Source organism: Lepisma saccharinum, unplaced genomic scaffold, assembly GCF_977018435.1.
Source record: "Lepisma saccharinum unplaced genomic scaffold, izLepSacc3.1 HAP1_SCAFFOLD_558, whole genome shotgun sequence".
Taxonomy (NCBI): Eukaryota; Metazoa; Arthropoda; class Insecta; order Zygentoma; family Lepismatidae; genus Lepisma; species Lepisma saccharinum.
In genome coordinates this window covers 1-144,179 of record NW_028143235.1, presented here as the reverse complement: position 1 = coordinate 144,179, position 144,179 = coordinate 1, and the positions used below count along the sequence as shown (strand labels likewise).

The 144,179-nt window shown below is 37.0% G+C and overlaps 6 protein-coding genes across 10 annotated transcripts in view; 4 read left to right on the top strand and 2 right to left on the bottom strand.

The window, feature by feature from the left end:
* LOC145983024 (uncharacterized) overlaps positions 1 to 28,370 on the top strand; it is a 41,706-nt gene extending 13,336 nt beyond the window's left edge. Inside the window, exon 2 of the mRNA XM_083116307.1 lies at positions 26,969 to 28,370. Within this exon, the coding sequence (XP_082972433.1) occupies positions 26,969 to 27,851 (883 nt within the window). The 3' untranslated portion in view covers positions 27,852 to 28,370. The remainder of the gene's footprint in view (positions 1 to 26,968) is intronic.
* Positions 28,371 to 32,737: 4,367 nt separating this feature from the next.
* Positions 32,738 to 44,840, bottom strand: LOC145983025 (bolA-like protein 3). Its single transcript, XM_083116308.1, has 4 exons — positions 44,485 to 44,840; positions 39,794 to 39,917; positions 35,249 to 35,337; positions 32,738 to 33,146 (listed from the first exon to the last, which is right to left on the bottom strand). The coding sequence occupies exons 1-4, from the start codon at positions 44,521 to 44,523 to the stop codon at positions 33,081 to 33,083; spliced, it is 318 nt and encodes a 105-aa protein (XP_082972434.1). The 5' UTR covers positions 44,524 to 44,840; the 3' UTR covers positions 32,738 to 33,080.
* Positions 44,841 to 45,200: 360 nt separating this feature from the next.
* LOC145983027 (sodium-coupled neutral amino acid transporter 7-like) lies at positions 45,201 to 66,465 on the top strand. 2 transcript variants are annotated; one of them, XM_083116311.1, is made up of 9 exons: positions 45,201 to 45,332; positions 54,384 to 54,569; positions 57,137 to 57,261; positions 57,443 to 57,641; positions 58,201 to 58,336; positions 60,083 to 60,233; positions 61,482 to 61,744; positions 64,838 to 65,037; positions 66,019 to 66,465. In XM_083116311.1, exons 2-9 carry the CDS (start codon positions 54,470 to 54,472, stop codon positions 66,198 to 66,200), a joined length of 1,356 nt encoding a protein of 451 aa, XP_082972437.1. In that variant the 5' UTR covers positions 45,201 to 45,332; positions 54,384 to 54,469; the 3' UTR covers positions 66,201 to 66,465. The 2 variants fall into 2 exon arrangements, with proteins under 2 accessions (XP_082972437.1, XP_082972438.1); XM_083116312.1 differs by having other exon boundaries at positions 45,221 to 45,382.
* A 2,564-nt stretch (positions 66,466 to 69,029) lies between these two features.
* LOC145983023 (BBSome complex member BBS4-like) lies at positions 69,030 to 97,785 on the bottom strand. 3 transcript variants are annotated; one of them, XM_083116306.1, is made up of 11 exons: positions 97,725 to 97,785; positions 93,038 to 93,178; positions 92,370 to 92,512; positions 90,936 to 91,048; positions 89,751 to 89,845; positions 88,301 to 88,463; positions 86,262 to 86,415; positions 85,600 to 85,722; positions 79,464 to 79,635; positions 77,017 to 77,228; positions 69,030 to 72,684 (listed from the first exon to the last, which is right to left on the bottom strand). In XM_083116306.1, exons 2-11 carry the CDS (start codon positions 93,138 to 93,140, stop codon positions 72,409 to 72,411), a joined length of 1,554 nt encoding a protein of 517 aa, XP_082972432.1. In that variant the 5' UTR covers positions 93,141 to 93,178; positions 97,725 to 97,785; the 3' UTR covers positions 69,030 to 72,408. The 3 variants fall into 3 exon arrangements, with proteins under 3 accessions (XP_082972432.1, XP_082972430.1, XP_082972431.1); XM_083116304.1 differs by lacking the exon at positions 97,725 to 97,785 and adding an exon at positions 97,237 to 97,344; XM_083116305.1 differs by lacking the exon at positions 97,725 to 97,785 and adding an exon at positions 97,195 to 97,287.
* A 5,775-nt stretch (positions 97,786 to 103,560) lies between these two features.
* Positions 103,561 to 126,380, top strand: LOC145983022 (solute carrier family 35 member F5). Of its 2 annotated transcripts, none has more exons than XM_083116302.1 (11): positions 103,561 to 103,715; positions 105,770 to 105,928; positions 106,665 to 106,802; positions 107,602 to 107,658; positions 111,202 to 111,312; positions 111,777 to 111,929; positions 113,687 to 113,869; positions 118,045 to 118,198; positions 119,613 to 119,772; positions 120,238 to 120,483; positions 123,954 to 126,380. In XM_083116302.1, exons 1-11 carry the CDS (start codon positions 103,674 to 103,676, stop codon positions 124,021 to 124,023), a joined length of 1,473 nt encoding a protein of 490 aa, XP_082972428.1. In that variant the 5' UTR covers positions 103,561 to 103,673; the 3' UTR covers positions 124,024 to 126,380. The 2 variants fall into 2 exon arrangements, with proteins under 2 accessions (XP_082972428.1, XP_082972429.1); XM_083116303.1 differs by having other exon boundaries at positions 103,566 to 103,874.
* A 5,045-nt stretch (positions 126,381 to 131,425) lies between these two features.
* LOC145983026 (uncharacterized) lies at positions 131,426 to 142,715 on the top strand (the record flags this gene model as incomplete). The annotated part of the gene is made up of 7 exons (XM_083116309.1): positions 131,426 to 131,600; positions 132,897 to 132,990; positions 133,988 to 134,131; positions 136,393 to 136,467; positions 138,923 to 139,039; positions 141,142 to 141,267; positions 142,632 to 142,715. Coding segments are annotated over exons 1-7 (656 nt in total), but the record flags the coding sequence as incomplete, so codon positions are not given.
* Between the last annotated feature and the right edge of the window lie 1,464 nt (positions 142,716 to 144,179).

Sequence of the window (144,179 nt, the reverse complement as noted above, 5' to 3'; positions counted from 1 at the left end):
CATAGCACGATACGCATGAAGCCTGCCGATGTCAGCAAGTCTGATGAGGCGCAATTGATCTCTACTGTTTATTGCCCCAAGTACCGGCCCACTAACAAAAAACCGAAATTCAAAATTGGAGACCAAGTAAGAATTAGTAAATTTAAGCGCATGTTTGAAAAAGGCTTTACCAAAAACTGGAGTACGGAACTTTTCACTGTTGCTCGATTGTTACCCGGTAACCGTCACACGTATATAATAAAAGATAATCGCGACGAAATTTTGAAAGGGCGATTCTACGAGGAGGAACTCTCTAAAACAAAATACCCCAATACGTATCTTATCGAAAAAGTATTACGTAGAAAAGGTGACAAACTGTTGGTGAAATGGTTGGGACTCGAGGAAAAAAGTTGGATCGACGCAAACGAGTTGATTGTGTAACGGGTGCTTGGGATGTGGTGAGGCGACTGCCAGATTTTCCCCCGGAGCGTCAGGCTAGGAAAAACGGCGAACTGTTGCCGGACAACATTCGCTGCCTTATTGTCGGACCTTCAGGGTGTGGGAAAACAACTTTACTTATTGATAATTTTCTTCTTGCTCCCGACTGGTTAGATTGGAAGAACAGGCACTTGTATGTTTTTTCCAAAAGTTTGGAGCAAGCAAAATATCAACAGCTGACAAAACTGTACGAAGGGCTGAGCATAGCTACTTTTGCCTCCGAAGTAATGCCACTAGACTGCTGCCATGAAAATTCGGTGGTGGTCTTCGACGATGTCATCCTGGAGAACCATAACGAAATTCGCAATTTTTTTACACAGGGGCGGCACAGAGGCATGGACTGCTTCTACCTTGCTCAGACTTTTTCTAAAATTCCCAAGCAGCTTCTCCGAGACAACGCTAATTTTATTTGCTTGTTTCGTCAAGACCACACCAATTTAAAACATGCTTACGATGATTATGTAGGCGGGGACATGAACTACAATCAGTTTTCCAAATTTTGCTCTTCATGCTGGAATCAAGATGATTTCGGATTCGCCACGATAGACATGACGAGGAAACCCAATGACGGAAAATACAGAAACAAAATAAACAACTTTCTAAACGTTGCGACGTTACAAGAAACGTCTTGACGTATTATAAATAACAAATAATGAAACGCAAACTCGCAGACGACAACTTGAAGCTGCGCGACTACCTGGCCAAACGCTTCAGGGGTTGGAAATCAGAGAATCGCGGAATTTACGAAGAGAAAAAGCGACAGGACCAACCTATTATTGATGCTATAAGTGGACTAGGTAAAGACATCAAAGATGTTACCGAGCAAAATAAAGATTTAATCAACGAGCTCGTGCCACTTGCTGCTCGAAATTATGCTGTGCCTACACCGATATCCAGTATTCACACTACCCCGTTCGAACTTGGAGCTGCACCTCTGAGACGTCAGGTTCTAGGCAGTACCTCTTCGGACAAGGTAGTTGAATTAGGTCCGTTGGCGAGAGATTACCTGAGCACCGGGAAATTTGAAAAGGACGAGGTGTTTGGATTGTACCCCTCTGTGGAACCTAACGAGGGTGTGGTTTGGAAAATTGGAAAGTCAAAAGTTACGTTCGAAGGTGACGACGTGAAAATTAATTTGGGCGAGAAGAACAGCTGGACTAGGTATCCTGGCACTGTGGGCCTGTGGGAACTTATCACCAAAAAGCAACCTAAAGATTACACAGACGAGGATTACCAAAGTTACACAGAAATTTTAATCATGACGGATGCCCTGTACCAAAACAACGATGCAACACAGAATCGCGTAAAATCAAGCAGTGGAGAAAAATACAGGAACCTCATCAAGCCAATATGGAACCAGCTCAAGACTGGCAGCGGTGTCAAACTCTACAATACCCTACCTAAAGAGTTTGTTTGGGTAGACGACGTAAGGAAGCTTGTAGATCGATTTCTGGTTATCGCAGGCGAAGAAAATGCAGGCAATCGCAACTTCCACAACGAGAAGGTGGGCATCATGGACATGATTAGCACCAAGCTTAGCAACTTTATTGTCAACGACAACAAAGGTATAGGTTACCTTATCAAAATCATCAACACCCTGCCTCCCAAATTCTGGAATGTGGCCGAGGGTCGAGGTCTCGTGAACGACATCATCAACAAGCTACCCTTCGAGATGCACCTACCAGGTTACCAATACTGCGGACCGGGTACTAAACTGGAACGGCGACTGGAAAAAGGAGACAAAGGGGTAAATCTGCTGGATGCTGCATGCAAGGATCACGACATTGCTTACAACACATATACGAATTTAGATGCGCGTCACGATGCTGATAGAAAATTGGAGCATGCCGCGTTCGGGAGACTCGTCAGCAGAGACGCCTCGCTGGGAGAAAGAGTTGCAGCATTGGGCACGACCATTGCCATGAATACAAAACGAAAATTGGGGTGGGGGCTGTAATTAAATAACATACAGTAAAAAATGTCTACGCATATAACAGACTTACCAACAGAAGTGTTATACAAAATATTTACATTTACTTTCGACGATAGTCACAAGGATGTTAAAAAGCTTATTGATTTAGTTAAAATAACACCACAATTTCGCTTGCCCTGTGAAATGCTACTTCTGGATCATCTGAGAAAAATAAGCGGTGTAAAATCTTCTTCTTCTCCCTATGCTCTTTTTCGGGCTGCTGATGAAAAATCTATTTTTTCATTTCCAACAGTAATCATGGAGCAAATCCATGCTTGTTATTTATTATACGTTAATCTCCACGACGGCGGTGGTAGTAGCTCCGGCAAAATTCACCACCTCCCCCTTCTCGTTTGTCACTGCCAATTCTATGTTGTCTATGCGATTACGAGATATAGGGAAGTATATCGGTGGTGAGGGTGTGTATATAATCGGTTCCATGAATTCAGAGTTTGGTTTGAACGTAGCGATGATACCTGTCTGCTTGTGGCTGCCTGGGATGCCATCCGAGGATTTGGTGATCATGCCTTCTGCCACGTTGCAATGTATGTTCAGAGTCTCGATGGCTAGAAATTTAGGAATGTTGGCACCGATGTGCTTGATGCCAGGTTCGAGCTTTGTGTTGTTCTCGAATCCCAGAAGCTCTCCAACAGTGCCTAGGTCTACTGTTTCCGTAGCAGACACAATTTCAACTCTGTGAGTTACAGAATTTTGAGATAGCAGTATATTTCTTGGCAATTGGGCTTGCAAGGTAGACAGATTGTACTGTCCTGGCGTGATAACTATTTTTTCATTTCCAACAGTAATTTTGTTATTGTGCTCCGTGACATTGGGTATCAGGTACATGCTGTAGAATGCACGAAGAGCAATAGATTTAGGATAGATGATGTCGTCATGCAACGCGAGTTTCAAGACCGAAGTCTCGCTGGTGAGATGGAACACTCCCATGGTGTTTTAGGTACCACAATGCTTTCTGAAAATGCTCCACTGAGGGGTTATTTATTTTAGACATGTATGCGAGAACAGAAAGGCATAGGTGGCCGCAGTTAACATCGGTGAAACCCTGGATGCGTTCGTCATTGTAGTAGAGGTTGGCAACACTGAGATACTTCACCAACCTGGCAGGCGGTGTGCCACCGAACGAATCGAAAACAAATGCTTTGTCATCGTCAATTTTGAGGTAGCATATCCAATGTGTACCAGGATTTTTGTAACTGTCCAGGTTGACCACGCCATACTCCTTTTTCTTCACAGCAGAGGGTAGAGAATCGGACATGAAAACACCCCTAAAGTTCCTTATTCCCAACAGTTCGATCAGAGATTCAATATCGAAGTTGGACAGGGCTTCTTCTTTTTTTTATATTTCTTCAAAGCATCGAGGTTGTTTTTTCGCTTTTTGGTCACACCTTTCCCCTTCTTTTCCATAGCCAGGTTGTGACGTTTCTGTTCTTCCAGCTCGGCCTTGTTCTTTTTTGCATCGATGACGGTTTTGGCAATGGCAGCACTGCCTCCTGCCAAGCTGCCCACTGCACCCAAAGCTGCCAAGATGGCCGGAATGCTGAATATGAAACCTCCAATCTTTTGCTGCTTCCGCGAATGCTGCAACTTTTTCAATTGTGGAGTGCTGAGCAGCAATTTCATTCCGTGTCCTTTGGACAAGCATGAACGTTTCTTCTTGAGTTGTTTCTTGGTGAGTAACCCATCGAGGGCACCCAGCGTTTTCAGATTCGAATATGGTATCTGGTACACGACGCCCTTGGGCTTCATGATGTATTTTTTTTTTACGATATGTTATTTTATATATGTTCCGAGATTTTTTTGTTTCCCTCTCGTATAATTTTTTTTTACGGTATGTTATTTATATATACTACGCAACCGTTAAACAAATTCTATTATGTGCTTTGTTTTCTTACCAAGAAGTTCTTTTGTCCCCTTGTACACGATTCGAGTTGTGTTCTCGATTAAAATGGATAGCTTCTCGTCGGATAACATGCTAGCGTATCGATCTGGTAAAAATAGACTGTATTGTCCGTTGAGCAACAGACGTACTTTAGGACCAAACTGGGTTGCAACAATTGAACCAGAAGTTATTGCATAAGGTTTGTCCACTTCCAATTCCTGAATTTTTATATATTCGACTGACAAATTTAGCATTTGTTTTAATGCCTGGACGTCACTAATTTTTTCACTCATATCGAAGAAATATTTTTTTGGTCTCGTAGATTTTTTTACAGTGTGTTATTTATAGAAAAAAATTTCGGCATTGCCTAATGCGATCAAGTGATCGATGATCCTGCTGGTTTCAGCATTTGAAGCATACCAGTCGTCTGTATATCGTCTCCTCCCCTGTCTCCACTCGTGAAGTTCGTCCATCTTATCAGCCAATTTTTCATCACCAGCCCGAAAAAGAGCATAGGGAGAAGAAGAAGATTTTACACCGCTTATTTTTCTCAGATGATCCAGAAGTAGCATTTCACAGGGCAAGCGAAATTGTGGTGTTATTTTAACTAAATCAATAAGCTTTTAACATCCTTGTGACTATCGTCGAAAGTAAATGTAAATATTTTGTATAACACTTCTGTTGGTAAGTCTGTTATATGCGTAGACATTTTTTACTGTATGTTATTTAATTACAGCCCCCACCCCAATTTTCGTTTTGTATTCATGGCAATGGTCGTGCCCAATGCTGCAACTCTTTCTCCCAGCGAGGCGTCTCTGCTGACGAGTCTCCCGAACGCGGCATGCTCCAATTTTCTATCAGCATCGTGACGCGCATCTAAATTCGTATGTGTTGTAAGCAATGTCGTGATCCTTGCATGCAGCATCCAGCAGATTTACCCCTTTGTCTCCTTTTTCCAGTCGCCGTTCCAGTTTAGTACCCGGTCCGCAGTATTGGTAACCTGGTAGGTGCATCTCGAAGGGTAGCTTGTTGATGATGTCGTTCACGAGACCTCGACCCTCGGCCACATTCCAGAATTTGGGAGGCAGGGTGTTGATGATTTTGATAAGGTAACCTATACCTTTGTTGTCGTTGACAATAAAGTTGCTAAGCTTGGTGCTAATCATGTCCATGATGCCCACCTTCTCGTTGTGGAAGTTGCGATTGCCTGCATTTTCTTCGCCTGCGATAACCAGAAATCGATCTACAAGCTTCCTTACGTCGTCTACCCAAACAAACTCTTTAGGTAGGGTATTGTAGAGTTTGACACCGCTGCCAGTCTTGAGCTGGTTCCATATTGGCTTGATGAGGTTCCTGTATTTTTCTCCACTGCTTGATTTTACGCGATTCTGTGTTGCATCGTTGTTTTGGTACAGGGCATCCGTCATGATTAAAATTTCTGTGTAACTTTGGTAATCCTCGTCTGTGTAATCTTTAGGTTGCTTTTTGGTGATAAGTTCCCACAGGCCCACAGTGCCAGGATACCTAGTCCAGCTGTTCTTCTCGCCCAAATTAATTTTCACGTCGTCACCTTCGAACGTAACTTTTGACTTTCCAATTTTCCAAACCACACCCTCGTTAGGTTCCACAGAGGGGTACAATCCAAACACCTCGTCCTTTTCAAATTTCCCGGTGCTCAGGTAATCTCTCGCCAACGGACCTAATTCAACTACCTTGTCCGAAGAGGTACTGCCTAGAACCTGACGTCTCAGAGGTGCAGCTCCAAGTTCGAACGGGGTAGTGTGAATACTGGATATCGGTGTAGGCACAGCATAATTTCGAGCAGCAAGTGGCACGAGCTCGTTGATTAAATCTTTATTTTGCTCGGTAACATCTTTGATGTCTTTACCTAGTCCACTTATAGCATCAATAATAGGTTGGTCCTGTCGCTTTTTCTCTTCGTAAATTCCGCGATTCTCTGATTTCCAACCCCTGAAGCGTTTGGCCAGGTAGTCGCGCAGCTTCAAGTTGTCGTCTGCGAGTTTGCGTTTCATTATTTGTTATTTATAATACGTCAAGACGTTTCTTGTAACGTCGCAACGTTTAGAAAGTTGTTTATTTTGTTTCTGTATTTTCCGTCATTGGGTTTCCTCGTCATGTCTATCGTGGCGAATCCGAAATCATCTTGATTCCAGCATGAAGAGCAAAATTTGGAAAACTGATTGTAGTTCATGTCCCCGCCTACATAATCATCGTAAGCATGTTTTAAATTGGTGTGGTCTTGACGAAACAAGCAAATAAAATTAGCGTTGTCTCGGAGAAGCTGCTTGGGAATTTTAGAAAAAGTCTGAGCAAGGTAGAAGCAGTCCATGCCTCTGTGCCGCCCCTGTGTAAAAAAATTGCGAATTTCGTTATGGTTCTCCAGGATGACATCGTCGAAGACCACCACCGAATTTTCATGGCAGCAGTCTAGTGGCATTACTTCGGAGGCAAAAGTAGCTATGCTCAGCCCTTCGTACAGTTTTGTCAGCTGTTGATATTTTGCTTGCTCCAAACTTTTGGAAAAAACATACAAGTGCCTGTTCTTCCAATCTAACCAGTCGGGAGCAAGAAGAAAATTATCAATAAGTAAAGTTGTTTTCCCACACCCTGAAGGTCCGACAATAAGGCAGCGAATGTTGTCCGGCAACAGTTCGCCGTTTTTCCTAGCCTGACGCTCCGGGGGAAAATCTGGCAGTCGCCTCTCCACATCCCAAGCACCCGTTACACAATCACCTCGTTTGCGTCGATCCAACTTTTTTCCTCGAGTCCCAACCATTTCACCAACAGTTTGTCACCTTTTCTACGTAATACTTTTTCGATAAGATACGTATTGGGGTATTTTGTTTTAGAGAGTTCCTCCTCGTAGAATCGCCCTTTCAAAATTTCGTCGCGATTATCTTTTATTATATACGTGTGACGGTTACCGGGTAACAATCGAGCAACAGTGAAAAGTTCCGTACTCCAGTTTTTGGTAAAGCCTTTTTCAAACATGCGCTTAAATTTACTAATTCTTACTTGGTCTCCAATTTTGAATTTCGGTTTTTTGTTAGTGGGCCGGTACTTGGGGCAATAAACAGTAGAGATCAATTGTGCCTCATCAGACTTGCTGACATCGGCAGGCTTCATGCGTATCGTGCTATGCAAACTGTGATTATAGTTGTTTACGAGTTCCGGAAGCACATTGACCCACTTGTGGTTACCTTGAAGCGTGAATCGTTTCCACATGCGTGTTTTGAGAGTACGGTTAAAACGTTCTACTACGCTGGCTTTGATGTGACTGAAAGTCGAGTAATGTTGAATATTTTGCTTCTGAACAAACTGTTGAAATATCGAGTTGTAAAATTCTTTTCCGTTATCCGTTTGAAGAAATCGAGGTCGCCTGCCACTTTCATTGAAAATAGTTTTGAATGCTTCCATTACGCACACACCTGTTTTAGCCTTGAGGGGCAAAGCCCACGCAAATTTTGAAAATGTATCTATAACAGTAAGAAGATACTTGTATCCTTTATTGATTTTATGTAAATTTTTTAGGTTGCCGCTACTCATTTCCACAAGGTCAGCCTGCCAAAGGTCATCCACGCGTTTGGTCACCACCGCCAGTCGTTTGTAGTTTCGTCGTGCAGGTTTATGAAGCTCGTTCACGATACCCTGCCTAGACATGGCGCGAAAATAAGAATATAGCCTGGATGGGATTTCTGGCTGCAGACAATGCTGGGTTTTCTATGTACAGCTTGTCACCTATTTCTATGTCGATAATTTGAGTGGCATCTTCGGCATAGGCAGTCTCGCGACTTTCGGGGTGTGTGAAATCGACCAGCTCAACTCCTTTTATTTTAGGCTCATCGCCAATGTTCGTCACGGTCATGATTGGGTAGTGGGTTGCGTGAGGCAAAGACCAGTAGGAAACCTTGACGAACTGAAGTGTGCCAGCGAGAAAAAATTGATGATAGGCCTTTGCAGGAGTCAACATGTAGAGTTTGTTACCTGGATTGAAAGGGGAGGAGAACTCTCTGTTTGGTATGCTGTACAGTTCGATGACAATCGTAGACTTGAGATTGTCGATGCTGGCATTTAGAGTGTTTACGTTGGTTCGAACCTCAGTCTCCACATCCTCCAATCTGCCATTCACCGATTCCAGGTGTTCCTCGATAGCATGAACAACAGTGTCGTAGTTTGGTTTGATCTTTACATCGACAATAAGGCTCTTGAATTTTTCATTTAAGTCATGTAGTTGGGTGCTGAAATTAGCTATAGTCGATTCCTGACTTGCCTCGATACTCCCAATTTGCTCTTTCACGCTGGCAATAATCTGCTGCAGGCTTTCTACAAGCGTCAACTTGGAGCTCTGTATTACAAGGTCGTGGACCTGGGTTCTAATTTCCGCAAACAATTCATGCAGCTCGGTGATGTTCTGGTTGGTAGGTAAAGTCGCGACAGACCCCCGTATCGATTCAATTTCGGATTGGATGTTTTTGATGTCGTCGGATTTGAGTATTCGGTTGAGAGTTCTCTTCACGCTTTTCAGTTCCTGAGAGGTAGGTAAGGTGGCCACCGTGTTTTGGAGCGATTCCAAAGCTTTTTTCACCGCGTCCAACTCGGAGGCATCGGCAGCAGCACGTATGCCTTCTTGCAGTTGCGTTATGTCATCCTGGGTGGGGGTAGATTGTTGCAGGGTTTCCAACTTAGTCTGTATGTCGTCGATCAAGTGATGGAAATGAGACAACTCGGATTCTGCATTCAGATTTTCCAGTTTGGCGATTTGCTGTTGGACGTTGGCCAGTGTATCCCTGATGCCCGGCAGTTTGGTTTCCAGCTCATCGTGAACGTTCGCCAGATCATTTCTAATGACAGCAAGAGCATCCTCAATATGGGTTATGGTGCCTTGCAGCTTCCCGAAATCCTCGTAGGTCTCAAGTTGGAGTTTGATGTTGGCCACGCTACGGGCAATGGCGTTCAGTTCGCTGGACGACGGTAGATTGTTGATAAAATCCTCCAGCGTTTGGAGTTTAGTTTTTACTTCGTTGATGGCCGCATGCAAAGCATCCGTTTGAAGCTCAGCCTTGATGCTTTCCAACGTAGGGATTTCGAAAGATTGAAACTGTTCGCGTAATTTAGCAATACTAGCGTTCACGCGATCGTAGTCGTCTTGTGTTTTAATGCTTTGGATGATAGTTTGCAGTTCGGTCTGGATGTTGCTTGTTTGATCCTGCAAGCGTTGTTTCAGCTGTTCAACGTCTGAGGTTTGCGTTTGTTGCAGCTTCAGAAGTTCGTTCTGCAGATTGCCCACACTCAGTGCCAGCTTGTCGAGATTGTCTATCGACGCGAGGTCGGTGTATTTTTGCAGCAGCGATTTTAGCTCTGCATCAATCTTGAGTACAGGGTCCAAGCACTGAGACTGCAAGCTGGCTATCTCGGACTGGAGGCTGGAGTTGAGCGTGGACTGGAGGGCCTGCAGATCGCTTCGCAGCTTCTTGACCCTGACGTCGAGCATGAGAAGCTCGTCGCCATGGTCGTCGCGTTTCGTATGGCCAAAAATATCGTTAGGCATTATTGTTATTTATTATAGGATAGCTAATTTTCATTTCTATGAAAAGAGGGATGAGTTTGTCGTAGTCGTCCAAGAGCTCTATGTACAGGCGATCGCCAGCAGATACATCGTACGTGGTGGTACTGTTCATCCTATCGTGTTTGATGCGATAGATGTTCTTGCCGGAGGAAATTTTGGCCTCTCCTTTATTCTCGGGATTCATGTCAAACTGCAGTTTGCCGGAGATGGGGAATTGGTAATAATTCAAGTTGTTGTTGAATATGTAGAAAGTCTTGCCCACATCCTCGTCGTACTGGGTCAGGATGCTATTCAAGTGTATAATCAACAAACCGTTGAGTTTAGATAATAGGGAGGGTAACAGGTCCCAGCTTGCAGGTGGCGACGGTGCGCTTTGGGCGGATGCCTCCATAGCCTGCTTCCTGAAGCCAAACAGGTTCATAGGCATTGTTATTTTATTTTATATTTAGCGATTCGATTTCGAGCAAGTCAATTTCAGCGAGTTTAGTGTTTTGTAGAGCGAGTTGGCAACACTGCCAGTGAGGTTAACATACATTATCAAAAACACATCGTGAAAGGCTACGTTTTGTTCGGGCACACGTACACTCACACACACACACAAAGCTAAAAATTATACACCGTGAAAAGCTACGACGAGTTGGAAACACTGCTGGTGGGGTTAACATACACTATAAAAAACTACGCCTCGCCCCGAGTTGGCAACACTGCTTGTGAGGTTAACATACACCGTGAAAAGCTTCAAAATATCATATAGTAGAATTTTTGTAGAGTGAGTTGGCAACACTAACGAGCCTCAAATAACGAGCCTCGTCAGTGTTGCCAATTCCTATTTGTAGGTTAGCTTAGCCAGTGAAATATAGTCTTCGGATGGGTTGGCAAAACCCCCTCAAAGGAGATCCAATAGAGTTGCCAAATATAAAAAAAAAAACAATAAACCCCCTCATAAAAGGCTACAGTAGCCCACAGGTCGCCAACACTAGGCCCCCAACAGTGTTGCCGATAAAAGGTACATGGGCCCCTCAGGTCCTTTGAAAGTTTACAGTGAACCCAGTAGGTTAACAACACTGTCAGAGGATCTACGGCAGTGTTGCCAGATGTAAACAGAGAGCAATGGGCCCCCCTCATAAAAGGCTACAATAAGGGCCCACAGTGTTGCCAACTCTGTCCTCAAAATATACATCATAAAAGGCTACGACGAGCCCCAAATGATGATTCGAGCCCCAAATGAGTATTCAGAACCGGGTATAGTGTTCTACTGTTGGGTCTCAGAAGCTATTTTTTCCGAAAATTATTTCTCCCTTTGAAGAACCGCGCTCATATTTCTGAAAAATTACATCTGTTTACTGATTCTCTCCTAAATAATTCGCGAATCATGAACTGTCTTCGTTGATACACAGATATTTGTAATTGTTCGTATATTTTCTCTTACAAATATGGAGACAACAGCGAATAAATTTCTACCGAAGACGTTCTTGAAAGATTATTTTTTCAGCATTTAGAATAACACCGTCATGGGTGCCAGAAAGAAGTGACCCCCTCCTCACAAAATAAGAAAAGAATATTTTGTTCTCATCTCCTTTTATATGTAGTCCTCTTCACTTGGTGTAGATTTTTTCCTAGCTTTTGAGGTTCTTTTTCCGTCTCAGAATCTTATTCTTCTTGCTCGATTTTTGTTTTGATTTGCTTTATTTTACTTCGCGTTTTGTACCACTTTTGGCTAATTTGCGAAGATGGGGATGAGTGATGATGTGATGAAATTGATGAATGGACACTCACAAACATCCATGCCCAGGCCGGGATTCGAACCCGGGACCCCTGGCGTCGTAGCGCGATGTGCCACGGGGGCTGGCTTCTTCTTGCTTGATTCATTTGTACTAAATCATTTCTGTTATTTTCTATTTCTCTCTTCTTGTATTATTCTCTCTCCTCTTTTCTTCCTTCTCTCTGCCCATTTCGCTTCGTCATTTCTCTCCCCCCCCTCTCTCAGTGGCTGCTTTCATCTTGAGATGCCACGTCAACATGATGTCATAATGGGTGCCCACGAATATCATGATTATCTGGATCCGCCAGTGGGGCTGACGTGTGTTTATTTTGTAGAGCGTGTCTATAGAGTCAGCGTTTTGCGTATGTGTGTTGAGACTTTAGTCCACAGAACATTTTTATAGTCTCTATATAAGGCGTTCGTGTTTGCAATGAGAGTTCGCCCTCTGATACACATTTAAAACTTGTAATAAAATCGTCAATCAAAATAGAAGTAAATGGTGATCGTCTCCGGAAAACGCGATATCTGAAATAAAAGAGAATATCACTTCGACAGAGGCACGTTCATCCGTCACAGACCACCGCACTCACGTTTCGTAACGTGGCGCGTTCAAATAGTCTTAAGTGCTGACGCATGCCAATTTTGATTCATAGGTTACGGTAGCATACAACAACTTATTTCTGCTTGTGATTGTACTACGTATTACGATAGAAAAGTGAAGATATAAAAATCTAAGAAATAGATTGTCTACTTTTAAAGTAGAACACGCCTCCAGATCAAAACCGGGTGGCAGATACTTTCTTTTTTTTCCTCGAAATGCATGCTGGAACAAAACACAGCAAACCAATCACAAACTCGCTGCAGTAGTGTACGAACGAATTTCGTAATGCAGGATATTTTTCCATCGTTCAGTTCTTACAAAAAAGAAGAAATACAGTAGATTGGTGGAAAGAAGAAAAATAGGTTGATCAAAGGAGACCTCGATATTGGCCAGAAAATGTGCAAAGTCGAAAAACTGAAAAAAGAAAGTGTAACGGAGTTTCCTCAAGGCGTTATGCTTAACCTACAAGTCAAAAGGAAAACAATCACATCAGCTCGCTTTCGAGCTGAGACCGTATTTCAGGACGCTATTAACTTTGGCGAAGCCTACATTCCTGGAAATTGTTTGGAAGGGAATAACGCCAAACGCAAGGTTTTGGTAGTACTTGTGTTATTGTGCTTTAATTTATTTCATTGCAAGGTTAGAGTTGTATTCGTGGAAGAATATTTAGAATATCAAGAGAAAACTTCCAACTGAAACCAACACAACACGTCAATTGTCTACAGACATGGCGACGTCACTGGTAGGTGAGAGTGGGCTGTGGCCCACCGTGAAATATTATTTGCTCACCTGAATAGCCTACACTAGAAATATAAAAAAATATAACAATTAGAATAAAAAGAGTTAAATATAAAGAGAGAGGGAAGGAAAATAGAGAACTATAGTAAGAGAGAGAGCAGAAACGAAGAAAGGAAAAGGAAATGTAGAATAAAACAAGGAGATGCATTATCTCCATTGCTCTTTAATTTTGCCTTAGAATATGCTGTAAGGAAGGTAAAAGAAACTAAAGAAGGACTAAAATTAAATGGTGTGACTCAGTTGTTAGCATATGCAGATGATGTAGACTTACTGGGGGATGATGTGAATACAATTGAGAATAATGCTAAAATATTTTTCAAAACTGCTAAAGAGATAGGTTTAGAAGTTAACAAAGAGAAAACTAAATATATGCTTACAGGCCGAAACCAAGTGTTAGGTAATAATCAAAATCTAATTATTGATAACAACTCGTTTGAACCAGTTTCCAAATTCAAATACTTAGGAGTAATATTAACAAATGAAAATTATATTAAAGAGGAAATAAAAAGTAGGCTTAATTCAGGAAATGCATGTTACTTCTCTCTTCATAAACTTTTGTCTTCTCGTTTAATATCTAAGAAACTAAAAGTTAAAATATACAAAACAGTAATTTTGCCTGTAGTATTATATGGGTGTGAAACTTGGTCCCTTACATTGAAAGGGGAACATAAATTGAGAGTATTTGAAAATAAGATCCTTACGAAAATATTTGGACCTAAAAGGGATGAGGAGACAGGTGAGTGGAGAAGGTTACATAATTTAGAACTACATAATTTGTATTCATGTCCAGATATTATTAGAATAATTAAATCAAGAAGACTTAGGTGGGCAGGCCATGTGGCACGAATGGGAGAGGAAAGAGGAGTTTACAGGATTCTTGTTGGGAAACCTGATGGTAAGAGACCAGTAGGAAGGCCAAGACGAAGATGGAGGGACAACGTCGAGATCTACCTAAGGGAAATCGGTAGGGATGGAAAAGAGTATATAGATGTTGCTCAAGATAGGGACAGATTGAAGGCCTGTGTTGCTCCAGCCATGAACCTTCGGGTTTAAGAAGGCTAGAGAGTTAGTTAGTTAGTTAGTTAGTTAGAATAACAGAGGGAAATAGGGCGAGAGAGAGAGGATATTAAAAATAGTCATTTTAACCTATTTTTTCCTTTACAGGTATGTAAGAAGTAATAAGTTATGTCAGCGTTTCGTTAAAAAACGCAACAACTAATGGAAGTTTTATAGTGGCTAAAAACCTATTTAGCTTGTTAGAACCTATTTTAGGTTTATGTGCCTAAATCAAGCCTATTTTTAGATTTTTATATATTTTTAAAGGTTTTACAGGATTTGTATGTCACAGAGGCATTTGCTTTGTTTGGTAACGAAAAAATTCAATGACGAACGTGTTTGAAACGTACTCTCTGTCGATTTCCCTTCCTCCAAGTGCATGGTGATTTTTCAAAGCTCTAAACAAAGCAAAATGTCTGGTGCCAGTGTTACCTGTACAATCCAAAGTGGTCTGATCTGTGTGGTCTTGCTCACTTTCAAGTCACTTTGGTGCTTTGTGGCATTCACGCCTTGCAAAGTAACATCTCGGCATTGAAGTTTGCACCACTGACTATGTTTTTGTTGAAATATTATTTTCAGCATATAAGATGATCCTCACAGGAAAATTTGCGGAGTTTGACTGTGGATGACATGAAAAAAGATTGTTGCATAACTATACGGCGAAGAGTGAATTTTAATAGCAAATTTCCAATGGTAAGTTCTGCCATGGTCGTAGGGTTAGGCAACACACATAATACGCACATATGCAAGATAGTGCGTATTTCAGGATATAGGTGTCCTATTTTCATTGCCGGTGACTATACCTAATCAGCATTTTTCAGGAATTTTGAACTATTTTAAGTTTTTTTGAACCAACTTCAGGATTTTTAGAGCCTAATTTTAGATTTTAGGACCTATTTTAAGATTTTTAAAACCTATTTTAGGTTTTTTCAACCTATTTTAGAATTTTTTAGAGCCTATTTTAAGAACCTAAAAGCATACCTTTTAGAACCTAAAAATCGAGGTCTAGTGATGACTACCAAAGCAGACACTAGAAAATATTTCGTCCAACTTTCATCCCACCCAAAACGAAGTTCTGACGTTACGGACACCGAGGCGCCAACTAGTAGCATACACGAGAAACTAAAGACACACAAGAATATATATTGTGCTGAACAATCCTTCCGGCAACTGTGATGTGCCAAAATAGATTTTATGGCAGCGTATAAATACCGGTTGGACATTATCCATACTCGCGAGCAGTAGCGTAGATTGGGTTCCAAAACTGGGAGCAGGGGGGCAAGGACAGTTTATTTCCCCTTGGTAGATAAGGTTTAGCATAGTGCGGGAGCAAAAGTGGCAAAAAGTGGGGGGGAGCACCCCTCTAATCGCCGCCACTGCCGTCGAGGAAATCTGGAACACGACTATTCTTTTTTCTCTGCTCAAATACGCAAGAAAACATTACCCCAATTTCTGCCAGGGTGTCAAAACGGGCTTGTAATTGTTACCTAACCAACCTTACGCTGAACGTTCTTGTAACTTGCTTGCCTCTTTTTTAAAACGTATTTTGCAGCGTTGTGTAACGAAAACTATGTTTATTCATTCACTCAAGATTATCCGAGAGCAAACAGAAGCTTTGCAACTGAAAGGCTGTAAAAAGAAAGCGTGTGTAAACGTGTTGTTCAAACAGAGGAAGCATCAAAAATAGCCGTAAAGGTTAACTGCAAAGTCGTAAACCGAAGGACACGTTCTGAGCATCACGTTGGGGATCTTGAACTCTTGCACATCTGGTAACTTGTTCAGTAGTGGGATCCATGAGTATTATCGTGCAAATTGTCCATCGCCATGTTCGTGCACTTTATTTGACCCAATAGGAGCTTCAAGAATTAAAAGAAAACTCAAAACAAGATGTTGATAATTTCTGCACCAGCATACATAAAAATCCATCGCTTAAAAACACATAGGATGTATGAGAAACATTAATAAAAATAGTCATGAACGATTTGCGCGGTAATACTCATGGATCCCACTGTACAAGGGGAAGACGAGCTCATGAGCAACTTTTGTAATTGAATGTCAACAAAACGATAATAGCAATAGCTAGTTAGATGTCGGCTGTACACATTCACTTTATGGTTGACAGGTTGCTTGCTTTACAACACAATGTTTCTTGAACATAACATGTTTGATAAGCTTCGGAAATTGACTTCAACCAACAAGTTGTTCCGACAGGAATACAACTTTGTAGCCTAATATATTTGCTTGTCTTTATTGACAGCTGTGATTAATTACACATGTATAATCTCACTACAGAGTGGTATTCGTATGTATTTTTCTAATGTTGCGTCACTCTTTCTGCCACTTCTGGTGATTAGATGTAATTGGCGAAGGAGTATTCACGAAGGAATGACCATGCTCAGACTTGGAATCGAACCCGGAACCTTCGGTGGCTATTGTGAAAACACCACTGAGCGGGCGGCTACGAAGACAGAATATTTTAGGGGGGGGACTATAAAGTTGTGTCACTACATTGATCTCAAGAAAAAGAAGAGAGGGGGAGAGAAGAAAACATATGAAAGAAACAATATAGAATGAGAGAAAGAAAAAACCAAAGACGCCAAATACAGAGACAAAGGAAAATAAAAGAGATGGGATTCTGAGAGACAGGGAGAGAGAGAGAGAGAGAGAGAGAGAGAGAGAGAGAGAGAGAGAGAGAGAGAGAGAGAGAGAGAGAGAGAGAGAGAGAGAGAGAGAGAGAGAGAGAGAATAAAGAAAAACGAGAGAAAATATAGGAAAGTAAATCATCGGGAAGAGTGGGGAAACAGGAAGAACGAAGACTTTAGAAAAGAAAAGAATGGGAAAACGAGGAAGAATACACAAGAAAAGAAAGGGAGAATGCAAGCAGGTATTTTTACATTCAAGTGGCTTCCTTTGATCCCTCCCTATCTATGGGCGATCATGGTGGGTTGCCATGATTTTATAAATCGGAATTATTTGGGAGAATATTTGAAAAACATAAATTACGAAAATGAAATGAAGGGGATTTTGCAAGAAGATTGATTTCATTTATGATACTTCACTTTTCTGCTACTTTTGGCTAATCGCGAATAAGAGGATGAATGGTAATAAAAGATAAAACTTATGAAAGGACAAACACACATGAACAGCATACAACACAGTCTCACAGAGGATTCTACTGGCTTTTCCCCAGGAGCATCATTGCGGTCTGTCCACTATGCGAAAAATACAAATTGTACATAAAAGAAAAAGGTTTCTGACAAAATGTCCATCACGGCGTAATGTCACCACGCAATAAAGATTTTGTTCATTTTCTCCGCTCTTTAGTTGCTACTGGAAGCAGGAAAAGTCGAAACTTGAAATATTTCCTCGTCGCCTACGTTTCCAATACGGCGCACGCAGAGAGACGTGAAGATGAGAATATGCAGATGAGCACATCAACACATCATTGTCGCACGTGCGCACAAGACTTTGGACACCGTGCAAATTGCTGGTGGGCGGGGAAAATTGTTTTGCATCTTTTCCTTTGCGAATCTTTCCTGGAAAGCAGTAATCCTCCTGTTTTCCTTCTTATGTGAAGGTATTAAATTGTTTGTTAGTTCAGTAACACAAATATGTTGCACAATATTGAGCTTTGGTATTTGACTTGTTATGTCGGATTTGTCGGAACTTCTTTCGAAGTATCTCCTCCCCCGTTGCATAGCATAAAATTTTGCAACCAGAGGGGGAAATGCCACCCTCGTTATATAAAACATTTTCGTCATTAGTTGTGTGGGGGGGGGGCTACGTTTAATTCTACATGTTGTTATAAGGAATTTAATTATGTTGATGCTGAAGTATACATACTAGGCGTTGTTGTTTCAAGTGTTTAATAAATACAATTGTATATTGTAATTAAATAGGACATAGATGAAACAATTTTGTTCCGCACTTAACGCACATTGTTTTTAATGTCAATGTATTTTGTTGCATTCACGATAAAATGTAATATGAAAACAGAGTAGCTATCACCAGGGCCGAAGTGGGACTGCCAAGAGGACGGTGGCAATTTTCCTCAACGGTATTTTAAGAAATTAGTCAAGTATTTACTTTGTAACTAGTAACACCCCCCTTCCTTGGATGATTAACAGATTCGTTTCCAACCATTCTTCTTAGAAAGGCTTCTTGACTATATTTTAAACGTTTTGTGTTTAGAACATGTTTTTCTGTTCTTGATTAAAGCACCGTTTAAAACATAAAAACGTTTTATTGGTTTATTTTTTTTAAATCACAAATTTTGCCAAGAATTGCCATTTGCAACGCAAATTGTCCATCATCACGTTTATTTTCTTTGTTTTAGGCAATGAGAGCTTCAAGAATTGAAAGAAAGCGCCAAACAAACTGTGACAACTTCTTCACCAGCATACGTGAAAATCCATTCGTTAAAAACACGCAGGATGCAAGCTAAAATTCAATGAAAATAGTCATAGACAGAGCAATACTTGTGCATCCCACTGTACCTACGTACGCTATGCTAATTTAAACAACGGGTAGATTATGTGTAGACAATGCATCAAGAGTTGCTGAAGGAAACAAACAAATTAGTCTGTACTTAATGGCATATTTTACTGTCGTTGTATTAATACTTCGAGACAACACCAACCTTTCATCTTTCTAATTTACGAAGACAAAAGCTCGAATCCAAACCCACTTCATACTGTGTACTGTTTGCTCGAAAAACAAACTCCCACAGATTGAAGAGCGTCCAGCGAAGTTGCAATGCATAATTAGAAAAAGAAGAAGGCAGCCCAGCAAGTTGCATCGAGCTCGCGATGTGGGCACTGACCTCAACTAGTGACATCATCAACTGAAATCGCAGGGCTTCAAAAGGAAAAGACATCAAAGTGAAACAGGATCCAAGTTTTGCCGCAGTCACTACAGCCAAGGGGGGCGTGGGAGACACGCCCCGTCGTACTCCCTGTTACCAGTACACAATAAACTTGAAATACCGAATAACGTGAACGTGCACAAAGCGACTTTGACAAATATTAAAATATCTTAAAAAATTGAAACGAAAGCAAGTAGGTTATTCAATGCACTTGCTTAGTTGAGAAGCAAAAAATTAAGTTTCACTTGGTGGAAGATGCAGAAGTAACTACACGACAATCAAGATGTACAGTGGGATCCAAGATGTATTACCATGCAAATTGCCCATGACTATTTTCATTATTTTTTGTCTTACATCCTATGTGTTGTTAGGTGATGGATTTTTATGTATACTGGTGCAGAACTTGTCAACAGCTTGTTCAGAGTTTTATTTTAATTCATGAAGCTCTTATTGGGTCAAATGAAGTGCACGAACATGGTGATGGCCAATTTGCACGGTAATACTCATGGATCCTACTGTACGTGCGGTAGGATGCACATGTATTGCTCGACAAGTTGTCCATGACTATTTTCATTTTTTTTATTGCATTCTGCGTGTTTTTAAGAAATGGGTTTTTTGCGTGTCCTTGTGCTGCAGTTTGTTTGCCGTTTTGTTACAATTGAGGACTAAAAGTGGTAAACGTTGTAAGTGCCAAAAGCGAAAGTGTTGGGAAATCGCATCGTTCCGCACATCAGCCCGTAAGAACGTGCACACTCGTGACCTCTTTACACGCCCTTTGAACTACTTAGAGGGCTACCAGCCACATTTCACGTTTACCACATTATAAAGCATGGCACATTTCACAGTTTAACGTGGAAAACGGTGTTTGAATTATTGTGGCACTTGCAGCGTTTACCAATTTTAGTCTTTAATTCCTGAAGCTCGCATTGTATAAAACAAAGATAATAAACATGCAGAATAGTAAGAAGATGGATACTTGAGTCGTAGCTAGAGAATTCTACGCCAGGCGAGTTTAGAATTTGCAAAGAATATCCCTCTCCTTTCCGCTTGGGTCAAATGTTATTCTTCTAGTTCGCCTTCTTAATATTCGCCTACAAACAGCAAACTCTACGAGCAGATAAGTAATCTGTAGGAAAAACTATATCCATTTTATCTCAAGTGCGTACTCTCCTCCAGAGCAAAACTTTTGTCTCAACTGTAGCAAGACAGAATTTTTCTTGCGAAGACAAAGTTCGCAGATTAATAGGTTACAATTTTTAATTATTACTACATAAATAATAATTACGTGAAATGTAATCGAACGTAAAATTAAGTCATTTTTCAATGCAATATTTGTGTATGCTTATTTTTTTCCTTCAATATTTAAACATTCAATTATTGGTTAATAAAATTCTAGATGTTGCTCACCCAAATATTTGATAGCTAACCGGTGGTTAGGCACACAAGAAAGTGGCGCGCGCCCCTGCATCATCGGGAACAAATCGTATCATATGTTTCTTTTTTAGATTTTCTTCGCGAAGTGTCAAGAAATATCAATTTAACAGGACGCCGCCTGTCCATAGGGGGATTTCGTAGAAGTTACGAGAAAAATGTTCAAAGAAGTCAGTCACATGATTTCACTTAAAAATGCACTGTACAGACACTTTATTATCATCAAAATGTCGTCATTTTTTTTTTTTTTTTTTTTGCTAATTAATAATAATAATAATCCATGGCTCGACCGACAGCTGGCCTATCTCCCGACTGCCAGTCTCCCTCCTACAATCCTACCTAGAGGTGTGGAGTTCTTCAACCGGTAATGAGATGACGTGGGGTCAGCACGTCGAACCTTCAGCCGTTATAGGAGATTTCAGTAGTTACCCAATTTTCTCCCGGTGATGGGTTGCCACCGGTCCTATACACAGGCCGAGAACCCAGGCGGACTCGAACTCATGCCGTCCCGCAGTCGGAGCTGAAAGCAGAGCACCTTAGATCGCACGGTCGTGGAGGAGGACCTTTTTGCTTTAATTATTACGACTTACTTCGAGTCACAGAAAGACTATTTCCACTTAGTGATCAGTGGCGAAGCGTGACATTTTTACGTAGTCATCGCAAGACTTGCCAAACGTCAAGGTGAATCATTCAACCGGCCGGGGGGGGGGGGGGGGTGGTGACATTCCTACATTGGTAATGATTATAACAGTTTTCGTACATGACGTGTGAAGTAAACACAAAACAACAGGATATACTTAGTGTTTCGTAAAGCAAGAACATTTTTTTCCGAAATCGATATTTGAACCGCAGGATTCAAAAAAATTAAAAGAAGAAATACTATGAAGAAAACACAATGGTTCCAGAACTGCTTTTTTTCAGTTCTTTCTAGCACTAACCGTGGGGAAATTTATGCTTTTGCTTACTTATATTTTTTTATGCAAATTCATATATTTTGTGTAAGTTGTGTTGCGATGCTCTTCAATATGTGTTTTCATTAAAAAAGATCAAAAGCGTTGCATACTTTACACTGCTGGACATTCTGAGAAGTTTCATCTTGATGTCACAAAAACCTTGCAGTGTTTTTAAACAAGGGAGCTGAAAAAAGGTCTTTTATGACCAGACCTTCAAGAGCGGGGGAAAAGTGGTCGAAGGACCTTGGATTCGCAGACCTACTGCGATGACTTGGCCCGCCTGACACCATTGCACTCACTGATGCGCTAAACTTAGCGAATCTCTTTGCGTATTTCTAGCTGTTTCATGTCGTCACGTGACTAATTTCGCGCAAAGACACGAATATTCTGACTTATTTTTTACCTTTTCTCTAAAATATTTAAAAAGCAATATTTTTAAAATTTTGCTTTGTCATCGCCGCATCTCCCGATGACCGGACGCCTCGCCTCTGTTAGTGATATTGATACTTGCGTGGTATAAATACATATCATTCCATATTAAATTTCGTCACTGACAAAATCAAAACGGAGGAAAAAGTTATAATACACGAAAAACTGCACCACCTTGTCCGTCATATTTTCTGTATTTTTTTTCTGCTCACAGAAATAGTTAACCAGTGGCGTTTTAAGGGGGCTCCAGGCCTCACAAATATCTTCGAAACAAAAAAACAAATAAGGTTATCATTTGAGAGTTGTTGACTGAATATTTTCACTGTGTTGATATTATGAATATTGAAAAAAAATATATTTAGCCCTTCCCCGAAATAAAATTGAAAGCATGCTACTAAGCACACGGATGAATGAATCAAAATTATGATAAATTTATTTATTCAATACATTTCTCATTTTTTTAAAACGAGGCCGGCCATCTGTGGTCGCACGTGTTAGTCCCGTTAGATGTGGATGCTCCTGCACACACATGTGCGTCAGTCAAATGTCTCCTTTGAGATCACACAGCAGCTATCCTTTCCTTCTGCTAACAGGCACGCGCTCAAGATACAAATTCAACTTAATTCACCAATAAGCCGTTCAAAATAAAGAAGTGTAAACAGTAAGGTTCAATTAATGACGTCAGTCACTTGTTATCTAGTATCGCCCAAACACGTGAAGAGTTTGCGTCAACCGAAGCGGACGTCAGCCCACAAAAGGTTCAGCCTCTACGAAAATTCCATCCGAAGTGTTTCCATCCTTCGGCGAATGTTATGTAGTGATGTAATCAACTGCGTCATACTTCGCGGGCAGGCTAGGAGACACGACCGCTCCCCCTTAGCGGCACCAGCTGGAAGTGGCAGGACAAGCGTCAGCGTCATTCCTTTTTTTTTTGCGTTGGCGTGTTAAGTGGACAAGCAAGTTTCTCGCGTTTAGAATTTAAAAAATTGGGTATTTCATTTGGAGAATTCAGCTTTTTGTACTGAGAAGCCTTTTTTCTGTCTTTTCTTATTTTGTTGGCTAGCATACGGGGGGGGGGGGGGAGAGGTGCTCAAATAGATTTCACTGGTTGTGGTTACCATGTAACATCATCAATGTGAGCTAATTTATATGGGCCTGTGGGCATGGGCGTATATATAGTTCACGTAAGGGGGGAGGGTCAACTTTTGGTATGATTAGAAATCTATTTCGAAGTAGTATATCATTGACATAGGCGCACGCAGACCCTCTGATTATGGGGGGACAAAAGCCTTGATAAAAGTTCAGTCTGGAAAGAAAAACCTCATTTTATCTCAGTCTTCTAGTTTTATTACATTGAGGGTGTGTGTGTGTATATATAATATTACACATATTATTTAAATACATTAGTCTCCCCGATGGCACAGTGGTAGCGTCTTCGCTTTGTAATCAAGGGTCCCCGGGTTCGATACCCAGAGGGGGCATATAGTGTTTCAGATCCCACTTTAAACTGTAGGTCCAGGCCCGATTAGCCTTACTGTGCATTAAATACATTACATAATCAATTCATCCTCCCCATAACAAATCAGCAGCAAAATTGATAAAAATTGTCTCTGAAATGTGTGCGAACCTTTACCTCCGAACAATTGATTGATTGATTTGTTTAATTTTACTTCGCTTTTGTGCCATTTTTGTCTAATTTGCGAAGATGGGAATGAATGATGAAATTGATGAATGGACACGCAGAAACATCCATGCCCAGACTAGGATTCGAACCTGGGACCCCTGGCGTCGTAGCGTGATGTGCTAACCACTCCACCACGGGGGCGGCCTCCAAACAATTGTTCCTGCATTTAAGACAAAACTGTTTAGCAACAAGTCTGAACTTCTTATTGTTATTATTTTTCTCTCTCTCTTTTCCTAGTAATTTACAATGCAGTACAGAAAAGAAGTAAAATGCGAGCGAAGCGCGCAAAAAAAATTGTATTCCAAATTATTGCAAAGTGAAAAAATTATTGATTTAATAGGTCGCAAAAGAAATCATGGGGCGCCATAGCATTCTCTTTACATTTTTTTAAATTTAGATTGTTTGGCGCCGAGGGCCAACTCCCGATAAAATTTTAAATTGAGTGGCAATTACCCCCCTGTGCCCCACTGTAGGTTCTGTTGGCCGTCTGGAAGAAATAATGCAAGAAAGACGTAAAAACTAATACCATCTTGAGTGTCCTTTTGTCCTGCTACTCTTAGATTCGGCTAGCCTTGCTTCATTTTACTTAAATGTGTGACCCCCCCCCAAATTGATTTCCGTCCACTGCACCCCCCCCCCCCCCCGTAGTTGGTTTGAACTTTCATCAGCTTGAAAATATAATATCTTTTAATAACAGCAATATGATTCCTCTACAATAAATTTCTAGGTGAAAGTATAATAAAGGGGAATGGACATCTGGAAGGGGGACAAGGATGGCCACACTTCCCCTTAGAAAACGAATGCCAATCTAAATCACACCTATAATTTGATTTCAGTTACAGTAATTTACATTAATTATTATAATGGGGATGCGGGAATGAGATAATTTCAAACTCAAGTGGTGTTTTTGAGGGAGCAACACTATTGTATCGGGGTAATATGCCCCTTGCTAGTCCCTCCGTGGAAAAAAATCTACGGACATCCACATGATTAGGGTGGGGGGCAATTTTTTTTAATATCTCGTTTAGAATACTGACATGTTCACAGTACCCCTTTTGAGGTGCCCAACATAATCTTGCACTGCTAACGAGCTTGCTGAGATATTTCTCTTCTACTAGTAAAAATTGTAAGTAAATTCTATATGTGAATACAATTCCACAAGCCACGCATGCTACTTAGTATTGATGCTTTTCTGTTCATCTTGTGTCAAACAACTTGAGAATGTTACGGTGTTTTCCTGGTTTTCTTGCACTGCGTTTTTAAAAACCAAATTCCTTTAAGAGAACTCGAAAGAAAAAAAATATAACTGATTTGACAGTCCCAATGCAGTTTCTTATCGCAGAAATTCTGAAATTATCAGGAAATTGCAGACATTTGGTCTACAGTCCCATCTAGTGTGTGAAATTATGTAATTTTTTTCCCATCCGTATCCCGTTCTATGTGTCTTGAATTGAGGAGAATAAAATAAGTCCAAAGAAATTTTAATGAACAAGCTGATAAAATAGGTAATTTGGTAATTTTATTGAACCATAAGGGGGGGTTGGATCCGTTGAACCCCCCCTCTTAAATACGCCCATGATTGTGGGGCTCGAGCACACCCAATAATTTACCTCATAATGTTGTTATTTTTACAAATAAAGTCCTTGCGGATAACAATACAAGTGGCTTCATAACTAGACACACCTGAAGAAATCTCACTCTTAATTACTCTTCGTAATAATTAATTAATCCAATATATATATAGCCCCAATCCCACCACTCACTCACTCACTGACATAAATGTTCTCCAAGAAGGAAGCCCCGGAGGCGAGAAATGCCCGATTACGACCCCCCATGAAAGCGTCCCAAAAGGCCGAGAAAATTCAAAAATCTCTCAATCGGCCCTTCCTTAAGGGTGAAAATGCCCTTTTCTCACGTCCTTAGCAACCGTTGCCACGGGCATTTTTTTTGCAGCACACATTGTTTCCTTCAATTCTTAATTGTCGAGATACATTATATTTCTCACAGATCTACAACACACAGATGAATCAACTCCTGGCTTTGAAAAAGTGGCTCAAACAAGGGTGACATCTACATAATAAGGAGTTTCAGCCCAAATACAATTACGTATATATTGGTAAACTTAATGCGAAAATATTATCTACATCGTGGTTGTTTCAACTAAATGTTTAGATGCATAATAACAAACAATTATTAACAGCTTGTCATGCTTGTTGTTGTCCATGGAAACGGACGTTCCTAGGGAACTTAAAGAAAGTTTATTTTCACCCCGAAAACTACTGAAAGTGAATTATGCTGGACTTTTCGAATTTCAAAATATGAGAGTCAGAATTTATTACAGAGGAGAGGTAGGAATTTGAGGGGAATGACGGAAAACAATTATTTTTCAATTACATTAAAAATGTCAACAGAAGTAATGTTGCTCTTCCAATTTAGTGTCGCTATTGAATTCATATGTATAAAACATCTACTTAACTATTTCGAAACGGATATAACTTACTCAATTTATTATTAAGAAAATAGATAATAACATTTTGAATATTTGTACAATATTAGAGCCCGTACACAGGTAACGTTACGTTCCAAACTTCTTAAAAAAGCGAACCACGTAGGCGAGCGTACGAGACGTGGCCAAAGGCCACGTCGAAAGTGCGCGTCTCCAATATATTTGTCAGTGTTCTACTATATTCTTTACATTATCCATGGTCATGCCATTATCACGAAAGTAATGGAGCGTAAGGGATTATGGCAAGTGTATGAACTTATAAAACAAATGTCCGATTTCAACTCATCCAATGTTTGTTCAAAAGTTGGCGTCACTGTGAAACATATTTCCTTTTGACAATAAATCTGGTTAAAGGCTGGTTTAAACTCGCGCCACTACTCTCCCGAGCTGCTAGGAGAGTAGCCCACTTTATCCTCATGTGGACTTGAACAATGTAGTTTTACTGTAGAACTTATGTCTCCAGTTTCCAGGAGATCTCCCTTGTTTATTCCATATCTTACCAACGCTCTACCTTCATTTAATTAATTTTTGTTTGTTTGGTAAGTTCTGTTACAAATTTTCCTTGACCAATTTGACTTTTCATCTCATAGCTATCAAATTATCCTATCATCTTCACTGTTGTCATGTTGAAATAAAATTTCTCTATCCACAGTGCCATGCATGAATGACAATATACAGCACATATTTATAGTTGTACATGAGATTTCTCAAACTAACAGTTCAGTTCTTACCTTGTGAATTATTAAAAATAAATATATTTTATTGCTACTGAGATCATACAATAAGACTTCGATACAGATTTAATCCAATCTGTTTTGCAATCTTAGTGAATCTACTTGGTATGCAATATTCTGGGTTATAATTTATTTTTTTATTATATATTTGTAGGTTCTACTGGTTTTAGGCATACAAATCTAACTGACTTTTCATTTCTTTTAACTTTTGCAGAATGGTGTACCTGTTCCTCACACAAGCACTTGGCTGGTATACTCTGTTCCAAGTCTTCAATTGGAATCTACTCGGCAGTTCCTACAAGCTTCCATCATTAGATCTGCTTTCCGTGTTTGAACCACTGTTTATCGTCCATGCTGGAAAACATCTTCATTCGTGCTTCTTGGCTTTCGTACAAGAGAGGAACTTCGCATCTGCTGCACATCGTTTTGTGATCTTCTTCTGCTACTTGTTTCTTCGGTATCCAGGTTACAACCTCATCCTCGGGACTGTCGGCATGATATGTGAAATAGCAGACTTCACGTGCGATCTGGCTAAGACTCTTGATCCTGATTCGCCAAACGCCATATTTATTTTCACAAAAGTTCTAGCTGGCATAACATGTTCCATTATGGCAGTTTTTAGGATAATCCTTCCGGTAACCCTTATTGGTTTGTCATTTAAGTTCGGAAACATTTTTAGCATGCCAGAACGGGAAATCATCTTATTTTTCTTTACACTTACGTACTTCCTACTTATGAATGGCTGGTTTATTACAAGAACTCTCATGAAAATAATGAAGTCTGCAAAATCCTCCACTTCAGATGGAAAATCCACAAATTCACCATCATTTTGCAGAGATGAAGAAATGGCCATTACCAACAACAGTAGAATTGTACCAACTAAAGATACTTTCTACATGTCTTCTGTGTGGGAATACTTGAAAAAAGACACTGTTGTAGACCCATCAGGAACAAACCAGCATTTGGTAGTAGACGAGAATAAAGATAAAAATATCGATAATCCATCCTTTGAAAGTTTAGTGTTGAAGGAAAGTGTAATATCACAACCTTTATTGAAAGACAAGAAACAAATTCTTCAATTTGACAATTTACACTAAAATAATATTGTGGAAGTGATACAGATTTTACTAGCAGTATTATTTTCGCATTGCTGTGCAAGAATGTGCCAACAGTTTTTTTTTTAAACTTATGTATTTTGAAGATGGTTTATGTGTGTGTTGTGTTGTACAAGATAAAACAAGACTGACTTTTGTTTAAAGGCTGTGAGAGCTTTATTCATTTTTAATATATATATATATATATACTTGACTCATAGTTTCCTTATGTCACTACATATAATTTTGTGACAAAAAATTAATTACTATGAGTAATTACGTGTAAACTGTTTAAACTTGACATAAGAATCAGTGTATTTATTTTCATGTTATTTAAAAGTATAGCAGTTGTTTTAAATGTTTGTAAGTTCACTCATGAATATTCAGTGAAGAGATGACTAACTTATTATTTCAGTGCATTTATTGTTATGATTCTTGTTGATATGTACCATGAACTACTCCTGTGTGTAAAGTTTCCTGTTATAATGTTTTTCTGGAATTTTTCCAGTTGTAAAAATTGTAAATCATGACAAAGAAAAGATCTGAATAGTAATATATTTTGTCAGTATTTACTTAATATAATCAAGATGGTAAGACACGTACCGTGGCTGTGCAGTCTAAGTAGAGTTGGAAGTGGTCGTAAAAAAATGGCTTTTAGGAAGAAAACTTTTTTGGTTGGATTGGGTTTTTTCCCAAAAAGGTTTCAAATCAATGAAAATAATTACTTTGCTGCATTTTTCTTGTTCCACAGCTTTCATTTATATCTCTATTGCAAAAACACACTTCTCTACTGCAAAAAGACACTTATCTAAATGGAAAATACAACTTTCAACATGGAATTCATAAATAGACACAAGCTGTAGTTGCAAAAATGCCGGCTTTTTTGAATGGATGGTTTTCCCCTAGTGTTAACTTCATATTTCAGTAGGCTTATTAAATATATCTACGTAGTATATAAACACTGACATAACTAGAGTAGTTTTGTATACATTATGCAAATCAAATCTAATAATATGATATAATATAGGTAATTTTCATTGTTTGAATATGACATCTGAACATGGACATGCTCACTTGTTATCTTTTTATCGGAAAAAACATCCGTTCAAAAAAGCTGGCTTTCTTCCAACTCTGGGTCTAAGGCATCAGACTATGGGAAACGCACTGGTTCAAATCTCCTGGAGGAAGCATAATAACCTTTCTCCTGAGATTACAGCCAGCATATGGGATTGGTGACCAACCACCATCGTGAGGAAATTAGGATGCTACGAATAAATAATAATAATAAAAAAAAACTACACCAATGACCGGGGGTTTGACGTGCTGACCACACATCATCCCATAACTGGTTGCATGATCTGCTGAGGTATGTGGGAGTGAGGCCGGCAGTCTGTAGGTAGGCCTTCACCCTTAGGGGCTGTTGCACCACAGGTTATGTTATTATTAATTAAGATGGCAAAAATTTTCAGTATGGTATAATGATAAAAATACATTTAAAAAGTTACTTGCAGGCCGTCGACTGGATGGCTAAGCATGCCAAGTAGTTAACTCCGAGTCTCACACCACAAAAGGTCATGAGCATCCACTGTGAGTGTCCTTTCATCAGTTACATCTAATCATCAAAATTTTCGTCATTCCCATATGCTAAAAGTGGCAGAAAGATAACAAGCGTCTTTCTGAGAATGTACTTCTTCCGTACAAACAGGCATCCCTGATGGCATAGTGGTAGTATTGTTGCCTTGTAATCAATGGGTCCCAGGGTTCGATCCCAAGTATACGCACATAGTGATTTAATATTTGAAAAAAAAAATACACTAGAACTGAGAAATGTTGGGTGCAGACTAGAGATGACCACAAAATTGATATGACAGATATCCATATTTCAAATTATCTGATATCCATTTTGGATGCAACAGATAAACCAGATATCGGAATAATTCTGATAATCTTGACAACGCAAATATCTGAATTTTTGAATTTGAATTTAAAATTTTGGGTGTGTCAGCACTTAGGCTATTTGCACCCGTCACATTATACGGGGTCCAGCCCCTTACCATTACTAAAATAACATATATGCAGTGTCGTGTTATTAAAATATTAAAATCTTCTGACTCGTTAAAAGCTGAGGCTGTAAAGGGGCACTCAGCACACACACCAGGACAACACACACAAAATTATACTGGCCATAGTGCCAGTTGCCAGGGCCTCATTCGTCTGCAAAATGCAGTCCAGGGTATACTACGTGGAAGTGAGGTTGACTTTTGGGTGCCTATGTGGAAGGTCACCCCTTACACCCTAAATATCTTAATTGTTTCTGATACTAAGGATATCACGATCCTTGCACAATTCCTGGATATGAACTTAAGACAACCTTGTATTGTTGCACACATTCTTATTTCATGGCAATCAAATCTAATGGAATCCCAGTGCAGTGGTAAATATGATTTGATTATGGTTCATCTTTTCTAGAACAGGTTTTAGCAACTAGCTTGCATTTGTGTAAAGCAGCTAGTGCTCTGTGCAATGTGAGATTCCTGGCTATGCACTGCATCCCATGGCCAGTAAACAGGAGAGCAGAAGTGGCGGAATCACTTGCATTGCACTGTTACTTACAAATTGGGTGACGACCAGGGAACGGATTTATATGTAAATACATATTTATGTATGTTGAGTGCAGGTTCTTCAGTATGCCAGTGTGTGGAGGTAAAAATACAACTACATTTAAGTCACACGCAAAAGCATGTTATTCATAAACTCCTCAACATAATTTGTAAAGCAACTTACATTATTAAGCATACAGTACATATCCCTTTCTCTCACGAAGGACTGTATAGATTTACAACATACATGATGAAAACAAGACAATAGAGCAAAGTTAGATAACATAAGAGTAAAAAGATTTGGCGTACATAGTCGGTATACAACAATGTATGAAGTTTAAATCAGTTATATGCTGTACTATGTTTGAGCATCATGGCAATCTAGACTCGAAAAATTCAGTTTTTATTTTTTTTATATTTGTACATATATGAGATTATTACTCATATTGTATATATTTTAGTTATTTTACATATATCAGAACATTTCTCAACATAAACTACATATTCACGAAATAACTGAATGTCTCCATGTGACCGAAAGAGTTGGGTAAATTTCTTGCAAATAACTGACAAAGTTCGAAGCAACATGAGAATGAGGGCACAAACATCGGCTCCTAGTTGTTACAAACATTATTTTGGCAATGTTGGAAGAGAGTCCCAAGTCGAGCAGCCCATTGCTAACAAACCCTCGCTACTAGTTTGCATGCCCGACAGCAGTGCCAGAAGCAACAATTTTCTGGCACCAAAATGGGATTCGCTTCTGGTTTCTCTTCAAGACAGTCAGGGCAATAGTCACAATGCCGAGACCATATTTTATGTAGCTTGTGCAGTGTCTTATCTTTTTAAAAATTTAAATTTTTACAATTTTTAAGTCCATATTGAACTCCATATTTTGGTGAAAATAACTAAATATATATTTACATATTTAACACATTTTACTACATATAAATCTGATTCCTGGTAATTAGCAGTTAGTAAAGTTTAATTTCATTCTTGCTATATTTACGGGGGCGATGTCATGGAAATTATGTAAAAACTTTGTATTTTTTTCAATGTTTTTGACAACGTCGCTCTTTTCTCCATTCTAGTGTTGGAAACACACTTTCACCAAGGGAAAGCAATAAGTGCACAATTTTTTTCCATGTTAATGGAAAACATATCAGGCAATATGCAGGTACCGTTCATGTCCCGGTGTTGCCTGCATGGGGGTTTGATGAATTTCAAATTTCATGAAAGAAATAGTTTCTTCCCTTTCTTCTTCTTCTAACTGATTATGGAAAATTTGCTTTTTCTACTGCAGGCTTATAGCCCAATGTGTACTGAAGAAAAAATAGTATAATTTGTATCCCTAGTGTTCTTAGTTCCGGAGATATAAAATTTTATTGAAAAGAATGCGGAAGTTTAAATTTCCCACTGAAAACATATCTGTACTTTGCGGGTTCACTGGCAAACATTCTCCATTGTTTAAGGGTTAAGGCTCAGCTAGACATTTGGCTGCCGCGAGGGCATTTTTTAAAAATATTTTCTCCTCCTTTTCCTTCTAGAGCATTCACATAAATCTTCATGTGGTTTCCTTTCGCTGTTGTCTAGATATTCTCAATAGTTTCGTGATTATATAAGTCTATTAAACTATTGATAGTATCTAGACAAGAGTAAAAGCAAACCACATGAAGATTCACATGAATGTTCTAGAAGGAATTCTAAGCAGATGTAATTTTTCAGATTTTGGAATATCATAGCGGTTTTTCGAAAGGAGAGGAAAATTTTTCAAAATTCCAGCAGAGCAGAGCACAATCAGAAAATATTCAAAAAGGTAAATAATGCAGAAAATATATTCATACCTGTACATGTGCAACAAGTAGGATGATACTCTCCGATACTTCTTGTACTGGATGGCTCTAATAAGGGTCTTGTTAAACAGTGACTAGGGAAAAGGGAGTGCCCAATGTCCTAGCCATCCTACAAAAATGAATGTTTATAAAAAGATATTAAAAATACAGCAATGACAAGCTTTTTCTCTCCCTTATTGTTTCTAGGGATGCTACTGTTGATCTAGCCTTTTGCAAATGGTAGCAATGAGTCACTGACATTGAAAGCAAATAAATAATGATTTCTACATGAAGTGAGTACTTCCAGGTTTCATAATCATGGGCAAAAAAAACTGCGCATTTGTTGAAAACCTAGTAACTGCATTACCTACAATAGTTAAATTGTATGGTTACAAAGGGGTTTACACATTTGCTCTTGCTTTTAATCAACTACGAAAATGTTTAATTAAATGTAGGCACATTACTGAAAATGTCTAATTCTTTATTTTCTGCAAATAATACATAACAGTCAATCTGTATAACAGATATAACAATGCTCTATACAAAGCATGTTCTTAAAAATGTTTTCAACAAAGTACAGATATAACAGCAATAGAAAACATTTAATTTCTATCTTTGTCCAAACCAGAATGTTAGCCCAACTCGATCTATTACTTCACCGTCTGTATGATTAAAATTCTTGTTCTAACTTACGAATAATATGTACATGTCTACAAAACAACTACAAAATTAAAAACACACTTCCTAAATTTAAATGCAATAACGCAAAAAAATTGAATCATGAAATAACAAGACTGCATAAGCTATTTCCCTGATGCAGAAGTATGTATTCGTAAACCATGCATGGATTTGATTTCTTCTTTCAGTGCCTGCAAATAATAAAAACATTAATGAGGTTGATGGTAATGTATTAGGGAAAGATCTGAAGAATAGGGATTATCACCTGTTAATGGCATACTGATAAAAATTACTGATAAGCTTACAAAACTGGTATTCTGGTAAATAATCTCATAGCTACAGCTAACTACAGTCACTAGAGCTACACTTTAGAATTCTAGCTGTAACTTTCACTTCGCTATAAAATTATTGTAGTGAACATTTTTCCGTAGCTACATTTCTTTCAAACATGTTGAGGTATAGTCATGTCTTTCAATTTTACGCTGGTTATGATCCCTTGTGTTATATGTTGATATTCTTTTCTTATTAGTTTTTAATTTGCTTTAAAATTGGTTACCACAGTCATGGGCATCCGGAGGAGGGGGGTTCAACAGATCTGTTGACCCCCCGCCCCATGGAAATTGGTATTGTTTATTTCAAGTTGCCAAAAAAATTAAGTTTGTTACTTATAATGTTATTAATATAAATAAAGTTCATAATGAAAATGTAAAAAATGCATTAAATCAAAAAAATTGAGAGTATAATACATGACAGTATTTTATGTGCAGAGCCTCCATGGTGGCTATCTCGAATTTTGGATGTCATGTATGGTCTCTTGATACATTTTCCAGAAAAAAAAACATCTGTAGTAAGGATTGCATGCCTTCAAATGAAGGCATTCTCCACATACATGCCTCCCCATCATGCAAAAACCCAACAACCTTACAAATGGTCAAACTGACTCCTAAATGAGTTAAGGAGATATGGTTGTTTTTCTTTGTTAATGTCTGCAGAGGCAACAATATTGGTTGTACGGTGTCACACAGGCCATACGCCATAAAAGTAGGCATCAACAAAATATCACAGGCAGGATTTTTTTTATATGCCAGAATCTCAAGTAAAGTGTAAAATACCCTTAGAATCCTTGCGGAAAAGGACACTAAATTATTTCATTGCATATATCTCCATAACAGTGCACGATATGAAAAACTGTAAGAATCAATTTTGTACATTTTCAATTCTGAACAAAAAATGCCTCCATAAAAATTTGTCAAAAACCATTCTTGAAGGAGTTACGATTGAATTTCTTTGTTAGTGGAAGTGGCAGCCATCTTGGATTTATGACGTCACACAGGCCATATGCCTCAATTGTTGGCAAAACACCTGGTAGTACATGATTTTGTACCACACTAGCAACCTATCACCAGTAGCCATATACATTCTCGCTTGTCTTAATGCTTTTAACCTTACTATGAAATATTGATATATGCCCCTGGACTACAAAGAATAAAGTGGTTTCACAGTTTTCAAAATTCCAAAAATTAGACTTTTATGCGAGAGGGCATGCAACAAACACTAAAGCTAAAATTTCCCTTCAACTTTCAAAACTTTTATTTTAATGAGGTGTGTAATAGTTAATAACGAAATAGAATAACTATACATTTAGGTAAACTAACTGCTTCACATGTAAAAAAGATGTGCTGGGTATTCATGCATTCTGTGGATCGAGTAGACAAGACTCCCCAAAGATATAAATAATAATAATAAACATAAGCATAATAATAATTATTATTACTATTATTTCTTCTACTATTCAAGTTTTATCCATTGCCTGACCCTCTAAAAAGATTCTTGCTACGCCCATGGCCAGAATACAGACAGCAGGCCTGTTCTTGGTCTATATTTGGCATTAGGTTGTTGTAAGCAGGCCCATCAACTGTGGCAAGAATATCAGTTTCAGCTGCACTACATAAGCAAAGAAACTAAAAGTTAAAAAAAAAATTACAAGTGTATATATACTCTGTCCCAGTAATCTCTGGAGCAGGTGAACAAAAACAAGTCCTCTGCACAAGTATTAACTCCAGAGGACTCGACCAATAAAAATGTGAGGGGGGGGGGGAAGTATGTGCATGGACTGGAAAAGCAGCAGCTTGCACTGTTTTGTTCGGCTCGCTCGCTTTCTTCCCCTCTCTACAATTATGCACAGTGCTGCTCCACAAATTCCAGAGACAGAGTGTAGGGGTACTGACAGATAGGGACTATACTACAACTATGCTATTGATAGAAAATTAATAAAAAGAGTCTTCATATTTACCTCATTAATTAATCTATGCTGATTTACAAGAGATAGGCCTCTGAAATCCAATGATACAACCTTGACTTCAAACATTTCTCCACAACCACCTAAACATGGATAAAAAAAATGAAAATTAATACTAAAACAAATGCCTTATTATACAATCATTATTGCAAAAGTTCTCAAAGCAATTTCATAAAAATTATTAGTTATTTATTCACAACAGGATTGTCTTGTTCTTAACTGAAAATGTATTGAGAATGACATGATTAAATATATGTAAAAAGACATGACTTTCTATTACTTGCATTAAATGGCATGTTGCTAAATAGTGCCCGAAGTTTTCTCACATCTTTTCTTAATCTTTCTCACATTACCAAAGGGAAATTGATACAAAATTGAGCATTTATTAGTCAAGAGAAAATAGCCATTCTTAAGGAAAAGGAACTGACTGAAAAATACTCTGAAATTCCTACAACTGACACAGGGAGCCCACTCATTACGCAAAATTAAATTTCCTGCCTTTTCTGGTATTCTAACTATTTTAGACCATTCTTTAATAATTTAAACACACTCATAACTAACTCTTAGTTTTCAACTTCGCATGTTAATCAAATGAGTCAAGTTAACCAACATCGTCGAAAATAAATTACAAAAAGTATATATCCATTATCACTAACATTCATACAATGCAATTTTTATACAAGGGTCGTTCAAGGTTGACCGGGACTTTTATTTCTGCAGAGGAAATAGGTAGCAGAAGAAACACCAAACTATGTCAGTTTTTCAAAGTATTCTCCGTGCGCACCGAGGCACCGTTGCCATCGTTCTGGCAGCTCCCAAATTCCTTTGGCGTAGAAAGAACTTGGTTGTTGTCGTAGCCACTGGAGGACATCGCTCCGCAGTGCTTCGTCTGTCGTGAATTTCTTCCCTCCCAGATGGTCTTTAAGGGGTGCAAACAAATGATAATCACTGGGGGCTAAATCCGGACTGTAGGGGGGATGGGGCAGAACTTCCCAGCGCATGTCGGCCAGAGTTGTTGTTGTCACATTGGCCGTGTGAGGGCAGGCATTGTCATGGAGAAGAATGACATTTCCAGACAACATCCCAGGTCTTTTCTTGCGAATGGACTTTCGTACAGCACCACTCAACAATGTGGAGTAATACTGGGCATTAATCGTGCTCCCTTTGTCCAGAAAATCCACATGGATAACGGCCTTCATGTCCCAGAAGACACTTGCCATGATCTTTCCAGCGGACGGCTGCGTTTTGCTTTTCTTGGGGGGCAGGGAACCTTTATGCCGCCACTCCATGCTGCGTCTTTTGGTCTCTGGGGTTGAATTGTGCAACCATGTTTCATCACACGTGATGATGGATTGCAACAATTCATCACCTTCTGCTCGAAACCGATTCAGAAGCTGTTCACAGACCGTCCTGCGTGTCCACTTCTGATCGAATGTCAGCTGGCGGGGAACCCACCTTGCACAGATTTTGCGGAAACGTAAGTGGTCGTGAATGATTGTCTCAACACTCCCAACACTGATATTCACCTCGGCAGCAATATCCCGCACTGTTACTTGCCGGTTCTCAAGAGTCATTTGCTCAACACGTGCGATATTCACTGGTGTGACTGCAGTCGGGCGAATGTGTCCATGCGCTTCATTTGTCACCAGCTCCCGTCCTTCGCGAAACTGCTCACACCATTCGTACACTCTTGTCCGCGACATCGTTTGTTCACCATACTGTGCTTGCAATTGTCTGAAAATCTCAGCTGGTTTCACTTTCTCCTTCACGAGAAATTTGATTACACACCGCTGCTCCACAGCCACAGACACACTGCTTGCCGCCATGTTCGCTGCAACTGCTGCGCATGCGCGAAATATGTCATGCTGGGTGCTAGTTACTCGCGAAGGAATACATTACGTCACCCGCACGTTTCATCACGATCCGGCTATTCATAGATTTTTTATGTACGAAAATCCCGGTCAACCTTGAACGACCCTTGTACAAACTAAGTTTCTATAAAACCTCTTTCTTAAAGTTTCATCAAATTTTGAAAAAAAGAAATAAGAAATGTACTGTAATAAATCAGTGGCGACTTGTGGAATTTTTGGGTAAACAGACCGAGGAAAGTTTTCAAAAATGCGTTGAATTACACAGTGATATGTATCACCTGTACCTTGGATTAGCCATTGGATTTGTAATGTTAGCTGCAGGCCCTCCCTGCCTGTCATGTGTGGATTAAGAACAGCTTTGCCAATACCAACCTCCTGATAAGAAAAGGTGCTGCTTCAACTCATAAATTACGCTAAATGTGATAAAATTATGCTAGGGTTTATTATTATTATTATACAATTATTATTAATTTATTATTATCATTTTCTGATGGCTGTAGTAGTTTTAAGTTCAATTTTATTTTGCTATTTTGGAGTTGTGAACTGTGTCATTGATCATTAATTGTAGTTCAGCAACATTAGGAATTTAGACCATTCATAAAAAAAAATTAAAAATGGGTTTAGCATAGTGCTTGAAAAAAGTTGAAGAAAATTCCATGACTGGTAACGGCGTCTGTTTCTTTTATTTGTGACCTCCAACTCTTTCTACCGATTTCCTTTTATGAAATGTTCCTCTCTTGTTAAATTGGGGAAGATAAAGAAAAGATGAAAATAAGAGAATGGATCAGGGCCTGTAAAAGCTTGTCCCTTGGTCGGTATACTTCCTTTTGTTTGAAACAAGTCGGCTATAGAAATACAAACAAGATCTGAAGATTTTTTTTTTAAATAAATATTTCCTCAAACTATCTTCATTGGAATTCAATTTCTCTGCTGGATTTTCCATTATGCCAAACACAGAGTGCTAGGTGCCAACGAAGTTCAAATTTTGCTAGGTTTAGAACCATTATGCTAGAGTTGGCATCACTGTTGAGGAACCCATGGGACCTTCCTCGCGGACCGTATAACTGGCCAACCCCCCATGTACCCCTGCCCTCCCTTGCAGTGCCTGTAGGATGACAAGAAAGGTTCCTCAGACGATTGGTCGTCTTTGGGCAACAGATCTGGAACGAGCGGGTGATAGCTAGCACATTAGACTCTTGACAGTCAAGTAGCGAACCTTGATTGCGCTCAAAATTTTATAATCCTCATTAAACTTAAAAAGAAGAAAACTGGAAACAAGTATAAATGAACTGTAGGTAGTTCCTCACTTCCTACATGGAGGAATCGCCACTGTAATAAATATATCATGCCTTACCACTACAAAAAAATTGTAAATTTCAGAAGGAAAACAAATAACATGTAGAGCTACTGTACGTTTTAAAGCACTTATCCAAATATGTAACCCGAAAACATCATTACTGACACAGTAGTTATCATAAATGAAAAATAGTATTGCTTTACGGTGAATTCACATTTCTTTGGTACAACTGTTCCATATACGTGGGCGTACCCAAAAGAAACCGAACTAATTTTTTTGTGAACTTATTTATTCACATTTAAGTACAAACCTTCAATCCCGTTCAAAGTACCACTTACATTTAAACACTTGTCCAATCTTTGATTCCATTTTTCAAAACATTTTTTAAAGTCATCTTTTGTTTGGTCAAGAATTGTCATACAGACAGGGCTGTGTTATTCCGGGGCATTGTCATGATGGAAAAACCAGTCACCCGACCACCACAAATCGGGCCGCTTCCGCTGCACACTGTTGTGCAATCGTTTCAAAACTTCATTGCACTGAACTCCAAGTCACTCCCGACAGCTCCACAATTTGTTCAATGGTCCATCCTCGATCTTCGCTGATGATTTCACGAATTTTTTCAACATTGTGATGTGTTCGGGCCTTGGAAGGACGACCAGAACGAGGTTTGTCATCAATTGACATTTCACCATTTTTGAAATGGGAAAACCACTCAAACACTTGAGTTTCCCCCATAGCATCATCCTTGTACGCCGTTTTTAACATTTCAAGAGTTTCTGTTCCACTCTTTCCGAGCAAAAAGCAGAATTTCACCGCAGCACGCTGTTCCCGAAAATCAGCCATTGCAAAAACGACGATCACACAAAACAGCTGTCACTCTAAACTCTGCCGAAACGTGTCCTGACCTGCTTCAGCGACGGCACTCGGCTTACGGACTCGGAAGGTTCGCTCTATGCACTCCTAGCGGCAAAATGCGGTACTACACAAGCTCTGCCTACCACAAAATTAGTTCGGTTTCTTTTGGGTACGCCCACGTATATCCACCTAAGTTTGATACATTTAACACTTGGTGGAGGCATGTAGTGGTTCATATCACAATTTATTAAACTGTAGGTACAGTTCTGATTAGCCTTTCTGTGCATAAAGTAGACTTAAGTTCACAAACAAGAAATGCACACATCCACCATGTTTCATTAAGTATTAGTGTGTCTATGTTGATAAAAAAAAGCTTCCTAGGAGAAATATATGTGTGTGTATGTATTAACACAAAGTTAGTTTGGAATGACACCATTTTGCTTCTGACACAACAAATAAATCTTTCCTTTAACCATTAGATTTATATTGCATCACTTGTTTTCTGTTCCTTACCTGATGTATCAGTGACTTCGATTGAATTTGCTTTGGGAAACTTGCTTTCAAGGAGTGTCCTTAGTTTCTGCTCTTTCTTCGTGGCTAGTCTCTCTTCTGCAGCCTTCCAAAATGAAGACAGAACCTGTAAGAAAATAAGTAAATATGAAATTATAATATGTATACAATACCGATCGTCACAAGTGCAAAACAAAATGGGCTATTGGGGCATTCTAACATTACGTTTGATTGATTGATTTGCTTTATTTTACTTCGCTTTTTGTGTCACTTTTGGCTAATTTACAAAGATGGGGATGAGTGATGAAATTTATGAATGGACACTCAGAAACATCCATGCCCAGGCTGGGATTCGAACCTGGGTCCCCTGGCATCGTAGCGCAATGTGCTAACCACTCTGCCATGGGGGCCGGCTCTAGCGTTACATGTGTGACATTTTGCACATAAAATATAAGGTTCTAGACATGGGAGTGGATTAAAATATTCATAATGAACTGATTTCATACATTTATTTAGTACTTTGTGGCATCTGCTAAAAAATGGAATGAATGCATGAAAAGCATTGACGAAAATAGTGTTACTTATGCAGGAGGGCGTGAGGGGGTGCTTGTGAACCCCTTCAACACCCTCTACATTCAACTGAAAACACTAACCCTTAGAGTTTCATATTATGTCATGTCGTATTGAGTTCCGAATGTTAGTTACTGGAGTAAGACAGTTATTATTGTATGCAACAAGGAAGCACTGAAAGAGATACCGATATACATACTTTTCTGTACTATAAAAATCAGCTGCCGTTTTTATCTTTCATCAGCATTGTTGTTAAGAATTCTCTCTTCTTTTGTTTTTCAAGTGTTCTTTTCTTGGTTTTTGTTAATTGCCTTTAGGTTAATGTCAGTTATGTTTTTTCTTTTTCTTTTTTGCATTGTTGATAAACGGTTTATTTTCCGGCTGCTTGTTCTTTCTCGCACTGGAACAAGAATTTCAGCGGCTTTCAAGGTATCACAACCTTGGAGAAAGGACTTGAGGGAAAGTGAGGCAAGTCCTGGTTAACCTGCAACGAAGCCTAGAGAGGACTTCCATTGTCTTTTCTAGTTGTTAAGCTATTTAGTTTTAGTTGTGCCTTTCGCACTGCCAAGCATTTAACTTGTCATGTTAATGACAAGTGCTCTCATCATCGAGGATGAAGGATGAATAAGTTACATCCATCACCCAGCAATTAATTCTGATCCCCATCATTCTGTAGAATGATACGATACTATTATGAACTGTTCAGTGTCGGTGTTCTGTAAGGCCCAAGTTCCATGTGTATAACGTGATCTGTGATGTTATGTTTTCTACAAACAATTAGTTTCTAATCCCTCTCACACTCTCATAATTGCTTGCTTGATTAGATTAGGTGGGTCATGTTTGGTTCTCTAAGATAATAATTCAACCTGATCCTAAACTACTCAAAACATATAAAAATTAGCAGTGTATGCATATGGGGTGGGGGGAGGCACTACTTTCAATGTTGTTTATTTTTGTACATATAATGCTTAAGGATCATTTGAGGTAAATGCAACTTTGTATTGAAAACACAGCAAAATTTCAGTTACTACTTTCACCAAGTGCAAACCTCGTTTTTGTGCTATTTTCACCTAAATTCAGGATTCCTCACAATGTGCAAAACATTTGCATTCTCTTGTAAGATTTTCTTTTGTGTTGCTTGTTAGGTTCCATGTATCTGTCTCAAAAAATAATCAGTTATACATTTCTATACCATGTGACATAGGTAAACTGCTCTATCTAAAAAGTGGTGGTAATAATACTTATTTTTAATTTCTGTTTAAGCCCTATGGTTAGTTTGGTGATTTAACTTTCAACAATTGACAGTGTGTAAAATATAATAGCATCTGTACTTCATAAAACAACTGGTGAAAACAACTTGTTCTGCTAGTCTCAACACCTCATCAACATAGTTACACTTTTTTCTCAATTTCATGGTAACAGTTTCACATTTCTTAATTTTTACAGAAGAAACTACTTACGGAAATGAGTTTGTCTAAGGTTTACAAAGTTCGTCGAGGTATTTTCTTTCATCGTGGAATATATTTGACTGGGAAATCATCGATTTTTCAAGAGAAATATCTCACCGATGCATAATTGCCATTGTTTTCATTTGCCTCCTATACCTAAACCGGATGCAGCGTACGTTTCATGACGTAACCCCCTGTCAGTGTTTCCAACACCTTTTTTTTTTCACTATGCTTGCCTAACCTAACTTAACCTTATCAGAAATGGTTCGTTGGGCTATCTGTGAATGGTTAATGTGGCTATACGTGAATGGTTTGTGGGGCTATCTGTTAGCTACCCGTGCATAATGTACAATTTCCACCGGTGACAAACACAATAGTAGGTATTTTTCGATCAAGAAGGTTGGAAGCACTGCATACCCACAACATGAGTCAAGATGTGGCCGCCATAGTGTGTGTTTCTTCAATTTTACAGGAGAAAGTACTTACGGAACTGAGTTTCTGTAGACTTTTGAAAGGTCATGGTTCTATTTATTCGGCCAGTAAAACATGTATTTTTCGACATTAATGTCTCTGCAATGCACAAAAGCTCTTGCCTCCATTACCTTCGACTACGTGAACCAAATGTTCTGTGCGTTCGATGACGAAACCCCCCATCAGTGTTTCCAACAACACCATTGTTTTCCCAAAACATGACAATTTTAACTATGTTTGCCTAACCTAACAGAACCTAACCATGCCATGAATGGTTCGTGGGCCTAATCGAATGGTTTGTGGGGCTATCTGTAAATGGTGTGTAGGGCTATGCGTGCATGGTTTGTGGGGTTTTGGAACCCGGAAAAAAATAATCTGTAACACGAAAGTAGGAATTTTTTGGTTAAGAAGGTTTGGATGTTGATTCGGGGCTACTTCCGTGGCGTCGCATTCGTTCGATCCCGCGGGTTGTAGTGTAGCGTTGTGGTGGCTTTTATTTGCTATGAACAAAGTGGATTTCTTGTTGGCAACATCATTTCAGCCATTGAGTGACCAAGAAAAACTTGTTGTTATACAATTAGGTTTAGAGGGCTTCAATGAAAAATTAATTACAAAATTAATAAAAAAAAATAATTACAAAACTTGCTGAGCAGAAGAACAGGAGAGCACAGTTCTTGTTTAAATGAGAACCAACGTTCATAGAAAGGTACATTTCACAGCAATACCTGTTTCTTGTGTAATTCATGTGAATGGTCATTATATTTCAAATTCTTTAAAAAAATAAGTCCAATTTTGTAGTTTAGAAGAAGATAAATACCGGTTTTTTGTAATTCATATGAATTGTCATTATATTTTAAATTCTTAAAAAAATAAGCCCCAGCCAAATTTGAGGCCACGAGACGCCACTGCCGTGATGGTTTTTGGGGCTATCGTGAATTGGTAAATGTTTACTATCCTTCGGACACCTATAACATCCGAGTTTTGTCAATTTTTGACATTTGTACTTACCTATCTGCTTCGCAGATCATTTTTTAACGTGTATTCACGTTTTTTTGATCATTTTTTTTTAAAAAAAAAAGTGTTTTTGTAACTGAAGAACGTACGTTCCCGCAAATGGTTTGTGGGGCTATGTGTGAATGGTTCGTGGGGCTATGCAAGAATGGTGTGTGGGGCTATGCGAGAATGGTGTGTGGGGCTACGCATATTTTATTCGAAACCAATTTTTAACTATTGTGACCCTACCTAACCTAACCTTACCGGAAATGGTTCGTGGGGCTATGCGTCATTGGTTGAATTTCCGCTATGAAACATTCCCACATCACACAAAACACCTTCCAGATGTTAGACAATACTACAGGAACTTATTACGGTAAGTAGTTTCTTCTGTAGAAATGAAGAAATCTGTCCGAAGGGTAGTAAACTAGTAAAAAGGTAAAGGTAAAGTGTTCCCCTGTGCTTAGCACCATGCCATGAAGGCGTATAGGGGGTGTGGGGGTAACGCCCCACACTTTCTTGATCCGGTCGTGAGTGGGGGTGATGTGATCAGCACCATGCCCCTGACCGCCTTTACCCCCCAGGGTTTCCCCCAGGTACCCATGTTATTCGACGCTGGGTATGCACCGGGGCCGCTTCAATAATTACTCTTTATGTCAAAAATTCAACTTTTTTTGGTTAAAACATTCCGTGAAAAGTTTTTATTTTTTTTAAATTTAGGTATTTTTCGTTAGAAATTCATTATTTCAACTAAAGAAATGTGCCGCAATGCAGAATAGTACGTTAGCAATGTAAAAAATTGCGAAATAAATCATTGATAGGTGTCTCCGGTATAGTAAAGTAGTACCGGATATTAAACTGGAACCAATAAAACCTGAAGCAAATTGAATGTGATGTCTGCAAAATTCCCTTCACTTTTTTTGGCATTTTTCACTGAATTTCCCTTCATGTGGCAACACTGGTTGCGTGATACTTGTCGCATCGATTTGAAAACTCCTTCACTCTGTCAGAATTTCCCATCCAGAGTACAGTATTAGTAGAGTGAACACCTTACATTGTTATTCACTACATATATTTTTGTGCATAACACTACACTATATAATTAGAGAAACTGGCATGGACCATACATATATCGAAATAAACTGTAAACACCCAAGTTTCAGTTCTTTTCTGTAAATTGTAAATTAAAATGTAAATTAACGAAGAACTTACAGAAAATGAACGTGTCCTTGAGGTAAATTGTCGAAGCATTTTCTGTATAATGAACTGATTATCCCGTTGTACTCTCTAAAGTTATTTACATAATAATAACAACGCAGAATATAACTTTCACAACTTTATCACATTTCTTGACCTTTGTTTATGTCACAGCATCAACACAGATTTACACAAATCTTTTCCAATGCCACAGACAATCTATTATGTTGGTTTTCTTCTTTTTGATCCACTGCCCAAGATTTTTTTTTTTCTAATTTAATTTCCCAGCTTAAATAGTTAGGCCACTGTGATTAGGCCTAGTTTTCTTCACAAAAGAAACTCCGTAAGGGCATAATTCTTCTGCGGTGTAATATCTTGTTGTTGAATGCTTCGATTTGTTTTACTGGTTTTACTTTCCACACGTAATAGTAGCACGTCCCTTTCCTTTTGCTCTTCGTACAACAAAAAATTGACCCATTTAAGCTACACATGTAAGTTTATAGGATCGGAATTACTTATCAGAAGCGATTTTTTTTAAGCGGAATATAAAAATGTTCGCAATTTAGGTATGTTAGTTTTGGCATGTAAATGTACTTTTCGAAGAATTTATGTGACGTAGTACAGCGAAAGGTGGGACTTTTGTTATATTTGTGTGTTAAAATTGAAACAAACTATCGATCCAACCCCTTGCATCGATATGTACAGTGGATTGAAAGAAAATTATTAGAAATCGAGAATCGCCCGTGGCTTGTTGTATGTAAACATGAATGATCAGGTCACATGCGGTCTAAAATCAACATGACTCATAGCCTAGAGATAACCCCTAGAGTGATAGCACAAGTTTCTGTTGATTTATCTCGTGCGTAAGTAGTCAGTTGTTTCAGGTTCATTTCCTAAAAGAAGATCGAATATTGTAAGTTGAGATTTTTTAAAAAAAAAATATTAAAATAAATACATGCAATTGTGTATGTATGATATTGGTGGTGACTTGCGTTTCACATTATCTTTTTAGTTTCTTGGTAAAGTTCGCTGCAAAATGTCCAGCAATGGACATTTGTTTACGGGTTGATAATGGTCCACCTATTCAGGCAAATGTTAGGCATGGCAAGAAAAGTGTGCGGTAACAGTTCGGTATATCGGAGACACATTAAAATCGGATATTTTGCGTTTCACATGGTTCGTACTTACCAATTGAGGGTAACAGTTCGTGGTACCATTATAGTATGGGGGAAACACCTATGAATCATATATTTCGGACTTTTTTAAATTGCTAACGTACTATTTTGGGTAACAGTTTCATGCATCGGAGACACATTTAAATCGGATATTTTGTCTTTCTCGTGGTTTGTACTTACCAATTATGTATTGCGGAACATAGTGGAAGGTGCCAATATGCTTTTTGCACGAAAACAAACACTTTTTCTGCTAAAATAAACCATTTTTCTTAATGCTACGGAAAGCACGTCACCGTGCGATATCGCTTGCTTTGCGAATTGTAACGCTTCTTTTGTTTTCAAATATCAATGTTTCCAACTCTATTGTGCATGAAAGTTGTAAAAAACCGGGGATCAAAAACCATGCACGGGTAGCCCCACAAACCATTGACGTTAGCCCCAAAAACCATCCACAGGTAGCCCCACAAACCATTGGCGTTAGCCCCAAAAACCATCCACGGGTAGCCCCACAAACCATTGACGTTAGCCCCAAAAACCATCCACGGGTAGCCCCACGAACCATTCACACGAGGTTACGTTAGGCCTGTTAGGTTAGGTTCCATTAGCACCCATTTCACCCCCAAATTCATCGAAAAACCATTTTCCTTTCTCGACAAAAAACCGCGCGTTTCTCGAAGAAAAAAAAATTGCGTTTCTCGAAAAAAATCGCGCGTTTGGAAACCCTGATTCCACTAGCGAGATCGTGTGACTTCCGACGCTAGAGCCATCTGCAGGTACATCTTGGAAACAACGGCATGATGTTGTCGATTTTCACAAAATGCGCAATATTATTACATGAAAAGTGATTATTTATTGATCTGCTGCATTGTAGGATGAAGTTTTAGGAAGAATATATATCGACGGAGGTTGTAAACCTTGGAGAAACTCATTTCCGTAAGTAGTTTCTTGTGTAAAATTGAAGAAATGTGTCTCCGATGCATGAAACTGTTACCCTATTTTGGAATGCGGAACATTTCCTAAAGTGAAATAATGCATCTCAATGTCTATTTCTTAGATTTACGAGTGCTTACTGTTACTTGTTATTTCGATTCTGTAACACATTATGGCGGGCGATAGCGTCACGTTGTGCGAGTGTTTTGTCGATTTATGCAGTGTTGCAACCTCGTTCACCGGAAAATACCTACTTTCGTGCCCGGATTTGAAATTATGGTAATACGTCACAAACCATTGACGTTAGCCCCACAAACCATTGACGTTAGCCCCAAAAACCATTTACGTTAACCCCAAAAATATGCCCCAAGCATAGTTAAAAAAAAAAATACTCGACACGTCACGTTCTAGTGAAAACACGGTGAGGCTGGAACACTGACTATGGAGTTGTGTCATCTTAACACACGGAACATTGTACTCTCGTGCAGAAAGCAAATGGCGGCAGCAGAAATAGCGTGTCGGACAGAGATTTTTGCAGAAAATGACATGTTTTCACATTAAAATGTGTCAAAACTACATTCACAAACTTCCTCAACGATACAGAAAATGATTTCCGTAAGTACTTTCTCCTGTAAATTTGAAGGAATCCGTTTCCCTCATTCTATAATTTTACCCAGTTCGTTATATCGGAGACACATTACAATCGGATATTTTGTGTTTCTCATGTTTCGTACTTACGAATTGTGTATTGCGGAACATAGTTGAAGGTGCCATTATGCTTTTTACATGAATATAACATGGATTTTTCACATTACGAGTAATTCTTTTGGTTCCTTTCTTCTGTTGCAGAACATAGAATATGGCGTGCACAGCTGTGGATCATCGTGCGTCGTGCTTGTGTTTTGTCTATTGGGTCATTCCATGTCAAGTGGTCTAGTTTCAGAAAAGTGCCACGCTCGACCATCTTGGATTTAGCTTAAATTTTGTATGTAGAGTACCACATGTCTAAAACGAACTTTGGTAAAGTTTTAGATTCTACAGTAGAATACTTATTGAGATATAGCCATTTGTTTGACCCCATACCCTGACCACGTAACGTACGACACTGAGATTTCACCAACTTTGATACCTAATATCTCTCTTTATATTCTTTTAAAATGAGTGAAACTTAGCTAGCTTGTACAACTTTTTGCACTCTATTTTATGGTAATAATAACTATTATTTCTGTGCACGCTGTAGGTAGATAAATTATATCAAAGTCGGCCAAAAAAATGGACTTTTAAAAAAAATTGAAATTTTAAAGTTGCATAGTTCCTTCAATAATTATTTAATAGATGTCAAATTTGATGCATAGCATGTCTACAAGTTGTCCTTTAAAGGTTTATAATTTCATTGTGGTAGCTCTTTCTGTTACTTTACAAAGTTAGTGTAAAGTTGACAATTTGTGTAAAAAGTCAAAAACTGAGGTATTTTAAATTCTATTTTGCAGAAAAGTATCTTCTAGAAACGTTTGAAAACCACTTCCATTGGAAAGAGCATGTCTTAAAGCACCTAGAAAAGTAGATTTGATTGACTAATGCCAGCATCTAGTGCCAAAAAAAGAGGGCCAAAGTTGAAAGTCATTGCCATAGCGACAAATATAATTCAAAATGCAATCATGCTGTTATTTAGATTTCTTGATTTTCTCATATGTGTTGATATTATTAGACAAGTTTTCGTTCATAAACGAGCACATTTAACCTATTATACAGATTTTTAGATTCCCATTAGTATGATATAATTTGCTAATTGATCTAATTCGAAATGGACGTCAGCGAAGCAATTGATTATGATTCTCCTATAACCGAATGCACTGTTGGGCAAAAATTGTCATCAAAATGTCACCATGGTTCATTTTATTCCAACAAAATCGGGCTAATTTCTGTTAGCAGCTTGTCAGCAAATGAAAAATTACTTATTGCTCGACGATCAGAAGTTGAGCTTATGGACAATGAATTGGTCTGTTTGCATCACCAAGGAAAATACCTCCTCAAGTACGAAATGAGCCAAAAATCGTGTTGCAATCCGTTTGGAAAGCAGAACCACATGATCAAAGGTGGCTTGTTAAAGGTCACTTTAGCCATGTCTGAGGAACTGAACAAAGTGACCAAAGTGAATGTAAAGCCAGGTCAGAAAATTTGCATCAAGTGCAAAGCTGAATACGTTTCTAAGACTGAAGTCACAGCAACTTCTTCTTCTGACGAATTTGATTCAAATGCATCCTATAGTCTTGATCAAAGCTTGACTGCTTTAGGCACTTCTCCATTGAAAATTCGTAGGATAAGCAGCCAAAACAAAGCTGGCTATTTGAAACACAAAATTGAACATGCACAAAATGTGATAGCAGAAAAAATCATGTCCGTCTCCGGAATGACAGATGATATTGCACAATCTAGTCGCTCTGCTGAATGCAGTTTGTGTAATGATTACACTGACCTTATCAAAGAAATGAAAGCTAAAATCGAAATATCCAGTAGATCAAGAAAAGTTCAGCTGCTGACTATGGCCCCAAGAAGTTTGTCAATAAAGGAAACTGCAAGGAAGTTTGGCGTTTCTGAACGCATGGTCAAAACAGCCCGGAAAATTAGGGCAGAAAAAGGTATATGTACATTACCTGATGCAAAGGTTGGCAAACCATTGTCAAAGGAAGTTGCTGAAAGAGTCAACCGTTTCTATGAAGATGACGAATTTAGCAGGATGTGTCCTGGCAAAAAAGATTATGTTTCAGTTCGGATTGGTGGTATTAAAGTTCAAAAGCAGAAGCGGTTGATATTGTGCAACCTTAAAGAGCTGTACGTGGCATACCGTAATAAATATGGAGCTGAAATCAGTTTCTCCAAATTTTGCGACCTCAGGCCAAAGTGGTGTGTGACTGTTGGTGCGTCAGGCATGCATTCCATCTGTGTGTGCACCATACATCAGAATGTTAAGCTCATGATGCAAAGTGCTAATATTAAAGATGACTACAAAATGCTAATAGAAAAGGCAGTATGTGATCTGAGTGCCAAGGACTGTATGCTGCACCGTTGTCAAAGCTGCCCAGGTGAAGATGCAGTTATGGTTTACTTAGAAGAAATATTCCATGACTGGGATGCAGAGGAATCGATTGAATTCAAACAGTGGGTTCATACTGACCGTGAAACACTAGAAACCAATGTATTAACAGTGGAAAATTTTATTGAAAAACTCTCAAGCAAGATTTGGAAGCTGACAGGCCATCATTTTGTTGCAAAGCACCAAAGTGATTACTTGAAGTCATTGAAGACTAACTTAAAAGCAACAGAATTGATAGTTCTGATGGACTTTGCCGAGAACTACTCATTTGTAGTGCAAGATGCTGCCCAGGGCTTTCACTGGGAAAATTCACAGGCCACCGTGCATCCATTCGTTGCATATTATGTCGACAATATGGGCAACTTACAAATTGTTAATTGTTGCATGATTTCTGATAAATTGCAACATGATACAGTGTCTGTACATGTGTTTATTCGAAAGTTAATCGAATTTTTGGTGACGCGGACAGAAGTTACCAAAATATACTACTTCAGTGATGGTTCTGCTGCCCAATATAAAAACTACAAGAACTTTGTGAATTTATGCAACCATAAAAATGATTTCAATATCGAGGCTGAATGGAACTTCTTTGGTACAAGCCATGGAAAATCACCCTGTGATGGGGTTGGTGGCACAACTAAACGGCTGGCTGCTCGGGCAAGTCTCCAGAGACCTTCATCTGACCAAATATTGACGCCAAAAGATCTCTTTGACTTTTGTGGTCAAAACATAAGTGGAATTAAATATATTTTTGTCACAAAAGATGAAATTGAAGAGAGCAGAAAGTTTCAAGAAGAACGGTGGCGAGAAAGCAGCACAATAGCTGGTACTAGAGTCGTTTTCACGTTCAGAAGACACAATGGGCTCTTATGGGCAATGCTTTTCTTATGGGAAATACGAGCGCGCTGTTGTGAAATTTCTGGATTTACAAATTTAGCTTAAGTAAAATCGGTACCTGCAGTTTTGCAGGAAATTTTGTAGAGAATACGATGGTGAACACAAAAAACTGGTAACTTGCTTACATAATTTTAGATAAATTAAAAACGCAAATTTTCCGTGAAAACACAATTTTTACATTGTTTTCATTCCTAACGTTGAAACATGCCGTAAAATTGAAGCTTTCATTATGAAAAAAATTGACACTATTTTTTAATTGTCATAGGTGACGGTGGTACTCAGAATTTATCAATACTTGAAAACATATTTGCATTAAAAAATATTCAAATAAAGTATGTGGAGATTTTTTATATTCGTGCAGTAGAAAATGTCGTCGCTGGCCATTTTTTGTTCTGTAATTCCAAGTAAAAACTTCCAGCGACAAAGTTGTGGAGAAAATAATGAAATTATTTTTTATAACCACTCAAAGGTTCCCAGAAATATTACTTCCATGCATTTGGAGTTTCTTTTTAACCCGAACCGCGCGCGAAGTAAGGAGACGTTGTCTGGCCATCTTGAGCCGACTCACCGCAGCATTCCGGCTATCACCACGAAGTTTTCCAATTGTTATTTTATTTCCATTCAGTAAAAATATGAACTTCATGCAGTTTGTTATAATAGAATTGAAATTACTTAAATTTAATAATTGACAATTATTTCCAATGCTGCTGTTGTGAGCAACATTAGTGCTGTCGCAAATACACGTTGTTTTCGTTTACATTACTGTCGACATTAATGCTGAAATGAAGATCACCTTTCAGTTTCCAACGTACACATAAATTCATAGACACCATATTAACCTTTGAAAGGCTTTCCAACACGTGACAAAATATGGGGCTTCAAGATAGAAATATCACATGCCTTGCTTGAGTCATTCGCGTCTTGTCAGTTCACGTGGGCCATAACTCATTTGTTTGTTTGGGTTGCAACTTGAATCTAACCCATGCTTACTTGAGTGAGAGATCTGCTTTGGTCTGTTTAGACTTTTTCCCTCTCCCGAAAAAGTGTTTTCAGTTGTGTGAGCTCTCAGTGATTTTTACTTTTTTAAGTGATTTCTGAAATGTCATATTCGTGCATTACACTCGCGTGTGTAGTGATCGCAATGGATCATAGTAAAAAGGGTAACTGTAACGTTCACAGTATAATATTAATATTAATAATTACATATAATTATCATTATATATACAAAATATGTAACACCTTCATTCTGAAGGAAGGTCATCATTTCCCGGCGACATGAGCTAGCGCTGTATTGGCAACACTGTGCGGTTTCTCCATAAGCGCCGTTGTCTCTTCTGAACGTGAAAACGACTCTAGAGAGCATCACCAATTCATACCAGTTGGCTTAAACTCGATTAGTGTCAGCAAAGTTTCCAATGACACGATAAATTTTGTTGCCAGAATTTCTGATACCACTATTTTGCACTTGAAATTGGCTGAGCTGTCCCCTGGTTGTTACGTTGCCTGTATTTATGACAACAAATGGTGGACTGGCAATGTTGTTGAGGTTTCAATTGAAGAAAATGATGCATTGGTAAATTTCATGCATCCGCCAGGTCCTGCTCATTCGTTTTATTGGCCAGAAAGGCAGGGTATATGTTGGATTCCAGAGCAACATCTCATTTGCATGCTCCCTGCTCCTTCAGTCACATCGTCAGGCCGACAATATCAATTTCCAGAAAATGTGCTGAAGGAAGTGGCTTATAAATGTAACAGAATGTGAAGATTGCTATCAATTGAAATCAAGCTGTGGACATCGGCTTAGGAACCATATAAGATACCCACTTTAGGCTTGAGAACCTAGGATAAGCTGCTCAATCATTGGCTTGGGATCCAGGCAGACACCCACTTGAGGCTTTGGAACCTCGATTAAGAAACCAAATCAAAGGCTTGGGAACCTTGACTAAGAAACCCACCCGTGGCTGGTATTGCACGGCTATCGGGCATGGCCCCTACGGCGATGGGGCTGCCAGTTCATGTTCATGAACTGGTAGTGACAATGTCACCATGGACCAACGCAATATAATACTCATAATTTCTCTATAAAAAGCATTAAGAGAAGTCTTAACCTATAAAAGGGCAGAATTTGAATATTAAAATGAAAGCTGTAATAAGGAAATGCTTCTCACTTTGGCCCATTTTTTAGGGCATTGTATGCTGGCGTTAGTCAATTAAATCTACTTTTCTAGAAGGTTTAAGACATGCTCTTCCCGATGAAAGTGGTTTAAAAACGTTTCTAGAAGATACTTTTTTGGAATATGGGATTGAAAATACCCTATTTTTAGCCATTTTACAAAAATTGTCAACTTTACACTAACTTTGTAAAGTAACAGAAAGAGCTACTGTCATGAAATTACAAACTTTCAAAGAACAACTTGTAGAGCCACTATGTATCAAATTGGGCATCTATTAAATAAATATTTAAGGAGCTATGTAACTTTAAACTTTCAGTTTTTTTGAAAGGTCAATTTTTTTGACTAACTTTGACATAATTTATCTTGCTACAGCATGCACAGAAATAATAGTTATTTTTACCATGAAATAGAGTGCAAAAAGTTGTACAGGCTAGCTAAGTTTCATTTGTTATAAAAGAAAATTAATAGAGATATTAGGTCTCAAAGTTGGTGAAATCTCAGTACCGTACGTTATGTGGTCAGGGTATGGGGTCAAACAATTGGCTTTATCTCAATAAGTATGCCACTGGAAAATCTAAAACTTGGCCAAACTTCGTTTGAGACATTTGGTACTCAACATACAAAATTTCAGCCAAATCCGAGATGGTCGAGCGTGGAGCCCTAGACCACTTGACATGGAATGACCCTATTTGGAGTGGGTATGCAGTGTTTAAACCTTCTTAACTGAAAAATACCTACTTTCGTGTTCATTATGTCATCACAAACCATTGACGGATAGCCCCAAAAATCATTCACGATAGCCCCAAGAACCATTGATGGATAGCCCCAAAAAACATTCACGATAGCCCCATGAACCATTTACAGATAGCCCCAAAAACCATTCACAATAGACCCATGAACCATTTACAGATAGCCCCAAAAAGCATTCAATATAGCCCCACGGACCATTTCCGGCAAGGTTAGGTAAGCATAGTTAAAAAAAGAAAAGAAATTCTCGTAAAAAAAGGCACGTTTGGAAACACTGGCGAGACTGCGTGACTTTCGACACTCGCACCATCTGCTGGTACATAATGGAAACAACAGCATAATGTTGTCGCTTTGCACAAAATGCAAATTTATTATATCAAAAGTGCTTATTTCTTGTTGTGCAGCCTTCTACGGTGAGAAAATACCTCCACGAACTTTCAAAATGTTACAGAAACTCATTTCCATAAGTAGTTTCTTCTGTAAAAATGAAGAAATGTGTCTCTGATATACCAAACTTGTACCAAGTGGCCAAATATTAAACCGTACCACCGGTTAATTTTATTGATATTTTATCGATGTTAGCCCCTCTCTGGAACTGTCTAGTAATAGTCTTAAGATTTATTATTGTGGTATAGTGCAAAGTGACAAATTATGCATAATTAAATGTTCCAATCGCTCCTAGTTTCTGGTTCCATTCGGGGTGGGTGTTTCAAAATTTCCATTACTTAACATTGTGAGGACAACTTGAAGTTTTATTCATTTTGTAATTTTTTTAATTGACCTGTCTTGCTTTTTGTATGAGAGTGGTTTTTACGATTAAATCTAATTCCATAAAAATGATGTGATTTTTCCAAAGAGGCTTTCTACTTGGAATATACTAAATAATTTATTTTGCAGGTAGTAGAGCTGTGACGATTTCCAGCAGATGAGAAGGGAAACATTTTGTAGTAATCTTTGCTCTGTTATTTATACCAATTTCGGAAATGGACAGATTGCTGGATCCTGATGACTCCGTTATTAACACAGCAACAGAACTTTGGTTCACCACAGTTGATGGTAACAGCATGGAAGTCAGAAATGATGGTAAATAATATCTTTGAGTATTTTCATACTGGAAAACAAGCTGTCACAAGACTAAGGTTTATTTTTTAAAAATGGTTCAAATGATACTCTTCAATTGGGTGCTGGCATCATCAGTGGCGGATCCAGAAGTTACAGTTGGGAGGGGCGAATTTCGGTCGGATACCTCACCTCACCAAAAATCAATTCTAACCTCACTTGTTTTTAAGTCTGCTTTATGAACAGATGGCTAATCGGGACTGAGTCTCGCCTAGAATAAATGCTAACCTACAGTTCCACCACAGACAAAGGTAATAGGGTTCCACTGTTTTATACAAACAATATACCAAGCTGACTTCCAAAGGTTAGAGTAGTGGTTTGCAAAAATAGGGATCCAGACAAAATAGGTTGTTGTTATTGAATGTCGTTATCATAATTATCTCCATTGTTACGGTAAAAAGACCAAGAGGTTTGGGTTCAATCCCCTTTTGAGGCATATTGCAAGTGATTCGGATCCAAATTTAAACTGTAGGTCCAGTTACAATTAGCCTATCATGAGCATAAAGTGGACTTAAATCAAGCTTTTAAAAATATTCTTAAACTTCATGATAAAATACAAAACATTTGAGTCTTCAGTAATATTGGACATAAAAAAAAAGGAAAAAAAAAGCTGTTGTGAGGGGCGGTCGCCCCTATCGCCCTCCCTGTGGATCTGCACCTGGTCATAATTGTGCAAATTAGTTATGATCTAGATCAGTGGTTCTCAACCTTTCTAAGACCATGCCCAGTAAATTCTCTTTGTAAAAGTCAATGCATCATAACAACAACTTAATCCTTACTTTCTAATTTTGTAACTACAGTAGGCACCCTCTAGTTCGGCCACCTCGGGATTGAACCATAGGCTGAACGAACCGAAGTAATGCAAAAAAGACCAATAAATCCTATAAATGGTACGGCCATACATTAAAATTAGTTATATAGTAGTTTAAACCATGTTTTAAGTGTATTTTACTGTACAAAAAAGAAACTACATCTGGCCTGCTTAGTATTGTCAACAACATGTACAATGCCTACTGTATATACATTAATTAATAAGGAATTGAAATTAAATAAAATACTCTATAATCATGAAGAGTGATGGTATGATTATGTTGAGAAACATAAAATTGTTTAAATTAGTTGTCAACCACTCAATCTAATGAACCTCTTGCAGCCCGATATAATTGAATCCAGGGTCTGGTATCAGGCCACGGCCAAGGGGTTGAGATACACTGATCTGGATGGTTCCTAATAGTCTGTCCTGTAAATTACATTTAAAAAGATCTTCCATGATTCATATATCAAATTTTCTATCTAATTTTCCTACTTTCCTATACTGATGGTGATGTATGACTATTAGATGAAACAAATGAAAGAACAAACACTCATATCCTGGCCAGGACCTGAAGCCGGAAACTTCAGTTAGGTTGTAAGTTGAACACTCAAACATACTTGACTAACCATGATGACTATGTTCCCTGATGAACTGTGGAAGAAAATCCTGTTTGCTAAACTACTACAGCCTTCACTAAAGGCACGGTCATGAAAATAGGTGGCTGGGTAGAATTGCACTGGTGCCACATATGTGAAAAGCAAAGCAAGAGCTGGACAAAAGTTGTTGGTTCCCGTGCACTGTGTGGCAATGTCAACCGGGCTGGGTTGCCTAGTTGGAGCATCAGACTGACCCAAAGCACTTCGAAGTCCTATTTGATACAGAACTGGTGATCGTGTGTATTGAAAGTTTGTTACAGGCCCCAGTCTCATATCTACAACAAGATCTTTCATTCTCTTAAACCTCTGAACACACAAGGTTGTGCTCCGACGTTTCAACAGCGCAAACTTCTGCCACCTGCCTAATTTCATGGCCGTGCATTTAAGTAATTGAAGTTGCCAGCCAGAGATGGAGTAGGAAGGATTGACAGGGCACTGTCTTTTACCATTTTAACCCAACTTACCTTCCCATGTTTTAAACTTTGACTATTCTTGTCTCACCTCCTGAGGAAACCACATGGTATGGCAGAAGCTAGAGTGAAACTGCCACAACTGGACTTCAATTACGTATTGTAAGTTACATCCTTATTACGTGGAACCTCACTCACTTTCCAACTAAAAAGCACACTTTTGCCAAGCCTTGTTCCTCTATCATGCAACTTTACTTGCCAATCAGTTTGAGGAGAAAAGGGGCAAGTTGTAGAACTGCTTTTAATCGTTAGCAGGCAGGTGGTCTAAACTACTCAGGCCAGCTGTTCACTACAGCAAATAAGTTTCAGTTGACAACATTCAGCTACAGTAAATACTTTTTTCTTCTGTGAATTGATTTGTGCAGCACTGCACATTTAAAAGCATGTGCTTGAAAACTGCCTGTCCAAAGAGACTCATCCCCCTTAAGGGTTAAGTGTCATGTTAAATGCATGCTTGGCTTCCACTGGATAGGAATGTTGTAGAGTATCCTAATGTATACATCAGTTTAGTTCTGTTTATTATTTTAATGTGCGTGTGCAATTGTGTACATGATACGCAGTGATGACAATATAGTACCATTTACTTTTCAGATGGCTGTACTTGGGTTGCTGCTGTCTTCCTAATCATCAATGCAGCTCTTGGTGCAGGTCTTCTAAATTTTCCTCAGGCCTTTGATCAGGCAGGGGGTGTAGTAACTGCAGTTACTGTCCAAGCTGTAAGTTTTTTTTATATGCAGTTAAATTCTGGGTTTGTAAAGTTTTAATCAGTATTGTTAATTTATCTTTGTAATATTTTGGTTCAATGATTCACTCAAGAACAGCAGGAAAAACAGTATGAATCAAACTCTGCTCAAATATTAATATTATGATCAAAACCTTGTTTCTTTTGCTTCTCAGGTGTTACTGGTATTCATAATTTCTGCATTAATCATTTTGGCTCACAGTTCAATACAAAGTGGAGGAAAAACGTTGCAGGATGTTTTGGAAACATGCTGTGGAAGATTTGGACTCATTGCCTGTTCTCTCTGTGTTGCATTGTACTGTTTCGGTACATGCATCACATTTCTGATTATCATCGGTGATCAGTTTGACAGAGGTTAGTACTTACACCAACACATTAGGGGCGTAAAAAGAAAAGCTATCCTTGTGCATTACACCATGCTTTGAATCTACATGGGGGAGTTAGGGTCCACACATTCTCGATCTCAGCCATAGTGGAAATTATCTGATCAGCACCATGCTTCACCTACCTTTAACTCCCTAGGTAGCCATTAGAGGCTTGTCAAGCCCCAGAGCCATTCTATGCAGACCTGACCTGATCACTCACACTGCGAATCAAAGGCAGGTCCTCTGTTTGACACTTAAGATGCTCTACTGACTAAACTACTGTGGCTCATTAGGGATGTGTGGACAGGATAATTTTAAATTTTTGGTTGGGGATGTAACCCAGACAAACTTAGGAATTTTTTGGGACCAAAAATGTTCACAAACTGGATCTAATTCACTCAGAAGCTGGTTTTAAAATCCAGATTTTAAGATGCATTTCTTAAGTCAAGATGAATAAATAATTATCAAGACATTTATTTATAGAGGTTTTTTTTTTTTTTTAAATTGTCATGTATTGAATTTAAAGTATCTTACTTCTTTCCTTTCAGTACTGGCCTCATTGTATGGATCCGACTTTTGTCACTACTGGTATATGAACCGCATATTCACAGTTGCGATCAGCTCTATTATTGTCATACTGCCTCTTTGTTATTCAAAAAAGATTGACTTCTTAAAGTATGCAAGGTGAGTCAAGATAGAGCTAAGCTGATACTGATATATTGATAAAAATGGCAACTGATGGTATTGGTTCAAATTAATTACCAATACCAGCCAATGGAGGTTCCCTGAATTCAAGCATCCTGTGAAGTATACAATATGTTGTAACATTGAGTTGTTATATGATAAATTGTGCATCAATAGTAGATTTATTTAAACATCGGAATTATTGCAATTTTGTGATTTGATCTCAAGAGATAGTGTGGAATGAAATTCATAATTTACATGGTAAAGTTGCTATTTAATTCTTGTTCTGAAAGTTGAAATTTAATTTACACTTTTATATTCGCTAAAATGTCCACGTACCACATTTACCAGTAAAAGCTCAAAGCTTGAGAAATTAAAACAAAATTCAAGTAACAGGACATGTGAAACATATACATGGCTATTTTTATTATTTCTGATGTTCGACAGAAGAGAATGACTTAAAATGAGACTCTTGTTTACAAAAAGTGTTATTTATATTAACCAGATCGTAAAATGGTAAATTACAGTTTTGAATGTTGGTAATGTTGCAAATTTCCAAATGTATAGTGTGGAGTTGCATCATAGAAATTTCTACAGAGAACTATTGGATGGTAAGATGCCAACGTTTCATATACAAGGTGTACATAAAATCTTGTTACCATTTTAACAACTCACAGAACAGGTTGAGCTCAATGTGTTCTCTGTCATACCAAGTTTGATTGATTGATTGTTGTTTTAAGTCCACTTTGAGCACAGAAAGGCTAATCGGGACTGTACCTACAGTTTAAAGGGATCTGAACCACTGTGCAATGTGCCTCCACCGGATCGAACACTGGGAGGCAATCACCTTACCACCATGCCATCGGGGAGGCCCTAAGGCATACGAAGTCCAGTGACCTAACTGGCACATACTGAGACAGTACTGCTCTATCTTGTACATTGCAGCATGACATTTTATTAAAATGGTATTCGAACTTTGTATACACACTGTATCTTCAGTTTGATTTTTTAAGGTAGCTTCTTATTGTGTTGCACTTTTATTTTTATATTGCTTTTGCCTTTTTAGACTAGTCATGGTGGCCATGATGATTAGATGTAGGGACACTCCCAAAGAAACAACCATACCTTGGACAGAATTTTCAGTGGCAAGATCATGAGTTGATTGCTCAGTTACATTTACCGATACCAATAACCGATATCCTACAGATCTGATATAAAATTAGAAATGGTCCTTTAAGAACCTGAAAGGTTCATTAACCTCCTTAATAAATGTGTGTTTCAAGGTGACTGCAGTGAAAAAGAAATTGCATATTTAGGCATTTACTTTTTTAGAAATTAGGGCATGGAGATTATCCATAAAAATTACAACAAAATGGAAGAATTTTGCAGTACATTATCAGATATTTATCGATATATCGGATCAGTAAAATAATCGGTAATTCTACCGATAAATTGATATGCCTATATCAGCCGATACCGATAGAGTACCGATTAATCGGTCCCATCCCTAAATTACAGTGAAACCCCGATTTTATGTTCCCGGATTTCACATTTTCCACATTATACATTCAATTTTCATGGTCCCAACAGAGCGAAGTGCTATAAAGTTATCCTGAACTTTACATTTTCCAGTATTTTAAGTTTTTTGAGCTGGGTCCCCTGAAATAGGTAAAATCGAGGTTTTACTGTATTAGGCATATTTTTTTTCAGTCATTTTTATTTTGCGCTTTGCTTGAATATTTTCAGTTCTCTTGGTGTGGCAGCTGTTATTTATGTTGTTATTCTCATTCAGTACAAATATTACAAAGGAAACTTTACACCGGGACCAATTAAAACTAAACCGGATAGCTGGACTGACGTTTTCTTTGTTGTACCTGTGATATGTTTTGGCTATCAGGTAATATTGATGTAACTGTCCTTTTTTGTTTAGAATGTATCATCTATAGTATTTTCCATATTTTTATTTTATTCTTTGTATTTATTTATTTGTGGTTTCATGTAGGGCATTACGTTTTGCTCCTACTTAAATGTGATTTTACAATTTGTAATATTCAACATTTTGAAAAGCAAAACCATACGAGATCAATCCTATTCATTTTGGCAGAACTTTCCCTGACGTTTGCAGGTTTTTAAGGCACATGTAAAATACATTTCCAGATAATTTTGTGGTGGTTTAACATAAGGTTGATACCAGTTTTAACCAATACTGCTCACCTATACTGATGTTTCAAAACTGTAATTAAAATTTGTTCAAAATATTGATTAATTAATAATATGTAAGCATTCCACTGCATTTATATATAAATTTACCAGCATTTTACTTAAAATAGTCAAGTATTACATAAGAATATTAAAACAGCAGTTAATTCATCACAAAACCTATTTTACCATGGTACTGGCCAAGTTTTAAGCATTAACTTGCACTTTCTATTCAAGACAATGAAGTTTATTCAACATTGTTCAAAGTAAATCAACATATAATAAAAATTAATACACATTTTTATATGCAATATCTCCCATCAACAGACTGATTCATGAAAAAATCGGAATTTATTTTCAATCCCAGATCCTGGCAAGTACAGCCATGGACACTTATGGGTTGTAACAACCCCCATTGACTTTCAGTGGGATTCATTACAACCCAATAGTGTCAGTGACTGTACGAAATACACTTGATTTTCCCAGACTATTCCAGGATTTGGATAAAAAAAAGGTAAAGTGTTCCCCTGTGCTTAGCACCACGCCATGAAGGCGTATAGGGGGTGTGGGGGTAACGCCCCACACTTTCTTGATCCGGTCGTGAGTGGGGGTGATGTGATCAGCATCACGCCCCTGACCGCCTTTACCCCCCAGGGTTTCCCCCAGGTACCCATGTTATTCGACGCTGGGTGGGCGCCGGGGCCACTTCCATCGTTAGAAAAGTTCCCGGATTTGAACCGGCCGGGGATCGAACCAGGATTTGGATATATTTTCAAAATTTCCAGACTTTTCTGGGATTTCCAGAGCAGTGGGAACGCTAAGAGAGATTTGAAAAATTACAACAATTACTGCTTGCAACAATCAAAAAACTCAAGAGAAAAATCAAGGTATATCTGTCTTAAAAGGTACACATTAACAATCAGCTCTTGTTCTTTATATTTTCCAGTGCCATGTTAGTGTTATCCCCATTTACTCGTGCCTTAAAGAGAGGACCACGAAGAACTGCACATTGTCTGTTTGCTGTGCGATTGTGGTCTGTGTATTTACATACACAGTTGCAGCTACTTATGGCTACCTTACATTTGGTTCAAATGTAGAAAGTGATATTTTAGAATCATACAATGGATCTGACCCTGTTGTACTTATTGGAATAGTTGCGATCGCTGTCAAGACTTTCACAACATACCCTATTTTACTCTTCTGTGGCAGGTATGTTATTTGTACAGTGTAATAAACTTCTAATTATATAAATACATACACAGAAATGGCAATTTAATTTAAAATTTGACATTAAAATGTCATGGAAATGTTTGTGTTATTAGTGGAAGAAATGTATGAATTTATTTAAGCATTTGTATTGATGTTCTTAGCATTGGCCAATCAGTGATGATGAAGATGAGCAAGGGGTAGACAAAACTAAAAATAATTCAAGCGCTAGCTTTTTATTATTATTATTATTATTATTATTAAATGCAGGCTAAGAAAGTCATAAGTCTAACTAAAGTAAGCTATGAAATGTGATCTTAAAACATTTAGATTACGTGCGTGACTACTAAAATGATTTCAGTGAAACTTACTTCTAAATATTCGATTAATTTCGGTAGCCTCTACCATCATCGACTTGGGAAACTCGATGATTCACTTTTGGTTGAATTCCGGTTTCTCTTATTTCCACGCTTACCGCTAAGGGTGCTGGTGTAACCATTTTGTCTGCTGCGTGTGTGGTGTAACCATTTTGTCTGCTGCCTGTGATAGGTTTGAGTTAAGGTTGAGCCATAATTGCGTGCGTCTCTTATGCACTTTCTGCACGAGCTCAATATCGACAGTGGTCAGGACATCAGGTTTGGCTCCCGCTTTTTCAACAACTCCAACCATATGACACGCAGCAGACGAAATGGTTACACCAGCATTCCTAGCGGTAAGCGAGGAAACAACAGGAACCGAAAGTCAACCCAACAGTGACAGAGGCCACCGAAATTAATCGAATTTACAAGTAAGTTTCGCAGAAATCATTGTAGTACTCACGTACGTATTCTAATTATCTACTGCATTTTTTATTCCCTTTAACATGAATTAAAACTTTTAATTTATTAATTAATACAAGATTTGATTAAAAGTAATTAATTCTTTGATGGTAGTGGCTTTCCTAAAGAAAAGACTACCTGTAAGAACGTGAATAACTATGCAATACATTCTAATATATGAGTCTTTACTACATGGCTGCAGATTTTAAAATTTAGCTAGCAACAGTGCAAACCTTTATTATTGCATGTTTATTATTCTGATTTAATGATACACGTGGTACAGAAATCACACAAATATTAAAAAAAAACACGTACTGTACTCATTACTTAAAACAAAAGTAATGGCAGTTTCCGTAATCGAACTTGAAATATTAAAAAAAAGAAAATTGGAACTGGATTTAAGAATTCAGTTGGTAAGTGAACATTTTCAACCACCATGTCAAGTGGGCACCCTGTATATTTCTACCCGTGAGAATGAGTGATTTAGATGAAGCTGCTGAAGAGAGATTAACAGAGAATGCTCATACCCATGCTGGTACTTGAACCAAGGAACTTCAGTGGCACATTTATTTATGATTTTCAAAATATTTTGAATGTTAATATTACAATGTTTTTTTCTGATACCAATAAAACCACCAATGGAAATTTACTACTGTGTGTAACAACAATAATATATTAGTTTTCCTTTAGTTAATGTGCTTGTAAAAGCTGATACTTGGTGTTCCAATATCTTGAAGATTTTGTAAAAAGCCGCTTGGTACTTTTGCAGTCTAAATATTCTGGAAATTACACAAAATTTAAATTTACATTTATTTTGCACCAGTATGGTGCGAAGAAAACAGTTGGGCATTTTTAAGCAAACCACTGATATTCGTCGTTACTGTGTAAAGCTTAAACATGTGTGTTCATATTGAGAGAACTAGGAGTGTGTGGGTTGGAATGGAACATGTTCAGGATTTCTTGACATGGTGTATAGTGCAAAAAACCTCTGAAAATTACATAATATGAGCGGCAGTCAAATGAAACCTGAACACCTGCCAAAAAGTGACAATGGGGTTTGTTTTATTCAAAAGTAATTGCCACAAGTGTTAAGACATTTATTCCACTGGGAGACGAGACGATCAATTCCAGTCTTGTAGAAAGAGGTAGGTCGCTGACGGATCCACAACCTCACCCACTGTTGCACTCCTCGTCCGAATGAAACCGACGTCCACGAATGTCTTTCTTCAGGTCACCAAAAATGTGGAAGTCACAAGGGGAAATATCGGGGCTGTACGGAGGATGTTCAAGCGTTTCCCAGCCAAATGTCTGAAGCTTATCCCTCACCAGATCGGGCGCGGATCGTCTTGCAGTGATGTGCGTCCTTTGCGGAATCTCTTCTGCCACTCGTGCACACTTGTCAGGGACATGCAGTGTTCGCTATACACTGCAGACATGCGACGATGAATTTCGAGTGTTCCAGCACCCTCAGCCACCAAGAAACGAACCACACCTCTCTGCTCTTCTTTGCTTGTCTCCATTTCCAATGCTGGACGAACACACTTTTCACTACGCTCACCTCCTGAGCAATGACGAAGCAACTGTGTGGACCTGTGCGTTTGCACTATGCATTTCTCCTACTCTACAGATGGCAGTATCGATATGTAACAACAGTGTTGCCAACTTTTGCGAGGAGTAGGTGTTCGGTTTTCATTTGACTGCCCCTCATAATACAAGATCATTTAAAAATTCCTTATTTAGTTGGCATCCTGAAATGTAGAAATTATTACTTCGAGCTGGAATGGGGACAGGAAATTTTTCCCAGACCAGCAACTTCCAGTTGGAATGAATTGATTTATTTTACTTCGTGTTTTGGCTAATTGTGAACATGAGATTATGAGATGAAGGGGCAATCACAAACATATGAACATGAGAATGAAAGGTGATGAGATGAAGTAGATGAAGGGACAATCGGAAACGCACATGGATGGCACAACACAAGTACCTGGCAATGGGTCCAGACACCAGAGCCTTGTTAGTCTGCAAAATAGCCGAAAATAGTATCAGCTCACAACCCTATATTGTAAGACATTTTAAAATCAATATAATCATAACAGTGGCATGCAAAATTTTGAAAAAAAATAATGTTCAATGTTGTTCAGAAAAAACTGAGGCCAAAATCAAATTGTACATTTTTTTTGTTTAGTCTATACAGTAGCAAGACTAAGTTCGAAAAATTTGATGAGTTTGTTTATTTCTCAAATTTCACAATGGATAAAGGTTTTAAACTTTTCTTTAGGGAGGCTGTTAAGAATTTATGGAATGAAATTTGTTGCTGTGGATCAGAACAAGGATCAGAAACAAGCACTAAGGCAAGAGTCGTAATTGCAACTGCATGGTTTGCGTTGACACTCCTACTGGCTGTTTTCATTCCAAATATTGGAGATGTAATTGATGTGTTAGGAAGTCTAGCAGCAGTCTTCATTTTTGTGTTTCCAGGTATGAGTACAACAATTAAAACTGTGTTCTTTACATTTTTATGGGTTTGAGTCTTTTAAAATGTATTAAATTCATTCATGAGCGTTGACAGTGTGTTAAGTAGACAACATACATGATTCCATAGCTTGATTTCCCCCCATTATAAACAATTTTCAGTATTCACCTTTATGTTTCAACAACTTACACATGAAAAGGAAAGTTATGTATTGTGGAAAATTCTCACCTATTGAATCAATAACACTAACACTAAAATTGAGTTAAATTCACAATATGTAGCAAAATTGGCATTTCTTCATTGAATTAGTTGTCACAACAATATATGTAATTACAGTACCCTAAGCATTCCAGTATTTGTGTAATTGAGAAAAAATTACATTACGCTTTTTACATAAACACACAATAATATGAGAGGTGGTCAAGTCAAACTGGAACTTTCAGAATACACATTTGTATGTATCAAAAAGGCTTATTTCTCAATGTATGCCCTTTCTATAGTGGGAATGAGTCTTGGAAGGTTTAAAATAGTTGAAATGGATTAAGAACTGCAAAGAAAATATGTTCTGATTACATTGCTGAACTTATCTACCCTAATTCAAAAATTCTGAAGACAAAACATGGTACATGTGATTTTATCTTGTTTTTAATATGTTGACCACATGGGGCATAAAATCAGTGGCGTGCCTAAGGGGAGCTTGGTGGTAGTCAACCTACCCCCCCCCCCCTTTTTGGCCCAGTATTTCTAAAAAAAGGTCAAAGGCAAAAAAAAAAAAAAAAAAAAGGATGGGAAAATTATGGCTGACTACTAAAAGAAATAATCCAAAATTCTAGGTACGCCACTGCATGAAATACCACCTTTTTAATAACCTAATACAGTAATACCCAATAATTTGTGCTAGAGTAAATTTTAGCCACGTTTTTGCTATGAATTTAACCATACCTAAAGTGTTCCTTCTAGAATTTAATTATCTGTTTCTTTGTTAGGTATATGTTTGATGCAGTCAACATTACAGAAGGACCCAAGCATTTTGTTAAACAAAGATAAAGTTGTGATTATCTTGGCTGCTATATTTATTATTCTTGGAATATTTTTATTTGGAGTTGTCTTCGTGCAAGCAGTACAACCAAATACAAGTGCAGTTGCTCCTATAAAACTGTGTATATGAAGTGATTGTATATAGAAAGTGTATTGTAAAGTACGATGGAAATCGCATTTTAATTTAATAATTTAGCATATGTGACTGAAGTTACACTCCTCGTTGATATTCATACAAAGAATAATTTCTTTAAATACTCTTTGTTTGCTCACTGATATTTCATATACCAGAAATAAATGTATATTTTTATTTTGTTATCTGTGATATTTGCCTTCCAATATTGTATTATATCTCATTGAAGTGGTGTCTTGTGAGGATTGTTTCAAAACTTATAATGAATACAATTATTGGTTGATTTTTATAATTGCATTTCTTATTTATCCTTTTAAATTACAAATTAAGAGAGCCAATACTGATGTCCTAGAAATTATGCACAATTTACATTTATTTTGAACCATGATTTTGTGCGAAAATAGATTTTGTTAAAATTGGATAATGTTAAAGTATGGGTATTAGAATATTGGTCAGCTCAGTAATACAAATTAATTTTTGTTTTGCGTATTGCACTGGGAAACAACTTATCCACAGGAAAAACTGAACAAATGCTTGATGCTATGTACAGCTATCAGAATAAACAAGTTTTAGTGGCTAAGATAACACTGTCTATTCTTGCTTGTAGAATGAGGAAGGGGGATAAAACGTGAGAGTTGGCAACAACCTAATCACCAAGAACACTGGAAAGACAACTACAGCTTTTAACTAACAGCCACACTGGCATATACAGGGGGAAGGGGGATGAGGAGCTGGAGTCCCTCCTGAAATAAAAAAAAAAATAATAATAATCAAAGCAGGGGGGAGGAGGGGGAGCCAAAGTGGTCAATGGGTCAATGCAAATCCCTTATTTTTAAAAGGGTTACAATATTAATTATAAAATATTTTATAGTGTGTAATGCCCACCCCGTAGAACAAAGCTAAGTAATATGCACCTTGAGAATTCCAGCCTCCTCTAAAAAAAAAATTGCAGGTGATACAAGACAATATAAATACTCAGGGAAAGGGTAGAAATAGTTCTCTGAATGTTAGTGACAATGGTTATACATTAGCATGCAATGTTAATTGGATGTTATCCATTGTCTAGTGCTTTAAACTATACTTATTCTAACACTATGTTTCAACAGGGCAGTAATAACGCTTCACTCATCTTCAGGTAAACAAACCACCAGCAAAATAAATTTGTTCGTCTGAAGAAGAAATTTGTGCAGAAATGAATAATTACTTTTTAGATTCTGCTTGACACTTCAATTGTATTATTACTAGGGTTGAGTTGGTACTAGAGGTATCAGTAACAGTTTCCACTTGAAGGGCTCGGGTGTAAAACATGGTAAGTGACATTTTGGTAATTTTTGAGTTACAAAGTAAAATGTGCCATCCCTCAATTTTCGAGTGAAATTGCCAAGACTTGGACTCAATGAAGCCTTCTGAAGTGGTAAATACAACACGAAAACAATTTATCTACAGTATAGCTTCTTTGTTTTTTAACCTTTTTTGTTAATGAACTCAGAAATGACCAAAATGTCACTTACTATGTACCTTACACTTACCGAGCCCTTAATTTATCACTACTGGTTCATACTTTCCCTGAGTGTGGGCATCTCTTGGGACCATAGAAACTGCTGTACAACACTTTCATGGTATCTGTTTGTCCTGCAAATTGTGCAAAATGTACACTGACATTGAGTGGTAACAGTGAAATTCATAATAAAAGTTAGCTGTTTTAATATCCCAAATATCTCTTGTGTAATTCATCGAATATTTCAAAGTAAAACTGGACTGATGCTGTATAATTGCAATGGATACTTATATATTAATCTTTATAAATATCCTGAACATAACTTTTAACTCTTTACAATATTCAGGCATCAGTATTGGTGGAAATGAGTGAGAGTATCCGTATTGGCTCAAAGTGGCAGAGGTAGACAAAACTAAAAATAATTCAAGGGCCAGACCCTTTTTCTCAGGAACCAGCACATATTTTTTCAAATACAGGCTACAAAAATGAAGACTCCAGCTAAGATTTTAAAATGTGACCTAAATCATCTATTTTATTAATTAATTAATACAAGATTGGATTAAAGTAATTGATTTTTTGAGACATATCTAAATAGGCATCAGTGAGCTCGCAGTCGTCCTTACAACATTGCTTCGGGGGTAGGTATCTGATTTTATGCCAAAATAGAAAATGTGCAAACAACGAAAACATATACTGTACTCATTATATAAAAATAAGTAATGTAAATTTCTACAAGGCAACTTCAAATATGAATAAAATATTTTTTTAGAACTAAATTTAAAAATCCAGGTACCAAGTAAAAATTTTCAGGTGCCATGGCAACCATGCATCCTGCATTTGTCTACCCTTGCAAAGTGGTATTGCCTCAGCCCTAATTATTACTAGATAGTATATTTTAAAATGGTACACATAAGGACATGGCTGCATTATGGTCATTCTAAGCTTCAAATCGATGTTTAAGTGATTGATACAAGAAGTTTTACACCTTGAGCTGGAAAACACATAATTTTACACATATATTTAGTCCCGCACTGTGGTAGTGTGGTCTAAGGTGCCGTGCTTTGACTCTGGAACATGCGGAGTTTTGAGTCTCCTGGGTAAACGTAACTTTTCTCCTGAGATTTCGGCCTTTATTTTCAAAACAATAAAATATAAAAACCCACTGACAAATATTTCGTTACAAATAAAAATGCTATTAACATTTTATGAATGTGTAAATTACCAATTAGTCCATCAGAGAGAGGTTTTGTAAAAAAAAAAAAACAGTTTATTGAACTTAATGCATATATTTATGTACATGATATGTAATCTTTAGTAATTTGTGGTACATGTATCTCAATAAAGCATAGGATATCTATTCACATTTGCTCCTTCTTGTTTGTGCTGCTTTCAGCCTGATATTAATACAGGTATGAATATGTATTTTTCTACATGTGCCATCTTCTCAAAGGAGAAATTTATTCTTAAGTGCCTTGTACAAGATCAAATTAATCATGAGCAACTTGTTGAATTGAACAGAAAGTCGTTGAACATCGTTCCTATTGGAAATCTTGAATGGTCTGAAATTGCTCATGTACACGATCAAAGAAAAATTGGACAACTTCACATTTGACCAGAACTTGGCAATGTGTACCTCATGAAAAGAAATAAATAGATTAGCGATTAGCCATAACAAAGATAATTTTATTTATTTCACTTTACATGAAAGCATTTCATGGTACATTTCCATTAGCTTTTGTGATTACAATGTATAATACATACAGCACAAAAGGCACATCGAGTTACACCATCTATGGTGAGTGCACAGTGTTTACAATTGAAAAAACTAAAATATTCTTTCATTCGTGTACAGTAAACACCATAAGTATGTATTTATGCAGTGCCATTTTTTGTACCTAAAACCATTTAATATGAAACATTATTCCCCTCGGTTGAATAGTTATTGTCTTTTAAAAGTGTGAAGTGATACATTGTTTACATTTCACGAGGTCGCTTTCCGATAATTGATTTCAATAGCATGTGCTCCGATTGGTCGACAGTCAGGCTTGGGTGGCGTTATTTTGAACCCTTCCTAATTAGAAATTCTTTGACCCATCATTTTCCTTTAAGTGTTCATTTCAACAAAAAAAAAAAAAGTTAATGAAGACTTTACAAGCTCTGCAAAAATTTTCAAGTTTATATCACCTGCAAGTCAATACATGATGAAAGGAAACTTTCTCTATCTCTCTCTAGCTCTCTCTCTCTCTTAACTATCACTGATGTTTTTAAAGTGGAGGCCTGTGACTCGTGCCAAGAAACCACTGATGCAATAATGATAAAAAAAAAAACTGCAAGACATGTTTCACTGATTTGAGTTAGGTTTCCGAAATCTCAACTGTTTAAATGAAATTTGCCTGATGGTCAAGGACATAGCAATATCTGTTGATTTTCCATACTTAATCTTAACCACAAAAAAGTATTATGTACTGTGCTTTAGGCAGTTTAAGCTGATATCACTTTGAACAAATCCTGATACTGATCGCCAGGGAACAGATTTACATGTAGTAAAAATGTGCTAAATATGTAAATACATACTTAGTTATTTTCACCAAAATATGGAGTTAAATATGGAAGTAAAATTGTAAAAATTTACCCTAATAATATAAGACTACGTATGTAACTCTTCAGTTTTAAAACAATTGATTGCACTTCTCTCAGCATTGTAACTATTTCTGTCTTGACGAGAAACCAGAAGCGAATCCCGTAAATGTGCCACAAAATCGTTGCTCTGGCGCTGCTCGACTTGGGATTCTCTTCCAACATTTGTAACAACCAGGAGCCGATGCTTGACCCCTCTTTCTCTATTGTTGACAACAATTGTAAATAAACAGGAATTTCAAGTGTTTTACAATAGCAAAAGCAAACAGTTCGGGGGATGGGTATAATTTTAAAAAAAGAACATTATTATTTGGATGATAGAAAACTTGTAATTAATGCAATTGGAGGGTATTAAAAAGGTCGTAAACTTTCGTTTGTTTAACGTCGCTTCGGCAGTTATTCACAATAAATTCATCCAACTCTTTCGCTCACAGGGGAACATGTAGTTATTGCGCGAATATGGAATATATGTTGAGAAATGTTCTGAAATATGGAAATAATATGTAAAAATAATGAAAATATGTAAAATATGAGCCAAGCCTAATATATGTATAAATATGGAAAATAAAAATGGAATTTTTAGAGTCTACATGCCATGATAATACAATGTGCAAAGATAATACAAAATATAACAGATTTCAGCTTCATACATAAATATGTATTTACATATAAATCCATTCCCTGCTGATGGTAATTCCTGCACATATTGATAACTGAACATTGCAGCAATTTAAAAATTATTTGCAATAGCTATAATTGTTAGAATGTAAGTTTTACACTCAGGGTGTCTACAATTTCATAAAAAGAAAATTCCCTAACTTTTCCAGGCCAAATCATTGAGGCAATTAGTGTACATGAACATATTTCAAAGATCACAATACTTTGGCTGAGCACTCACACTTACGATTCCCACATAACAAAGTTTCGGAAACAAAAAATTCTGTTTCTCTAAAAATTCATAACAATTAGTGGAAAAATAATATGTAATTATTAGAGGCACATATTTTTGGTAAATAAAAAAGCAAAATTTCAGTTCAAAAACAGTCAATTTCAGGTTAAAAAGCAGTAAATAAAATAAAATATTGGTGTTATAGATGTGAAAAATCGGATCAAAAGGGGGTATGTAAAAATGAGATTTTGGTTTGAAAATTTAGAATATAATCCTAAATTTGATTTAAAAACTGCACTTATTACACAAGATAGTACATTTATGTAGTTACCAGAGTATTAAGTTTATTCCTGAATAAAGGGGTCCATTTTTGCTTCTCAAAATATTTACAGTAAATTTTTTCAATTTTCCGTGAATTGCATAACTTGCAGGATAATTCAAACTTCAGAAAGTGTCGCATCGGTAAATAAACACTAAATTTCGTTTTTAAGAGTCTATTTCGCATTTTGCAGTTAGTGACAAAACAGGATAGGAAAATGCACCTCACACCTTTCTGAAACATGAAAAATTAACATTACAATGTGTTATTTCATATTTCTTGTTTTCGTCGAAAATAAAATATGCATGCCTCTAGTAATTATAGTAAAATTTAGTAATATATTACTCCAGATAACAATATTCCAAACACAACCCAAAAATTGTAACAAGAAATATTGCAAATTAGCAGTAACCACTTAATTTAAAATTTATTGTTTGCCCTAATTTTAAAAATTCAAAAACATACTTTTAATGCACTACTACAAGAACATTGAATTCTCCAGATGGGAAATTCCCATGACTTCTCCAGAAAAACTATATTTAAATTCCCTGACTTTTCCACGTTTTCCCAACTGGTAGACACCCTGACATTGCAATATATCCATTCTGCTTATTCACACATTACGAGACAAAGCATTAAAAATTTAAATAGCTGGCATTTAATCCATGTTTGGTACAGAATTAATGAAAATTCTACATGGGGGCATAATTCGCAGGAAATTCGTATCTGGAAAAGTATCCATCAAAATCAGCAAATTAATTCAAACTTTTAGATATTGATATCAGCTCATCCCCAGTTATACAGTTACTGTGTAAGCGTATACAAACGCAATAAAGAAATGTTGAAAATAAACCTTTCATACTCAAACTTCGTCAGAAGCCATTGCACTCGGTCCTTGAACAGGTTCCTCTTCAGACTGTTCCTTTGGTTGCAAATTTTCTTGATCATTCTTTGTCTCCTCCGCAGATTTTTCTTCCGTGGCGGTCTGTTCTGTAGATTTTTTCTTTGAATGTTTTCTTCTGTGCTCTCCATTCATATCCCTTCGAGAACTGTCCCCCTTTCTATTCAGATTAGATCTCGAGGATTTTCCGCCTTGGAGGTTCAAGGTAGAATTTAGCTTGCTTCCAACATCCAGCAGCTGCAATGGCATATTGAATTTCATTATATTCAGATTCAAATTACAGTAAGGGAGAATTCACACCGAAATGACAAGCGACACGGTTTCGCTTCGGAAAGAACCAATCAGCAGCAACGTTTCACACCGTAGCGGCACGACAAGCTGCATAAGCTTGCTTTCTATTGCTGAAATCTTCAAGCGACACATGTTGCTTGTTGCTTCGGTGTAAATTCTCCCTAATACAAATGATATGGAATGTGACATGACTATAGGAGAGTCCTTATGTAAATACTAAAAGTAAAAGTTTGCTTTGCATCCACCTTATGCACGGATAGTCAAACCAGGATGGGAGCTACATTTTAAATTGTAATCCAAATCACCGAAAGGGTCCTCACTGTGAATAAAATGTCAAACCTTTCATTATCCTAATGGAAAGTCAGGTCTTACAAGACAAAGAAAGAAATGTATGAAAATGCAGTTTGCCCAAAAAGAAACTACTTTTATTAAAATTACTTTATTTATCCCATTTAACATAGATCCCACCACAGGATCCAGCATTTCTTCCACTGTTGGATCGCAATTTTAGTTCATTATCATCCATTATCAAAATTTTTATTCATTTAGTTATTTTACTTCACTTTTCTGCCCCTTTCGGCTCATCGCGAAGATGACGATGAAAGGTGATACGATGAAATGGATTGAAGGACAATCACAAACACACAACAACAACACACATCACGAGTCCCACAGAGAATTTTACTGGCTGCGAGTCCAGACACCTCGCTGGTCTGCAAAATGCAGTCCAGGGTTTGCTACATATAAGGGAGGTTGACGTTGGTTGTCTTCCAAGAGAGTTGCACCTGTCCAGCCCCATGTTGAATTTTCTATAATCTCTTGTATTGTCTTGAAATGGCATCCTTTTAGGGTGGATTTTATCCTTGGAAGCAGAAAGAAGTCTGCGGGTGCCAAATCTGGAGAGTAAGTGGGCTGAGGTACTGAACTGAATGGCTGGCCTTCCAACTGATGTGGGTTTTTATCGATTTCATGTGTTCCCGTTTTTAAGTGGTTTCAATCGAAATAGGTGGTTTGTCTTTACGGGAGTTTTAATATGTGGAGTTTTTTAATTAGGAATGTGTCAGGGATAGTGTTAAATGTTTTCAACCCTACCCTCAACCTAATCCTCTTTAAACACTTTTTAAAGTGGCACTATGTTCAGTGCTTAGGAAATTATATACACGAACCTGATGAAGGGGGCAGCAGGACCATGAAACGTAAGTAGTGTTAAATTTAACTTAATACAATTTAACGTTGTTTATTTTTTTGAGGAGTGCTGAATGCACTGGAGCTTTGGCATGGTGCAGGATCCACACTTCGTTTGTCCATGCCTCAGGCCTCTTTTTCTCCCCTGCCTCCCTCAAATGCAGCATAATTTCCAAGCAAAACTCTCGATGGATTGAATGACTGTATGGGGTGTACTCTTAATGAACCACACTATTCCAATCAAAAAGATAATGAGTATCACCTTCACTTTGGGTAACTTTAGCATACATTTTATGGTCTTAACCCACCTACTTAAATGACTATGCTTTTGTTTGATGTCATAACCATACATCCACTTCTCATCACCTGTCATGATGTTCTTCTGGAAGTTATCACACTCATTTTAACAATCTTGACTAAATTCAACATCCTTTTCTTTTTGTTCATCTGCCACAACTGTGAGCATCAAAATTGCATGACGTGAACTTTTACTTACTCCTATTTCTTCTGCTATTTTATGCATGGCGAATTGACACCACAACACTTACTCTCTCAACACGAATGTAATCTTATTGACCATGTTGATGGTCACCCAAGTTTTGCATTCTCTTCAATGGACGTGTTCTGCCCTGATATAAAATGTTGATATTAATATTAGCACTTACCACAGCCCATGCATTCTTCTTGCAACGTTTTCAGAGTTTCTGCAAACACCTTTTCCCAATTTGAAGCAAAATTTAACACACACACATGTTGCTCTTTAAGAATTTTCATTTTTCTTATTAATCAGAAAATTGTGACAAACACAGAACACTATACATTTAAATGCTTGCACATTGGAAATGAAACAATATAGTGCGATGCAACAAACTGAATGTTACTGATAAAGAATCCCACAATGCAGTGGCAGTAGCAGAATAGTGAGCAAAATACATTGAAATAGTATTTTGAAAGTTTGGTTTCTTTTTGGAGAGACTTTGTAGAATAAGTATTTGGGAAAGCAGAGAAAAAATGGCTCTTTAGAAGGGCCCCAAGGGAGAGGATGCACTTAAAAGAGCAAAAACACAATGCGGTGTGATTTGTATCTACCAATTTTAGTTGGTGATGTTCCATGGCAGACTGACTGCAAGCCTTACAGCTGCATAAGATTCCTCCACATGCACACCTTCATTCGGACAGGGTTAAGAACTAAAAATTGGTAGATACAATGGGCATGTTCTGAAAGTAACATAATTCACTTTCCTGGCCAAAGTTATAGTGTAATATTTAGTTCCCAGTGCCTGTTGTGACGTAAATTGTGTTCTTACTTTGTATGTAGCGTAAATTGTTTTCTTACTTTGTATGTAATGTGAATATTTCACATTTGTGATGGTGCCCATAAGGTGGGATCTGGGGCCTGTAAATGTACCTCTTTTGAAATAGAAGACAAGTTCTAAAGGTGTCCAGATGTTAGGCAGCATGGCCCCTGTGGAATACAGTTTGTATGACACACTATGCTAAGGCTTTTCTACCAAGAGAAAGCAAACTGTCCATACCCACCTAGTTTAGGAACCTAATCAGTAATTTGCTAACTAGGGATAGACGATATCGGAAATTTGATATTGCGATATATCATCAAGAAAATATCATCATAGACAATACGATAATGTTTTCTGTATTGTGATATTGGTGACATGTCTCCATGATATATATCACCAAATATCATGATGATATATCACTGATGCAATATACATTGCTAAAATATTGTGACGATATATCACCAATACAATCACCAATATGATATATATCACCAAATATTGTGACAATATATATTGCCAAAATATCGTGAAGATGTATCATCTAGTTGATATTGCCTGGACGATATTTTTTCAATAATGTGATATATCATCTTGACGATGTATCACCCAACACTAGTGCTAACTTGATGGCAGAACAGACTTCCCTGCTTCACGGGCTTGAGCAGATTCATGGTTAAACATTATGTGGCATGTACTTTTACATTCCATGTTGTTAATACACAAAATTTTAACCAGTTGTATCTGAGCAATTCATATATCTATGTAACAAATCTTATAAAGTACTCAATGACTAAAATAAAACATGTGGTTTGGTTTACTGTCAGGTCAGCTACTTGAAGTGCACATGAAACTTCATAGATGTTGGTGCCCAGCATATGGGCATCTTGGCAGTGAAGATCGTGAAAAGTTTGTTATAGCCGTAAGTTGATTTTCGTGCAGTGTGTAACGTTCGTTCTCCCATGGAATGCACAGACTGGTAGGCTGGTTTGTTCAGTGAAAATCATCTGCTATTTGCAGACAAAGCACGTGCATGATGGCTTCAAACTGCACTAGTTTGAAAATGCAATATAATTTGATCAGAGAGTGATACGAAACACCATGCACCCAGATGAGTGAGCCTTAACTGTTCTTATAATGTGATTAAAATGACCAACAAGATTTACAGCCGGGGTCATTTCTGCCAGAAGGACAAGTCTTTCACTGGACACCACATGAAAACTTTTTATAAAGAACCACTGCAACTTACACTTTTGCTTACTGCATTATTCAAGTCAGTAAGATAACTGGTTTCACCAGGTTCATGAGGCCAGTTATTTTAATTTGATTTGTTCACATCGTCACAACTTATAGAACGAGCCCTACATGTACCACCCTCTATAACAAGCAAGGAAAACTCTGTGTTAGGAAACTTACAGATGAACTTTTATGCAAACATATAAAAGATTGATTGATTTGTTGTTTTATGCACAATAAGGCTAAGCAGGACTGGACCTACAGTTTAAAGTGGGATCTGAACCACTATGTGCCTCCACCAAGTATCGAACCCGGGACCCCTTGATTACAAGGCGACGACGCTACCACTGTGCCATTGGGGAGGCACAATATATAAAAGAATAACACAACTTGTAATAAATGAAGAAAGTTCGTACTTTAGGCACGAACACATATTTTTATTTTATCGTATATTTCATGATGATTGCTTTGCTTCTTCATAAGGATAACTATGAGTAGTTTTACACCCCACAAAAAATTACTTTTTTAAAGAGTCAATGCGAGTAACAAAATGCACACTTACTTCCTGATCTATTTCAAACGTTGACGACTGCCGTAGCTTGGTAATCCTCTGATCAAACTGAGCCAAGTGTTTGGCAGCTCCTATACTGTCGCCTTGACTGTACAGGAATATTGCATAATTCAATGGAATCGATGGGTCTTTGTTGTCTAGGTGCACAGCCTGGTCATATGCATGTTTAGCATTTTCAGGGTCTTCCAGATGCTTCAAAGTTACTGAAATGGAAAGAAAACATAAAATTGCATAAGAACACTTATGTGCTGAGCCGATACTATTGCAGATTCTCATTGATACTTGAAATTCAAAGCAGTTTGGAATATTTACAAATTTCAAAATGCATTCTTTCAATTAGAACTATATCTTGGTAATCTATCAGAGTTTTGCTTTAAGATGTTCATAATTTCACACAAGATAATTATATAATCACAAAATCTATTTCTTCCCACAACGTTGTTGCAAAAGTAATGAAAATTATGCATTATACAGACTTGCGACAAACACAGACTAGAAAAATATTGATTAAATTCCAACCAATCATTTCTCATAACAGTATTTGGCTTAGCATTACTTTGAAAAACAAGAGATGCCGTTTATGCCTTATGCTGGCAAAATATATTTCTTCTTCACTATCTAATATTATCCGCAGCAACATTCCCCTGTTACATTGCATGCAGTATTATCATCCCTGATCCAATGGAATTGCAGGAATGATCTTGCACTACGAATTACATATTGTGTTGAACCTTGGACCTGGTTCAACACAAACATAATCTGTATCTATAATTTTCTTAACAGTGAAAAGTATATATTTGCAATGGTGAGTTACACTAAAAATACTGAAAAGAATGAAGTTTCAGTTTTCTAATCATAAGAAAACTTGATCTTTCTTTTTCCCCCAGACTCCATTTGATTCTTCATTTTTGACTAAATATTCTCATATCTTGCGAGAATTAAGTTTCAGGGAAGTATGTGCATTTCATCTTATACAACACTAACATTTCATGGAATGAAAATAGAGCAAAAATCTATTTGTAAAAATGTAATTTGTTTTTCAAATATGACGATTCAACATAAAAATGAACTGATAGTCAATCAATTAGAAATAACATGGCTAAGATTTTATAAAGAACCTGAACAAGATATTCAACTTTAATCTAAACATATGTGACTAATTGATTCTGATGGGTTTTGTCTTTAAGTAAACTGTATGTGTGAAATTTATTAGAAGACTATGTGCATAAATTTCCCTTGAATAATCATAAATAAAACAACAATAACAACATAATAGTGGTTGTAAGATACAAACTATTTTAAGAAACACTGGATTAGTATAAAATCCGATTGAGAAATAGGGTTGATGCAATGCCACCTTCAACTGATTCCGATTCACCTATCGATGCCTGAACACAATATTTATTAATGTTGTTACATGGGTATTCTGTTCCAACTATATTACCGTATTTACTCATTTAGAATGTGCACTTTCTTTCCAAAATTTTTTCCCCAAAAACTGTGGTGCGTATAAAATGTACATATCAACAGGTGCAAATACAAATTACCAGGTTGAATTTCTTTAGTAATAATAATAATAATATAAAAAAACTATAAAAGTGAAATTTTGTGACATGGAGAAAAGCAATTCTAGCAGAATTCAAGCATGCACCTCCATCACACAGGATATGTATCAGCAGTATTTGTCAGGCGAGAAATAATTGGAAATAACTTCCTGAGTGCTGCAAATTCCTAACATAATTTTGATCTGACTTCCTTCTGCTGCAGAATAAGCAAAGTGAAAGCTTTGGGATGCTAAATGGAGTGGAGGGAGGGGGGCAGGGGTAGGTTGTGTGTGTTGGTGACTCATTGCATACACAAGATGATATTCTACTCTTGGTCCACATACCGACAGGTATTGAATAGGTATGATGTCATTCGCTCTTGATTGACATAACAACAGCTTTACGATCTACAACTAAGAAAGCCATTTCTTGAACCTAAATTGTAGTGCACATTATATACAAGATATAATAGTTTGTTGCTTTACCCCATCAAAAACCAGGGTGGCATTATACGTACATGCTTAAATATGGCATATGGAGCAATTGGAGTTTTACTTAAAAATATTTATAGCTTCACATATAATATGATCGGAATATTAAAATAGCTGTCATTTTATTATTAAACTCCATTTTCAGCCAAGCAATGTCGGTGCAGATTTAATGAAAATTACACATTTGGCATACTTTCCAGGATATTTTTATTCTGGACAGTATTGTGTCACATTTTACAGATTCACAGAACTAATGAACCAGTAATCATATTGGAACTTATCCTTTCCGATACTGACTCTGTCCTTACTGATGCCCTACTATTCTAGTCCCTGTTATGCATGAATCTACCGAGAACTATCAAAAAATGCACCAAAGAACAGAAAGGAACACAGTAATACGTACTTGCAAGTAGCATGAAAGTTTGCCCCCTGTTTGGTCGCAAGTTGATTGATGCTGAAAGAAAGTGAAAGGCGGATGCATACTGTTGCATGGTAAGGTGAACTAATCCTAAATTGTAGAGAACCTTCCAATCCAATGGTGCCAGGTAATTTGCCCTTTTCAAGCAACTTATTGCCTACAAAGAAATTAAAGTGTTGAAATAAACAAATTTTGAAGAGTTAAACCCATAAAACATTACAATTTAAAAATTATAGACAGAACCTTAAGTTTTCACTCACATATCATTGGTAGAGGCACATATTTTTGGTAAATAAAGAAGCAAAATTTCTGTACAAAAATAGAGTCGATTTCAGGTTCAAAAGCGGTAAATAAAACAAACTTGCAGTGTTATAGTGGTGAATAATCACATCAAAAGTGTTATATAAAATGACATTTTGGTTTTAAAATTGTGAATATAATCCTAAATTTGATTTAAAAACTGCACTTACTACACAAAATAAACTTATGCCTTTTAATAGTACATTTATGTAGTTACGAGAGTATTAAGTTTATTCCTGTGTAAAGGGGTGCATTTTTGCTTCTCAAATATTTACAGTAGAATTAATTAATTTTCCGTGAATTGCATAACTCACAGGATACTTCAGACACTCGCGTCGGTATATAAACGGTAAATTTCGTGTTTGAGAGTATATTTCGCATTTTGCAGTTCATTTCGCATTATTTCGTGACAAAACAGGGTAGGAAAATGCACGTCACATCCTTCAGAAACATGAAAAATGAATATTACAGCATGCTATTTCATATTATGTGTTTTCGTCAAAAACGAAATTTGCATGCCTCTAATCATTGGGCTTCATGAAGATAAATTTGGGAGTTTATGTCAAGTACATGTTGGTTAAATGAGTGAGTGTTTGCATCATCGATATCACGAATCTTCTGCTGTGACTACAGAGATGATAACAAATAAACTCCCCACATTTCTCCAGCTAGCGAAGGCAAAATTTCAGTTCTATTTCAACCAAAGTATAGAAACCTAGAGAAAAGAACAGTCGTGACTAGGACTTGAACCTATGTATGTGAGATAATGTAGCATTGTACTATACAAACTATTACCTCCATGGAATTATGTTAATCATGAAAAGTACAACAAAAATATAGACCTAATTGATTCAATAGCTCAGCAGTTAGAGCTTACATTTTTTTTGTTTGATTTCTATAAAAGAAAACGAACTGTGTGTACCAAAATTTTATGTTGTAGAGTAGATATTGTATTGTGGGTGAAGAACTTAGAAATCTAATTAGCATAAAGTGGAATCTATTTACAGAACATTTCCGAGGTTCAACCTGTGGCTCTTCTATCACCTAACCCCAATGGATAAATACTACATACTAAAGACACATTAAGAACGGAAAAATGGAACACAAAATTGAGAACAAAAGTTTGCTTACATACACACAAAAAGGAAAAAATACAAAGAATACACAAATGAATAGACGTGATTGTGGTTTGTGTCATTTAGGTAATATTAGCACAAAGTAATATCATATGAATATATGTTGTGATACACAAGAGAGGACAAAATATAGTCAAGGATTGGCAACATGTGTGTGTGTGGGGGGGGGGGGGACAAATAAGATTATTTTCTATCAAGTTAATTGAGAAGTGACAATATGATGATAGCTACTATTCTAGTGCATGTACAGATATTCTTCATTTCACAAAAGATTCTTGAATTTTGGGGTGGGTTAGTCAACAAATTAACAAATACCAGGTGTCAAGTTTGCTAGTTGATTACATCACTGCTTGTGTCTTGGGGCTAGCTAGGATGCTCCTAAGTTTTAACATGCGGACAATGTGTGACAAGTGGTGGAATACTTTCACTGGGTTATAGCACCCCCCTCATCCCTCTTCACTTTGAGCACTGGGCTACATTCATAATTTTAGCACCCCGCTGCAGAAACTACCAAAATTTAGAATCATTGGACGAGTATAAATTATAAACTGCACAGCATGGTTCTGGAATCGATTGGCAAAGTTTGCAATTCATGTTAGGGGGAATAAATAACACGGTTGTAATAAGAAGACGTACGTCAGTTACATTACATTGGCAGATCCATCAACGAATGTATACAACAGCACTTAACTGATACAAAAAAAATCTGAACACACTACCGGACTAGCAAAGCACCTCAAGTTTAACAAACACAGGATCCAAAAAGTTTCGGTCAGGCATACAGCGCACATACTAATTGACACAAAAATCGAAGAGACGCACACAATTATGCACTTTCCACACAATCTGAATACGGACAGTGGACATGCACATCATGTTTGGCTCTCGCTTTTGCAACAACTCAAACCTATCACACGCAGCAGATGAACTGATTACACCAGAGCTCCTAAGTGAAGCATCGAGTTCCTTAGTGGATGGTGGCAGAGGCCACCGAAAGTAAGTCTCGCGGAAATAATTTTAGTAACTCACTTGCGTCCTCTTAAAATTTGCAAATTAATATCGGTAATTACTTGTCTATGAGATATACGAGGTTTGTCCAAAAAGAAACTGAACTTTCAAATTTGCTCACCAATGAAAGAATCTGCATTGGTCAACTTACTAGGGCCACGTACGCCATTGAGTGTACCAGTCTACATTGCTTAGTTTTCATCCTGTGAGCCATTAGTGAAGTCGTGTTGCATGACTGTGGTGATTTCTTGATACACAGAAAATGAAGATACACAAAGAGCAACGTGTGTGCATCAAATTTTGTTTCAAATTGGGCAAGACATTTACAGAAATGCTCAAAATGTTGCAAGAAGCATATGGGGAAGAATGTATGAGCCGGACACAATGCTAAGAGTGGTATGAGCAGTTCAAAACAGGCAGAACATCCATTGAAAATGATGCAAAGCCTGGCTGGCCATCAACATCATGTGATGGCATGAATGTTGAGCAAGTGCGTGCTCAAGTGCGGGAAAATCGTTGGTTGACCATCCGTAAAAATGGCAGAAGTTTGAATAAGCAAAATGTCGTGTCATACGATTTTGGTGGAAAAATTCAACATGCATCGGGTTGCTGCCCAATTTGTTCCACGGCTGCTGACAGATGAACAAAAAGAAACACGTGTTAACATAAGTAAGGATCCTTTAAACAGAGCAAATGAGGATGATAGCTTCCTGTGGAATGTCACAACAGGTGATGAGACCTGGGTCTATGAAGTGGGTGGGCAAATTGTCGGCGAGACTGAAAAAGGCACGCCAAGGTCGCTCCAATGTCAAAGTGATGCTCCTTGTGATTTTTTATTATCAAGGTGTTGTGCATTATGAGTACACTGCACGTGGTCAAAACATAAACAAACCATTTTATTTGGAAGTAATGCGGCATTTGAGGGATGCTGTGAGCAAGAAGAGGCCTGCAGAGCATGGGCAAATGGAACATGACAATGGTCCAGCGCATTCGACGCTCCTTATTCAAGAGTTATGCGCCAAGCTCAACACAACAGTTGTACCCCACCCCCTTATTCCCATAATTTGGCACCTGCGAACTTCTTTTTATTTCCCAGTTTAAAATCCACCCTGAAAGGATGCTGCTTCCAGTCCATAGAAGGGATTAAGGAAAATTTTGCTCAGGGACCTGCAGGTTATTCCCCAAAATGCATTCCAGAATGCATTTCAACAGTATAAGAAGTGCTGTGTTAGCAGTGGAGGATACTACTTTGAAGGTGATAAATCCGATTAAGCTGTGTACAAGGTAAACAAATTTATTTTGAAAAAGTTCAGCTTCTTTTTGAACAAACTTAGTACCTACACATTATCACAGTTCTAGGAGCACGAATACATCTGTCAATCTATTCTCCACAATGCCCCAAGAATATCCTACATACATTCTTCCTTTTTCTGCAAAATAATTTCTTATATTTTTCAAGAAGTAGCTGTAGTCACTCAGTATTTTGCCTTACATGAAATTTATGTTACTTAACCTTTAATTCATAATTGGGAAAAGAGACGTGGTAGTATATAAATATGGAGAAACTAGTACTCACTTTACCCGCGAAACTGTTTTTTTCTTCTTTGTTCTATTAATTTCAGTGACCACTGCCACCATGCTCGTTGTAACTCACTGTACTGTTGCTTGGCATGCGTCTTTTGTTCATAGTTCTCCGGCAGCCACTAGGTGCGCTGTTGTTAACTGTACGTCCGCTGCTATTTCCCGGTGTTAACTGTTGTAGTAGGGGAATCCAAGTGTGGTGTGCGTGTCCGCTTTCGATGTTCAGCTTGTGCGGGAAGTGCATTATGGCATGCGTTTCCTTGATTTTGGTGTCTACAAGTGTGTGGACAGTGTGTTAACTTGTACCTTTTGAATTTTATGGCTATGGTATTTGATGTGTTTGGCAAGACCAGTAGTGGATTGGGCTTTTTTTTGCATCTGATAGGTGCTGTTGGATTCTTTCATTGACAGATCTGATGGATCTGCCAATGTAATGTGCCTTGCACTCGCACTCTGCATCGAATACACCTGGGTTATCAAGGGGGGAGATGAAGTACCGTTTGTGTTTGTTTAGTTTATCAGCTATTTTGGTATTGGGTTTGTGCGCTACTTTGATGCCATATGGGAGAAGGGCTTGGGATATGCGGTTGGATGTGGTGGGATGGTAGAGGAAGGCAAACCATTTATATTGGTTGTTGGAGGTTGATTGTGGGTGGGTTGATTGTGGCTGAGTTGCTTAAGGGTGGGTTGATTGTGGCTGGTTAGGGTGCCTGACCTGTATTTCTGCTTTGCTGCACCAAGTGGAAAGTTGTGCTTCTGTGTAGCCATGTTTCAGGGCTATTTCAGTGATGGTGGCTATCCCTTCTCGTAGAACCTTCTCTGCAGCAGTAGAAGGCTCTTCAATAAAAGTTCAGCCACACGTTAGCTTTTTGTTTGGGGGGATGGCTAGAGAGAGCGTGTATGTACTGGTTGCCTGCATTTGGTTTTCTGTAGACAGTGGTTATGAATTTGTTAAGTGCACGGCTGATTGTGATGTCCAAGAAGTTGATCTTTACCATGTTCCTGTTCTACGATGAAGTTGAGCCTGGGATGAATGCTATTTAGTTTGTTCACTAGAAGGTTGAGTTCTTCTGCCTTCTTGTAAATGACTATTGTGTAGTCCACGTACCTTCCATATCGGATGTATTGCAGATCTGGAGTGTGAAGTATCTCTTTTTCAGCTAGGTGCATGACAATGTTGGCTAAAGGAGCTGACAGCAGATTGCCCATCGCAAGGCCCTCGGACTGTTTGTAGAATTTATCCTCAAACTGAAAGTAGTTGTTTTAAACAAACTTCCAACAGCCTGCTTGTTTCTTGTACCTCTAGAGCAGGGATTCTGTTTATTGTCAGCCATCTTTCAACTGAATGCAGAGATACGTTTATGGGGATTGAATTGTACAAATCTACTATGTCAATGATGGCTAATTTTGCACTGTCAGCTTGAGGTCACGAGATTTTTGGCATCGGCACTGTTGCGGAACACATATGTTAGTTTGTAGTTGAACTGAGATATTTTGTTTTGAAGCCAGTTGGTTAGGTGGACTGTGGGGTGATTGAAACCAGCTTTAATAAGGTGCATGGGGTTTCCAGGTTTATGAGTTTTCTGAATGCCATAGGCAATGGCAGGTGAAGGGTGGAGGTTGAGAAGGAATTTGTGGTCTTGTTCACTTAGTATAAAACTGGATTTCACTGCATTTTTCACAACCCTTAAAGGGGAGCTTCCTGGTGGAATCTGAAGAATTCTTTACGGCAAATAAAATAACATTAAATGAAACCTTATTAGACAAAGGCAAGTACAAGATTTTTTATGCAATATTGAATGTGAAAAGTAATGTTTAATACTGGACAAATTAATAAAATAAGTTTTTTACACTCACATTGTTTCATTATTATTTATGGCACATACTTGATTTTTGCACAATAGTTCAACAGTAGCAGTCTTTATCAGAGATAACAATAAGAAAAACTAAATGTAAGATACATTATTTATGACAAAACATGTTTGCACAATCCTTAAGCTATGATTTAAGAATGAATTGATGTTTTACTTGAAATTAGTACAATACACACAAATGTAGTAAGAAAATTATATGATTGTGACAAGCATATTACCTACCGCCACATACTTCTTCTTGCCAAAGAAACACATTCCGATGTTATTCCACAGGGCGGATGATTCTGGAATATACTGCGATGCCACTCTATACTTGGCAAGAGCAACATCATAATCCTGATGGCCCTGAAAAGTTCCAAAAATATAAAACATGTATTCATAACCTTTTAGTACAATTAGTTACATATTCAGTCATACATCTACAGTTTTTTTTAGCTTGTCTTTACATATGGCAAAACCTACTTCATCACTGTAGAATTCATTTACATTGACTAAGGCCTACTTTAAGAATAACTTTTGTGAAAATGTCTGTCGTCTTGAAGGACAATGCTGATATTCTAAATTCTGGAAAAATAAAAATATTTATAGAATTTCACTGAATTAATTCTAGACAAACTGCAAGTGGATAGTATTGTATTTGATTTGTCAAAATATTTGTAAATAAAATTCACACATTCTTATTAATTTAGAAACTTTTTATGTACAGAACATGTCATGCATTTCATGCTATGGTAAATTTTTAATCATGCTTTACATGGTGAAATTAATACCAAAATAAGTATAGCTACTGGTTCAGAGTGTTCTTAGCCAAATAAGCAACAAATATAAGAAATTCTGTGTACATTATGGCAACATAGATGAATGGTGTCTGAATGTCTACACACCTGCATCATTGATCCTGCTGCTATTAATGCCCTCGTGTATGTTGCATCATGTGCCAATGCTGATCCAAGCTTCTCAAATGCTTTCTGGTGCTGCCCTGTCTGCATGTATAAGAGACCCAAGGTTGTCGCTAGTTCAGAATTATCTGGTGAAAATCTGAAAACACAATAATAATTTGTTTCGTCACAATAATTAGTTAATTTAGATCTGTAATCACAATCTAAATTGCCCGTGATCTCTTTCAATTCTCTTTCCACCTGTAAATGAATGCCACAAAACAAAAAAAATATATAAGCATCTGACAAAAAATATAAGTGGAAGTAATGTTGCAATATCAAGAGAGTAGCAACATTTATGTTATTTGTGGTTTGGAAAGGTACATAGCTTCAAGAATAATTTAAAACATCTCAAACAAAATATTAAAAATATGCTAAAACACCTCAAAATATAATTATTTCCATAATAACCAACAAATGTTTCCTATATCTTTCACGCAATGTTATTTGTAACATAATTAAGTCTTGTTTCCATATTAAAGAACACTAAGTTGCTGACCAAGGCAGTTTATTAAGATATAAAAGCACTTAACATGTAACATTTCAACCCTGTATCAGGGTCTTCCTCAGACGAAGAACTAAACTAAAATGAATGTTATACATTAAAGATTAAAACAATAGGACTTCTTTTCCCTTCATTTTTTTATATTTACTATCTTCATGACTCTCTGTTTTTAGGGGAAAATCCAGATATATATAGTATATAGGACTACAAAATAACCTACAAAGAATAATACAGTGAAACATTGATAACTCAAACTTGAGGGGAAAAAGAAAAAATCAAGTTATCAAGGATTTCGACTTACCAAGGTTCGAGTTATTGAGGCCAAAATCGCCGACTTCTACAACGCACATTAAGCACATTAACAATGATGGTTACATACACGGCAGGGTGGGGGAGTTCAAGACCACGGCACAATTGTTGATCACCTGACACTACACTTCGACTTATTGAGGTCTGTGCGACTAAAACTTCGAATTATAGAGGTGATTAGAATTTAACTTTCACTCATAGAGGTTTTTCGTAGTCTGCCTTCGAGTTATTGAGCTCGAACGGCATCCCATAAACTGTACAAAAATTTGTTTTATGAAGGTTTTATTCGAGTTGTTGAGGTAAAATTAGTATTGAGTATTATGGACAATTCAAGGGGATTACAAAAAATTAGACTTATCAAGGAATTCGAGATGTTGAGGTTCGAGTCATCAAGGTTACACTGTAGTAGTTCAAAATTAAGACTTCAAATTCTATCGAATAAAAAGAATGACCACATTTTAATATATATTAAACTGGACATTATGACTGTTCCAGACAGGGTGTCCAATTTTATACAACAGAGGCAACCTTAAACTTAAAATCTCCAAGAGAAAAAAAAGTATCATTAAACAATTAATAAATGTATTAAAAATGAGATAAAATCACAACACACACCTTGTTTTGGAACCCAAATTTTCAGACTGAACTTGATCCTTCTCCAGGGATGGGGAAAAAAAAGAATGTGTTGTGGGAAGGTTAAAACACAGTGAAAATAGTTTAAAAGGAAGTGATCAACCAGTCCTTATAATACGAAATTATAAGAAAATATACTAATTTCTTAATCTAAAAATTAAATAGCAACTCCACTTGAACTTCATCAAATTTTGGACTCAGAAGATGCCATTTGAATCAGTATTGGCAGGTACTGGTCACCAGTACCACACATAGATTTCTCAGAATTGAAGGACCTGCCCCTCTTGCCACTAAGGTAGCTGCAAGAACTGGCTGACTACTTGAGCAACATAAGTGGACAACACATTTTAATTATTTTGGTCATATTTTAACATTCCTACGATACTCTTTTCTTCGATTCCTGAAGAAGAGTTGAGGTCGGACCGATAATTTGGGAGGCAAAACAATGGGTTGTGATTTTATCTCACTTTTAATATGTTAACAACATGGCATGTCGATGTATAGTATGATACAAAATATATGAAAACATTTATCTTACTCTAAAGCCTTGTTGTACACATCTATGGCACTTTGTATATCATTTTCCATAATATAGATCTTGCTAAGCATTATGAATGAGCGGTCATGGTGGTTTAGCTGAATTGCTTGTTGAAGATACTCTTTCGCCTTGGCATACTCCTTTACATACATTAAGCACACACCTGTAAAGAAAGATGCAAATGAGAAGAACTTCAGGTTATATTCAAAATTTTAAGAAAAAGTATTATAAATCCCTTCTAATAGCATATTTATGTTGTTACCAGCCTCCCAGATGGTGCAGTGGTAGCATCGTCACCTTGTAAACAAGGGGTCCTGGGTTTGATACCCGGTGGAGGAACATAGTGGTTCAGATCCCACTTTAAACTGTAGGTTTAGTCCCAATTAGCCTTACAGTGCATACAGTGGACTTAAAACACCAACTCAATCAATCAATTATGTCGTTACCAGAATATTAAGTTTATTCCTGTATAAAGGAGTCCATTTTTGCTTCTCAAATGTTTACAGCAGAAGTAATCAATTTTCCGTGAATTGTGTAGCTCACAGGATAATTCTGACTTCAGAAAGTATCATGTCGGTAAAAAACACAACTTAAATTTCGTGTTTAAGAGTGTATTTTGCATTATTTCGTGACAAAACAGGGTAGGAAAATGCATCTCACATCTTTCAGAAACATGGAAAATTAACATTAGAATGTGTTATTTCACATTTTGAGTTTGAGTTTTCGTCAAAAACAAAATGTGCATGCCTCTAGCTATTATTCGTTAACTGTTACTAGCAGTCGAAATATGAGATACGAGCACTGCATATCTTAAATCGCCCATCTTACCATGGTTCACTTCAGGAGAAATAAGAAGGCAGATGGTGTTTGCTGTTTACTAGGGCTAAACGAAGATTAATAGAAGGGGAAGGGTAGGTGGCTGAGGGATGAGACAACACTTACCTCTGTTTCCTGGCAGCAGCACTGGTTGCTACTCTCAATGATGCACTACGGTATTTGTAACTAAAAAGGAAGTCTGCTACAGGGCACCCTTCGCTTATATAGTAACCAGTTCCGCTTTACTTTGTAACCTTCATTTTATGTGAAATTCTCCTATGCAAGTCGGAACAGTCCAGGAGACGGAGGTAAACGGATGTGAAGTTTGGTTTGAGTTGATGTTTTAAGTCCACTTTGTGCACAGTAAGGCTAATCGGGACTGGACCTACAGTCTTTTTAAAGTGGAATCCAAACCACTATGTGCCTCCACCGGGTATCGAACCTGGGACACCTTGATTACAAGAAGACGACGCTAACACTGTGCCATCGGGGAGGCACCGGATGTGAAGTACACAAGGAATCAAATGTTCTGCACCCACATCCCTAGCCATCTCCAATATGTCGGTTTGTAGAGTGGACCACCAAATATTAAAATGTGAACTATGTAATATGAATGTGTTGCTACAAGTCATACCTAGATTGTGATATATTTCCCAGTCAGGTTTTGTGGCGATACTTTCTGCTTGAAGATATGCTTCCACAGCCAGCCTGTGCCTCCCCAAAAGGAATCTGAAACAAAAGAAGATAAATTTATCACTTGATATTGTAACACACAATTTATAAATAACTGAAATTTACATAATGCAAGACTAGTCAATTCTTGAAGATTAGGCAGACACAGGAGATGTACTACGTAAAAATTTTCAGCAAAGAATGCAGGCTCGACCAGGACTCGAACCCGGGTCTCTGGCATACCGTGCCATTGATCTACCAAGGAGCTGCCGAGCCAGCCTGGCCTTGGCTGATTTTTCACTATGTTCTTCTCTAATTGATAATTCAATAATTAACATCTCTATGCTGGGAGGAACCAGGCAATGTCGAAATCTACTGTGTTTCAAATGCAACAGATCCCGTTGCGGTAGCACTGGCAGAGACGATTCCACGCAGGTAGAACATAAATCAGGTGAGGCCAGGCCGGCTCGGTAGCTCAGTGGTAGCAATGGCACGGTATGCCAGAGACCTGGGTTCGAGTTCTGATCGAGCCTGCATTTTTCGCTGAAAATTTCTACGTAGTCAATTCTCCTTAAGTCCACTTATACTCAGCTAGGTTAATCGGGACTGGACCTATAGTTTAAAATGGGATTCCAACCACTGTGCCTCCACCAGGAATCGAAAGTGTGACCTTATGGTTGCAAGATGACATCAGGAAGGCCTATGCGAGAGCAGTGTTTCATAATTCGGGGTTCAGTGTCAACTATTGACTTCACTGGTTTACTATTCCCACTCCCCTATGCAGTATTATGATTTAGTAATGCGCACAAAATAATTAATTTTAATTTAAAATACATAGTAGAGGTAAAAACAGCATTAACATTATTAGTGCTAGTGCTAGTATAGATAATTCATGTCTGGCTCTAGAATTAGGCACTGATATAACCAACTCAAGCCACCATGCTAACGAAGATATACATTTGTGTGCATATTAGCATTATAGAACAGTGCGTTTCAATTCAGGTTAATGTGTAAAAAATGTGTAGTTATTGCATTTACTGTAGAAGAGAAAGGAAACTGAAGCAGAGTAAAAACTTGAAGTGTGTCTACATTATTGTGGACACTTAGCCATGCAATTGTTTTAACAGAACTCACAATATGAACTTACAATGATCGGGCAACCTGCTTGATGTTATCAACACTCTTTGGGTTCAAGACATGGCAAATTTGAAAATACTCTAGAGATTCTTGGATTTTCCCTTCATGTCTCAAAATAAGGCCCTGCAAATGAACGAGTACGTAATTACTAGAGCTTGGATTTCTATGTCCTATTAGGTGTAAGATATAGCAAAATATGATACAATGGCAAAAATATGCAATGATATTGTAATCAATGTGCATTTCTAGATTTAGGCAAACCAATCAAATCTCATAAGGCAGGATCTGAAAAATAAATGGCACAGAAAAATATGCAAATAAGTATCCGAGATATTACACAATTAATTAACATCACTTATCAAAAGAGAGTCCCGAGAGTTTACTCAAAACTTTATAACTGGGTGTGTGGTTAATTTTAATGTCAACATGAAAATAAATTGGGGGATTTTGCAACAAAGGACTTGTGTATCCAATTTGGAAAAGCTTCCACACAAAACGTACTAAAGTTTTAACTCATGTTAGCATACAATTCTCCTTGTATGTACATATTGCTTGCATTGTAGAACTTTTTTTTTACCTTAGGGTTGTTACAGACAAGTAAACACCTTTTTTGATGTGATGTTTCTGAAGAACACTAACTTTATTTATTGGACATTTATTTGTACGAATGTGAATTGTTGTTTTAAGTTCACTTTATATCAAGAAAGGCTAATCAGGATTGGGTTTACAGCTTAAAGTGGTATCCGAACCACTGTGCCATGTGCCTCCACCAGGTATCGAACCCGAGACGACGATGTTATCACAACACCATGGTGGAGGTACATTTGTAATTGAATATATTTTCCTTAATATTCTTATACAAATAACAGTGAACAAGAAAAAAAACAGTCATAGAATGAATCTTGTGAATAAAGTTTTTCCACATGAGATGTTGCAGATATTAAGGGTGAAGTTGTGAAATACACGTTGTGGGAATCAGCAGTTTTCAAAATGTCTGTCCTATTCTAGAGCAAATTTCAGAGTATTAGAGGCAATGCAGACTCCTGTTAGATGTTGTATGATTTCCTAGTCTTCAATGTATATGATACAACAATAAAAGGAAAATATGTGCAACGCCTCGTATAAGTCATTGTTACACTGCTTGAGCCTACCAACTGTATTAACAGTAAAATGCTGAACAAATTATCAATTCTCAAATGATAATTTTGGGCTTTTACAATTAACATATGCAATTTTGCCACACTGTTCTGAATGACACAACTGATAAAAATTACTACCTGCAGTATCTAGATAATAAACAAAAATAACTCAATTATTTTCTTGTAACAAGTAATTTGAAAAATAACACGTGGTCTACAACTATATTATAGACACATGCAAGTAAAAATCAATTGAGTAATTTCTTTCAAAGTAATATATATGCAACAACAACTTTGGTATTCACCTGCAGATAATTTGCATATTCACACATTCCTCTGCTCTTCTCCAATTCTTCTTGAATTAATTTCCTACATATTCCAAATTCTTTTCTTACATAATGCAGATGTAAAAGCCAGTTTCGATTTTCCAATAATGGAATCTCAGGAGCTGAAATGGAACAGCACAAAATTAGAAGAAACTAGCACACAATCAACATTAAGAAATGACCATTCAACATATGTGGTTTCGAAGTTAATGTTGACAAAACACAATAAGTGATATCTACAAACCTATTGCATTGGACAGCGACATCAGAAATATTCAAACACTGAATATACAATGCATGAACTATGTACTATGCATGGAACACTAAAATTCTGAAATGTGCTACAAACTTAAAACGAGGGTAGACAATATTGTTGTGAAACATGAAACACAAACTGGTAGGTATAAAACTTGGGTGTTTTCAACATGTTGGAACCAATTTTATTACGTAAAACTCGAAATGTCGATTAAAAAAAATCAATATAATTCTCTAGGGGGTACAGTGGGTTACTGGCGCGCATGCTTGCTGCTGTCAAATTGAATATCATCCATTTGTTGAGTTCACTATCAATAATAAATATATGTTTTAAGAATACACACAATATGGTACAAAAGAAATAGCTACATTTGTAAGAAAATACATCCCACCTTTCTTTGGTTTTGCTTTTGTTTTTAAAGCTGCTGATGACTGAGGAACAATCGGTGTTGTCTGACCATTAACGATCGCTTCAGGAGCTTCAGGTGGATTCATTATGACTGTACACAAGAGAGCACTACCAGACTATCAAGCTGTAAGAGGAGTAATAAAACTTCCATTAGCATAGTGTTTAAATTCAATGGAGAGGGGAGCCCAGCAAAATCCCCTGGGAATTTCACATGTAATGACACCCACACTTATCAAATAATATTCTGCCCTTCCCCTGTCCACCCCATGTCTAGACGAGACCATGATTATTAAAATTCTGAGAAAAATATTCTGCTTTTATCTCCAAAATCGATCTTCATGTGTCCCAACAATAGTTATTTTGTAACGTCTAGAACATAAAGAGTACATATTCTCTGACACGCAACAGCTTCTTGGCTCAACAATAAACAGTAAATTAGGGTCTTATAAAAGAAATATAAATAAAATGTTACTCTTCACCAGTGGCATCGCGTGCGGTTCGCATGCGAGTGTTCACAATAATGTTTTTGTACTGAATGCAGATTTACTCCTCTCCCTTGTAACTTCATCTTCAATTGAAAAAGTGAGAATAACAGTTCAATTTTTCCCCAAATTCACACTATGTTTGAAGTAATACAAGAAGGACTTTGGGGATATTGTCCCTCTCCCCCTTAAAATCCACCAGGTTTAGCGAATTGTCGCTAAAGTTTGCAACTATGTAGCACAGACATTTTCGAGTCTCCCTAGATATGCCTTGTATATGCTGCACTCTGGTGCCGAATGTAAGAAGTATTTCCGCTTACATCAGTGTTCACACAGTGAAGTGAACATCTTCGGGGTATAGTGGCCAAAAGCCCATTAGCTGTCAGCTCTATGCAACCCGCACAGTAATTGTGTTCAAAGCCCTCCGTGGAACACCATGGGAGTCAGTGTTACCAACTATCTAGAGAAGTTATCAGACTTAAAAAAAGTTGCATCAGAGTAAATTGTGTGTATATACTCGTACACCAAACAGTATTTTTTCGAATAAAATACAAATGTGCATTTAATATGTAATAATAATAAAAATAATAATAATATCGTCTTTATTGAGAGGGCGTGTTTCGGCCTCGCGGGCCATGTATGTAATTTAAAACATATACATGTATGTTCATGTGCTCATGCGAACATTATCAGGCGACGCGCCTGCTCTTCACTTTGAACTAAAGAGGTGTACTTTAAATTTTAATACCCATTTGAAACTACATTAATTAATGAAAATTAATGTTTATTTTTAGATGGTCATCGCCAATATAAAAGAACGGTAAGATTTTACAATACCGGACCATTCCCCGATTTCGTTCATATTTCTCATACTCAATGATTTTGGGCTCCTAATCACGAATCTGCAGTTAATATTTGGGGGTTACGTGTAGGAAAAAAAAAAGGGGGGTCCGTGATCGCAACAGACAATGCACGATTGCTCATTATTTACTGGAAGATTTTGTTTCTAATACTGAAAAAAAGAAATGTAATTTCTATCCCACTTCTTATACTCACAAAATACGTAGTCCCGATGAAGTATCCGAGGTTAATATGTGGGACTAACGTGTTGTAATTGTTATTTGACGTGTAGAAGTTGTAAAATAAGCTTTTCAATTACTGTGATCATTCTCTGTATACAATCATGGAAACTTCATGGAAAAATGGCGGAAGTTAGTAATCTGTGTGGTGTGAGGAAAATGGTGACTTTGAAGGTAGGAAATAAAGTTCTTTCTTTTGTAAATTTTTCTTAGTAAATTATAGTTGGGTACATATTAATAATACGTGCCATTCGTTCATATTTCGCATATTCAATATTTTAGGACACTTGATCACGATTTTGTAGTTATAATTTGTCCCTCCAGTGCTATGGAACTGAGTTTTTTTTATGGCGCCCCACACACCATTTACGCATAGCACCACAAACCATTCACGGTAAGGTTAGGTTAGGCAAACATAGTTAAATTTGGGGTCGTAATTTTGTTCTTTAGGTATTAAAACTTTTTTCACACATAGGCCCCCAAAACCATTCATGGTAAGGTTAGGTTAGGCAAACAGTTACAATTTGGGGTCGTAATTTCGTTCCTTCAGTATTGGAAACACGTAAATAATGAGCAATCGTGCATTTTCGGTTGCTATCACGGACCCCCTTTTTTTTTCGAATTTCTACACATGACCCCCAAATATTAACTGCAGATTCGTGATCAGGAGCCCAACATCATTAAGTATGCGAAATATGAACGAAATCAGGGAATGGTCCGGTATTGTAAAATTGCTCCTAAAAGAACATATCATGCGTGAAACGTGTTTTACTAGTTTTACAGGATCTATAACAACAAAATGGTAACAGTATGGTATAGGGAAAACACATTTCTTCAAATTTACAGGAGAAACTACTAATGGAACTGAGTTTCTGTAGACTTTAGAAAGCTGGTGGAAGTGTTTTCTCCCTTTGTTCAACTCATTCGGCCGGTAAATCATGTATTTTTCGACATTAATGTCTCTCCGATGCATAAAAGCTCTTGCCTCCATTACGTTCGACTATGTGAACCAAATGTTCCGTGCGTTCAATGACGTAACCCCCGGTCAGTGTTTCCAAACTCGCCATTGTTTTGCAAGAACATGACAATTTTAACTATGTTTTCCTAACCTCACAGAACCCAACCTAACCTCGCATGCATGGTTCGTGGGGCTATCCGTGCATGGTTCGTGGGGCTATCCGTGCATGGTTCATGGGGCTAATAGAATGGTTCGTGGGGCTATCCGTGAATGGTGTGTGGGGCGATTTATGAATGGTTTGTGTATTTATGATTGGTTTGTGGGGCTATCCATGCATGGTTCATGGGACTATCCGTGAATGGTGTGTGGGGTTACACGTGCATGGTTCGTGGGGTTTTCGAACCCGGAAAAAATACAAAGTGAGTAACACGAAAGTAGGAATTTTTCGGTGAAGGTTGAGGTAAATATGCGATATCGCCCGGACAGATTTCTTCAAATTTACAGGAGAAAGTACTTACTGAAATGAGTTTCTTTAGCATTTTGGACGTTCTTGGAGGTATTTTCTTTCACGGGAAACTAAAAACTTCGTATTTGAATGCTGCCGAATAAGAATTAATCACTTTTTACGTAAGAAACTTGCATTGCCTGCCATTTTATGCCGTTGTTTCCATTGTGTGCGTGCAGATGGCGAGAGCGTCGAAAGTCACACGGTCTCATCAGTGTTTCCAAACGTGCATTTTTTACGAGAATTTTGTTTTCTTTTTTTTATTAACTATGCTTACCTAACCTAACCTTGCCAGAAATGGTTTTTGGGGCTATCATGAATGGTTTTTGGGGCTATGGTGAATGGTTTTTGGGGCTAACGTGAATAGTTTTTGGGGCTATCCGGCACTGGTTTGTGGGGCTATCGTGAATGGTTTTTTGGGGCTATCCGTCAGTGGTTTGTGATGACATAATGAACACGAAAGTAGGTATTTTTCAGTTAAGAAGATTGAAACACTGCATACCCACTCCAAAACGACAAAACACAAGCACGGCGCGATGATCCATGACGAGTGCATGCCATATTGTCTGTTACCCAAGCGGAACAAGGAAGACAAATAATCACTCGTAATATGAAAAGTTGACACTATTTTATGGAAAAAGGCATAACTTCAGCTTAAAGAATGTTCTGCAATGCAGAAAAGGTAAGTACCAGTGGTAAAATTAAGGAAATAAATGAGTTGAAGGTGTCCGGGCGTTATCGCATATTTACCAAGCTTGCAACACTGCAAATCCACTGATCATCGACAACGCTAGTCAAGATTTCTCCGCCATATTGTGTGTGAGAGGAACGAACAATAAATACTCGATATGTGGAAAACTGAAGCTATTTTCGTGAAAAAAGCGAAATCCAACTTTAAACAATGTTTCGCAATGCATAATAGGTAAGTACAAATGTAAAGAATTACGAAATGAACGAGTGAAATGTGTTTTCCCTATACCATACTGTTACGCAACAAAATAAAAAGTTAATTTTTGTACGATAGCTGTAACTCGACTAAAATACCAGCAAGTAATAATGTTTTACACAGAGATAAATTCATTTGCTTCAGCAAGAACATAAATTAACGATATTTACAATAAATCAGAAGACATTCACAATAATTTATATCTCAATTACATTAATTCTACACCAGTTCACTGCTTTAAAGCTCTCGAACACTCCATTTTTGTAAACAAAAACAATGGATGCATGAACGCCGGTTCATTTTTGTTTACTTTATACAACACCTTTGCAACGATTGTTTTTCCCTGACTAATAAAACAAAAGCAAATAACCAAGGCCTGACACATTCTTGGTTGGGTAATAATGTCATAACCGGGAAATGGATTCTTCAAATTTACATTGAACTAAATATTAAATGAGAACATGTGTATCTGAGTCAAATATGCACCAGCATTTTTTTCATCTCCAAACGTTTATTTTTTTATTAGGCGTCATACACTATTCTTATTTTGTGTAATGGGAAGTTCAAGGATAGAAAATAAAACAACTGTGAAACTGATATCAACAACTGCTTCAACATCAAATAACAACACAGTAGAAAAATAAAGGAGAACGAAGTAATAATATTATAAATAAACTTATAGTGCCATTGAAATACCAACAAATCAGGTTATAACACACGATGTTCTTAGGCTTCTAAATACATGAATGTTGAGAGAGAGATTGTGATTGTGATTGTACTGTGTATTAAACATAAATAAACATAAAGATCAAGTATTCAAGTGATACAGGTGACTTCTAATTAATACAAGTGTCAAATAGTATACATAATAGGCCGTAAAGGTCCTATCATTGATAATCAGAATGGAAGACTTAAATGATCTTCATGCAACCTCGTCTTTCAATTCTGAAAACATTGGTGATGACATGAATCCTAACATTTCACCCGCATTCTACATTGAAGTAGAGACTTCTCAGACAATAACCCATCAAGAAGATCAAGAAGTTATGGATAATTCTCTTAAATCTTCGAACGCAAGAATCTCGGCTCATAACTTCTACGATTATAACAGTAATGGCCCTTTCATAGTTCTGATAGAGGGTACAGGAAGAAACGTTGGTAAACTTGCGGGCGGGAGCCTAGGTAACAAATTTCGAAAGCAGATATTCCAGTTAAATATATAGACCAAGGTGGTCGTAATAGGGTAAGAGTATATTTCAACACTGCTCAGGAGGCGAATAACTTTGTTATAAACGAAGAATTTCAATCTCATCTTTCTATTAAGGCTCGCATACCTCAATCCTTAATTCAACGAGAAGGTTTAATATATGGTATAGAATTCGACGTCAGTGAGGAAGACGTAGTGGATGGCAGTCAATCATACATTCCTATCATTAGTGCAAAACGAATGAAGAAAAAGATTTGGAAAAGTGATGGATCGTTTCAGCTACGAAATACTAAACTAGTGTGTTTGACATTCCAAGGTAGACATCTCCCAGAAAAAGTAGCCATAAATAGCAGCATATATGAAGTAACACCCCGACAGAAAACAGTCATTCAATGTAGAAACTGTTTCAGATTCGCTCACACGGCCAACCAATGTCGTTCACAGTCTAAATGCGCTACCTGTGGAGCAATTAAACACGGAGATTCATGTAATCTCCCTGCCAAGTGTTCGAATTGCCAGGGGTCCCATTCAGCCCTTGATAAAAATTGCCCAATGTGGCACAAAGAGCGTCAAATCCAGGAACGTATGGCTCTAAATAATTTATCATACCGTGAAGCTAAACAAATGATAGAAGGGACTTATATTCCACAACCTAGCATAGAGGAAATTTTGAAGCCCACAATTAATTTTAAAGAGTTTCCACCTATTCAACAATATTCCAGATCACCACCCACTGACTTAAAAAATAAAAGCTCACAAGGACAATCATCTACTAACACAAAAACCATTACAGCTGTGGAGCCCATTTTCAATAATATAGGAAGACAACAATTTCCTTTGGAACACGACACAGTGGACCCAAAAGTAATTCCACATCCAGACATAGTTGAGATACCTAATATTGCACACAAGAAAAACAATGAACCTACAAAGCACAAAAGAAAATATCATAACAAGGCGAGACATATGGTTCCCAATAATCCAGATCACATAACATCAAAAGCAGAAAGCTCCTCAACGGAGTCTGATATTACTCCTTCCTCATCTATAGGGAAAAATATCTTCCCTTCTGCTAATTCTACGAACAATCGACATTCTGAATGGTCGACAAAAATCATTGATCAACCTCCCCCATCTATCGGTAATATTCACGAAGTCTACACCTCACTTCTCAAAACAATACCACTCCTATGGTCAACTCTAGTTGAACTCAAAGAGTTACATCAACAAAAACAGCTTTTACAACATATCAATGAACTATCCATAAATCTATTAAATGTGTTACAAAACCTTACTTTCAAACAGAACAAGTAGGATACACATAGCAGAAGATGTTTCTCATTCAATGGAATATTATTAGCTTTTCTACACGAAAATTGGACTTAATGAAATTAATAACGGAATGTCATCCTTTAATTCTTTGTTTACAGGAAACTAAGGGTAGACAGTACGAAACATACAAAATTGTTCATTATAATTGTTTAGGCCCACCCTATTCTGAAAATGAACGAGGTATTAGCATATATGTTCACGAATCAATTTCATATCAGGAAATTCAGATATCTAAACACCATAAACTCTTCCGCGATTATAAAGTAGAAGCACGTGCTATCCAAATCTTCATAGAGGGGATAAAAATAACAATAATCAATATTTATATCCCATCAAATTACAATTCTCAGAATATAAAACCGTCAGATTTAGAAGCATTGACAAAAAATACCCCTAGCCCATACATCATTGTTGGAGATTTTAATGGTCATCATAACATTTGGGGCTCACAATCATCAGACAGACTTGGGTCCAGCATTGCCGACTGGATAGAAAACAACTCATTTATTGTTCTAAATGATGGATCGCCCACCCACGTCCCACGCAACGGAAATAATCCCTCATCAATAGACCTCACTATAATATCAGAATCATTATTACCAAAATTTCAGTGGACCACAGCGGAAGAAATGTATGGTAGTGATCATTATCCCATTTATATTCATTCACATTTTATATCCTCACAACCAATTCAACATATCATATTTCCCATAAAGCGCTGGAAAATTAATAATATATCATGGGAATCATATACAATTTTGATAGATTCTTATATACTTAAAGAACAAGTAAATTCCTCTCAATCGGTTTCATACTATACACTACTCCAATATATCACAGAAGTTTTAGACATTCTCAGTTCACGAAAAAGAGTAAATTTTTCACGACTAATTTTTCCAAAAATTCACTGGTGGACTTCGGAGTGCGAGACAGCAAAAGCCAACCGAAAAAGGAGTGAGAATCATTTTGCTTCATATCCTACCCTTGAAAATCGAATATTATGGAAAAAATCAATAGCACAAGGAAAAAAAATATTTCTACAAGCAAAACGTGAAGCGTGGATTAAATATTGCAATTCAATAGACATGCAGGAATCATCCCGAAATGTGTGGCATAAATTTAATTCCTTACGTAAACCATATCCACCTCGTAGAAAACCTATAGATAATAGTTGGCAAGACCAATTTTTAATGCTTTTGGCTCCACCATCAGTACACCTTCCATATAAAAAAATAGAGGAAAATATTTCTAACTTTTCACTTGAATTCCCTCCCATTTCTACAGGGGAATTAAAAAACATAATTAATAATATTAAACCCACTGCACCAGGTTTAGATGGAATACCATACCAAGCCATAAAATATCTACCTAAAGCAGGTTTAGATATTCTTGTATCTTTTTACAATAACATATTCCGTACCGGTATAGTACCGAGGGAGTGGAAAGATTATATAGTTCTCCCAGTTTTAAAAGCAAATAAATCACCACATTGTGCTACATCTTACAGACCCATAATGTTAATTTCAGTTTTGGAAAAAATATTCGAACGAACGATATACCTCAGAATTACCTGGACACTAGAACGTCAATGTTTCTTTTATCCTACTCAACTTGGCTTTAGAATCAATTATGGCAGTCAAGATGCAATAGCTATCCTAAGCACTGCAATTCAAAATAGCAAAATTAGTCGTTCACACTGTTATAGTCTTTTTATAGATGTGGAAAAAGCATATGATTCTATCAATTTACATATGCTTTGTAACAAATTAGAAAATCTTTTCATTCATCCTCAATTATCGTTAATCATATGGAACCTATATTCCAATAGAAAGATATATGGATGGTTCTCAGAAACAATTAGTGACCCTCGTTTCACTAGCATAGGAATTCCTCAAGGTGCACCTTTAAGTCCTTTATTATTTAATATTTACACAAATGAAATTCACTCCTTACCTCTTTATCCGTTCCAGTTAGTACAATACGCAGATGATTTCTGTTTTTACTGTACTACAGATGATGCAACCCAAGGTATAATTAAAACACAGAGATTAATTAACACCATTAGAGAATGGTTTCATAATGCAGGATTAACCCTTAGTGAAAATAAATCCAAAATCATTTGCTTTAATAACAAACGCACAGATAGTTATCCCAATAATATTTTACAAATTTCTGACATCCCAGTGACAGATTCTCACAAATATTTAGGTGTACATTTTGATAGACGTTTTACATGGAATACACACATTTTATATTTATTAAACAAAGGTCAAAAGTTTTTAAACATAATTCGTAGCATGACAACAACAAAATGGGGAGGCCACCCAAAAATTTTACTTCTCTTTTATAAAAATTGCTTTCGCTCATTTTTCGACTATGCAGCTTTCAGCTACGGGGGAGCAAAATCCAATCTACTCGACAAAATAGATATATTACAAAGAAAAGCATTGAGAATTTGTCTAGGTCTTATGCAATCAAGCCCCAATGTAAGTGTTTATATGGAGAGTAAAGAGACTTCTTTGAGTCACAGGCGGATCCAATTAACAATAAAATTCCTCCTTAAATCATGGGAAAATCATTCTCATCCATTTAATAAATTGTTTGAAATACAAAAACAATGGGCTGAAGCCGATGTAATAAATCCTCATACCACCTCATATTTCCTTGTATACTGTCATTACTTATTTCCAGAACTTCGATCTAATACTTTCACTCTCTTACATCCTTTGATCTATCAACTAGATATTCCATTATATACTCAATGTTCAATCCACTTCAGAGATCTAGGTTTACATGCATTGTACAGAGAAAAATGGCCAATGCATGTAATGATTTACACCGATGGTTCTAAGAATAACAATAGTGTAGGATGTGCCTATTACATCCCAGAGAAAAACATTTATCAACAATTTAGATTACCTACAGATTCATCTATTTTTACTGCGGAAAGTTACGCCCTATACAAAGCCTTACAATATGGAATAGCGGAAGACTTTAAAAAAATTCTTCTCCTTACAGATTCGCTGAGTGTTCTTCAAGCATTATCTACATCCTATCCCAAATTATGTCACCAATCATATCTTATTATTTTAATTATTCAACAAATTCAACTTGCTTGCAAGAGAAACATTGACATACAATTCAATTATGTCAAAGCACATGATATTAATTTAGGAAATGATAGAGTGGACATATACGCTAAACAGGCCAGAGATTTACAACTCATAAGTTTCAATAGGTTAATGTATACTGATTTATTACCACGAGTAAAAATCAAACTTATGGAACAATGGAATGAATGGTGCAAAGATCAATTTAAGTTTGTGGGCAACACATATAGATGGATTGCAGAATTTAAATCTAAAGTCCCTTGGTTTAATTCATACACACTCCCACGGCAAGTCATAGTTTTTATTAATAGATTAAGAACAGGACACGTACGTACACCAGCACATTTAGCAAAAATAAAAATTAAAACTCAAGAAAATTGTAAATGTGGCAATAATAATCCTGATGCTCAACATTTAATTCTAGAATGTCCAATCTATTCAGATCAACAAATCATACTCTACAAAGGTTTTCAACGTTTAAAAATTCCATTTCCAATATCACTATCATCCATTTTAACAGATTTATCCCCTTCATTAATATGGATGCTGTATGCATATTCTCGAAAATGTAGACTTGAAATATAAAGTGATTTTTAAGAAACAGCAAAATGGACAAAAAAAAAGTGAATTATTTATAATAATTGTTATATATTTGTGATTCCGATTAATTTGTGAGACTAACTGCCAACTTTAGAAGAAAACATTAAAAGAAATAATAAAAAAAAAAACAATAACGATGTCCAAAGTCGACAAGATAATGCTGACAGGGACAAAAAGAAGAAGAAGAAGAAGAAGAACGAAGTAATAATATTGTCGACTGCATGCACTCCACTTTTCGGTGAGGTGTGTGTGCAGAACTGTTTTGCCGATAGGCATACGTTACGATCAACGAGGTGTCAGTTATTACAAGATCACAAGATAACAGGTGTGACTCGTTGATAAGGAATTTGTGTATGTTGTAACCAGACAATTGCTCCTGAATAAATAAATTCTAAGGAGAATGGTGAAGAAGATCAGTGGATTTCAACGAAACAAAGAATTTGTGAGCTCAATCTAAGGAAATGCATTCAAAACAACCATATTGAATTAGGCCTAAAAATATTGACTTAATTATAGCTACCAATATTTTTCGTCTTCCTTTGCAAAGTGCATAGTAAATTTCATTCTAAAGCAGATTCACTTATGTCATGCATTCAAAATAGTAAGTTTTTGAATTTTGGTGCTGGTAAATGAGTGTGTAGTTGAATTTGCTTTTAAGTGCAGTATAATGAGAGTGTAGTTGTGGAGTGGAATTTGTTTGAAGTGCAGTATATATGTACGCTGAATATTATTAGCAACATTATTATTATATAGTTGACCGTATACTGGTTTCCAATAGCTACTATAAATGATTTGTAAATAATACTGATGTTTCAAACTCATTCAATTTTCATGGCTCTAGAAATCACATATTGGTTACAGCTTTGGCTTTTAACCCCCATATTTGTTTCCAAATAATCAGTGCTCGTAGTGGAAATTCCTAGAGGAGGAGATGCTTGTATGGTTCAACATGAAGACAATAAAATAAGTGGGTAATTCTTATGCAGAATTTCTAAATTGGGGGCAGCATTCCCTCCTACTTTGAACACTGCAGGTAATACATGCTAAATTCTCATGTGCAGCAACTTGCAGTTTGAAAGATAGGTACTATTATAGTATAAGGGAAACACCTATAAATCATATTTTTTACATTGCTAACGTACAATTTTGGAATGCGGAACATTTCCTAAGGTGAAATAATGCATTTCTAACTAAGATAATGTCTATTTTTACTGTTACTTGTTATTTCGATTCTGTAACACATTATGGCGGCGATAACGTACTGGTTCAGGGCACGTTGTGTGAGTGTTTTGTCGATTTATGCAGTGTTGCAACCTCGTTCACCGGAAAATACATACTTTTGTGCCCGGATTTGAAATTATGCTAATATGTTGCAAACCATTGATCTTAGCCTCACAAACCATTGACGTTAGCCCCACAAACCATTGACGTTAGCCCCAAAAACCATTCACGTTAGCCCCAAAAACCATTTTCCATAAGGTTAGGTTAGGCAAGCATAGTTAAAAAAACAAACTAAAAATACTAGACACGTCATGTTCTAGTGAAAACACGGCGAGGCTGAAACACTGACTATGGGGTTGTGTCATCTTAACACACGGAACATTGTACTCTCGTGCAGAGAGCAAATGGCCGCAGCAGAAACAGCGTGTCGGACACAGATTTTCGCAAAAAATGACATGTTTTCAAATGTAGATATAATAGTACAATTTGTAGTAGTCACCAGTTTGTGTGATACATTCATAATCTTGGTACTGAGAGTTTCAGATTGAGTCCTTCCATGGGCATGGGTGCTACTTCGTGAATGTCCCTCAAATTCATTGACCCATGATTGGATAAGTTCTCGTGTTTGAAACATTTTTTTTTTTTTTTGTACTGCTAGAGGTTAAATTGCATTTTTAGATGGAATTACATGAATATTTAAATTTTCATTAACATAGTTATTACAACATTGTCAAATTTTTCAAAATACATTCTTTAGTCTGCAATGTTAATTGGACATTTTTTAGTGCTTTTAACTATGTTTATTATAACACTAGACAATGGATAATTTCCAATTAACATTGCATGCTAATGTAGAGTCGTCATCACATTCAGAGAATATTTTTTTTTCTGTTGTTGGCCAACTTTTTATCTTTGATGCTAAGACCTGATGGAGGAAGTGCCAAATGTGCATTAATGTGAAAACACAGTTTCAGGCCATATAAATAGGAAGTATAAAGAATATTCGACATATGCACAAACACTGGGAAATTTATTGCATTTTTTTTCCATTTTGGCTTAAAGATAGATCCAACATAGTTTATTTTTCTGTCAATTTTCCACTTTAATTTACCTATATATAGATAGATCAGTTCATTGGGCATTAAGCAGGAAATGGCTGTATGATTTTTTTGTAGCCTTGGATGTAATAGAAATATTTTGTCAGTAGGTTAAACAGTGTCAATTTTTAGTAATACTAATTACAAAGATTGCTAAGCTTTTTCATGTGCGTTGCAGTTACGGAAAGTTTACAATGAAACCAAGATGACTGTGACTGTGAACCGAGGGCTAGGTTCAGCAACAAGCATGATGACAAAATCGCAGAGGCTTTTGCTGGGACTTCTCGTTCTTCTTCTTGTGGATGTCATTTGGGTCGCTTCGTCTGAGCTGACCAAGGTTAGTTGATAACATTTTAACTTTTGTAGGTGGTTAATTTGTTTTACTTAGAGGAAACCTACAACGTTTCATACAGCGCATTATTTAGTAGATTGACTGATATGAAAATTGTAGAGACTATCAGATAAAGTATTTAGTTCAAATACATATAATCTTGGACAATATATCTTAATAGATACCTTTCATATATCTATTGGCCTGATATGCTTGGATTGGAACACAGTTGGGAAACTATTCTGCTGTTTTATCAAAACTTTTAACGTTCTGATTTGCAAATTCTTATTTAAATGTGTAAACTCTGATGTTGATAAGGATAATATTCACCATACTCTGGTAACAGTATCACTCTTCGGTATCTGTGTGTTACTGAAATTAAGCTATTTGTAAAGTAGTGTAGTATAACATTTTATATGCTAATTGATAACTTAATTATGCATTGATGTGCATCAGTGCTGTGTTAACTGTAAAATAGTAACATAACATAAATATTATTGCCCTCACATATCACACAAATATACCTGTCATTAAAGTTATTGGGCATCCCTGATGGCGCAGTGGTAGCATACTCACCTTGTAATAAAGCAAGGTGTCCTGGGTTTGATACCTGGTGGAAGCACATAGTGGTTCGGATCCCACTTTAAACTGTAGGTCCAGTCCCGATTAGCATTTCTGTGCATAAAGTGGACTTAAAACAATAATTCAATCAATTAAACTTATTTTTCACCTTTCTTTCTAGTATATATACATCAATGCTGATTACAAGAAACCTTTCTTCAGTACCTATATGAAAACTTCAATGTTTACCCTATATTTACTTGGATTCTTCTTTTGGCATCCATGGAGGGAACAGTGTAACAAACAAACTACGTACATGGTGAGTTGTTTTTTAGCTACGGTGTTTATTTATGACTGTTGCCATTAACTTCTGAGTTTGGCATTGTAGGAGAGTATGTTAGATGCTGTATCTATGAAATACTAAGCCCAGAAGTAGACGCAAGTATTGACTAATTTTGAATGAAAGTGTTTTAATTTTCTGTGAACTTTGATGCAACCATAAACATTTCTACAACTTTTTGCATTTTTTCTTCATTTCTGTTCTACAAATGTGAATCTTCCAAGAGTTTTACAATTGAAACACACTTAATGAGCGGCTCTGGAATAAAACTTGATATCCCACACTAAAATTGAGTTAACATTGGATTCATTTGCTGCACAGTCTCCAGTTGCTGTACAATAATGAATGACGTTCCTTCAGCAGCTGCTGATAGCCAGAAAAACACACGAACGTCTGGATAACCAATAACCCACAATGTAATGGACAAACTATCAGTTGGTTTTTCTCGGTTTCATACTTTTCCGTGTTATCAAGTTTTACTCCCGAACCACTCAAATATTACCTAAATCTTACCAAAATATGGGCAATTGCAATTAAACCAGATAAAAATCAAGTGCAGAAGATATTTTTACAAAACATAAAATGTTTAGAGAATATTCTGAAGAATGATAATAGCTTAACTGATGTTAATTAACTGATTATGCCCAGTTATAATAGAGATGTGTTGCATTGCTCTGTGTATTTTATTGGAAAAATGATTCTCTCGTTTGTTTACTTACGTAAGTTACATGTGTTTTTCTGAATAGGTGCAATTAAAAGTAAATGCTTTTTTTTGCAGTTTGTTGATCCAAATTCAGATGATGAAAATTTTTACACAGAAGCAAACACAAGTTTGGTAAGTTGAAGTATTGCTTCTTCTTAGCATTTATTGTTCCTGTGTATTTGTTGCCAAATATTCTGATATTATGGTTCAAGTGAATGTAGTATTTTGCATCTGCAGGGTGACTACTCACTGGGAATTCCAGGAATTAAGCATGTATTATTGGCTCTGGGAAATATGCATGAATTCTACGTGAATTTTGCTCCGTAGACGTGAAAAATTGCAACTTTCATTAATCCAAGTGTGGGTGGGGGGTTATGTGTAATGTAATATGTAAGGCAGAAATAGAGAAAACATTTGCTTGTATTCTCTTGAATTTTTGTAAAGTTTGCCTTGAAAACTGGGAATTATACTTGAATTTTATCAAGGTCCTAGAGTGGCCACCCTGATCTGAGTGATGGACCATTAATCAGACTTCATAGCATTGTATTTTTAATTAATGCACAAGAAAAGTAGCCTAATTACTAGAGACCGGATGTTTAGGCACTAAAAACATATAAAATAGGCAGGCAAATAAGCACTTATAATTTTCAAAATAGGCAGTAAAATAGGCATTAAAATACAAATAGGCAATAAAAAAGGCAATTAAATTTAACTCAAAATAATGAAGATAGACGTACAAAAAGAAATAGGTGTTTAAATAATATAGAAACATATCTGTACGTTCTTTATAGTTGCTTGAAATAAACCAGGAGCTCATCATTAGAGACAGCAGTCCAATATTATACTTAATAAATCACTGCAAACAGGAGTCACGTCAGCCCAAAATTTTTCATTGTATAATGGCTACACACAATAGTCTGACAAAGGAAATTGTTGGCTACTTCCAACCAGTACGCAAATTATTTAAATATATACTTTATCACTGCACAGAGGGTTTTTTTCAGTTAAAAAATGTACACTATATATTCCACACAGCAGTTCGAACTAAGAAACTGTTTAAATGCATTTCAAGTTTGTACTGTACGGTTTCATAGTCTCTGAATAAGAAGCACTAATTACGGTTGCACATCACAACAAGGTATTTCTTCAGGTGATCAACCGACAAGTTATGTCTGCAATCGGATAACACATTTTTTAGAATTGAAAAAGATCTTTCAACCTCCACATATGTTACCGGAGCATACTTAAAGCACGCGAGAACATGTGGATCTAACTCAGTTTGTATATTTTCACCTTGCAGAACTTGTTGAATTGCCCTTAATTTGTCCAAGTCCTTATTAGCTGCAATAACTCGCTAACTGTTATTTTTACATTTCTTTGAAGCATCGGAAACTAATCCTGGAAACAGGAAATTGTATGCACAGAGTTCAGTCATGTCCCAATTTTAAAGAAAATGCCTAAAATAGGCAATATCTGGCATTTATGAAATAATATAGGCAAAATAGGCAAAATTAAATTGCCTTTAAATGAAGCTAATCCCTCCCCCCTGGCCTTCGCAACATTCGTTTTCATCATATCTCTAACAGGAAAGAATAGGCATTTTGCCTAACATCCGGTCTCTACTAATTACAGAGATTTTTGGTCTGGAACAGTTATTTGCTTGTTCAGTGACTGAGTACTTTAAGTGTTCAATCTCACCACTAAACTTCTCAGGTTCGAGTCCTAGCCTGGACATTCTTTGAGTGTTCCTTTACCAATTTCTCCTAATCATCATTTATACTTATTGTTGAAATTGGTCAAAAGTTACGGGGAAAAAAAAACACAAGGAGAAGTAAAAAATTATCCACAATTTCTCCATAACTTTCTTCAAGTTGGCCACACTGACTTCAGAGCTCGTGTGCTGAAAGGTGGTACTCTTGAGGTTACGTGGCCAAGGTTTGATATTAATCACTCCATTTTTCTTTTCTCTCGTTACAGAGTAAACATTGCTGCTCTACTGGCAGTGTGCACCAAAGAAGAACAGAGATCAGTGATCCAATTTCTCTGGTCTGAAGGTGTATCAGGTTGAATTCATCGCAGGCTTTCAGTACATCTGATGAAGTCAGAATCATCTCTCAAGCTTGTTGAATCTTTCCATCAGTGGTGGAGGTTGATGGGTGTCCTGCTCCCCCTTCGTGCTTCACGCTTGTCTAGCCATTTTTAAAATTCTCGATCCACTCATACACCCTTCTACGCCCTGTATTGTACTGAAAGCCTGCAGTGAGTTTCAGCCCCTGACACACCTTCAAACCAGAGAAATAGGATCATGATCTCTGTGCTTCCTTGCTGCACACTGCCAGTAGAGCGGCCATGTTTACTCTGTAACAAAAGAAATAATAGTGGAGCGATTGTGATGAAATCTTGGCCACATGACCACAAAAGTACCACCTTTTAGCACTGAGCGCTGAAGGCAGTGCAGCCAACATTAAGAAAGTTATGGTGAAAGTGCGGATAATTTTTGACTTAACCTTGTACAAATAAGCATGACTTGGATGAAATATTGTTAGATACTCATGTCTGTGGTGAGTAATAGACAAATGGTACGAAAACTGGCTATATTTTGATATTGTAATTGTGAATAAAAATCTTCATTTTGACATAGTGGTAATCCCTACATGTATTACACAAAATAAATGTTTATGTTTTAATGGAACATTAATAACCTTCACATACAAATATTGCAATGCAGTACAGTGCTGTACGCAGGAGAAAAATTATTTTAAAACTAAAGCTGCTATTGATCCATATACTTGTATTGATCCTTCCAAAATGGGCCCCGTAGGCATTTCTTTGCATTTTAAATTAAGACAAATACAATTGAATCCCGATTTTACGTTTCCCAATAGAGCAAAATGTAAAATTTTCCTCGATTTCACTTATAACACCATTGAAGCCTTGTGTCCATGATTATGAAAAACTAAATATGCTGACCAAGGCAGTAATTTATTTTATTAGAAACATAAACTAAACGTAACGTTTCAACCTTCTAGCAAGGTCTTCTTGAGACTCTGTATCAAGTACAAAAGTACAGAGTCTCAAGAAGACCTTGCTAGAAGGTTGAAACGTTACGTTTAGTTTATGTTTCTAATAAAATAAATTACTGCCTTGGTCAGCATATTTAGTTTTTCTCGATTTCACATTTTCGCATTTTAAAATGATTTTTAAAAAAATATGAGCCCTCAAAAACGTAAAATCTAGGTTCCACTGTATGTTACCTTTTCTATATCAGTGTAGAGTATATATGAGTTTTACCCTATAATATTTTCATACTAATTTATGTAATTGTTTCAATTTTTTAAAGTTTATTCCTGTTTAGAGAAATCAATTTTTCCATTTCATAATTTGCTACAAAATTATTCCATGTTCCAGCATTTTGTAAAGTACCCAAGATAATTCAGACTCTGAACTCTGTTGAGACCAAATGAATGTGATAAGAAACTGTATATAACACCTCCTAAAGTGCACTTATAGCTTTTCTAAACAAAATATACATCCCTACTTATTATTCTATCTTTTCTAATATATTAGTTTTGTTGTTCATATAATGGCTGCACGAGTAACACATTGAAAATATTTCATGTACCAGTTGAGCAAAATTGTGTTGACCTACACTTTCATATTCTTTATTCCATACAGAGTGACCCTACTTTTGTCCCCATTAAGTTCCCGGAACATGGAGACAAAAGCTCAGGAACCGAAAGTGACGAATCATCTGTGAAGTCTGTTCGCTTTAGCAAGTTAGCGGAGGTAAGACATTAGCATCTCTATTCCACATGTTTGTAACAAATGTTGGAAATTTAGTTTTGACAATTGCTTCTTATTTTACCAAGCAGCATGTAGGAAAATTTGCAATCAAGAAAATGTTGTTTCTTTCGCAGCACCTTCTTATCGTAAGTTATCTTCATATATCTTGAGTGGTATCAATAACCAAATTCTCTGCATCTGTATGCACCGATAAGAAATTGTTGCACATATAAAACTTACTGATGAAGATAACTAAAATTCTTACAATTCGATGTAAAATTGCAAATTTGAAGTGGGAATATTTCCAGAAATGCCCTGCATGGAGTGACTCTGGGGTTCATCTAGTCTCTAATAAAAGGGGTGTGACTTAAGGCATCCAGTTGGAGTTGTTAAAATTGTAAGTGCTTAAAAATGTTCAACAACCTTAGTTGTTCATGATTAATTTTTAATATTGCACTAAATTTTAGGTCCGTCATATGTCTGAAGAAGATGCTACAGAAGCACTAATTGCACGACTTTCATATCAGGCAAGTGTCCGAGCCGGAGAAGTAGCTCGTCGAGCAGCTAACAAGTTTTCAGTTCAGGAGGTTGCCAAAGTAGCTCTGATGTTCTGTGTCTTGGTGAGTATCAGTGAAGTGTTTTTTTCTTTTTAATGTTAAATCACTCCTGAGACAAAATCATAGTAATATAATGTGAGAACCTACAATAAAGTGTGATCAAAATGAGGGAAAAACATTGCTGAAGAGCTCAGATTTTTACTGAAAAATGAATGAAAAGGCTCAAAATCAGATGAAACTGTTTTATGGTGATTTTATGTGAAAACACACTTCACAAGTGTCATTTGAATAAAGATGGTTAAGAGAATGGATGTCAGATGATGGGTAATCTAATTATACACATGTGATAATTCGTAGTGATAGTAACAATGCCATATTAATTAAAATGCTGCTTGCATTCTTGGAAGGAACAAAATAATGTTTCTGAAATGTATTTTTAAAAAGAATTAAGCCTGTAATATCAGGGTGTCTACTATTGGAATTTACCACTTTCTTGCAATTATTGGTGGATGTTTGGTAGAATAGCTATTAGCATTAATACCTACATTATAAATTTTACTGTAGTTATGTGTTGTTTATGCTATAATTGTTATTTTTTAGAGAAAAGAGTTCTTTGCTATACATCTGTCAATACAATGGGAAATCTCACCCCTGATACTTGCTTCCCTTCAATATCCAACAGTTCAGTTTCTGTTGAGTTTCCTTTCATGTTAACCAACCCTTAACCAAGTTTTTTAATATTAACTTCATGTTTAAGTGGGAATCTAAGTGTGAGTGTTCAACTACAGTATTGTGACTTACTTCTGGACATGTTCATCTACACTTATTGAATTGATTTATTTTTCATGTTAAGGGGAATAATCAACGTGGTTGATAATATAAGACATAAGCGAGTTACTAAATATATATCCACGAAACTTACTTGTATACATTTACAAGTAAGTTACTTGGATATATCTTTAGTAACTCACTCATGTCTTATATGATTTATTTTACTTTGCATTTCTGCTACTTTTTGGCTAATTCTGATGATTACACTTATTGCCTTAATGATTAGGTCTGAAAAATTTTTGTTATTGGCCTGGAAAAGTAACAGAATTTTGTGTTTATGAAATTTTAGACACCCTGATTATTTTTTATTTTCCAACCAAATCACCATCAGCCTTCAGTAATATCTCGCGTAGTTCTAAAAACGTAAACAGCAGATTCTTAAAAGGATAAGTTACTTGTCAGAAACACAGATTCCAGTATGCTATGTTCCAGGTTTCTCTTGCGCTATGGCTTATTCTTTCTATTTTTGAAAATCCAGAGAGACCTATTTTGAATAAATATACAAGTCTAGGTTTAAAAAAATCATGATATTAGTATTTTTTAAATACATTGCTATTGAGACAAACAAATTGTCATTATAAAGTAAAGATTTATCTGGTGATTACATTGACAAGAAATTGCTTTATTTTTTAAAGAATGTGTGTTTCATTTCAAGGAGGAAGATGTAAGTTACCTAGTTGTATCTGTTATTGAAAAATAACAAAATGCATTTAGTCTTTTAAAAATATATGTGCAGTGAAATCCTGGTTTTACATTTCTCCGCATTATACATTCATTCTTAATGGTCCCAATAGAGCAAAATTCTATAATATTTTCCGGGAGATTTTACATTTCTTTGCATTTTAAGTTCTTTCACCGTGGTCCCCTGAAAAATAAAAAATCGAGCTTTCACTGTGTATATATATTTGAGTGATCATATTTTTTTCTATTTTTCAGCACATATATCAATTGTGTGTTTTAGTATTTGCAGTTTATTTTTATATTTTTAGTGGTTTATTGCTAATTACACATACCAAATAGCCCTTGCGGAGACGGAGGCTGGGGTTGTGAATGTGCTGTCTTCCGGCTCAAGCCTATTCACCCTTGCGTTGGCAGCTTTATTCCCTTCCAATACAGGGGACAAATTTACGATATCAAAGTTTGTAGCAGTGTGCGTCAGTATTAGTGGAATGGTGAGTTAACTCTTGTAACTCAAGTTGGCTAGCTATAATTGTACTTGCAATGAAAAATAAAATTGTTTGCAAAATTGATTCGTATTAAAGAGGAAATCTCTTACTTTGGATTTAACTTAGATACAGACATTCCATAGACATATCTTTTTTAAGCCTTGGTTATGCACACATTATAATTCAGTGTGATAGTAGCAATACAATAATATTGTGTAATATTAGAGAAAAAAATTCTTAAATTTAATTCCTGAAATGAACAAAATTACTATTCGAAATACATTTTTTGAAAATAATTAATCCTTGCTTTGAATATATGTGATACAGTACTTCTGTAGTAACTTTCAAATTGTCCCGTCACCCTCTGAATACCATGTTTAGTACCAACCCAGTGGCGTGGCGTGCATGTAACCGGTGTTACCCCAGATAACAGCAAAATGTAATGAATTTAAGAGTTGCTTCAATAAAATGACAAGATTGTTAAATACGTTAACCAATAGCGTTGCCGTTGAGTAGATATTGCAGACGACATTTTTTTCTGCAGCCGAGAGAAGCGAAGAGGGAGGCTGTACCGCTACCCTAAAGAGGTAACTAAGGGAAGAGTGGGGAAAGCCTTTGGGGCAAGTGTGCTCTGGGGTTATTTATATGCCTATTTAGGGGCCCAGGTACCGGTGAGGCCTGCCGGACTCATGCCAGTGTTGTCACATTGGATTGGCAGAAAAGAGCTAAATCCCGCATAAAATGGGGACTATTTCTGTGATGCAACTAGAGGTAGACCGCAAAGCCAAGGCTGATTTTAACTACAAATGAGACCAGTTAGGCATTAGACAAAAAGATAGTTCCTTGGTGCAATTCGTGATTTGGACAAACCTTGCTCCAAAATACTAAGTTGGTAACAGTAGTACATACAGCTGGGCTTCCCTTCCCCATTGACTGTCGCTGGAGGGGGTGAGTCCTGTCGTCTGCTCACCACACAAATGTCAAATTGACCCGAGAAAAGTGTGGTTCTTCTTCTTCCCCTTTTCACCTCATTGCACAGAAACAGAGACAGACAAAGAATTGAAAATGGTATGCGACTATTTATTGGATTCTCGCGGTAACTATTTCGTGAGTGGTAGTTCTTTCTAGGAGTGTTTGTGGATTGCAAAAATAGAACGAGATGAACAAAAATCTAGATCGAAGGCATATTTTTTTTTTGGGGGGGGGGGCTGATAACGACTAGCAGGCATAATTGTCATACTGATGGCTGGTAACACTACCAACTGAATGTCCAAACCTTACACTTTGAAACTAGCATCAGAAAATCTACTCTGCACTGCCCCCTCTCTCCCTTGACTACTCAATGTGGAACAACACAGAATATCAACAATGAAATTTACTAAAAGTGTAGCATCTATTGACAAGTGAAACATAGTTTTTCAACACAAGCAACACCTGGTCGACAAGCTTTCAATGATACTGATAAAACAAATGACAGTTACATCCTGAACCCAAATAACCCAATACATTCAGAACAGTAACAAAGTGTTAACCAAAATCAGTACACAATGTGTTTTTTTCTTTTTAAATTATGTGAAAAGTTGTAAAAATTTACTAATTTTAGACGCACTACTGCAACTACTGGAAAGAATTCTCTTCATCTTAAATTTGTAGTCTGTGATTATATATTCTTGTTTGAATTGCATGCCAGTGAGCTTTTATGATTGAAATCATCATCATCCTTCGCAGTTTCCTGCCTCTGGCTGGGTCGGCATAGAAGTCAAACCTCTCCATTTTTTCCTCGTCTTTCACCACTCCTCTCTTTCCACGGTATTCCAATCTTGTCCTCGTCTCCTAACACTCTCCGCTATCTCATCTTTCCACCGACATCTTGGTCTCCCCCTTGATCTTATTCCCACTCCTTGTGCATTGTAAGTTCTTACTGGCAGTCTTTCTGCATCCATCCTCTTCATGTGTCCGAACCATCTCATCTGTGCCTGATCTATCCTGTACTGAAACTTCACCACACCCACTGTCTTGTCGGATCTCCTCATTCTTTATTCTATCCCTTCTAGTCTTCCCCAATATACTCCTTAAAAATTTCATCTCCATTTCTTTTGTTCCCTCTCTGTCATTGTCCAAGTCTCTGCTCCATATGTAATTATTGGCACATACGTAGTATGTGTTATGTTACCTTCTTGCATTTCATAGGTACATCCCGGTTCCATATTAGTCTTCGAATGCTTTGATAGAGTCCAGCAGCCCTTTGTCCTCTTCTGTTTACCTCATCTATTCTTCCACTTCTCTCAATTATGCTTCCTAGATATTTGAAGCTCTCCACTTCCCTCAACACTTCCGTGTCCATCTATATTCTTGGTTCATTTCTGGCTCTGTTTCTTGTTGTTATTAGCACCTCACTCTTTTCTGCACTGAATTTCATTCCTGCTATTCTGATTTCCTCATTCCAACTATCAAGCTGTCTCTGTACTTCTTCCCTGTTCCCCATATTACTAAGTCATCAGCGAACAACAGGGTCTTCTTCATCTCTTCCTCTCCTATCTTCTTCCCCACTTCTTTGTTAATTGCATCCATTGTAATTATGAAGAGCAGTGGGGAAAGAGCACTTCCCTGTTTTAGTCCATTACTTATACTGAATCACTCTGTTCTTCCCACTGGTGTCTTCACACAGCTCTGGTTGGCCTTGTGTGTGCTCTGCACTCTACACACTATCACTTCTGCGACTCTTTTCTCTCTTAGAGCCTTCCAAATCTTTGTTCTGTCCATGCTATCATGTGCCTTTTCTATATCTAGGAATGCCATAATCATATCATTTCCATACTCGTAGTGCCTTTCCTGCATTTGCCTTATGGTGAATATGATCTGTTGATCTGCATCTTCTAAATCCATACTGTTCCTCTCTCATGTTCAGCTCTGTCACTTCCCTTATTCTTTTCTCTAATATTTTCTCATACACCTTTGCTGAGTGCTGCATTAGTGTTATTCCTCTGTAGTTTTTATGATTGAAATATTGTGAGTAAAAATAATAAAATGTGCAAATACATTATTAATGTATTGTCCTTTTTTTCTGTTTAATTTTGTGCACGTTCAGTTTAAGTGTTACAGTGTTTACTCTGTAGAGTTATTGAACTAGTTCATTCAGTTTCATCATATCAAGAGACCATAGTGAATCTTTTATTGGGTTGGCAACTAAGTTCCCGCCGTTTTTTAAGGAAGGTGTTGAAAGGTTAGTTTTCAATAAACAGATACAAGTAGTTAATTAATAATGTATTCTCCTGTGTTATTTACAACGTTTTGCCAACGTTCAACAAGGTTTTCAATACCTCGTCGGTAGAAATCACGTGGTTTAGACTCGAAAAAGTCATCCAACCAAGCTCTCAATTCTGCATCAGTATTGAACGAAACTCCCCGCATAGCATTTGAAAGAGATCGTAAGCCATTCCTTACGCCGCTTCATATTCATGTAAAGGCACCATTTTTCATCGCCAGTAACGATTCGGTGAAGAAATCGTTCCTTGTGTCCATGGGTTGCAAACCAGCGGAGATTGTGGCTCGTTGATTTTTGTTGGTGACACTTAAAGTGTGAGGCACCCATGCTCCACACTTCTGAACCTTTCCCATCGAGTGAAGATGCTTCTCTACAGTAGTGTGGGAGCAACCCATTGTCTCTGCCAGTTCCCTTGTTGTTTGATGCGGATTTTCATGCAACAGGTGGTTCAATCGCTCTTCATCGAACTCAACTGGACGGCCAGAACGAGATGCGTCTTTGAGGTCAAAATTTCCTTTTTTGAACTTCGCATACCAATCACGGGCGGTTCTTTCAGCTATAGCACCCACTCCATACACAGCACAAATGTTGCGAGCAGCTTCTGCGGCCTTAGAACCTTGATTAAAGGCAAAAAGGAGGAGGTGTCGAAAATGCTCATTCTTCTCAACTTGACATTCCATTTTAATGATCTGTAAATAACAAGAAAATGTGTCTTAGTAACAAAGAAACATAAATTTAGGTAGAACAATATATTATTCTCTTTCCCATGATGTACACCTTCGTGCCAAACGTATTTAATGTCATAGAGATTTTTCCAATTAAAAAAAACGGCGGGAACTTAGTTGCCAACCCAATATTTAACTATCAAATAAGTTTACAAAAATTATTCATTTCAATTTTTTCTCCTACCCTTCAGATTCTTGTGAGTGTGTCTGATCTTAAGTTGGAAACTAAAATTCCAGCAGGTGCTATTTTAGCCCTGGTGAGTGCATTTTTTTATGCTGGATACCTAGTATTTTTAAGAAGAAAGGTAGATCACGAAGACAAGATGGACATTCCTATGTTTTTTGGTAAGTTCCTTGGTGGTATATTGTTGACTTGCCTTTTAACTAAACTAGAGTGGATTCTATCAACTGGCCAGTTCTGGAGAGTGTTCCTATTAATTTAATATTATGGAGTTCAATTATATTTGTTGGATATGCAGATTTGCAAGTGAAGGTTCAAAACTTTAAAATTACAGATTTAAAGCAAAACTAAAAATTGCTTAAATGTCCAAGATTATTGATATTATTTTTAGAAAGTGTTTGTTTATTTTAACACATTAGTATGGCAAAATGTTGAGCGTAATACTATACAAAGCCAGGGATACGGTGGTGTCTTGCTTCATGTGTTCCATCCGTGATACAAATTTTCACATTTTGGAAAAGTAATGTAAGAGTTACCAAAATATATGTGGGCGAATCAAAAAGTAAGTTGCACCCAAGCCCTGTTCCTGTACTAAAAGAGATAAAATAATCACGTTTGGTGGTAACACTGTCCGGAATGTATTCTCCCCATACCCAAAGCAGCCATGCTGCAGCTTTAATGTGAGAGTAGTCACCGTATGAGTACGGCACATCGTATTGAGGTGGCATCCAAAATTAAGGTGCGCTCTGTTGTCCGACTTTTGTGGACACGAAGGCATAATCAGAGTAAAATCCATCGCCAAGTTGTCGAGGTGTATGGTGAGAATGCAATGTCACCCCATGATCAGGAAATGGTGCCAGATGTTCGAACAGGAAAGAACAAACGTGAAAGACGAACAGTGTGTTGGGCAGCCTGCAACTGTGAACACTATCGACAAGACGGAACATGTGAATGCAATCATCCTTGCCACCTGCCACTTGAAAATTAAGAGAGATTGCAAGTGAACTGAACATATTCTACGATAGTGTGTCTATGCTGATTCATCATCAGTTGGGTGCATCGTAAACTGTGCTCTCACTGGGTGCCACGATTGTTAACCAATGAGCACAAAAGTCAACTCAATTAAAATTGGATGGAATTTTTACACACAAGAAATTAAAAAAACTGGTCACACGATTCAAAAAGTGCTTGGAATACTTTGGTGACTGTCGAAAAAAGTTAATGTTCATACATTTTTGTACAATAATTATTTTGTTTCTAATGTGTTTTGTTTGTTTGTTTGGGGGGTGTAACTTACTTTTTGATTTACCCTAGTAATACATTTCACTTTTTGATTTACCCTAGTAATACATTTCAATATGTTCGTGAAAGTTTTCAGTGAATAGTAGTTTCTTTCTAATTATGATGACCTTTTTTTCCATGGAAATATTTGTTTATATTAGTGTTGATTTATTTTATATGTACAGGGAGAAACATTTTTGTTGAATTTTGCCTTTTCAGAAACAAAATTATATTTAATTAAACCATGTTCAGAAGAGAATAAAATTTGTATCATTCATGTTTTTTTTTCTTTTCTAGGATTTGTTGGTCTTTTTAACTTGTTGCTATTGTGGCCTGCATTTTTTATCTTGCATTATAGCAAACTTGAAAATTTTGAATGGCCGTCAAAAAACCAGTTGACCTTTTTACTAATAAATGGTTTGATAGGCACAGTTCTATCAGAAGTTTTGTGGTTATGGTAAGTATACATGAACATACCTTTAAATTAAAACATTACATTTGGTGTAATTTACATAATGACTTTCATTTTTAGGCTGAAAACAAAGAAAAAAAAACTCTTGTCAATTGTCTTTGAAACTACAATAGTCAGAAATAGAAAAAGGAGATAGTAATGAAGTAAAAAAAGAAAAGAGAATGAAAATATAAAATACACAAAAAAATAAATACAACATTTTAACCACCGTAATAGCTTTTCTGTGTTATTTTTTTACAAGAATTATTGTTGCTTCAAATATAATAGTTTCCTTTAAATATATATATATATATATATATATTAAGTGCATGGTGCTGAAACATTAAGTATAGAAAATATAATGTAATGAATATTAGTTCCAACTGAATTAACTACATAGGAGTAGCTTATAGCAAATTAATTTAGTGAAAAAAAAGTTTTTCTTGTAGTTAGAAAGTTGTTTTCTTTCAGGGGATGTTTTTTGACGTCGTCATTGATAGCTACTGTTGCTATCGGATTGACAATTCCAATGTCAATGTTTGCTGATGTCATCTTCAAGCACATTCAGTATTCGTGTATGTTTTACTTAGGAACGGTTCCAATGTTCATAGCATTTTTCGCTGTTACTTTATTGGCCCATTACGAAAACTGGGATCCAGTTATGGAAGGTCTGAAGAAAGTGTATGATCTCTCTTGTCAAAAACGAAGATTCATCAGGTATGCTATGGGGGTGTTATTACCTTATCTTATATAGATCTATATAAGGCTTTCATTTGATTTAATGTGGTTACGGTACTTTCTTAAGAAACACTGTTATTTTTTCAGATTATACCCCTTCTTTCATTTTTGTCCACTCAATAGAAATTTTGACATACAGTGCAATAATGTTCATCATGATATGTTGTGCAAATATTTGAATGCAACCTCAGTTAATTTATGAATAAAATTATGGTGCTAAATGACTTTGCCATTAGTTGCGTAATGCATTATGGGAGAAAATACCAATAGCCATTAGATAAAATAGTTTGGCTAATGCCTTTTGCTATCTTATCCCATCATCTGGCAAAAGTGTAGTTTGTGGCATACTTTTTCTTCAGTAGACATATAAATTTTCAATTTGTGGAGCAAGGCTTTATTGTCTCCTTCCACATTATATACAGGGTAAGTCAAAATGATGGACCCAATTTCAGACATTTATTCTGTGAAATATAATCAACAAATGTTATTGTGAGACATGTGCTAAGAAAGTTAAACTTGTAAAGTTTTTTCAAACAAATCACAAGTGTTCTATGTGAGCACCTCGCGTAACACGGCACACATCAAGCCGATAGTCTATCTCCTGCCAAACCTTGTGTAGCATGTTGCAGTCAATATCAGCAATAACTGCTGTGATGCTGGCACGCAGGTCATCCAATGTTGTTGGAAGTGGTGGTACGTAAACATGATCCTTGACAAAAACCCACATGAAGAAATCACATGGGTCAAGTCGGGTGAACGAGGTGGCCAATGAAGTAGAGGTTGATCCTCCGGAGATGCACAGCCTATCCAACGTTGTTCCAATGCCCCATTGAGATGGTCCCAAACGCTGCCATGGTAATGCGCAGGGGCACCATCCAATTGGAAAATGAAATCTGCGCTATCCGCTGCAAGCTGTGGAAGGAGCCATTGTTGCAGCATATCAAGGAAAACGAAGTCCTGTCACAGTACATTCATGGAAGAAAAAGTGCCCATAAATCTTTTCATGGGAAATGGCACAAAAGGCATTCACTTTGGGAGAATCACGTTCATGTACCACAAATTCATGAGGGTTAGCATTTCCCCAACTCCTTACGTTGTGTGTATTCACTTTCCCTGAAAGGTGAAAAGTTGCTTCATCACTGTAAGTTAACCTCTCAGAGAACCCACCTGTTTCCATTAATGCGAGGAAATTAGCACAGAAGGATGCGCGCAAAGCATAATCAGTGTCTTTTAAGGCTTGAACTAGTTGCAAGCGGTAGGGTTTCATTTGTAAACGTTTCCGCAGAACCCGCCAGACAGTTTTCTGTGGAAGTTGAAGTTCTCTCGCTGCCCGGTAGGTGGACTTACGAATGGCCTTCCCCGTAGGTGGTTCTCTCCGATATTTGGTATGGAAATGCCGTTGCACACTAATCACAGACTTGTTCGCATGATAATCAAGCACACAGAAAGATCTCTGTTCTCCAGTCAATGCCATTTTCCTGCTTCGCTGCTGACTCCTAGCGGTAGAAAGTGGAAACACTGTGTGGAAACTAAACTTTGAAAGTTTACCTTTCGAAGCGCATGTCTCACAAAAACATACATTTATTAGATTTCACAGAATAAATTTCTGTAATCGGGTCCATCATCATTTTGACTTACCCTGTATTAGCGATAAACCAATTTGAAATACTTGTCAATACCGAAAGAGTGCCAATATAAAATTTACCCATACCGGTAACAGATATTCTACCGATCCAGTAGATCCTTGGAAGAACCTAAATTGTTCATTGACCTTCTTAATATTTGCATGTTACAAGATGTAAAAGAAGCTGCGTGTTTAGACATTTATTTTCTAAAAAGTAGGGATGGAGATGATATACTTATTCAATAATTATTGTACTCAATAAGCAGTGACCTTGGCAGTTGGGGCAGCAACTGATAGTGGGTAAAGCATAAAGCACCATGCCCCCCTCCCTCCCCCCAACATGCACAAATAGAAAGATTTCATTGTTGTTTCAAGGCAGACAAAACGATTTACCTATTTCAATGGGAGTGATAATTTAGCATGAAACATGAATTTTATTTGTCTGTATCCACTTCTGCAAATATCGAATCATGTAAGAAGTTTTACTTTACAAAATCTGGCGTTATAGTAGATAGTATAAACTATTAAGCTTCACTGTTGCAATTAATTAGAAAAGCGATTTAATTTTTTTTAGAATTATTTCCTGTAGTTTACGGTTATTACAAGCATAAGAAAACAGTTTTTCGTTGTGATGTTTCTGGAGAACACACGCTCCTTTCATCAGACATTTATTTTCATTTAGACTAAAGAATCCTAAAATTCTTTTTAGGATTCTAAATACATACCATACTGAAAAAAAAGACAATATTTCCAGTAATTTACCTGCATGCAAAATACATACTTACCCATTTCATAAATAATAAAACTTGAAGCCAATCAAGTATATCGTACTATATGCATAATTATCATGTGGAAGATTTGCAGTGTAAATATTGACCCCAAGTTCCTTGGTCGAAATGAAAGTGAATTTTGGGGGAATCCATTGGTTCCTATAGGTGATGGACTAGAGTATCTGAAGCCATGGTCTTTCAACCTTTGTAACATTGTAGTGAGTCGAGGGGGAGGGGCAAGTAGAAATAAAGATATTTTGTCTTCCTTTTTGTGGCAGTCTGTACCTGGAACTGGTCAGGCGGTTGAAAAGCCTGCTAGAGTAGGAGCTGGCCTGCATTCTGCCTGTTAATCCTTGATCATAAGGAGGGCCTGAGAAGCGCATGAAAGAAAGTGTGTCATATATGAGCATTGACTCGAACAGGACAATAATTATTGTTATCTATAATGAAAAATGTGAGATTGATTAATCTATCACTGTTAGACTCGCTACTCCTCAGTGAATAAGATATTTATAGGTATATTGCATCGGTAATTTTATCCATAAACTGTAGGGGTGTGCGGGACAGAGATATTTTGGTCGGGACGGGAAATTTTTTAAATCCAGACATTTGAGACTGGAAAAATTTGCAATTTCCCGACAAAGTTGGGAAATTTTCAGCACAAGATATGTTCGAAATTTCCCAAAGTTCTGGAAATCTCAAATTCTACGTGTTATTTTCACCTTAAATGATTGTTTTTGCATTTATGGAATAAAAACTAACAATTTCCGTTAAGTTCCAGGCACTTACAATGCAGAAAACATCGTAAATTAACGACTTTTTAAAATGACCTCTGTATTTCCCGCCTGCTCGGAAAATTGGGAAGTCTTTTCCCAAAGTTGGGATTAGGATGAGAATTTTTTTTCCGATCCTGGTCCCAACTTTTCGGGATCCTGCACACACCTAATAAACTGATATATGTAAATTGGCTGATATCAATAGAGTACCGATATATTGTTGAGGTTTATTTACTTGTAAATGCACAGTGTTTTTTGCATTTCGCTTTCTTTCTCCAGGTTACCAGAAACGGACAGTGAACAAACTGAATCATTGATTGGAATCAATTCTGGGGACCACGAAGCTTAAAACATCACCTCTGAGACCCTGCGTGAACGTCTTTGTTTCTGCTTGTATGACTCTTGTTGAATCAGAGGACGTGTTGCCCTCCATGAAAACAGTTTATGAAGTTGAAAGCTGCCTCCTTTTTTTAAAATAAAAAAAGTCTGTTGTGGCATGGATAAGTTACTTAGGTTGAAATTTTAGACTGATACAAACTTGTTAGTTTTATTACAACTACCATTGCTTTGTTTTTAAACATTCTTGTCATAAATCAGCTTTGGGTATTTTTGCGGCGAAGCATTGCATTTATATGGGCAATCATGTATATATGTGTGTGGGTGTGCAAATGTATGTATGTATACGTGTGTTTCTTTTTTTTATATTGAGACAGTAATAATGTTTCAGAAACTTGACTGTATTCATAGTATTCTTAGGGATGATGATTTCAGGGGCTTTTTATTGTGTTAGATGCACCAACTTAGTTGCGGTGGTGTATTAAATAGGGGACAATTTTCTGTTTTAACCTTTAGTGGACGGGCGGGAAATGGTTTTCCCAGTACTTCGTGATTAGCAATTAATGTGCTGTTTCTTGAAAACTACACACATTTCTGTCTTTTTTGTACAATACATATGAAGAAATGAAGTACTCAAATTACAGAACAATATATACACTGTTACTTTTATTAACTAGCGGAGGCCTCTCCGATTGCATAGAGGTAATGTCGTTGCCTTTTAATCAAGGGGTCCCAGGTTCGATTCCTGGTGGAGGCTCATTGCACAGTGGATCGGATCCCACTTTAAACTGTAGGTCTGTGCATAAAGTTGACTTAAAATTCAATTAACAGATCTTATAAAATTGGCTATAACTCCTTAACCACCTCTTTTTCCTGATATATTTAAGTTTTACATGTAATAATGAAAACAAGAGAATAATTAACAACACGTGACAATTAGGGGTCCAGAAGTAAATGTCCCATTTTTGAAATTTTTGAAAACATGGTGTAATTTCTATCCCCCCCCTCAAAACTAGGAGACTGGCATTACATACCCTCAAAAATGGTATTTTGTCATGCTTCCCTCAAAATTCGGTCCATCCAGCTTCTAGAGAGTTGACACTAGAAGCAAAATTGTTCCTGTAAGCTGGCAACACTGCCACTGTTACCCGTTGTTATTACATTTTTCACCAAGAAGTATCATGCTATTTTCAGTGGAACTTTGCATTCTAGTAATGTACCACTGCTGCATACTATGTTTTTTTTATTTACTTTGGTCTATTGTGGTGGACACAAGGGCATTCCAAATAATATATATCTTCTTCTTCTTCTTCTTCCATTCACTTTCATTATTGGAAGGTTCAATGCATACAAGCCCAGTCATTCTGAAAGAAAACAAAACAGATTTCATTTCTCTACGACAATTAGTTCTCGAGCTATTAATTTTTTTATGCATTGCGGCAATTTTGAAAAGTTCCCATCCAGAGAGGCTAGACACACGTGCGAGGCTCTGTCCACTAAAAGTTAAATTATAGATAATAAATTTATAGAACAGTTATGTATTTTTTCAGTTACTTATAACATTGGAGTGGATGCCAGTTTCTGCATGGATTGTATTTAGAATTGTGTACTTAAAATGTAATCTCTATTAGCTGTGATTGAACAAACGTATGCAGGTACATTTTAATAGAGATGTTTTGTTGTACATATTTAGTAGAGACTATTTGCTAGAAATTTTTAGCAAAAGGCTGCCTAGTTCTGTAGAACATTGTGTGACAGGAAGGTTTTTCTATATCTATATAGATTTTACAAAAAAGTGCATAATGACCAAATATTGGGAAGGGAGATGCATGTAAGATTTATCTGTGATTTTACTCAGCATTTAAGAAATTAGTCTATAATAGATTTACTTCAAAGTCTAAAAGCTGGTTTTCATATACAATCTTTTTTAATTATTGGCAGTAGTTCCTTTGTTCTAGTCACATAGTAAAAAAATGGAAGTGTAGGCGCAAAGATCTTTTTTTTTTTTCGCATTTCATGTTGCAAATGTTACAAGTATATATATATTTTTCCATGTTAATTGTTACCATCGTGTTTATATATATATCTATATATATCAATATATATACCTGTGTGTTATGTCACTCTTTAATAGATCTTTTAAAATATTTATTTGTTGTTTTTTTTTTCTAATCACGTTTTTAATTTTTTCTGCAATTTACCATAATCATACACAATACAAAATGATTTACTCTTGTACTCTTATGTTTCTTTTACATACATGAAAGTAATTTACATGAATTTAGCATTTTTTTTGTCTCAAATCATGTGCTATCTCCTGTTAGTTTAGGATAAAATATACAATTTGCACAATTATAACTTTAATTTCAGCATTGTACAGTGATTTCTATAAAGAACTTATTTTATTCACATGACTTTTTATTTTAACCTTTTAAAATAATTTATTGTAAATATAAATAACAGTGGTAAGTAATAAAATATGTGACATTAAATATAGCTTGACTTGTACAATTAATTAATGTTTTTGGATTTGCAAAGTGCATGTGAAATACGAGGCGTATTTGTAAAGTAAGTACCGTTGGCAAATATTGCCGCTGTAGCGCTGAGTTCTCGCTGACATCCTTCATCGATTAGTAAGCCACAGGCAGTCGTGGGAGCAGGTCATGCTTTTTCTTCGTAGGTTCATGAAGGTTTGAAATGTTCAAGAATATCAGTCAGCCCGCCGACTGTGAAGTCCGGTCTGTGTTTCGTTTTCTCAATGCAAGAAACGTGAAACCGGTAGACATCCACCGTCAACTGTGAGAGGTCTTTTTTTTTTTTATGTTTAAAGAAAGTCGTGAGACAGTTCACGATGAGCCAAGGAGCGGTTGGCCATCTGTTGTGACGAGGATTTGGTGCGTGTGGTCGACGTGGAAATTCGTGAAAACAGACACTTCACAATGTCGTCGCTTTCCATGGAATTTCCACAAATTTCAAGAAAACAGTCCTCTACGAAATTGTGACGTATCGCCTGGAATCGAAAATTGTGGTCAGTGTGTCGACGAGGATGATGACGTCGAAGCAGGAGTGCATGGATGGCTTTCATCACAGGCGGAAACATTCTATGACGATGGGATACAAAAACTAGTGCCACGCTATGACAAATGCTTGAAAAATGGTGGAAACTACGTAGAAAAGTAGTTTAAGGTCTGTAGAATGCAATTCAAATAAAAAAAGGTACAAAACTATTTTACTTTATTTCTTACACCCTATCGGTACTTACTTTCTGAATACGCCTCGTATCTAGGAATCCATACCCAAACTTACTTATGAATTTGTGGATGTCTATGTATTTTCTTATTTAACATTTTTTCTTTACGACTTTTGACTAATTGTACTGCCACACATTTTTCGTATCATTTGAGAAAGTTTGCATTTACTTGCATTAGTTCTTCTGCACAAGTTTATTGTCACAGAAGCAGTGTGCAAATGAAACTTTTTGCTTTGGGAGGACGCCCACTCCAAGGCCAAGGGGCCGTAGTAAGATTTCATTTCTTGACCTTCAATCATAAAAGCTTGTATTATTATTATTATTACAGGGTGTCTACCAGTCAAAAAATTCTGCTTGTGCTCAAGAATTTTTGCTATTTTTTTGCAGTATAGTGAATTTACATTGTTACATACTTCTACTGGGATTTGATAACATTGAATATTTGGGAAGCTAAAATTGTATTTAGTTGTGGTTAAGATTTGTTCATTTTGTTTCTTAGGAATTACATTCTTGTATGGGTAAATATATTAAATGAAGTAATGTGGCAATTCCCCATCCAGAATGAAGTCTGGAGCATTAATTTTTACATGCATTAATAATAATTAAAGCAAGTATGAATCTCTTGTTAAAGTACAGCTTCAGTTTTTATCTTAACCGGCCTTGTGGTAGGGTTTTTCATTTAATAAAAATATATATTAAGTAAATGTTAGAAAAAGGGAGAAAAAAGAAGTCAAGAATTTTGGATTTCTTATTTTGGTAGACACACTGTATTACTTTACAAATCATAAAATTCAAATTGAATTGAAAATATTTTCGCATTGTTCAAGTTTAGACTCGAGTCTACTATTTCGATAGAAACGGGATTTGCTTTGCTTTCTTTCCCTATACATCTATCACTTTGTTGATGAACAGTTCTAGGTCTTTTTGTATTTTTACACAATGCACAGATATCAAACGGAGAACACTTAAGCTGTGTCCTTCATGGTAGGTCTGATCCATGTTCTTACATGTCGAAGGGTACTTTAAGAAAAGTAATAATTCAAAATGATGGAGTGTGAATTATCAAGGTCAGATCCCGACTTTTCATAATCCCGAACAGCCAAGAAATTCCAAAGGGTCTTACTTAAACCAGGTTAATTCTTGAGACCAGAGCCGTCTGCAACTTCTATTCAAATACCTCCCCAATTACTCTCACAATGCTGGGTCAATGCTGAAAATTTGGGCCCACATGCACCAAAGGTGCGAGTGCTAACCATTTGACTAAGCAGGGGCCCAGCTACATACTTTATGACTAGCAATTTTGTTTGAAACCTCTTGTTTAAAATTTAAAAATATTTATTTCACATGTTTCCTCATATGTTACTAACTGATTTTGCAATTGGTGGGAGGGGGAGGGGGCAACAGTTTTTGGAAAGTGAATGACTTGGGTGTGTGTCTTATCAACAGTTTCAGAGTGGTACCTACTGTACATTGGAGAAAACAGGTGAAAGGTAAGACATTTTGTGTACTAAACACAAGTTAGCAATCCACGTTAGATAAATGTATTTATTGTCTTGTGTTAATTTTCTGGCAATGACACTAGTTTTATGCACTACTATTTTTAAATGTTTATAACAAAAATATATTATATATGCAACAGATTTCATTTGTAATGAAGTGATGAGTCATGAAATGATGGGAAAATTGCCATAAATATCGAATTTTACAGCCCTGTTTAAAAAATGTAATCTTTGAGAATACATTTTGGCTCCCATAACTTTATACGGTCCTTAAAAACTTGCACCTGTTTCTGTAAAACAGTTAATCTTTACACATGGCAAAAAGTCTGGATCTCTTTGGCATCTAAAGTTAAGGGACCGCCCCTTTCTCAGAGACAGACATACCCATTCTTGTTTTGTGGAGGATAACAAAGAATTTATTTAGCTTATTCAATAAGGGCATCAGAAATGCTCCTATCCCATTTATGATGATAGATTAGGTTGTGTTTCCTCATTGTCCAATAGCGATCATCACGTCCTTTGAGCCTAAACAGCCGATTTCCTTAATAAATTCTGAAGTGTTATAACGAGCGCTTGAAGTGGAAATTGCTAGCTGAGAGGGTGTTTTTTCGAGCCTTTGGAGATGCATCCTTTAGTTTAAGATGGTGAAAATGAAACAGCTGAGGGCTTTGCGAAAATTTTGCTAACTGGGGAGATATTTCCCGCAATGGCCCCTTGACGTCTAAAACGATCACGCACAAGTCTAAAAACAAAGATAGATAAATCGTTCATTAAGATGAGATACTGTAGCAATTGTCTCCTGTTTGAGTTGAAACAATCGCCCCCCTTCACTCGAGATACCTAAAACGAACAATAAACGTTCAGTGTATTATAGTGGGTATCAGCCACTGTGGAGGACAGCTAAACATATATTTGTGTGTGTGCGTGTTTCTGTCGCCGTGACAGCCAAGTAAACCGAGTGGTCGACTCTTCATCTCGCCGCTGAGTTCTGGGTTCGAATTTTGCCAGCGCATGAATATTTTTCGGTGCTTGTCGCGATTGATCTATGGGCGCAGAAAAATGAGGTTAAATACAAAGAAATTATGCAAGTATGTGTTTTTATCTGAAACAAGAATATTCGTAGCTCAGTTTTTCGGATTCAAGTGCAATCAATCCGTCACTCGTTGGATCGTCATTGGAAGCACATTGCATGGAGGTTCGTATCCAATTTTAAACTGTAGGTCGAAACTTGGATGAACAAACTTTTGCGTACCTTTCTTCTTTACAAGCAGAAAAAAACACAGCTATTTGAAAAATTTTCAGTGGAGGTGGATGAAATTCATGTAACTTCAGTCGAAGCAACGGGACGTTATTTAAATTGCATACATATAGAAACCTCCAAGGATCAAGACTTTAACACCAGAGAGAAATGTAATTTTCCTCTCATGTCCCACTTCAAATACTTTAATGCTTCAAAACAACCGTTCCGACTTATAGAAATACATTGCAAGTAAAAGATTAAAGAAAAATAAACAATTGCTATAAATTAGATCTCATACTTATAGCCCAAAAATACTTAACGACCATGGACGACCGCAGGATTTTTTCCAGGGGGGAAAAAGTCACATTTTCCCCCAAAAGAGTGTAGTTCCCTAAAAAAAACATTGCTAAAATTTGAATTTATGCTGTTAATGCAATAATTAACACATATTATTGTGGCTAAAATGAAATTATATGTGTGAAATACATAATTTTTGGTTGACTTTCATTTTCTAGGGGGGCCACGGCCCCCTTGCCCCTTCCGGACGCCCATGTTAACGACGCTTTTCAATGTGTTAATCAGAACAATGCTGACTTATGCAAGCGTCGTCTGGCAGCATAGCGCGCCTTCATACCAAAGATCGCTTCAAAGTGTACAAAATAAAGCGCTAAGAATAATATCTGGTGCCGATCGATTTGTTCCCAACACGCAAATTCGAGAAATACTAGACCAAGAAACGTTGTTCGACTACATCCAACGTGAAAGAATAAAAGTTTGGGCGAAACAGTCACATCATATCAACCCAACCATCAGCACTTATAAGAAGACGGATTTTAAAATGTCGATACTAGATTAACTTAAAAATAACAAATATACGAAGCAGCAAGTCGCATAAGATAATACATACCGCAACCTGCAACCAGCATAATGGAACACTAGTCACGCAGCGTCTTCGCTGGACAGTATTCGGATGGGTAACCGTCGCAATATCAGGTTCAATATACAACAAATATATTGAGTAAACCACTTCAGGACAAGGGCAGAAGAAAGACAAAAGCAAATATATGTAATAGTACAGAAATGATCAGGTCTGGGTATTTTGCCTAATTATAGTACAGTATAATATAACTCCTACGCAATGTAATACAATGTTAAATGCCCTATTAGCACGACAGAAGTGCGAAAGGAGAAAATATCAAAATAAAGCAAACCAAGACAGGAAAATAAGGCCACAAATAATAAAACTAGAAGGCAGGGCAACTAATGTTGCCTAAACTTCAACAAAAGTTCAAAATCGCCATGATTACTCCTGTCCTGGCACACGACAACATAATTCCTTATGTTCTCGATGGCGGCGCCTCTGTAGCTATCGCTGTACAGTGCAAAGTCGGGCGCTCTGGTGTGTAATCTTTGTCGCAATAATCTTGCATACAAGGTCTATGGCCCTTCTTCCAAGCAGGGGACTCCAAATTTTGAGTTTCACAGTAAATTATCTTCTTTAAGTTCGTGAATAAATGTCCCTTTCAATATTTCTGTGAAGTGCTTCAGTTAAATTTTTATTAGTGAGTGTTCATATTAATTCGAAATGGGAATGCAAGAAGGTAATATTTATGTCATGATGGGTTCTTCGTGCACCCAACCAAGATTAATGTAAACAATGGGATTGATTTTAACAAGCGCAAAAAATGTCATTGAACAGTGTTGACTGATACATTTATTGCTAATGGAATAACGTTCAGTATTATGTAATTAATGTCCCATACTGAACTACAATACTATTACGCGTATAAAACAATGGCTCTGCACCTAACAAGAAAAATGAAAAATGTGAAATTGCTTATTTTTGGTTATTTATTTCATTTCGACTTTTCAAAATGTATACTTTTATTATCTGTTATTTTAGAGGCATGCCTAGTTTGTATAGTACTTCAGGTGCATATTTTACACATTTAAAGCCTTTGCTTCTTATTTTTAAATAACCGTTAAATGTTTTAACCCCTACGTTTTAAATGTATTTCTTATTTCCACAAAACATTTTCTAATTACATCTTTTAAAAATGAAAATACAATTTAAATGTATATTGTTGCTTATATAATATTTTGTGCATTCATAAAAAGAAATGTAAAACAAAATGGTTTAAATATGTCATCCTATAAGTCATTTTTATGATTACTGAAATTCACCAAAGAAAATACATTTTTCTAGTTCTTTAAAGCTGTTTTTGTTTCAAATGTTATTTCCGCTTTCGATTTAAACAATTTTCAAAGCAAATTAGACGCGTTTGAAATTTAAAATACGTTTTTGTTGTTTTTCAAAAGTAAAGATTAAACATTGTAGTGGCTAGTAACAACCTTAGCAACTTGGAAATACATGCTAACAGCACCAAACCTCAAACCTGGCCAGGCTAACCTATCCACGTATGCATATACCTAAATAAACAAAACTTACCCTGTCTAACCTATTTACAAGCTTATTCTGCTAATATGCCTACGTGGATAGGTTAGGCTCGTCAGGTTTGGTGTTGTTAGCATAGATCTCCAAAGCTGCTACTAGTAAGGCTGCCGCTAGCTGCTCGTGCGATGTCATGCGTTGTATATTTATTGCACTACAGAGAGCCATGAATTTCAAGTTCTTACATCGTACAAGCAGGCGAACCTTAGACACAGTAAATTTTGGCACCACATATCCCATAGCGTAATCTTTCAAAATATTACACGCATGCACACATATGTATGTTTACATATGCATGTTTATACACACGCACACACAAACATATTAATTTTAAAATCGAGGCTTTCTAGTGTGTCTCCCCGGAAAGTTTACGAGCCCATTTATAAATACAGACCTGTTTATGAGCAATTTAATTTCTAATTAATATTCAATATCTTAATTTCAGTTCGAAACTCGTGTACAAATGAGGAATGTGCTGTTCATAAAAATGAGACAAAGATCAGAAAACCTATAACTGACACGTACAGCGGCGGTGTAAGGTAAGAAAAAGTAAGCTACACTTAACAATTAGTTGTATGTTTAAGTTGTTATAGCTATAGAGCGAATAGGTGGTTTTAGATAATTTAGAATGTAATGGTCTCCTCCAAGTAGCGAGCCCAATATGTTTTAACTTTCTTAATTTTACAAGATTTTTCCCGGTACACCCCATTTTTTTTCACAAGGCCCAATTTATAATTATTTTCTTGTTACATTTACTCTTACACCCTCTAAAACAACTGTATCCACCCTAGATGAAAATTTCTCTCTTTTTTTTTGTGGTTAGTGTTCCCCCCCCCCTACAATGATAAATCTTCCCCATTTACAATTCTTCATCTCCAGTCGAGCCACCCGGAAGGGGTAGTGGTAACGTCATCGACTGGTAATCAAGGGGTCCCAGGGTTCATTATCCAAACTGTAGGACCAGTCTCGATTAGCCTGACTGAGCATACAGTGGACTTAAAACAAAAAAATAAAATTCTGCTCCAATATTCCTATCTCTCATCCCCTCCCTTTAATTCTCGTTGCTTAGCTTATACAGATATTTTGAGTTTTCATATTTAAATGCATGCATATCTCTGAAGTTTTAGACCATAAACTTTTGGCGCCAATGTCTTGTTTATATTTTTGGGAACATTTTCTCTATAACGATGTTTTAATATAATATTTTTTGCAAGAAATTGATGACACTGTCATTTAAAGATTGTAATAGAAAAGAAATTGACAATTACATTTTTTTCATGCTTTATTTTTTTTTCTAATGAGCTATTACTATTTCGAAGCGGGTTTGAATCCTCAAAACCTTCGCTCTCAGCACGTCCTTGTCTCTCGTCTCATCATTCTCAACGTTGCGATTAACCTAAAGAGGCAGAAAAGACGTAAAATATTATTTTTTAAGTTTTACGTTTGCGCAACAACTTAATCAATGACTAGAAAGAAAAGTGTTATGTAGAATGCTTGAAAGGAATTAGAATAATTGATGTGATACATTTCCTTCAGCCAATCACCAGAAGCCTTACAGTCGTCCAATGTTTTGAACGTTGACATCAAAGACTCCACAGATAACCTCTATCGGAAGCATCATGCGTCAGATGAAATAATTGAAGGCTTTCGTGGGAGAAAATACATCATCCCGGCACTCACGTAAGTGTGAAATAGCAATTATGTTGCTAATATTACCTATATTCATATAGGGTGTCCCAAAATCAATGAGCCATTTGTTTTGTTTGTTACTAAACCACATTATATGTGAAAACACACATTTGCTTATATATGTATTGGAAACCTACATATTGTAGATTATTTGTTCCAAATATCATTGGGCATGTGGACGCTATTCATATACCGATAGTGACGAATTCGAGAAACTACACTGAACAAATTTTCACCAGTAAATTGTTAATAATTAGGGAACGGAACTTTATGTGCTAAAAAACTCAGAAATATTTATTTTTTATGTGTCATAAATGTTGAAAATATGTGATAAAAACAGGAAAATATGTGACAAAAATAAAAACATTTGGTAACAAATACAAACTATAACATGCATTTTAAACACCTGAAATCAGTTTCTAAATGATTACCTCTTAGCGAGCTATTTTTTGGAATAGTTGCAGTGGATCACCATAGTTTTTTCTTCCAAATTCTCCATTGTAAATCTGTGACGATTATCTCTAAAAAGCATCTTATATTGTGAGAAAGATCGCTCCACGTCACAAGAAAAAATTCTTGCATATTTGAAGCACGAAATGTCACTAACGCTGAAGTTTTCCAAAGCTTCCTCTTCCTCTACTTCACTTTCCAAAACACGTGCAATTTGGCACAAAGTTTGAAAACCTTGTTTTTTCCAAAAAAAATTCTCTACATATAGACATTTGCACTCGTGCGTTAGATCCAGTGAATTCTTTCAGTTTCGTTTCTACTATACGCGGACGATTCAAGCTTTCGTATGGAATTGGAGAGAAAGGACAGGTTTCTTGAGATGTATGCCAATTCGACTTTTAAGGAGGGCTCTATCAACAGTTCTTGCAGAATTCTTCTTTGTCGAGATCATTTACAACAGATACAATTTTTTCAAAGTTCTGGGCATAACATCTGCATCCAACCAAGTGCCCCATCGCGTAACTACAGGTGTAGGGGGAAGGGGAACTTCAGGACATTTTTGTTTAAAAATGTCTATTCTTCTAGGCGACTTGATAAAAACCTTCTTCCCATTTGAAACCAGTTCATCGACATTGGGATAAAGAGCTCTTATGTTTTCACATATTCTATGCAACGCATGAGTCACACATTTAACGTGCACCATTTTGGGGTAGCTAACAGCAAGGCCTACTGCATGTAAGCTGCAGCATCTGTCAAGAGAAGAACATTGTCAAATTTTATGCCTTCCGGCCACAATAGCTGCATTGCTTCATTAAAAAGCCTTGCTATCGTTACGTGTAGCCAACCCCAGCTACTTACAGCTATTTTCTCCCAATAGGATCGTAGGCGAGGCGACAAAAGTCTGCCAGCGAGCGTGTTCAAAGACAAAACAAACCTAACACTTTCGATATGAAAGAGGTGTGGAGAATAAACATTTTTCCTTCGAGGATTTCGAGTTAGATGAAGTCAATGAGCGATTTTATGTATTTAAAATGAAAATTCGCAAAATATGTATTTACATACGGAAAACTGGAAAATATGTGTTTTTATGTAAAATAAAATTTGCTGTGTTGACATATAAGGCTATGATCAGAATTTTGGCAAAAATGAGGGTCTCTATCTTATCGCAGAAAAAACATTTATTTACCTAAAGTTCCTTTCCCTATTAATAATATATAACTTCAAATACAACTAATTAATTTAGTTACCAGATATGATCTTTCTTTTCATATTCCTGACATTCATAAATCTTGCGCGCTTCAATTGCGCATAATATGAAATTTTGACGCCCAATCATTTTTAGTTGATTATGATCATTCCATATCTAATGTGGAATTCAGACATAAATTTGAACTACAAAAACTACTTTATTTTATTTTGAAAAACTGAAAATATATATATATATATTTAAAACAATGAAACATTATAAAACGGGTTTAAAGATTTGAAAAATTAGTTTTAGGTTTACAAAAATAATTGTTTCTTGCAAGCAAAAGGCCACACAATTCTAACAACATTTGTACTGTACAAATTTCACGTGCACGTGATGAGTCTTCAGGCCGTCATGAATTAAAAGTATTACACGGATATTTAAAAATGTAGTGCAGTACGTAATTTTAATGCCAGGAATATATTAGAGGCATAGTCTTGTCTCTTATCGTGTACGAGGAATCGTGTCTCAATAATGGGTGGGCCTTGGTCTCGTTTATGTACAGAAACCTTAAAATGCAACACAATAATTGCAACGGCATATTTCTTTACAGTGCTTATGCCGTTCCTAGAAGGTGTAAAACGAGATGTTCATGCAGCACTCTGACAATTGGGTCCAGGTGTGGAAGGTAAGAGTCTCAGTAACATGCTCATAAACTTTGGATGGGATGTGACCATTTTTTAAAGTAGTCAGTGCTCAGGGGCGCCGCCAGTGGGGTGCGAAGGGCTGCTTGCACACCCCTTAATTTTCTTCCACACCCATCAGCACCCCTTTTTCAAAATTCTGTTAATTCTTCACAGAGGAAAAGGTTTGGAATAACAAAAAATAGTTTTCTGGCAACCGAACATTTGTTTAAACAAGCAAAGAATGATTATTCACCAGTACTAAATGCTCCTTAGTAATCGAGCGCATAGTTGCCAAAGATATTGTTCAAAATTACCAACTTCAGTAAATAGTACTATGTTTATTGTTTACAGTAATTCAACCAAATTACTTTTTCCTGCGTTGCAGTGTCATTTACGTTATGACTTACGAAAACCGTGTCGTCATGAGCGAATAGCATTGAATATTGAAGAGAGACCACTATCATTGTATACTACAGGCAAGCTATTGCTAAAAATCTGGAAAAAAAAATGTTGTGCTCAAAGCAAACCAGCAAAGGCGAATCAAGTCATTGGCATATTTTCATAGAAGCCTACTAAATGTTGATTGGTATTATTGTACTGGCTAAAGTATACATGTATGTTTCATTTTCCATTTATTTTCAACATCGCACCCCCTAAATTTCATTTCGCACCCTCTCAGCACCCCTACATGGTTAATCCTGGCGCCGCCGCTGTCAATGCTAGATGTTATCATCTGTTCATGAATTCCACTTTTAAAAAGAAAAACATTGGAAGAATTGAGCCACAGGAGAGTGGTTATTACTTATTACAGCACCCCCAACTGGGTACGCCCCTGGTAGGAGTGTTCCTGCACTAAAGCAACAATTGCTATATTGATTTACTTTACTTAACTGTTGTGACACTTTTGTAGTCGACCCCCGTGGCGGAATGGTTAGCACAGCACGTTAAGACGCCAGGGGTCCCGGAGTCGAATCCCAGCCTGGGCATGTGTGTTCTTTCCGAGTGTACCTTCATCAATTTCATCATATCATCACCCATCCTCATCGTCGCGATTAGCCAAGAAGTAAAAGAAAAGTGACGATAGATAATACAAATCAAATAAAATCAAGCCACTTCTGGATAATCGCAAGGATGAGGATGGATGTTGGAAATTGTTGAAAGGATAATCACAAACACGCATAGGGCACAACATAAGCCTCGCAGAGGATTATACTGACTACGAGTCCAGACGCCAGGGCCTCGTTAGCCTGCACAATGCCGTCCAGACTGCACTACGTGAAAGAGAGGTTGACATTTTGATTGATTGATTGCATGCCCGTAGCCAGGCAGGGGCCAGGGGGGTAAGCCCCCTGGAACTACCGTCAGCCCCCTGTGGCACTGAGGTCAGCCCCCTTGACATTAGGTAAAACTATTTTGTGTAATTTGTTTGCAGTGAAAAGTGAAAATGTAGACAGCAGATATTATTTTCCTCACAACTTTGATGAAGGATAAATTCAGGGAGCATGAACAGCAGCTATTCTTATTTATAAGAAGAAGTCTTAAGTAGCGGCAAGTATTTAGGAGATTCTCTTCTCTAGACTTAAGAAAGTTTCTTCACAGGGGAGATTCTTTATCTGTGCCTTCGTTGCCCCTGTTGCGAACTCCCATCTATACAGATATCTGTGACTTTGATGACATATGCAAATTCCCTCCGCATCTGCATCAAGGGTTAACAGCTCCCAAGTTTTGGGAAAGAAGGGGAGTTTTATTGTTTCTCCCGGGGAGTGGAATGTAGGCCCTATGATTGAACATTGTCCATCTTTTCTTGTGTAATATAAATATCTGTATCATCAAGCGTAGTATGGAATGTGCAGTAAGGGATGATTTCAGTAGCAGCCAATTACCACATCAAGTGACACATAATTTACCTTCATTTAACACTGTTAAACTTTTGAAAAATGGACTTGATTTACAAAGCCCCCCTGATAAGCCGTGAGCTCCCCTGGAGATCAATTCTGGCTACGGGCCTGATTGATTTGTTTTATTTTACTTCGCATTTTGTGCCACTTTTGGCTAATTTGCGAAGATGGAAATGAGTGATGATATGATGAAATTGATCAATGAACATTCACAAATATCCATGCCCCGGAATTCGAACCCAGAACCCCTAGCGTCGTAGCGCGATGTGCTAACCACTCCGCCATTGCTTGGTATTTTGAATGCCTCTCAAAAGTGTCCCTTACACCCCTAACGCAGCAATTACAGATATGAAATTGTCTTCATAATTACAAGCATTAAAATCATTAATGCACACGCTTCTAGATCATGCGCACATTGTCTGATTAAAAGACACTGGACGTAACCAGAAAGTTCCAGTTTCCACGCAAGAATCCTTTCCTAAACCCTCGCAAAGAAAACTGATGTGTTAAGTAGATCTACAGTAACAGTCTACCCCTTTGAACATGAATTCTTTTCCAGGCATGAGTCCTGCGTTTCTTGGAAAGAGCAACGAACAGCTTCCAATACAACTACAAGGTATTCCAGCACCACGGAGTGTAACCTAGATTCCACTTGCAACTGTTGTAAACATCGGAGGTAATGTGAAAGTTGTTAACTGTATATGAGCTGGAAGGTGGACGAAATATTTTTAGGTAGTGCCTGCTTGGTTGGTCATAGCTTCTAATATTCTACTTTTTTTATTATTTCTTTTCCTACTTTTTTCTTTTTTCGCTTCCTCTCTTTCCTAGTTTTCCTCTTTCTTGCTTCCTCTCTTTCCTCGTTTTCCTTTTTTGGTTCCTCTCTTTCCTCGTTTCCTCTTTTTGCTTCCCCTCTTTCCTCGTTTTCCTCCTTTTTGCTTCCTCTTTCCTCGTTTTCCCCTTTTTTGCTTCCTCTTTCCTCGTTTTCCCCTTTTTTGCTTCCTCTTTCCCCGTTTTCCTCTTTCTCTCTTCTTGCTTCCTCTCTTTCCTAGTTTTCCTCTTTTTTCGCTTCCTCTTTTTCCTAGTTTTCCTCTTTCTTGCTTCCTCTCCTCGTTTTCCTTTTTTGGTTCCTCTTTTTCCTCGTTTTCCTCCTTTTTTGCTTCCTCTCTTTCCTAGTTTTCCTCTTTCTTGCTTCCTCTCTTTCCTCGTTTTCCTTTTTTGGTTCCTCTCCTAGTTTTCTTCTTTTTTGCTTCCTCTCTTTCATCGTTTTCCTCTTTCTCCCTTTATTGCATCCTCTCTTTCCTCGTTTTTCTCTTTCTCTTTTTTGCTTTCTCTCTTTCCTCGTTTTTCTCTTTCTCTTTTTGCTTTCTCTCTTTCCTCGTTTTTCTCTTTCTCCCTTATTTGCTTCCTCTCTTTTCTCGTTTTCCTCTTTCTCTTTTTTGCTTCCTCTCTTTCCTCGTTATCCTCTTTCTGTTATTTTTGCTTCCTCTCCTCGTTTTCCCCTTTCTCCTGTTTATGCTCCCTCTCTTTCCTCGTTTTCCTCTGTCTTCTTCCTCTGTTTCTGTAGTACTTTTATATTCAACTTTCTATTTATTTCCTCTATCTCTTTCTTCCTTGTTTCTCTAGTTCTGTTTCATTCTATTTTCTTCTTCCCATGCTTCTCTTTGTTCCGGTTTTCTTGCTCTATCTTTCCTTCTTCCTGCTTCTTTTGTCCCTTTCTACCAGTTTCCCTCTACTTTTGTCTCATTCTTGTAACTTGTTTTTCTTATCTGTATCGTTTTGTTATTTTGTGTGTGGGGAGGGGGAGGGAGGAACTTTGCTGGAAATGATTTGTAAAATGTCTCCTGTAGGCTATTTCCGTGAAGTTTTTTTAACTTCCTATAGCAGCATAATATGTCTGATGCTCAAGTCATTATTTCTTATTCTGAATTCATAACCTCACTCTTTATCAGATACAGAAATGCTCTAGTCCCGCTTGTATACTGCTAATCATAATTGTTTTGTGAAACTTGAAAGTTATTTTGTAATATATCGATGGTGCACATCATTCATATTTGTAATGCTAGCGTTCGTGGAGGGCAATAATAATAATAATAAAGATGTGGATTGTGGAAGCAGAAGCAAGTGACCAAAATCCCCATCATACTTTCCACAAAGAAGTGATCTCGAAGACTCCACACCATAATTTGGAAAATTTTTACCTCAAATGAAGGCTATATTTAGAACGCCAGAAAGCAGTTATCCTGAACACTTGTGCCACAGTGAGAACATTTTGGCTATTAGACTCTAAAATGATTTATATTTTGAATCAGTTTATACATAAGTGTGTGCAGTAGCGGTGATTGGGTGACAAAACTGGGAGAGGGGGGGGGGGGCGCAAGGACGGTTTATTTTCTCTTGGTAGACAAGGCTTAGCATTAAGAGGCCATAGTGCAGTAGCAAAAAGTGGGGGTGGGGAAATTGCCCCCCACGCCCACCTAATCGCTGACACTGAGTGTGTGTGTGTGTGCAGTTTAATAAGGACTATGTTTTACCAGTGTATATATTCACAAATACATTTGTGCAATAAGGTGAAATTTTCTTAGAAGTATGAAGTCAACACCAACATGTTTGTTGAATCAAACAATGAAAATAATAATAAAAAATAAGAAAATCCTTGGTTCTTTCAGAAATAAAATCATAAATGCACAACGTTTCTCATTATCTTCATTTATGTTAACCCATGGTAATTTCTAATTCTTTCCCGTATCCATCCTAACTCACCCTTCGTCTTATCCATAGGGCATTGCCAGTAACAACTGCCAGTAAGGAGATCCAAACGTGTGAATCAACATTCAGGGAATGTGGGCCAAACAAAGGCACAACGGACGAAAAAAATATAAACAGAACCTACGAAAACGGAGAATGGTAAGTAAGAAAATAATCACAAGAGAATCGAGTATAGGCATATCGAAAAGTCAGTGGAAAATTGTGGCCAGACCTGGGATTGAGCCTACACTTCTCGCAACCCACTGTTTTCAGAATAGTGGCAGAAAGACCTGGTCGGCCACCCGCACCCCCGCAAAAAAAAAAAAAAAAAAGAACAACGGAAAGAAAAACTTGATAGTTAAATTAAATTATACTCTAAACGGGTATTCACGTGTGATATTGTAGACTACATGAAATGTCACATAAACCTTTCGATTTCATATAAACTTTTCGATTCGGCCCCTCTAAAGTTAAGCCACAAGTTCGATTCTCGCCCCTTCCCCTAAAGTTAGGCCAAAGTTACGCCCATGGCCAATTTTTGATAAGCCATAGTGCAACGTTTATTGATGTGAGATCGGTTTAACAGTACCTACAGTGCAAATGATAGGCCTAGGGTAACAATTTGTATGGTGCAGAATATCATTACTACTAAATTACTTTACGGAAATCACAAGAAAATTGTTACTTTACTGAACGGTTGCCTTTTGCGTACCTGTAGTAAGCTTTTCTTTTCTTGTGATGCTGTTGTAACGTACAGTGGGATGGATCCGTGAGTAGTACCATGCAAATTCTCCATGACTACTTTCATTAATTTTTCTCTCACCCCTATCGTGTTTTTAAGCGATGGATTTTTATGTATGCTGGTACAGAAGTTGTCAACATCTTGTTTTGAGATTTCTTTCAATTCTTGAAGTTCCTATTGGGTCAAATAAAGTGCACGAATATGGCGATGGGCAATTTGCACGGTAATACTCGTGGATCACACTGTACGCAAATGAGAGGTATATAATGGTTCGGATCCAACTTTGAACTGTAGGTCCAGTCTCATTTAGCCTATTTGTGCATAAAGTGGATTTTAAAAAAAAAAACTCACGCAAATGATTCTCAATATATCCATGCGGTGACTTGCTACTTGTCCAGTTCGAAACTCCTCCCTAATACAGGTGTGTCTGGGCCGGGTTCGATACCCGGTGGAGGCACATGTAGCTCGGATCCTACTTTAAACTGTAGGCCCAGTCCCAATTAGCTTTACTGTGCATACAGTGAACTTTAAATGAACTCAACGACAAGAAGTCAGTCTCCAAATGTCATGAAAGTATTCTATTTTAGCTGACGATTTTTTTAGTAATGAAATGATATGCTCGTGGGATGCTTCCCCTAAATCCGCCCTTGATCTAAGGCGCTCGAGTAAATTTACATATTCTCCATATAAACTTACATTTTCGTATCATGCCATTCTATAACTGAATGAGTTATCCTTTTTAGACAGACTAGGTTTGTCTATTTTCTATTTCTAATTTCAGCAAAAGCAATGGAAGGGCTAGAGTAAAGGAAACCGATGACACCAACCTGGGAAGGCCTGTTTCACCTGAAAAGCACGATGTACAGTAAGTACATGGAACGGTTTTTCTTGACTAGGAATCTAGATGTGGAATCATTACCTCCTATAAAATTTCTTAGCACGATACGATACTGTATAAAAAACACTTTTGTTATTTAGTATATTTTCTGCCACTTTTGACAAATCGCGACCATGAGCATGATGATAATGATATGTTGAAGGGACACTTGTAAAGAACGCACATGTCTAGGCCGGGATTCGAACCCGCTAACCTCGGTGGCGGCTATGGTTGATCACTCTATCAGCTATTGATGATTTTTTTAAATCGCGGATACATACATACATATTGGGATAGGTACAGTCAACGGCAAAATGAATTGTAAGCAAATTGTCCATTGCTATTCTAATTCTATATCTTTTTTTTTTCAGGAATGAAATTATCTTGGTACGAAACAGATGTTGTCCTCTGTTTATTGGTTAGGGGGGATCGAAAAAAGCAAATTTTTTATGATGCTTTTGGGGTAGAGCGGAAAAGTTGCCTCTATACATAAGTAACTTCTGTTCAAAATTTCACCACCCTAGGATAATGTCTTCTGTTCTGGCAAGGGACGTGAAATTTCAAAAATTTAGTAAAATCGGCATTTTTTTTTTTTTTGAAATTTTTTTCAAATTTCACAGCACTTTGCGGTAGTGTGCAAAAGTTGCACCTATGTATGGTTAATTACAGTGCAAAATTTGGCGCCCCACGGACAATATGTTCTGTTCTGGCAAGGAGCCTGAAATTACCCAAAAATCGACAAATACACTGTTTTTTCATTATACTTTTAGATATAAATATGATTTATTAACAATTATGTTAGCAGCAGATTTTCCAGATTATCATTAACCACTAATTAATGATTATTAATTAATGATTATTAATTATTAATCTTTTTTTGTTACAGGTCGTGAACTGAGCTAGCAGTGAGCAACAAAACATGGCAAAATCTTCAAAATTTTCAAAGCGAGGAGCATTAGACTGCCCAATTTTCGGATCACCGATAGATTTTGCTGGGATGCTTCCAACAAAAGAGGATGTTATTAAATGCTGCATTTACGAAAGGTGGAGTCTTGGATCTGAAACAACTGGTAACAAGGAACCCGCATTTTCTTACATCTGAGAGCAAGTTTGTGTAAAGCTGCAAATGCTGTATTCTGATGCTTCCATTCCGACAGTTTCAAAGAAACGTGTCCTTGATATGATTCATGCATATCACAAGAAATATATCGATATCAAGGCTGTTTATAAAAGAATAGAGAAAAGCATGGCAACTAAAGCAAGGGTGGAGAAGTTTAAAGAAGAATCATGCTTTCTTTTTGATATAGCAGCTTGTAAGTGCTTCACGTTTACAGACTGCAATTGCCCGAAGGAATCCAAGGTCCCCTTTAAGGAACAGACATTTCTTGCTGATCAGAGAACAAAGCGCCTAATGTGCATTGGATCGCTCGATTTGCAAGAAACCAAAAAGCT

Coding starts and splice junctions, on each gene's coding strand:
- LOC145983023 (XM_083116306.1), bottom strand. CDS start 93,140: ATGAATCCACCTGAAGCTCCTGAAGCGATCGTTAATGGTCAGACAACA. Junction 91,049..92,369: donor AATATGCAAATTATCTGCAG/GTGAATACCAAA, acceptor GTTCATTTGCAG/GGCCTTATTTTGAGACATGA. Junction 72,685..77,016: donor CGTTTGAAATAGATCAGGAA/GTAAGTGTGCAT, acceptor ATGCCATTGCAG/CTGCTGGATGTTGGAAGCAA.
- LOC145983025 (XM_083116308.1), bottom strand. CDS start 44,523: ATGCTTCGACAATTTACCTCAAGGACACGTTCATTTTCT. Junction 39,918..44,484: donor CAAGGACACGTTCATTTTCT/GTAAGTTCTTCG, acceptor ATTTTCTTACAG/GTTCTGTCTTCATTTTGGAA. Junction 33,147..35,248: donor AGCATAGATTAATTAATGAG/GTAAATATGAAG, acceptor TATTATTTGCAG/GCACTGAAAGAAGAAATCAA.
- LOC145983022 (XM_083116302.1), top strand. CDS start 103,674: ATGGTGAAGAAGATCAGTGGATTTCAACGAAACAAAGAATTT. Junction 113,870..118,044: donor GCGTCAGTATTAGTGGAATG/GTGAGTTAACTC, acceptor CCTACCCTTCAG/ATTCTTGTGAGTGTGTCTGA. Junction 118,199..119,612: donor GGACATTCCTATGTTTTTTG/GTAAGTTCCTTG, acceptor TTTCTTTTCTAG/GATTTGTTGGTCTTTTTAAC.
- LOC145983027 (XM_083116311.1), top strand. CDS start 54,470: ATGGACAGATTGCTGGATCCTGATGACTCCGTTATTAACACAGCAACA. Junction 54,570..57,136: donor CATGGAAGTCAGAAATGATG/GTAAATAATATC, acceptor TTTACTTTTCAG/ATGGCTGTACTTGGGTTGCT. Junction 65,038..66,018: donor CTTCATTTTTGTGTTTCCAG/GTATGAGTACAA, acceptor TTTCTTTGTTAG/GTATATGTTTGATGCAGTCA.